The sequence below is a fragment of the Crocodylus siamensis genome, chromosome 4, assembly GCF_052110815.1.
Source record: "Crocodylus siamensis isolate JL-2025a chromosome 4, ASM5211081v1, whole genome shotgun sequence".
In the NCBI taxonomy this organism is placed as follows: domain Eukaryota; kingdom Metazoa; phylum Chordata; order Crocodylia; family Crocodylidae; genus Crocodylus; species Crocodylus siamensis.
Window position 1 is genome coordinate 88,064,673 of NC_143398.1, and position 121,896 is coordinate 88,186,568.

General features: G+C 47.8%; 11 protein-coding genes across 12 annotated transcripts; 5 read left to right on the plus strand and 6 right to left on the minus strand.

Moving 5' to 3' along the window:
- Positions 1-14,528: 14,528 nt before the first annotated feature.
- DDX47 (DEAD-box helicase 47) lies at positions 14,529-37,085 on the minus strand. The gene is made up of 12 exons (XM_090042763.1): positions 36,944-37,085; positions 36,721-36,814; positions 34,762-34,950; positions 32,985-33,056; positions 32,096-32,214; positions 28,818-28,889; positions 28,543-28,659; positions 20,956-21,102; positions 20,524-20,661; positions 17,181-17,251; positions 16,844-16,973; positions 14,529-16,741 (listed from the first exon to the last, which is right to left on the minus strand). The coding sequence occupies exons 1-12, from the start codon at positions 37,007-37,009 to the stop codon at positions 16,610-16,612; spliced, it is 1,347 nt and encodes a 448-aa protein (XP_089898889.1). The 5' UTR covers positions 37,010-37,085; the 3' UTR covers positions 14,529-16,609.
- A 13,702-nt stretch (positions 37,086-50,787) lies between these two features.
- On the minus strand, positions 50,788-80,938 carry APOLD1 (apolipoprotein L domain containing 1). Its single transcript, XM_090042764.1, has 3 exons — positions 80,603-80,938; positions 55,649-55,894; positions 50,788-53,355 (listed from the first exon to the last, which is right to left on the minus strand). The coding sequence occupies exon 3, from the start codon at positions 53,349-53,351 to the stop codon at positions 52,629-52,631; it is 723 nt and encodes a 240-aa protein (XP_089898890.1). The 5' UTR covers positions 53,352-53,355; positions 55,649-55,894; positions 80,603-80,938; the 3' UTR covers positions 50,788-52,628.
- Positions 80,939-81,033: 95 nt separating this feature from the next.
- LOC149865980 (histone H1.01-like) lies at positions 81,034-82,560 on the plus strand. The gene has a single exon (XM_090042766.1). It carries the CDS (start codon positions 81,045-81,047, stop codon positions 81,711-81,713), a length of 669 nt encoding a protein of 222 aa, XP_089898892.1. The 5' UTR covers positions 81,034-81,044; the 3' UTR covers positions 81,714-82,560.
- A 28-nt stretch (positions 82,561-82,588) lies between these two features.
- Positions 82,589-83,202, minus strand: LOC149865981 (histone H2A-IV). The gene has a single exon (XM_090042767.1). The coding sequence runs from the start codon at positions 83,170-83,172 to the stop codon at positions 82,783-82,785; it is 390 nt and encodes a 129-aa protein (XP_089898893.1). The 5' UTR covers positions 83,173-83,202; the 3' UTR covers positions 82,589-82,782.
- Positions 83,203-83,482: 280 nt separating this feature from the next.
- LOC149865982 (histone H2B 1/2/3/4/6) lies at positions 83,483-83,973 on the plus strand. Its single transcript, XM_090042768.1, has one exon. The coding sequence runs from the start codon at positions 83,509-83,511 to the stop codon at positions 83,887-83,889; it is 381 nt and encodes a 126-aa protein (XP_089898894.1). The 5' UTR covers positions 83,483-83,508; the 3' UTR covers positions 83,890-83,973.
- Positions 83,974-85,114: 1,141 nt separating this feature from the next.
- Positions 85,115-85,562, plus strand: LOC149865983 (histone H3). Its single transcript, XM_090041029.1, has one exon. It carries the CDS (start codon positions 85,152-85,154, stop codon positions 85,560-85,562), a length of 411 nt encoding a protein of 136 aa, XP_089897155.1. The 5' UTR covers positions 85,115-85,151.
- An 8,711-nt stretch (positions 85,563-94,273) lies between these two features.
- LOC149865984 (histone H3) lies at positions 94,274-94,735 on the minus strand. Its single transcript, XM_090041031.1, has one exon. It carries the CDS (start codon positions 94,682-94,684, stop codon positions 94,274-94,276), a length of 411 nt encoding a protein of 136 aa, XP_089897157.1. The 5' UTR covers positions 94,685-94,735.
- Positions 94,736-95,862: 1,127 nt separating this feature from the next.
- On the minus strand, positions 95,863-96,353 carry LOC149865985 (histone H2B 1/2/3/4/6). The gene has a single exon (XM_090042772.1). It carries the CDS (start codon positions 96,325-96,327, stop codon positions 95,947-95,949), a length of 381 nt encoding a protein of 126 aa, XP_089898898.1. The 5' UTR covers positions 96,328-96,353; the 3' UTR covers positions 95,863-95,946.
- A 303-nt stretch (positions 96,354-96,656) lies between these two features.
- LOC149865986 (histone H2A-IV-like) lies at positions 96,657-97,207 on the plus strand. Its single transcript, XM_090041032.1, has one exon. The coding sequence runs from the start codon at positions 96,664-96,666 to the stop codon at positions 97,051-97,053; it is 390 nt and encodes a 129-aa protein (XP_089897158.1). The 5' UTR covers positions 96,657-96,663; the 3' UTR covers positions 97,054-97,207.
- Positions 97,208-97,300: 93 nt separating this feature from the next.
- Positions 97,301-120,682, plus strand: LOC149865987 (uncharacterized). 2 transcript variants are annotated; one of them, XM_090042770.1, is made up of 3 exons: positions 97,301-98,059; positions 104,464-104,644; positions 118,177-120,682. In XM_090042770.1, exon 3 carries the CDS (start codon positions 119,413-119,415, stop codon positions 120,637-120,639), a length of 1,227 nt encoding a protein of 408 aa, XP_089898896.1. In that variant the 5' UTR covers positions 97,301-98,059; positions 104,464-104,644; positions 118,177-119,412; the 3' UTR covers positions 120,640-120,682. The 2 variants fall into 2 exon arrangements, with proteins under 2 accessions (XP_089898896.1, XP_089898895.1); XM_090042769.1 differs by lacking the exon at positions 97,301-98,059 and adding an exon at positions 98,929-99,045.
- Positions 97,969-98,944, minus strand: LOC149865988 (histone H1.11L-like). The gene has a single exon (XM_090042771.1). It carries the CDS (start codon positions 98,813-98,815, stop codon positions 98,123-98,125), a length of 693 nt encoding a protein of 230 aa, XP_089898897.1. The 5' UTR covers positions 98,816-98,944; the 3' UTR covers positions 97,969-98,122.
- Positions 120,683-121,896: the final 1,214 nt, after the last annotated feature.

Here is a 121,896-nt window from a genome sequence, read left to right on the forward strand (position 1 = left end):
AAGTCATTCATCACAGTGCCCTGTGACCAGTGGGGTTCCCCAAGGCTCTGTGCTTGGACCCATATTGCTCAACATCTTCATTAATGATGTGGACATTGGAGACAGAAGTGGACTGGCCAAGTTCACTGATGACACTAAACTATGGGGCAAAGCATCCATGCTAGAAGACAGGTAGGTGATCCAGGCAGACCTGGACAAGCTCAGCAAGTGGGCGGATGAGAACCTGATGGTGTTTAACACTGAAAAATGCAAGGTTCTCCACCTTGGGAAGAAAAACCTGCAGTATCCTTATAGATTTGGCAGTGCTACACTGGCTACCACTATGGAAGAAAGAGACTTGGGGGTCATCATTGACCACAAGATGAACGTGAGCCTGCAATGCAATGCTGCAGGTAGGAAAGCGACCAAAATGCTGGCTTGCATCCATGGATGCTTCTCAAGCAAATCCTGGGATGCTATTCTCCCCTTGTACTCGGCCTTGGTGAGGCCGCAGCTGGAGTACTGCGTCCAGTTTTGGGCTCCACAATTCAAAAAGGATGTGGAGAAGCTTGAGAGAGTCCAGAGAAGAGCCACACACATGATCGAAGGTCAGGAAAACAGACCTTAAAACGACAGGCTGAGCGCCCTGGGGCTCCTTAGCCTGGAAAAGCACAAGCTCAGGGGTGATCTGATGGCCACCTATAAGTTTATCAGGGTGACCACCAGTATCTGGGGGAATGTTTGTTCACCAGAGCACCCCAAGGGATGATGAGGTCGAACGGTCATTAACTCCTGCAAGACCATTTCATGCTGGACATAAGGAAGAATTTCTTTACTGTCCGAGCCCCCAAGGTCTGGAACAGCCTGCCGTCAGAGGTTGTTCAAACACCTACATTTAACACCTTCAAGAGTAAATTGCATGCTTATCTTGGTGGGTTCCTATGACCCCAGCTGACTTCCTGCCCTTCAGGTTGGGGGCTGGACTCGATGATCTTCTGAGGTCCCTTCCAGCCCTAATGTCTATGAAATCTATGAAATCACCTCTGGCATGAGTTTTGATTCGTTTGAATTCTAGGATGCTTGACAACCTAGATAAATGAAGGAGTTTCATAGTTTCATAGTAGCTAGAGTCGGAAGGGACCTAGGTAGATCATCTAGTCCGACCCCCTGCCTTGGCAGGAAAGAGCACCAGGGTCAGATGACCCTGGCAAGGTGCTCATCTAACTTCCTTTTAAAAATCCCCAGGCTAGGAGCCTGCACCACTTCCCCTGGAAGCTGGTTCCAGGCCCTAGCCGCCCTGACTGTGAAGTAGCGCCTCCTAATATCTAATCTAAACTTACCCTCCGCCAGCTTGTGACCGTTATTCCTGGTCACTCCTGGCAGCGCACGGGGGAACAGGGACTCCCCCAATACCTGCTGATCCCCCCGACCAGTTTGTAGCAGGCCACAAGGTCCCCCCTTAACCTTCTCTTGTGGAGGCTGAACAGGTTCAGGTCCCGTAGCCTCTCCTCATAAGGCCTGCCCTGCTGACCCTTGATCATACGAGTGGCCCTCCTCTGAACTCTTTCCATATCGTCCACGTCCCTCTTGAAGTGTGGCGCCCAGAACTGGACGCAGTACTCCAGCTGCGGCCTGACCAGTGCCGCATAGAGGGGGAGGATCACCTCCCTGGACCTGCTCGAGATGCATCTGTGGATGCATGACAGGGTACGGTTGGCCTTCTTGACTGCCTCCCCACACTGCCGGCCCATGTTCATCGTGGAGTCAATGACGACTCCAAGATCCTTTTCCGTCTCCGTGCTGGCAAGAGGGGAGTTCCCCAACCTGTAAGTGTGGTGCCGGTTCTTCCTCCCCATGTGCAACACCTTGCACTTATCAGTGTTAAACCCCATCCTATTCTCATCCGTCCACCGTTGCAACCTGTCAAGGTCAGCTTGTAGCCTATTGCACCCTTCTAGTGCACCCACATCCCCCCACATCTTAGTGTCATCAGCAAACTTGAACAGGGTGCTTTCTACCCTGTCATCCAAGTCACTGATGAAGATGTTGAACAGTGCGGGCCCGAGGACCGAGCCCTGCGGAACCCCACTGCCCACGTCCTTCCAGGTCGAGAAGAACCCATCCACTACCACCCTCTGGGTGCGGCCCTCCAACCAGTTGGCGACCCATTTGACCGTGTGGGCATCGACACCACAGTCTCCCAGCTTTTTGATGAGGACAGGGTGAGAGACAGTGTCGAAAGCCTTCCGGAAGTCCAGAAAGACTACATCCACAGCAACCCCTGCGTCTAATGATTTGGTGACCTGATCGTAAAAGGCCACCAGGTTGGTCTGACAAGACCTGCCACTGATGAACCCATGTTGGTTGCCCCTGAGCATGCATTCCCCCGCAAGGCCCTCCTGGATGTGTGCCAGGATAATTTTTTCAAAGAGCTTACCCGGGATTGAGGTAAGACTAACTGGCCTGTAATTTCCCGGGTCCTCTTTTTTTCCCTTTTTGAAGATAGGGGCCACATTGGCCCTCTTCCAGTCCTCCAGCACCTCGCCAGAGCACCACGAGCGCTCATAGAGCCGCGCCAGGGGTCCCGCAATGACCTCGGCCAGTTCCTGTAGAACCCTAGGGTGAAGATCGTCCGGACCAGCGGACTTGAACACGTCCAGCCTCTCCAGAAGTACCCTAACTAACTCCTCGCTAACCCCTGGCCCAGGCGTGTCTCTCCCGGGGCCCGAGGGGGGCCCAGCAGGGAGGTGGCTGAACTGGTCCCTACTTAGGAAGACAGAGGCAAAGAAATCGTTAAATATGTTAGCTTTATCATCTGGCGTGATGACTAAGTTGCCCATCGTGTCCTGCAGGGACCCCACATTACCCGGGACCCTCTTTTTACCCCCTATGTATTTGAAGAAGGACTTCTTATTGTCCTTAATCCTGGAAGCTAGTCCTATCTCCATCTCTGCCTTGGCCCTCCTGACTGCCCCCCTACATCCTCGGGCGACTGTAACATAGTCCTTCTTGGTGATGACCCCATCTCTCCATTGGGTATATGCCTCCCTTTTAGCAAGGAGACATTCCCGGATGCTCTTAGTGAGCCATGGGGGTTTATGTGCCCTCCTGCTCCCTTTGACCCTTGTTGGGATTACCTCCCTTTGGGCATGGAGGATCGTCTCCTTAAGGAGCAACCACTCACCTTCGACATCTGATTCCCTTCCCCTCTGGGTCCTCAGCGCTTCCCCAACGATCCTCCTTAGCTTGTTGAAGTCAGCCCTCCTAAAGTCTAGGGCTGTTGCCTTGCTGCAGCCCTTTGCCACCTTACGCTGGATGGTGAATTCCAGCAAGCGATGATCACTGTCTCCCAGGTGGCCCATCACCCGCAGCCCCCTCACCAGGTCAAGTTACATCAACATGCAGCCACATCTGCCAGGCAAGCCAGATAGCACATAGCAGGATGTGAAAATGTGGGCCACCTACACCAAGACAAATACTTCTCTGTGAGGAAAGTGCGTTGGGATCACAGGACTCCACACAGATCTGACTGCATGAGTAGTTAAAGGCACACCTGAAGGATCTGCATTAATTAAATAACACCAAATACAATTCCTGTGCTTTGGAAGGATGAGTCTGTGTTGCAAGTCTATAAAGCTCCTACTCTAGTCATGTCAGAGTTGATAATGTGTCGTTTTATTCTCATTTCATGGTAAAAGGGAGTTCAAGTCAGAGAGAGCAGTGATCTGGAAACTAGAGCTGAGAAATGGGTCCTGTCCCGCCAGCAAGTTTAAATTTTTCATTGAAAATAAAGATAAGGGCAAACAAAAACATTGACTGGTCATCTTAGAACTGAATCAAAACTTGAAACAAAATTTCTTACAATCCAGAAACCCTGCTTTCATCACTTCTACTCCTTATTTTCATGTGTTTCTGTCCTGCTCTCTCTTGCCCCCCTTCCCAGTCCACCCTCCTTCTCCTTCTGAACAATTATGGTTCTGAAACCTGGCTCTGCTCCAGGAATTTTATCAGAGAATGGGATCCCCGCCTGCTCTCTACTAAGAAGGCTGCACAAGAGCACATGCCTGGGGTTATTTTGTAAACAGAAGCAAAATGTTTGGGTCACAGTCCAGCCCCAAGGAAGGATTTAATTAATGTTTAAATGGTAATTAACTGCTAATGAGATGTAAAACACATGTCTCCAGCTACTGCAATCCACTCAGAGCAGAAGCAGCTATGAAATGTGAGCAGGTGCTCCTATCATTACAGAAAAGGCAGCAGTAACACAGATTCACAGAAGATTAGGGTTGGTGGGAGGGACCTTGTGAAATCATTGGGTCCAGCCCCCCTGCTCGGGGCAGGAAAGACTGTTTGGGGTCAAACAACCCCAGCAATGAGTGCATCCAGTCATCTTCCCCTCTAACCAGTTTGGGTTCTCTTAAGGTTAGTGAAGCAGCATTTACTTGAATACTAATATTTTTAGCAACCTCAGTCTTCATGATGTTACTACAACATTAATTTAAAAGTGGAGGTTGCACAACTTCCAAAGATTGTTAAATGCTGCTGAAATGCAGTCACTTCTGGGGTAAGTTGCAGGTGCTCCTAGATTGCCTATAACACCATGCAGCAGTTTAGGGGGTGCAGGAGAAAACACTACTTAATCACACTGATGGAGCATATTTTACTTAAGTAGAACATTCATGGTTTTTTAAGGCCAGACAGGACATTACAACCATCCATCTTTCCATTTGACTGCCTGTCACCAATGTTATATATATTTCACAAAGCAATTTTGCTATTTAACTCAAAGATTTGTGGGTCAGCTAGAGCAGGGGTAGCCAGTCTGTGGTGTGTGGTAGCAGACTGTGTGTGGCAAGTGGTAGAGCAGGAAGGTGACAGGCAGCAGTGCCAGATAGGGCAGATAGCAGAGCAGCAAAATGCGCAGGGAATACAGAGCAGGGAGCAGAAAGCAGAGCTGCAGAATGGGGGAACTGGAGTGGCATTTGGGATGGATGGAGGGCTAAGTTGTGGTTTGCCTGCCAAAGGTTGGTCCCCAGTGATCTAGACTCTAGATCATATTTATAGAGAAAAAAGAGCCCACGCCCAATTTCGCATTTAACAGATTTTGTACAGTAACAAAATCTCTTTTGAGATTTTGTCGTCTTGCAAAAATTGCTATCACATGTTAAACTACAAGCTCCTGACCTGTGTCAGACTGGGTGGTGGGACAATAATTCTGTGCTGACTCAGGTTTTTCCAACTGAATCACTAACAGTGCTGGGTAACTATGTGACAAAGAATTTCAGCTTTCATAGCAGTCGGCACCCTGATTGCACACATTACGTGTATAACTGCAACAGAGAAATGTTGAGGTTTCATTATAGTACTTGGGTAAATGCATGTCCTAGCTGCATTGCAGTAAGCACTGACCTCCTCTGAGATTCCAGCATCTACTTGTTCCACTTCCTGTGAAGTTCTGTTGCAACTCTAAAATGATTTCTTCTGAGATGGGCTGATGAACCTTCCCTTTCATGTGAGTAATCTGGATGTTGACGTGCTGTGAGTCCCTTTTGTCAGTTAAGTTTTTCCTTCCCCAACCACCCACTGATAACATTTGTTGAGTGATCTGAATATGCTAGAGAACCTGACACTTCAGGGAAGTGCAATATTTTCTTGGTTGTCCCAAGACCTTGGAGCTTACCTTTTACTCCAGAAAAAGAATTAAGAGTAACCAAAGTCAATTAAACAAGTGGGTGATCATGACCGCCTGCAGGCAGGGTCAGTGGTGGTGAGCAGGGACTGCCTGCAGACAGTGGCAGCAGTCAATCTTGGGGGGGTCAGGTGCACCCATGTTCATCCCCTACGCATTGCCAATGTGTGTGATGGATATCAGCAATCCTCTAGTGACAAGCAGACCTACTTCTATTCGACTGTGGAATGGTCACCCAAGGATTGTGATGGAAGGTTCAGTATTTGAATCATTTTGGATATTGGTGAACAGAGCAGCTACAAGACATAGAGAATAAGCCACTAGTGACTACAATTAATAGGATGGGTCTAGGGAGTGAGGTAAACTCAGTGCAACCAAGCAGAGCTACAAGTAGGTTTCTTTGACAAGGGGTTATAAGCAGCTGCAAGGAAGCCTTCTCCCAAAAAGGACTCGGAAAGCTCAAGGTGAGAAGCATTTAGGAATGTGAAGGTGAACAGAAAGCAGAGCAGTTCCCATCTCTCCTCCTTCAGAAGAGCTGATATTATGTTCTCTTCTTTTGTTGTGTCGGGCAACGCTGGCAAGAGCCTAGTTACATTGTGCAAGAAGGGCTGAAGGAATGCACTAGAGAGCAGAGCTGGGCTGGCAGGAAAGCAAAGCCACGCCTCAGTCTGTTTGTGTTCCTTATTACCACAGCTGACTGCCACCCTCATCCTGAAAATCCCAGGAGCACTGTCTAACTGCTGAGACCATAGGAGCCCACCTATTGAGCAGGACACAGAGAACAGACATGAGTAAGAGAAGAGTTGGTTTGTGATGGACATATGGCAGGACAATGAATGGAGGGTTTGAGTGCAAGGAGTTAGAAAGGATGGTAATAACAAGATGTGCCACAAGTGACTGAGACAAACAGCAGGGCATGCAGGGATCCCAGTCTTTTCTGATAAAGGAAAAAAAAAATCCCCAATTTTCAGGTTAAAAAAAGTAACACCAAATCCACATTTTTCCATTATTAAAATGAAACACTAGTAATACATACATAAATACATATTAGTGGTATTTCATTTTGATCACAGAAAAATGTGGATTTGGGGGTTGTTTTTTTTTAACTGAAAAATTGGGGATTTTTTTTTTGTTTTATTGGGATACCTAGAGATGAGAGCTCCAAACTTCAAATTCTTTGACCAAAACACCCCCTCCCCCACCTTTAAATTCTAATTTTGTTTTTTCCCTGAACCAACAGATCCCCAGTCTAGTCTGCCAGGCTGTTGACCATATCAGTCCATCTCTCCCTAACAGCTGAGAAGTGAAAGATTCCTACTGCCTGCTAATTGCTCACAATACCCCTGACTATTTGATATTGCTGAACGCTGCCTAATAATTTTACAAGTAGCTGCCCTCAGCACTGACAGACTTAAGGCTTCTCAACAGCCAGTGGGAGGAGTGATGCATGGTAGGAGAGTCCTAGACTAGGAACATTTCAGTTGAGCACTCATGGCCAATATCAGCAGTCTCCAACCTTTTTAAGTAGGACATTACCTTTGGCATTTAAAAGCAACCCAAGATCTACAATGTGCTGCCATCCCCCACCGAACAGGTAAGTCTGTGGGAAGGGAAGAGGTGGAGGTGGGCAGATCTAGGCAGAAGGAGAAAAAATTATTTCGGGGCACACCTCCACAGCAGGTAAGCCCCACCCAGCTGGGGCCCCACTCAACTTACCCCTGCTCCTGCCTCTGCAGCACTGTCCCTAACCACAGGGGCCTTGAGCTAGCCCCTGCCCCTTCCTTCCCGAACAAATTGACCTGCTGGGCTGGGGCACTCAGCCCTCCACCCCAACCTCAGATCGACTCCAAGAGGCTCCAAGATCTACTGCAAGAGACTCTGAAATCTACCAGTGGATCGAGATCCACTTGTTGGTGAACACTGGCCTACATCAACCGCAGTAAGCATTCAGCCTAGCAGCAGTTCCCATTAACCAGACAACTCCGATGCTATTTTCAGACATATAAACTTGAAAGCAATCCTTTGATAAGAAGCCCTCAGGGGAGGGATGTAAAGAAGAGTAGATCATTGGCAATCCCTCCCAGTCAAGGTGATTGTCTTCCATGATAGTCTTATCTGTGGGTCTGAAGATGGCTGACCAGGCTGATCCAGGATTGACAGACTCTATTGCAGCTTGTGCACATGTTTCCATGTGAGGCGGGTGGCTCTGGGTTTTTGATTCAGTCCACAGCATGTGGTTTCTGTTGCTCCCGTTCTTCCATCTCCTATTGTCGCCATAAGGTTTCAAAGTCGTGTGATCCTGGCAGCAGACTTTTCCTCCATTTGGGGCAGTCCTGGATAATAGTCTCCTATGAGTTGATGTTGATGCATGTTTTCAAGTTGGCCTTGAGGATGTTCTTGAAGTGCTTTCTCTCCACTCCTCTTGAGCACATGCTTCGACTGAGCTGGGAGAATAGAACTTGCTGTGGGAATCTGGAGTCAGACATCTGGATAATGTGGCTAGCTCAGTGAAGTTGATGTTGGATGATCATTGCCTCAGTGCTCATGGTGTTTGCTTGCAAGGGGATGCTAACAGTACATCTGTCTTCCCACTGGATTCCAAAGATCTTCTGCAGGCAGCATTGATGGTACTTCTCTAGTGGTTTGAGATGTCTCCTGTGCACTGTCTATGTCTCAGCTCTGTACAGTAAGGAGCTTGATCATGACTGCTTCATAAACCATACACTTGGTTTTGGATCTGGTGTTGCAGTCTTGAAACACCTGTTTCCTCAGATGTCGGAAGCCTGCACTTGCACATTTGAGGTGATGTTGGGTTTCTTCACTGATGTCAGCCTTCTGCAAGAGATGGCTTGAAAGCAATCCTTTGATAAGAAGCCCTCAGGGGAGGGATGTGAACGAGGGCAGATATTACCATCTACTCATTAGTAAGGTGGGAATAGTTACCTTCCAGGCCTTTCCCATGTGATTCAATTTTTGTAAATGAAAGCAGAGGAATGTGTTATGCCCCATCATCAGCATTTCATTGTGGGCAGCTGCTCACTTCCCGGAGGTGAAGCTGTAGAGGACTCTTAGCAAGCATGAATACCTTCCAGTATTTAGGAAGAGAAAATGCTATTTGAGTATATCTTGTATTACTGCTTATGAGCCTCACCCAATCCCCACTGAAAATAATGGAAGGGCTTCTATCGGTTTCACTGGGGGTTACATCAGGTCCGAACTCTAGCTAGGAGCAGAACCTTATACAGTACTCTGTGGTGTGTACAGTGTTTGTTTGGAGGATCAACATGATTTCTGTTTCCATCACAACCCAAGAATTACATGGAATTTCACCAAAATAGATGCTTGCTTACTTGCCAGTCGCAGTAGGAACAGAAAGACTAGTAAAGGAGACAAGTTCTCTTTTCTCCAGGTCACCCAATTCCAGTTTGGCCTCAGGTCACTAGTGGCTAAAAGTCTTTCCTTACCAGGGAATGACTGCTCAGTGAAGCATACTGGCAAGTTTGGTAGGGAGGAATTTATCCTCCAGACATTGCTATTTTTCTCAGTACCTTCTAAGCATCAATGACCATCACATACCCCTTTTCAAAACAACTGTCCCATTTTTTGCCTCTCAAATTGCAGGCTCCCTGGGGCAGAAAACTGGTTTTGTTTTTTGTTTTGGCTGTGTGGGGTTTGTTTGTTTTTTGGTCAAGCACTATAGTTTTTTCCAGTAACCTGGGAACAATTGTCATTTTTGCAAGTGTTTGTGCTTTTCAGAGACACAAATTAATGGTCCAGGCCCAAAAGACTGAACTCTTTTTTTCATCTTGGAACTTGACCTATCCAAGTCAAACTGAAGTACGTGGCAGTGGACCCATCTATGCATGGAGAAAGCTTTCATGACTGTCAACAGCTGTTGTTGCACTGCACTTATTATGGGGATGAACTGAGTTGCAGGATGATCAGTTTCACTTTTCTCTTCCAAAAGGGGATAAGATGATAGGCTTTGGTGAAATTGCAAATAGCTGGTTATATTTTAAAGGAGAGCACATAGAAGAGAAAGAGATAACAAAATTTCACGATAGGTTTAAATGAAACTGTTAAACCCTCTGTCAAGGCACTTATTTTTGTAAATTCCCTTCTTCTCCAGGACAGGTTAATCAACAATGTGAGATTCATGCAGTATTGCAAAAACACGTTCTTCCTCTTGAGCTGCTACTGGACTGCTGAGGACTTAGCTTGGGGTGGAATTGTCATACAGCATTTCAGGTGGCCTCCACCACCTGAATTTATGGCATGCAAACTGGCAAGGACCAGAAAAGGACAGACTAATCTAGCAATTAAGGCACTGGGGACCAACCCATTTGGCAGGTGTGCCACCAATTAGTCCTGTACCCTCCTCAAGTGCTGCTCCCATCCTCTTCTCCTACCCAATCTGCTGTTCTGCTGTCTGTTCCCTGCCCTGTGCTCTGTATCCAAACAACTGCTCTGTATTTTTGCTTCCTGGCCTGTGCTTCTTGCCTAATCTGCTGCTTGGCTTTCTACCCTGTCTGCTGCTGTGCTACCTGCCCCTTCTCTGATCTGCTGTGTACCACACAGAGGCTGCCCCTACTACATTTGGTACCCATGCCTAAATTGGCCAGCCCTGGATTAAGGAAGAAAACCAGTCACCACCACAGCCAAAGAGTTTAATTAAGCCTGACAGGTGGTAGCTTCTCACCTACGCCAAGGGTTGGTTGCAACTGATGGTGGCTCCCAGTGGCAGCAGTTATGCTATCACCATTTTACCATTCTATGAATGTATTATTTGCTGGTATAGCTAAGTTGGCTGGAGGTATGAATGATCAGTCCCCTCTTTCCCTGGCGATGATAGCTTTACCATGAAAGCCCCTTGTCTGATTGCAACTAGGTTTACAGAGGAGGGCTTCTGCCTGCAGAACTTCTGTCACTTGGGAATGCATGTACCAAAATTCAGAAAAAAAAACAACTCTAAGCAGACAGCAGGCCATCATCACTAGGGGCTCTGGCACCATAGAGCTAGCAGGAAAGCTCTGACAAGAAACATCAAGGTTCATCAGAGCCTAGTGGCCCATTAACTTAGTTTGATTGAGGTACACCAGTGTCTGTAACCAATGGTATACAAAAGACTGATGTGGCTAGTATCACATCTGACCCCTTCTGACTACAGCCTCAACAAATTAATGGGGATGGCCTCTGGCATGAACATAAAGCAAGGTCAATCACCTCTGGAAATATAGTAAAAAGTCTTAACTGCTCTGACCTATGGCATGGCGGCAGCAGCAGCTTCATACCATAATCAAACCCTTAAGCCTTCCCTACCAGTTTTAAGAATTTCACGTGGAAAACATTTCCTTTGACAGAATATTTAAGTCTAGCAACCCTCTCTGTTGGAAAGAAACTCAATCGCCTTCGTTTCACTTGTACTGCTCATATAACCCTCATTAAAATGGCTAAGACATTCAAATGGATTTTAATACACAGAGCCCCTTTTTCTGTTTACAAAAACAAATTCTGCTTGGATTTAGAAAAATTCATACCTTAGGTTTAAACATTAAAAGATGATTCAGCCTCTGGGTTGTGATGGAAACAATTATGTTGTTTGCTAGTCTTGTAGCATGTCTGACCAGAAAAGTTTAGCTATTAGTATTGCTGCTTTCTTATCAATTGGCAAACTTTTTAAGCAGGATGCTTATCAGATTTCAAATGGACACTTCTGGCACCAGCTTCCATACAAAACCTGTTTCACATGAGCCCTCACAAGAGTTCTGCTCTGCAGTGTTGGCAGGAATTAATCACTCATTTGAATGTTTGAGGAAGTTAGTGAAAACGCCATCACATAAAAGCCAGAAATTTATTTGGAACAAATACTGACACATGCATATTTTTCTCTGGCAAGCCAGCCAGCTGAAACTTGGATCCCTTCCATTCCTTCCTAAGTGCTTACACCTTTTGAACACTTGTAGGTACTTACCCATTTTCTAGAGGTATTTGGCAAAACTATGAATGTTTAGTTATTTCAGTCTTCCCTCATAAATCAATCCCTTCACGCTCCTAATCATTTGTTATTCTCAAGGTCCCCTCCAGTGTTGGATTTCTCTTCGCTGTATATTGTATAAAGCAGAAGTTGAATAATGTGGGAATCAGACTCTGTAGCTCTCACGAAGATGAAGACTTGCAAATAAGACAGCTGCAGCAAACAGCTACAGGGAGCCACCAGGTGCTTCGAGTGATTGCTGTGAATTGTCTTTCAAAGGGCACTGCTTCACCAATTAGTTGTGGGACTGTTGATGAGTTCCAGCTGAGTAGAAAAGTAAGACCCTTTGAAGTAAAAAGCTGAAGCAAACACATGCATAACTCATCCTTTATTTTGCAACCTGCTTCTTTGGCAGAAGATTGCCTATCATCCAGATATGAATGATCCAGGTTGGACTACACCATAAAATACAGCATAAGCTAGGGGCCATTGATTAAAAAGGGGATTACCCATTTCACATTGCTTGCAGTGGGATGTGGTCCAAGATGGTCCCATATGTTCTTAAGGCCAGTGTGGTAGCTCAGGTTCTGGCTCTGATGACCAATGCTGCTTCACTTCACCACTTGTAACTTTTCTTAAGTTACCTCCATGTGTTACCTTGGTTATATGGAAACAAAGGCCCCTTTCCTGAGCCCCTGACTCCCTCCAAACTTGGTACAAGCACCTCCTCTGGGCTCTTTAAAAAAATGTTTGGACGCTTCTCTTGCTGGGATCCTTTGACCCTAGCTGACTTCCTGCCCCTGGGGCAGGGGGCTGGATTCAATGATCTTCCAAGGTCCCTTCCAGCCCTAATGTGTATGAAATCACTTTCCCTTTACAAAACGAAGTCATTGTGAAATAAAACCAAATGCCCACAATACTTCAGAAGCATACTCCTTCCTCAGGGTACTCTTAAACCTCAAAGCCTAAACAAGTTCAAATTACCTGAGACCAAAGTTTAGATGTGAGAAGCAGACTCAATGGTTGCAATGATCAACCTTTAACCTATGCATCATGATGCGCTAAAATCTGATGCCTGTCTTAAACTCGATGCTTAGTAGCCACGTTGCCAGCAATCTCTGCCAAGAATAAAGCAATTATATTTACTCTTCACCCAGAAACGCCAATCCCTTCTCATGGTTTTCATTATCTTATTAGGTCAGATATATATGTTATTAAAAATTTGCATGGGATTAGAACTCTACTCTCTGGAACAAAATATAGAGAGCCATTGTACTTCCCCACTCCCTTTTCTACCTCAGTTACAATTGCCCACTTGGCATGATCATACCAAGAAACTTTCTACCACTCAAGCTTGTGGAGGTATTTTTAGCTGAAAATAACACACATACCTGTGGCAGGTGAGGCAAGACGCACGTAAGAATGTGGGTGGGGGAAGACCTTTGGTTTTCTAATTTTAGGATTACGATAGTTCATCATTCCAGCCAAGGGGAAGGGCTAATTGCCCCTCTCTCTTCAAAAACACTGGGTACTTTTTTACTAGGAGTGGTTTCTCCTTTGGAATGTGAAGCTTCCTTCTCTCTTCTTGCAGTTCTTTCTGAAACTTACATGGAGCAGATTTTAAATCCCTCAGAGTTCAAATATGACAATTCTCCCTTTGCTATGGACAGGAATGTGATGAACTGAAAAGTCCAACCCCTATCAGAAGAAAGAACCTATTTCATCCCCATCTTCTCCAAGCTACATTTAAAGTCTCATCCAAAAGAAGCCCCAGATCTCCTTCAGTATGATAATACCCCTTAATGCTGTGCTACACTACCATTACACACTGATTCAGGCAAAAAGTTTAACATCAAGTCAGATCACCACCACTCCCAACTATAACAGGGTACTGACCAACAGGCATAACTCTACTCAGCTTGTAAATCTTGATGAGATCACATCCCAAGATGAACCCCACACTGTTTCATTTTTTTGTGAAACATGTTAGCATAGCAATTGTCAGCCAATAAGATGCCCCTTACTCCTCCAAGTATCATCTTCCAGCATAGATACCAGGTTTTTCTACTGTTTTATTTTCACTTAATCCCATTATAATTTATGCTTATCACTGGTGTTTGCTTCTTCTACTCAAAGCAGGAACATCATTTGTTAGTAGTGTAGGACTGAATTGCTCACTATGCTCAGTTTATGCTTGTGGCAAGCTGTTAGGGAGCCACTAAAGGAAGGGGACAGTGTGGATGTTAAGGATGGTGTTCACAACTGGAGGGGCAGAATGGATGCAGGGTCATACAGCTTCCATCTACAAGCACTACCCCTTTTCTGCCCCACCTCTTTACACCCATCTGGAATCTCCAGTTGGGAAGAACTGCTTTAAGTGGCTGAAAACAGGTGGCTCTAGTACAAATGGTAATCACACATCCTATGAGATTACAATGCTACCTTATGTCTTGGAAAAACCTTTTGTTGTACTATAAATAGCCACAGGATGCAGGTGTTCCCATAAACTTCTTTCACTGCTGTCAATACTTGAATAGACATATCTTACATATATCTTCCCTAACAAGTCCAACACTTTGCACATGTTGTGTCCCGGATTTAAAAACATGGTTCTAACATGTGCTTTGGTGTTTTTCATATATACCCCATCTATAAAGTGAGGCTTAGTTACTGTGAGTCTAACTGTATTGGTCTCAGGGAAAAATAAGCAGTTTAAAGATTCAAAAAGGCAAAAAAAGTTTCTCTCAGTAGTGACAGCACATCTGAGAGCTTGGAGACCTGGGTTCAAGTGCTGTGCCAGACTGCCTGTGACTTTGGCAAGTCACACCCATCATAAATATTATGATTACTGTAGCAGTTCAGTGTCCATCTAATATTAGTATCCATCTAACATACTCAAAATGAGTAAAATCTTAAGAGCACCTGGAGGTCTCTAAGAAAAAATATAAACCTCTTTCCAGTTGCATAAACCTCCTTTCTACTGCAGCATTTCTCAAGATCTGAAACTTATACTAGCCTCAAAGACAATAACATTTCTGTGGGGAAGAGAGAATCTGGTAGACCAGAGCCAGTTGAAACTGCTTAGAGGTCTAGTTTCAACAAGTGGTGGAGGATACTAGTTAGCAGGCAAATTGTTGCGGAGACAGTCAAAGATTAGTGATAAGTAGTATGGAAGAGAGCAGGCACCTTATATTACAGACAGAAATGCCATCTAGTTATGGATACTGGATCTGGTTTAAAAAAAAAAAAAGAACGTAAGTGTTTCCTGTATTAGAAAATGCAGTTTTACTCCAAACACTTTATGGAATAATGTGTCAACTGATAAAATATTCAACAAGTTAAAAAATTCTGATAATATATAAAACAATTAAAAAGTCACTGTATTATGCTTTGACATTATTGGAAAACATTTTGCTGGCCCTGGCTCAGAAAGCATCTAGAAATTTCATTCCCTAGAAAAATGTTATTTTTATTCCAGTTTGCAATTACTGTTTTTTGAAAGTCAGAATTTCCTATAAAACTGAAGCTCCAAGGGTCTTACCATTTTTAATTACACAGGTTTATTATTTAATTGCTCACAGAAGTAGCACCCCCAACTTCTTAAGAGAGTTAGTGACTACAGTTGTTATTTGCTCATATTAGTACAAATCTGGTCTGTTCTTCCACTTTCAGAGAAATTCTCCTGTACTCCCTTAAGTTTAATACTAAAATTAAGAGGAAAAATAGCATCAGAGGGCCTTTTACAGCTACTTCAGGACACAGGCCATTGCTACTTAATTATGTAAACTGTGCCCCCTTGTGTTGGCTTTCAGATATTACTATACAAAGGAGAAAGGTTTATGACGACTTAAAATAAAGCTTGAGTTGACAACATAGGATCTGTGGAGCCACTGGACTCAGTCTACAGCGCTTTGTCTGTGCCTGTGCCCATACTGGGGCTGAGCATTGAGGAACCGTGCTGGGGACCAGTCAGCTGGAATTTGCCAGGGGCTGGGAAGCTGGAATCTGTGTCTGCCCTCCTGCCACTTCTCCCCACCTTTCTTCCCCCTCCCCAAGTCTGTGTTATTATGTACAGCTTCCAACCAAAGTGGAGCTGTTTTAGGGCTGGACAGGCGAATGATGGCAGCAATAAAGAAGCATCTTCCAGCTTCCCAGCCCCAGCACAGCTCCTTTGTGGCTGGAAGCTGTGGTTACACTGCAGCTGGAGAACGGGGGGTTGGGAGCAGTGCACTAGGGTGCCTAAAACATCACAGCCACAGAAGGCACTGTGATGGCTCAAATTAAATATGTACATGTATAGGTGCACTGTAGGAAATTTGACATAAAAGGAAGGAAACTTTATAGAACAGATGGCTTCGGAAGCTAGCAGAAGTAGCAAAGCAAGATAACAAAACAAACCCAGAGAATTTATTTTTTTTATACAACCAAAATGTATTTGCAATTTTTCCCTCGAGCAAGAACCTTTCCGTCAAGGTCAGCATCCTCTATCGCAATGCCTTATCCATGCCTAGGAGACTAAGGGGTCTTCCCCCTCATTGTTTCTATAAAAAGTTCTGAGAGAAGAGGTGCTCCCAAGTATCTGGATGGTGAGTGACAAGAGGCTTTCCCCACCTTGCTAGTCTTTTCTTACAGGCCTGTATTTCTTATTCAACCCTATGTAAAGAGACAGCTATTTCCAGAACCATACGGACAGCTCAGCTGCAGAAATAGACAGGGAATCAACATCACCAAAATGTTTACACTTTGAAGAGAAGCTGATTCCAGAGTACTACCAAGATATAGGTTCAGCCTGCAACTGATGAAAGTGCTGGTGAAGTAAGTGATACAGATGTCTTTCCAGATGAACTACCAGTCAAAGATGGGCAATTCCAGAGCTTTTTAGTTTGCTAGGGATACAGGTTACTACACCGACTTCCCACAACCCAGGCAGCCTCAGAGAAGGTGGTAAAAAACAGTTAAGTGTCCAGCTAATGCAATTTCCTTTTCTTCTTTTTCCCACCAGCCACTTTGTTCCTGACCCCAGTGGCTTCCTCTGTGTCGTCGTTGTCATTGACCTCATCTCGGGATCGTTTCTTTTTCTCTCCTTGCTCCCTCAGTTCCTGCACAAAAACCAAGGAAAAGCAGCTGCTAAGAACAATTCTTATTCAGAGAGAAAGAAATCAGAGCACTGGAGACTGGTAGGGAATAAAAATGACATGTACCATACGAGCAAATCTCTGGGCTTCAGCCACACGTTCTGTCAGCATCATGACCTCCTCCTCTTGCGTGGGGAATGCTGGCAGCTTCTTGCCAATCAGGTGCTCAATGCGCTGGAACAGCTCAACATCATACCTGGAAAAATGAAAGCCAAACCAGATCAGTCTTCCTGAAAATGCTTTGGTTCTTTCCTTCTCCAAAACTATGAGAACCCCTAGCACACCATACCAAACTCCACTTCTCTTCAGTGTGGGAAGAGCACTTGATATTCAGGTAGGATGGAGATAGGTGTGGCCTGCTCTGGAATACAATGGAAAAAGGAGACAGGCACAGGTTACTTACTGTGTGACGAAGGTGATGGATTTGCCAGATCGCCCAGCTCGAGCTGTCCTCCCCACACGGTGAATGTAATCCTGAGAACAAATATCTCAGTCAGCAATAAGATGTGTTCTGACAATTACAGGATAGAAAACAGTCTCTGGAAGTGCAGCCCATATCATCATCTCTCTGGGACATTAAAGAAACCATAAATAATGGGACAAATATGGCCAGCATATATATACGCCTCATGGAGAAATGTAAGTAGTGGCCCTACAAACTGAGAGGATACTGGCTGATGGAAGGAATCTTTGGCTTTAACCTCTCTATGGGTGCGTCCATGGTGCCCTTTTGGAAGTACTAAAGCACAGTGAAGTAACTGCCCGTACTGCACTGCGAGCATAGTGCACTGTTAGTTTTTGCTGCTACTTTGCCATAGCAGCATGCTAAAGTGGAGGAGCATGCCCTTACAGTGAAGTAGCTGCCGGTCACATATAGACTACATTGCTATAGCAACATGCTGCAGTGACATAGCATGTTGCTATGGCGACAGGGTGATGTGCAGGCATGCCTTGAGTGGTGACATTATGGCAAGAACAGTCCCTCTTTGTATTCCTTCCTGACAGTCAAAAAAAATCAACTCATGATAAAATAAGGTTAAGTTATAAAGTAGGCTAGGCAGAATTCAATTTTTATTGGTAAATGTCTATAAATGCTGATTTCACCTTGTGCTCACAGACCAATAAATCAAAAAAAAAATCCATCTTTAATAATCGGAAAGAGAGGGGAAGAACAGAAGGGAGTCGTAGACCAGAACAGAGAGGGCCATCTCCTTAAAGAGGAAAATGGCCTAATGACTCAATTAAATTAGCTGCCTGTTCATAGGTATGGGGAATGAGGCTGGAGGGTGAAAAGAGACTACAAGCCTCTACCCAAAGCCAGAGGAGGGGGAGAAGAGTATTCAAGCCCTGGAGGAAGGTGTAGGAAGCAGAAGTGAGGAGTTCCTGATGCCCGAACGGAACATCTCAGCTGCAGAAAACCAGGGAGAGACTGTAAGAAGTGGTGAAGCAGGCGACTGGTGAGACTGGTACATGGATAGAAAGACTCTGACTAGAAAGAATAAAAGTTTTGGTGTTTTCTTGGCCTGTTCATTGTTTTTTTTATTCGCTATCCTGGGGCAAAAATCTATATATTTTTAATTTAATTTTTAAAATTGATAAAAAATAAAAACAAATGCTTAAAAATAACATCAATATTATCTGTCAAAAGTATTAAAAAATAAAAATAGAATTCTGCCGAGCCTAGTTATAAGATACCTGAATGCAGTTATGGGGATAGTGGAATAGTATAAGGGAACTGCAAGTTTTTTTAAAATTGTTCATTATCAAGAAGAACATGTGAGAACATACTGTGGGGAACAGCATCTAACTAGAAGGGCGAGCTCTAGGGCAAAGAGGATGAACTGGTTCAGTAGCTTTTATATATATATATACTGGATGCTTGTTGGTTACATAGTGCAAGATCATTTCCAGCTGCTAAGGCAGCTTAAATTTACTGACAACTTTCCCATGCAATTCTGGTAGTGCAGTAAGCTCTGATGAGAGGCAGAACTAGGTAACTGCAGTGCAGCACCTTATGAGTGTGGTTATGCTACAGCCTGTATAGGAGATAACCCATACAGCTGCTCAAAATAGCTCTGCACGCACTTTTATTGAACTGGAAGTAGGACAACCATCTTAATGCAGCATTGCTGCTACACTAATTAACTCTTCATTTTAGTATAAATCCGTAAGCAGTGCAATTCTTTGAGCAGAATCTAAGGCAACTATGCCGCTTTTGGTTTGGGAGAATCTACATGGAGATGTACAGTGGGTCAGCATGATGTTTCTTGCTGCTATGAGAACATTTGGGAGGGGAGGATAGAGTGGGGGGTTAAAGTACAACTGGTCTATGACATATGGGATGCATCTACGTGTGCATTAATGTGCCTTTTCTAATGTGCATGAAATGGAGTACCTCCAATGTGAGGTACTAAATTAAAGTGCATTAGGCTGTACTATGCACAATAGTGCATTTGTATGCTTTTTTAGTGACGCTTAATGCATAGTATACTGTTTTACTGCGCATTAATTTAATGTCATGGTTTTTTACATGATGCTGTATGGCACAGTAAAATAGCCCAAGGCAAATTAAAGCACACACGTAGATGTGCCCACTCAATTGCAAAATACTTAACAAGATGCTGTTACAATGTGGTTCACAGTCATAGGATTGTAGGAAAGGAAGCCTGGAAGGGACCTCATAAAGTCATCTAGTCTAGTCCCCTACTTCCCGACTAAACCATCCCAGCCAAGTGTTTGTCCAACAAATTTGAAAATTTCTAAGCATGGAGAACCACAACTTGTTTAGGTAGCCTGTTCCAATGCCTGAGGAGCCTCAGTTGGAAAGTTCCTCCTAATTTCCAACCTGGATATCCCCTGCTGCAGCTTGAGGCCATTGCTCCTAGTCCCATCCCCTGTGGCCACAGAGAAAAGGATAATCTCCATCCTCTCTATAATTACCCTTCAGGTATTTGAAAACTATTAGTAAATCCCACCCTCCATGTCTCTGTTCTCCAGACTAAAGGTCTTTTCTGCCGAGTCCACATTCTGAAGGTCTAGTAAAAAACTTAAGACTAGATGGGGGAGCAGATCTATTCTCCCAATTTACTTTTGGTCTTTTTCATAGCATGAGGACAGTTTTAGAAAAAGAACTGTGCTCTATTTGTTTGCAATGTGATTACTACACAAAGAACATGACGGGAAAGAATGTGGAATATTGTTTACAGAATACTAGGTCCTGAACTTTGTGCTAGCTTTAAACAGGACATTACAATACAGAAATAATTTTCAACAATTTATCTTCAATAGTCAGTTTCTTTCTTGCTGATAAAATACTCTTTTTTTTAAAATTTGGGAGATGCAGTGAGGCTTTCTGAGACTAATTTTTGGAAGTAATTACATTAAAATTCCAAAGCTGATATTCTTTTAACCCGATTCAAAATGACACTTGAATCGGTCTCCTTTGTTTTGCTTCCACATAGATGTAATTAACATTAAAAAAAAAAAAAAAGACGACAGAGAACAGAATTCCTGCTTATTAGACACTTCCTCTCCAGTTCAGACCAACATCCCCAAGCCCCCCCACAAAGGAAAAGATCAAGTAAAATGGTCAGAAAGGAAGCAGTACAGCTTGAAATCAGGACAAGTATGAACTAGAGCTCAAGTCACCAAAATAGGAAAAGGAAGAAAAGGAGAATTTTTTTTCCCCCATTCTTTGTAGTAAACTCCAAGGCTGCATCTTATGACTCTCTTCACAGGATTCTCACCTTTGAGTGAGTGGGAATGTCAAAGTTTATCACCACGTCCACATGTGGGATATCCAAACCTCTGCTTGCAACATCTGTAGCTAGCAGAATGGAACGTGTCTTTGCCTTGAATTTGTTCAGGGACCCTAGTCGTTTATTCTGGAGGAGCAGAAAAATGATGATTAAAGCAAATAAACCAATCCCGGAATGAACAAACAAAAGAGAGCGAGCCTGACAGTGTCCTGCTGTTGTTACATACTGGTAATTTCCCATCCTTCTATACACAGTACGAGTTACTCCAAATAAAATGTTAAATTGGAATTTAGCATCACTCTCAGTAAATAAACCTTGAAGAGCCAATCCTGCACACTTTTTATGGTCCCAAAAAGAGTTGGCCATGGCATGGCATACTGCCTCTTCCTATATATCCATTCTCTAAGAGGTGATGCATACCTGACTCATTTGTCCATGGAGGGGGATGGCAGTGAACCCCAAGTTACGAAGCACGAGAGCAGTCCTCTGGGTGTTATTGCAGGTACTGCAGAATATCATAAAGGAATTTCCAGCCAGTTCATTCAGAATATAAACCAAGTAACTGTCCTGTGGAGGATCAAGAAAAGACATGACAAACACTAAAGCAGTATGGTGCTACATCAGTGGTCTCCAACCTTTTTAAGGAGATCACCTTTGCATTTAAAAGCAACCACAGATCTACAGTGTGCTGCCACCCCTCACCGAACAGGTAAGTCTGTGGGGAGGGAAGAGGTGGAGGTGGGCAGATAGAGGCAGAGGGAGAAAAAATTATTTGGGGGCACACCTCCCCAGCAGGTAAGTCCCACCTGGCTGGGGCCCCACTCAGCTTACCCCGCTCCTGCCTCTGCAGTACTGTCCCTCACCGTGGGGGCCTCAATCTAGCCCCTGCTCCTTCCTTTTCCAACAGACTGACTGGCTGGGTTGGGGCATGCACGTGGGAACTCAGTTCTCCATCCCAGCCTCGGATTGACTCCAAGAGGCTCCAAGATCTACTGCAAGAGGCTCCAAAATCTACGAGTGGATCGAGATCCACTGGTTGGTGAACGCTGGCCTACATCAACTGCAGTAAGCATTCAGCCTAGCAGCATTTCCCATTAACCAGACAGCTCTGATGCTATTTTCAAACGTGTAAACTTGAAAGCAATCCTTTGATAAGAAGCCCTCGGGAGGAATGTAAAGAAGAGTAGATCATTGGCAATCCCTCCCAGTCAAGGTGATTGTCTTTCATGATAGTCTTATCTGTGGGTCTGAAGATGGCTGACCAGGCTGATCCAAGACTGACAGACTCTATTGCAGCTTGTGCACATGTTTCCATGTGAGGTGGGTGGCTCTGGGTTTTTGACTCAGTCCACAGCATGTGGTTTCTGTCGCTCCTGTTCTTCCATCTCCTATTGTCGCCATAAGATTTCAAAGTCGTGTGATCAGGCACTCAGGAGCTAGGAGCAGCGGGGAGAGGAAGGACACAGGCACGCATGTCTTACACACACGTATGCCCCCTTACCTGACCCGGAGTGGAGGCGAGAGCAGCAGAAGCAAACAGAGCAGCAGCGGGGGCAGCAGCAGCTGATCCCCCTAAGGTAAGCAGGGCAGAGGGACCGACGCAGCTGAGCCGGATCCGGAGGGGAAGCCCCCCGGATCCCTCTTAGCTGAGCCGGTTGGGAGCCGCGCTCCCGAGCCGTGCAAACAGAGCGCGCCAGCGTTTGTGCCGGCGGGGGAGCAGGAGGGGCCCAGAGGCTGACTCTTAGCATGGGCCAAAGGACCCGATCTCAGCTAGAAACTCAGTGACTCCTATGATGGTGTCGACACGGAGTGCTACGAGGGCCCCTGCCTGGGGGGCGCGGCCTTCCCGGGGCTTGTCTGAGGCCTCCACCCAGACTGACCCCACGGGGGGACTGGCGTCCCCCAACCCCCTGGCCTGCGGGAGCTGCCCAGCAAGGCCTGGGGGGGGGCAGGGACTGGAGACCCCCACACCTGTCCTGCAGGCGCCTGCCTTAGGGCCCTGGAGGAGCGGGTGAGGGAGCTCCAGGAAGAGGTAGCAGGCTGAGGGGAATCAGGGAGGCAGAGGAGGAAATCGACAGCTATTTTCTTTCCCTGCAGGTTTGTATGACCAAGAAGGATGCACCTCAAGATGAGCCCTCCACTGCTAAGTGGCAGATGGTCACCTCCCATGCCAGGGCTGCTCGAGACACGGCAGCACCAGTTCCTCCAGTCCGGCTGGAGAACAGGTACGAAGCCCTGGCAGCCCTGGAGGAGGAGGATGGAGAGGACGAAACCGGGAAGGAGGCAACACCATGCTCACCGCGTCCCGTGCAAGCTGAAGGAGGCAAGAAGGCCAGGAGGAAGAAGTGTCGCGTGATCGTCATTGGTGACTCCATCCTGAGAGGTACGGAGGGCCCCATCTGTCGCCGGGACCCCTCGGCACGCTAGGTATACTGCCTACCTGGAGCGAGGATTCAGGACGTGAAAGGGATGCTCCAGACCGTAATCCAGCCCACCGATTATTACCCCATGGTCCTAGTCCATGTGGGCACTAACGATGCGGCCAGGAGGACCCCCAATTGCCTGATGGAGGACTCCCATGCTCTGGGCTGAGTGCTGAAGGAGATGGGCGCACAGGTGGTTCTCTCTTCTATCCTGCCAGTGAGTGGACGAGGCAGACAGCATGAAACGTGCATCGTGGAGACCAACTGGCGGCTACAGGAATGGTGCTTAGAGGTGGGCTTTGGCTTCCTCAGCCACGACCGGCACATCACGACGAGAGACATGCTGGGATGGAATGGGCTCCACCCTTCCCCTAAAGGTAAGCATATTTTCTTCTAGGTTGGCAGACTTCCTCCGGCAGGCTTTAAACTAGGCTCGTCGGGGGAAGGGGAAGATGAGGGCGGAGAAAACAGACTGCCAGACCAAACAGCACCCACAACTACAGCTCAGCCCAGACCAACAAGCAAAGCGAACAAACAGGTGAGAGAGGGGCCAGGGTAACGCTGGGACTAGGGGGTCAGTACACACACCCACAGGAGGCCTCAAATGCCTCCACACAAACACTCGTAGCATGGGCAACAAGCAGGAGGAACTCACCCTCCTGCTGGCTGACACCAGCCCGGACATAGTGGGGATTATGGAAACGTGGTGGGATGAAACACATGACTGGGCGGTGAATGTCAAGGGCTATAGGCTGTACAGGAGGGACAGGATAGGAAAGAGAGGTGGGGGCGTGGCGCTCTATATTAAGGAGGAATACACGTCCTCATTAATTAGCAAGGAGTCGGGAGGGGCACTCTGAAGTGCTTTGGGTTAGAGTACAAGGCAGTCGAGGGGAAAGGGACTTAACGGTGGGAGTCTACTACAGACCTCCCAACCAGGGAGAAGAGCTCGACCAGGAATTTTTGGGTCAGCTCACAGAGGTAGCGAAGGCTAAGGATGTGGTAGTCATGGGGGACCTGAACTTCCCAGACATCTACTGGGAAGAACAGTCAGCCAGGTCTGAATGCTCACTTAGGTTCTTGGCCAGAGTGCAGGACCTCCATCTAACCCAGGAGGTGCACAGCCCCACCAGGGGAGACGCCTTGTTGGACCTAGTGCTGGCCACTGGGTGATGACCTGGTGAGGGGGCTGCGGGTGCTCGACCACCTGGGCGACAGCGATCATCGCCTGCTGGAATTCACCATCCAGCGCAAGGTGGCAAAGGCATGCAGTAAGGCAGCGGCCCTAGATTTTAGGAGGGCAGACTTCAATGAGCTAAAGAGGATAGTTGGAGAAGTGCTGAAGTCCCAGAGGGGAGGGGAGCCAGGTGTCCAAGGAGAGTGGTCGCTCCTTAAGGAGACAATCCTCCAAGCCCAAAGGAAGGTAATCCCGATGAGGATCAAAGGAGCAAGAGAGCACACAAGCCTCCGTGGCTCACCAAAAGCATCTGGGAATGTCTCCTTGCTAAAAAGGAGGCTTACACCCAATGGAAAGAAGGGGTCATCACCAGGGAGGACTATTCTGTAGTTGCTCAGGGATGTAGGGGGGTAGTTAGGAAGGCCAAGGCAGAGATGGAACTGGGACTAGCTTCCCAGATTAAGGACAAGAAGTCCTTTTTTAAATACGTAGGGGGTAAAAAGAAAGTCCCGGGTAATGTGGGGCCCTTGCAGGATGCATTGGGAAACTTGGTCGTCACACCAGATGGCAAAGCTAACACGTTTAACGATTTCTTTGCCTCCGTCTTCCTAAGTAGGGACCAGAACAGCCACCTCCCTGCTGGTCCCCCATCAGGCCCCGGGGGAGGCACACCTGGGCCACAGGTTAGCGAGGATTTAGTTAGGGAGCTTCTGGAGGGGTTGGACGTATTCAAGTTAGCCGGCCCGGACGATCTCCACCCTAGAGTTCTAAAGGAACTGGCCCAGGTCATTGCAAGTCCCCTGGCACAACTTTACGAGCACCTGAGGTGCTCTGGTGAGGTACCGGAGGACTGGAAGAGGGCCAACGTGGTCCCCATCTTCAAAAAAGGGAGGAAGGAGGACCCAGGAAACTATAGGCCGGTTAGTCTTACCTCAATCCTAGGCAAGCTGTTCAAGAAAATTATGCTGGCACACATCCAGGAGGGGCCAGCAGGGGACTGCATGCTCAGGGGCAACCAACACGGGTTCATCAGTGGCAGGTCCTGTCAGACCAACCTGGTGGCCTTTTACGATCAGATCACCAGATCATTAGATGCAGGGGTAGCAGTGAATATAGTCTTCCTGGACTTCCGGAAGGCTTTTGACACTCTCTCTCACCCCATTCTCGTTAAGAAGCTGGGGGGCTGTGGTGTAGACACCCACACAGTCAAATGGGTCGCCAACTGGCTGGAGGGGTGCACCCAGAGGTTGGTAGTGGATGGGTCCTTCTCAACCTGGAAGGACTTGGTCAGTGGGGTCCCCCAGGGCTTGGTCCTCGGGCCCGCACTGTTCAACATCTTCATCAGTGATTTGGATGAGGGGGTAAAAAGCACCCTGTTCAAATTTGCTGATGACACTAAGATGTGGGGGGATGTGGGCACACTGGAAGGATGCAACAAGCTACAATCAGACCTAGACAGGTTACAAGCGTGGGTGGACAAGAACAGGATGGGTTTCAACACAGACAAGTGCAAGGTGATGCACCTCGGGAGGAACAACTGGCACCATACCTACAGGTTAGGGAACTCCCCTCTTGTCAGCACGGAGGCAGAAAAGGATCTGGGGGTCATCACTGACTCCAAGATGAACACGGGCCGGCAGTGTGGGGAGGCAGTTAGGATGGCCAACCGCACCTTGTCACGCATCCACAGATGCATCTCGAGCAGGTCCAAAGAGGTGATCCTTCCCATCTATGTGGCACTGGTCAGGCTGCAGCTGGAGTATTGCATCCAGTTCTGGGCGCCACACTTCAAGAGAGATGTCGACAGCATGGAGAGGGTCCAAAGGAGGGCCACTCGTATGATAGGGGACAACAGGGCAGGCCCTATGAGGAGAGGCTACAGGACCTGAACCTGTTCAGCCTCCAAAAGAGAAGGCTGAGGGGGGATCTTGTGGCCTGTTATAAACTAGTCAGGGGGGGATCAGCAGACACTGGGGGAGTCACTGTTTCCCCGAGCACCGCCAGGAGTGACCAGGAATAACGGTCACAAGCTGGCAAAGGGTAGGTTTAGGTTAGATATCAGGAGGCGCTACTTCACAGTCAGGGCGGCTAGGGTCTGGAACCAGCTTCCAGGAGAAATGGTGCAGGCTCCTACCCTGGGGGTGTTTAAGAGGAGGTTAGATGCTCATCTTGCTGAGGTCATTTGACCCCAGTATTCTTTCTTGCCATGACAGGGGGTCGGACTAGATGATCTGCTCAGGTCCCTTCCGACCCTAGAAACTATGAAACTATGATCCTGGCAGCAGACTTTTCCTCCATTTGGGGCAGTCCTGGATAATAGTCTCCCATGAGTTGACGTTGATGTTGCATGTTTTCAAGTTGGCCTTGAGGATGTTCTTGAAGCGCTTTCTCTCCACTCCTCTTGAGCACATGCTTCGACTGAGTTGGGAGAATAGAACTTGCTGTGGGAATCTGGAGTCAGATGTCTGGATAATGTGGCTAGCTCAGTGAAGTTGATGTTGGATGATCATTGCCTCAGTGCTCATGGTGTTTGCTTGCAAGGGGATGCTAACAGTACATCTGTCCTCCCACTGGATTCCAAAGATCTTCTGCAGGTAGCATTGATAGCATTAGGGTAAGAATAGTTTGGCTTATTGGGAAGCATTGGATCTGCAGCTGAAACAAGGCTTTAACCTGTGGCTCTGAAAAGCTGCTGACCGCAAGGTAAAATGGTGTATTAAAATAAATTTGCAGATGCTTAGGCAAGTAGTTTTAACCATATAATGGGATTGTCGTGAAATGTAAGATTTTGTTTATGTCAGGTAACCATTGTCATTGTTTTAACCATTTTTCTGGAAAAAGCAGAAAGTAAGTCTGTGTGCTGTGAACCAGCTACAGTGAGGAATGAAGATACAGGGGCCCAAAAAGGGTTGGGATGGCACAACTTAGGACAGAAATATAGATTGGAATGTGGAAGATAACATGTAACCAAAGGGTGGATGGTGATTGGTAAAGAAACCTCCAAAGTCTGCCAATTGACTGAAAGGTTCGTGGCCTTAAACACGCGCTCATAGCAAAAAGGCATGTAAATGAATGGAATATATAGGCAAGTCCATGCTAATGAAACAAGCAGCAAACAGAGGTGGAGCTTGAGATGGGAGAAGAAATGGGTGGAACACAGGAGGGGCGAGGGTAGCGTGAATGTTAATGAGTATAAACCAAAGTGTATAAATATGGGAAAAAATATTATTCACTGCTGCTCCCCGTATTCTGGCAGTGAGGGAGCTTGCCCAAAGCTGTTTCCTTTCTGCATAAAGCTGTTGTGAGCAACGTGACCTGGTGTTTGCTCTCTGTTCTGCTCTGGCTAATGAGCAACAGGATCCGTGGGCAATTGGACCGTTGCCTTCCTAGTTGTTAGGCCGCATAGAGTTGGGGTCTAACAGATGGTACTTTTCTAGTGGTGTGAGATGTCTCAGCTCTGTACAGTAAAGTGGAGATCATGAATGCTTGACAAACCACATGCTTGGTTTTGGATCTGGTGTTGCAATCTTGAAACACCTATTTCCTCAGGTGTCCGAAGGCTACACTTGCACATTTGAGGTGATGTTGGGTTTCTTCGCTGATGTCAGCCTTCTGCAACAGCTGGCTTGAAAGCAATCCTTTGATAAGAAGCCCTCAGAGGAGGGATGTGAACGAGGGCAGATATTACCATCTACTCATTAGTGAGGTGGGAATAGTTAGGTTCCAGGCCTTTCCCACAGAGATTCAATTTTTGTAAATGAAAGCAGAGAAATGTGTTATGCCCCATCATCAGCATTTCACTGTGGGCAGCTGCTCACTGAACACTTCCCAGAGGTGAAGCTGTAGAGGACTCTGAGCAAGCATGAGGACTTTCCAGTATTTAAGAAGAGAAAATGCTACTTGAGTATGCCTTGTATTACTGCCTGTGAGCCTCACCTAATCCCCACTGAAATTAATGGAAGGGCTTCTATCAGTTTCACTGGGGACTACATCAGACCCAAACTCTAGCTAGGAGCAGAACCTTATACAACACTCTATAGTGTGTACAGGGTGGGGGGGGTTGATCAAGATGGAGAAAAAAATATTTAAGGGTACACCTCCCCAGCAGGTAAGTCCCACCAGGCTGAGGCCCCACTCAACTTACCCCTGCCTCAATCTAGCGCCCACCCATACCCCTTCCCTCCCCCATGGACTGATCTGATGGGCTGGGGTGCAAATGGGCACTCAGCCTGCCCATCCCAGCCTCGGATCGACCCCAAGAGGGTCCGAGATCCACTGGCCAGTGACCACTGTGCTACATGAAAACAAACTTGAACCATATGTTAAAAAAAGTTGTTGGGGGAAAAAAGAGAACTAAGAAGGAGGATGAAAAAAGAAGCAGGGACAAAGACAGCAGGGAGGCTTTACCTTGAACTTGGAGGGGATGAAAATGTAATACTGCTGCAGTTTTTCAACTGTCTGATACTTGGAGGAAACAGCACATTTTACAGGGTTCTTCAGAGCAGCACGCTGGAGTTTTTGCACCTAAGTGAACAAGATCAAATTATTAGCAGCCTGACATCGAACCCACAGTAACAATACTCCTAAGATACATCTATACCATCCTGACTTCTTTTATCAAGGAGTCTGTGACATTCCTTTGCCTTGGAAAAATCTGAGTCAACGTACACTACTGTGCTCACCTTCTTGGTCATGGTGGCAGAAAAAAGAAATGTTTTCCTGTCTCGAGGAATCACTTTCAGGATCTTATCCACCTGTAAAGGAAAATGAAAGCTGTTAAGCTCTGAAGAAGTCAAGACCAGCATTTCAACAAACAAAATGCTTCCGACAGAGCACACAATTATAAGGGCACATCCTAACAGGTCTGATTCTAGAAGTAGTGGCAACCATAAGAAACCCTTTCCTCCTTTTCCAAAAGAGAATGAATATTAAGGGTGTAAACACTTGACAAAAGCTTGGAGTCCTTCCAAAGGACAACAACTGGTATGCTGTAATTGTTGTGTGAAAGAGATGAGAACGATTCGCATGCAGTAAGCCACTGGTTCCTAACCTTTTTAATACTGCAGGCCAGCAAACATATTTCATGGACATTAGGGCTCGATGGGACCTTGAAAGATCAAGTCCAGCCCCCCGTCCAAGGGGCAGGAAGTCAGCTGGGGTCATAGGATCCCAGCAAGATAAGCATCCAAATTTCTCCTGAAGGTGTTCAATGTAGGTGCTTGAACCACCTCTGATGGGAGGCAATTCCAGACCTTGGGGGCTCAGACAGTAAAGAAATTCTTCCTTACATCCAGCATGAAATGGTCTTGCAGTAGTTTATGACCGTTCGACCTAGTCACCCCTTGGGGCGCTCTGGTGAACAAACATTCCCCCAGATACTGGTGGTCACCCTGATAAACTTATAGATGGCCATCAGATCACCCTTGTGCCTGTGCTTTTCCAGGCTAAAGAGCCCCATGGCTCTCAGCCTGTCGCTGTAAGGTCTGTTTTCCTGACCTCCGATCATGCACGTGGCTCTTCTCTGGATTCTCTCAAGCTTCTCCACATCCTTTTTGAATTGTGGGGCTCAAAACTAGACACAGTACTCCAGCTGCAGCCTCATCAAAGCCAAGTACAAAGGGAGAATGACGTCCTGGGATTTGCTTGAGAAGCATCTATGGATGCAAGCCAGCGTTTTGGTTGCTTTACTAGCTGCAGCATCGCACTGCAGGCTCATGTTCATCTTGCGGTCAATGATGCCCACCAAGTCTCTTTCTTCCGTAGTGCTAGCTAGCATAGCACTGCCAAACCTATAAGGATGCTGCAGGCTTTTCTTCCCAAGGTGGAGAACCTTGCATTTTTCGGTGTTAAACATCATAAGGTCCTCATCCACCCACTTGCTGAGCCTGTCCAGGTCAGCCTGGATCACCCACCTGTCTTCAGGTGTGGATGCTTTGCCCCAAAGTTTGGTGTCATCGGTGAACTTGGCTAGTCTGCTTCCGACTTCAACGTCCACATCATTAATGAAGATGTTGAACAATATGGGTCCAAGGACAGAGCCTTGAGGGACCCCACTGGTCACAGGGCACCATCACGATTGATTTCCATCAACCACCACCCTCTGGGTCTGACCATGGAGCCAATTTCCCAGCCAGCAGATCATGGTGGACCCAAGGCCACAATTGGCCAGTTTTGCCAAGAGGTGATCATGGGATACCAGATCAAAGGCTTTTTTAAAGTCAAGATATATGACATCAATCTCTTCTCCCTTGTCCAAGTGATAGGTCACCTGGTCCTAAAAGGAAATGCAGGTAGGTCTTGCTTGACCAATCTCAACAAACCCGTGGTGGCTATCCCTCAGGATGTTGGTGTCGGCCAATCCATTAAGGATGGCGTCTTTTAATAAACTTTTCAACAGTCTGAACACAGAGAACTGAACCGTTTGCTCTGAGTGCTCCTGTAACCCCAGAACCACTTAGCTTATACTTGGCCAGTCATGTGCAAGCCTCATTTCAAGGCCTCTTCAAGGCAGAGCAATCAAAACCAGGAGAGAATCAACTGTTTGCCTTCCCAGAGGGCCTAGGCATCTTGTGCATGGACCAGGACCCACTGTGCTAGGCACTGTACATAGGAACACAATATAACCAGACAGTCCCTGCCCCAAACAGCTTGCACTACAAGACAGGAGACAGCAGTAGATACAGACGGCCAGTACAGGGAAACTGGCCATTACGAACCTGCTCTTGTTGAAGTCAGGGGCAAACTGTCTTCCTAGCCAAAACGGCCTACATCCTTAGTCTCTGAGTCCTGAACCCAGCATCTTGTTTGACCCTGCCTGATCTTTTGACTCACTAATTCTACTTAAATTGAAATTTTATTTAACTTAAAAATTAAATTTAAATATTTAAATTTAAATATGTATGTGGGGTGGGAGGTTGCAAGGATTGGATTGGGTTGGGGCACCACAGCCGCAGACACTGGGGGCCCCTGCAGGGGAGTGGGCTCCACTGCCTTCCCTAGGAGCAAGCAGCAGAGCCACCACCCCACCCTCTGCACTGGGAATTTCTATGCCCACACCACTCTGCTCTGTCACAGGTGGGGCTGGGGGATTCTGCCTGACTCGGCACAGGCCCCAGTACCTGCTGCATGGGCAGTGCCTCAATGGGCGCGGTCATGGTGGTGGGAGCTGGCGCCAGCTGCCTCCCTTACAGGGCTGCCTCGCCATCCAGCTTTACCCTCCCATGTAACTCCGGGTGGCCCCAGGAGACAGCCCTTCATGGCCCAGTAAGTGGTTTACTGGTCTGTTACTGCTCTTAAACCATTTACTTTAACCCTCTTCATCCAGGATTAAAATGCTGGTTTGCTGCATTTGAATTGTTCTCAGGTCCTTCACACACGATTAGTACCAGCTGCTGCCCTTTTGAAATGCTCCCCTTTTGAAAGGGTTCCTGTGAGGAGATTGGGGGGAGGGAAACGGGACATGGACAGTACAGACCTTGGAAAACAAAAGATACGGAAGTGTATAGCAGTGGTTTTCAACCTATTTAAAGGGTCCTAGAAAGCTGACTATGATCAATCAAAAGTATGTGAGTACCCACAATTCAAAGGGGTGTGCATCTCCATTTGAAATTTCCAAAGGAAATGAAAAAAGCTAGCAATACAACAGTATTTCCTTTTAGATAAAACCACAAGATGACAAACACTTATGGAAGAACTCAACATATTGAGTTTAACAAAGACTAGATCATTTCCGAGTCTTTTAATTCATGCCATGGAATTTAATTAAAAAAATAATTCTATCTGGAGAATTTGGTCTGAATATTCAAAGTTGCATATTCTGTGCTTAATTCTCATATAGTTTAATTAAACTACAGCAAGGATCTAATTTTCCTACTGAGTCCTAATGTCAGAACTCCTCCATGTGATGCTCTTGGTTTTATTAATCAGACACTTTTGAAAGGGCAATAGGTGGATAACTCACCTCTGTCTCAAAATCCATGTTGAGGATTCGGTCAGCTTCATCCATAACCAGGTATTTGAGAGCTCGCAAGTTAAAGCCCTTTGTGTTTTCCAGGTGGTCAATCAGACGGCCTGGTGTTGCTATGATGACATGAGAGAAATGTAAAAGGAGGCAGAGCATGGGAAAGCTTTCCCTGAATGCAACTAATAACAATTAAGAATTCTGTTTGCTTCTTTTGCCCAAGATGGTAGAACCCGACACAGGAGTAGGGAGCTGTAGTGGGAACTGAAGGTGTCTCATGAGAAACTAAAGTAGGGAACACCTGCAACTGAAGAGCTCCCCAAGTCCACAATTTTCCTAGAAGAGCAGTAACAGACCAGGCTTTATAAGTGGACAAAACAGGCTAGGCTGGACTTATTCTGAGAGGAGCAAAACAATGGTATTTGAATTCCCAGTAGTCCCCAGAGTAACTTAAACGAACAATTTGGAACAAGACTGTAGTATTTGGGTCAGCAATTCCAAAGGGTGTGCCATAGCAAAGTAGTGCCACTTTTGTAGCACACAAGTGTGTCATGAAAAATGAGAATTTATTGGTAAGAGATCTGGCCCATGGGGCTCCCCACACATCCAGAGATGTGGTTGTGGTGGAGCAGTGGTAATTCACACTGGCAGTACTACCCCACTGACAATTTCCAAACACTGTGTGGCAGAATCAGGTCCACAGACTGGATCTGTCTCACAGACTGACTTGGCACTGCTCATTTGGCCCATGGGACCAAAGGTTAGGCACCACTGCAACATAAGATTGCAATCTTTGTTTTTTCCTCAAACCTATAGGAATTTATGACCACCAATATTCCATGTCGTTGAATGGATTCTCCTCATTACTCTACAGAGGTTAATTTCTTACCGATTACAACATGTGGCTTCTTGGCTAATGCCAGAGACTGAGACATCATGTCAATTCCACCCACGATAACAGCTGCAAGTCCAAAAGAACAGAATGAGTTTCTCTTAAACAAAACCAATGCAAGCCAACATTATAGTCAGCAACGTACCTTTTTGCTCACATCTAGTGCACATTCCTCCCCCAAGGAAGTAAAGGCCACTTATTTCAATGTTTGTCTGTTGTTTTTAACCTTATTTCAAACAAACAAACCAACAAACAAACAAGTCTATGAATGCCAAGAGTCTGCAAAGACAGACAGACATAATCTTGATGGATGTGAATTATCCTATTTAATTTAGCGATAGAGGCCAAGTCAAATAGACTGCTGACAACCAGGGATCTGGGTTTCTATTTGCCATGGAAAAACACAACTTTCTCCTTTAAAGGAGAAAAATCCATGAAATTGAGGGTTTCCCCTTGCAGGCTAGCAGAGTTCTAGCCTCCAAGAAATTCTTGGGGCTGGGAGGGGGGGGGGGGGGGATCAGGAGCAGGGGGCACCATGTGCACATTTACGTGCACATGGCAAGCCAGACAGTATGGTATACACAGAGCAGCTCTCTCCAGGTAAGTCTACAGGGGTAAAGGCAAGGCATAGGTAATATGTGCTTCGGGGGGGGGGGGGGGGGGAGCACAGGCAGCCCCTGCCCGCCCAGCAGCAGGCATAACTCTGCACTGCCACCCTCTCACCTTGGTGGCCACGGTGGCAGCATTCCCTCCCTCCTACACCAGACCCCACCTGCTGGATCTTAGAGAGAGCTCCTCCCAGAGCTGGCCATGCCTGGCTACAACCCCACGCTCCACTGTGGGAGCAGAAATCTTGGGCGGCATGTGCCACCCCCTCCCCCCCACTTGCCTGTGCTTGCCCCACCTGCCAGACGCAAGGCCTGTACCCCCACCTTGCACCCCCAAACGTCACCTGTTCCTACATCCCCCTTGCCCACCCCATTCTTCATATACTGCAGGGGCTGGGAGCAGGGAAGGGCACTGGCAAAGCAGGGCTGTTCAGTACCACAAAGCTGTGGGGTGGGGAGGGGGAAAAAGACCATGTCAGCTGACCCACATCCTGGTGAGGGAAGGTGACAGGGGAAGCTCTGATTCTCTCTGACCCTCCCCCCCACCAAAATAAGTATTTAGAATTTATTATAATGATTAAGGCACGGGTAGACTTCCAAACCGCTTTAGAGTTGTAAATATCTCAATAAAACATTGTGTTCAACTGACACACACATACACAGAGTGTTTCATTTAAAAAAAAAAAAAAAAAAAAAAAAAAAATCACAGAAAATGTGGATTTCCGGTTTTTGTACCAGAGAGCTTGGGATCTTTTCTTTTTTAAATTCAGAGAATTTGGGATTTTTAAAACAGAGAAAAGTTATCACAGGTATCCTGGTTAACATAGATTATGAGCGATTTTGCCCATTCCCCTCCTGGGAAGTGGCTACTACTTGAATGTGCCCATCAGAGAAGCTACAGATTGCTTTACGCTCTTTTCTGTAATGAACAACATGGTACTACTGTCACTGGTACCCCCACTCCCCAATGCTCTGTTCTCCAGCCCCAATTCTCTCCTCTTGATCTCCAGCAGCACACCCTTCCTTCATCTCCCCTCATTCCACATCCATATTCTTCACTCATCTGCTTTATAACTTAACACCACTGACTTTTAACGCTAGCCCCTCCAACTTTCCAAACATTCCAATTCTGTAGAACCATAAAGCCCATTACAAGGGCCACTCACCACTCTGGACACCAATGGAAGATCCCAAAGCTTCAAACTGCTCTGAAATTTGGAAAGCCAGCTCCCGGGTTGGTGTAAGGACAAGAGCAAAGAATCGCTGGGGTGTTTCCAATAGTGCCTGAAGGATGGGCAAAGCAAAAGCTCCTGTTTTCCCAGAGCCTGTTTCTGCCAGTCCGATGATATCACGACCTATGAACAGTGAGATGAAGGGATCAGCCGGCTGCTGGATCCAGAAACGGGCTCCCATGCAGCATCAGGTTGAGGCACATGAGGAAAACCTCTCAAAGAAAGACTTGAGAGTTCTGTATGAGGAGGCCCCACAGAAGAGTGGAAAAATTAGATTCACAGTGAGGGGTGTGAGGAACAGACCACCAGAGGGACGTCTCTGCAGAATTTGAATGAAGCGATTTCAATTGTACCTGATTTCTAACTTGACCCCTGGGTTCCTTCTACTCTCTTGTTGGGGCCCAGGTAAAATTTTACAGCAGGGATATCAAACATATGGCCCATGCAGTGGCATGATCCTGCCATTGCAGCTGGTCTGGTGCTTCGGCTGGACTCTGCACTGTAGCTGCTGCTTGTGGTACAGGGGGTTGGTTCAGGATGCAAGCAATGCCCGCATCACAACAACATGCACTCTGGTTCCAAGGCTAGTTTGGACCCGGGTTGCAGGGCTGTCCAGCCAGGCACTTCTTGCAACAGGTGCCCCATACTGGCCCCCTGCAAGTCATGGACAGTGCCCATGGCACCAGGTCCAACCTGTCCACCACATGCTAGGTCCACTGCAGGGTTTGTGCTGGACCCAGTGCCATGGGGCTGCCTATGGCACTGGGGTACTGGCACAGGATGCAAGTTGCTTGTGGTGCCCTGCTGGATAGTCTGGAGTGCTGACTCTGGCACACCGACAACCTGCGGCCTAATCTTGACTAGCCCTAGAGCTGACGCTTGTGGCAGCAAGTTTGCACCATTTACAGCACAAGCCCCAAAGTGAGGCTAGCGCAAGCCGCTCGAGATGCAGGATACCAACACAGGGATCATGCAGGCAGCACAGCATCCCACCAGACCAGCCCTCCCCACTGGAATTCATGTGGCCAGATCTGACCTACAGACCAGCCCAGAGAACCTCATCCAGCCTGCAGGGCCAGGTGAGTTTGACCCCTGTGCCTTCACTAGCTATTTTAGCAAGGGCAAACTCATCTGGCCCGAGGGCACAGAGCTAGCTTGCAGGCTGGATCACAATGCAGCGTGCACACTGGCCTGGCATGGGGCAGGCATTACAGGGCATGCTGTGCATGGAGCCACTTTGTAGCACATACTATACATCATGCTTGATGCTGGCCTGGGGCACACACTACATGTAGCACCTGTGCCAGACCGGCCCCATGGGCTGAATCCAGTGTGTGGGGCCAGCCAAGGGGTCCAAGCCAGACTGACCCCAGACCTAGTGTGCAAGGCTGGTTCAGCACAGATGTGACATACAGCAGCACATGGCCCAGATGGACACTCCATGCAGCATGCGCCAGCTCCAGCCCTGCATGGCACTGATTTCAGGGGAGGGTGCACTGCATGTATGCCTAGGCTGACCCAGCCCCTATGCACTAGATCTGATACACACGGCTAGTCTGAGGCCAACCAGGACTTGCCCCAGTGTTGTGTGCAAGGCCAGTCCGATGCAGGTGTGCTTCTGGGACATAACTACTGCTGCTGGCTAGGCCAGCCCACAGGTCTGTTGCCCAGGGGCAGCAGGCAGATGCTGGAAGGGATAGTGAAGGGGTTGGGCCAGGGCTTTCCCCACAGCTTCTCTTCCCTGGCAGCCTCCAACACTGAGGGCAGGAAGCCCAGGCTGCCAGGCTCAGGGGCTGCACGTGCCACAGGCAGCACAGGAGGCTGTTGTCCCCCTTCCCCGATGGGCTTGAAGCCCGTGACCGTTAACCTCCGGTCTGGGGGCCCCACGCTCACCTTGCAGCGCTACCGGAACGGCCTCGATCTGGATCTTGGTCGGAGTCTTCCAGCCCAGCTGGTCGCAGGCTTCACACAGCACGTCCGTGACCCCCTGCGTACCAAGCGGGACACGCGTCAGCGACCACCCGCGACCGCCCGGCTCGGCTCCCACGCGGGTGGAAGCCGCTGCGAGCAGACGCAGGGGGGGGGGGGATAGAGTACGGGAACTCGCGCCTCTTACCAGCTCCTTAAAGCTTCGCGTCTCCGACGCCACCTCCACAGACCCATGCTCCTCGTCCGCCGCCATGTTGAGCTTCACCTTTGACCCCGGCCCGGTAGTCTCCTGTCCCTCCCCGGCACCCGTCCTGGCAGCTTCTAAAGAGCGGGGGCTTATGGCCCTTGTAGTTTCGGCGCCCTCCAGGAGGCCTCCAGCCAATCAGACTGCGCGAGAGGAGAAGCCACGTGGAGGGTGGCAAGCTGCTCCGGGGGGAGGGGGGCGGAGCTCTGGCTATTGGGTGCTGGCACGGGCGCTAAGCCGTTTCAACCGGTTTGGGGGAGTGCACGTGACGCGGGGAGCAGCGGGTGAGCGGGCCTCGTTGGACTCAGTCTTTCAGGGTCCAAGTTACATAGGAGGGGTAGTGTGAGGTATAGGTTACATTACAAGATGGAAACTTGACATGACTTATGCTAACTTCCATATATAGGCCTAAAACAGTACTCACACAATATGAAAGCAGTAAAAATCAATACAAACGTAATATTTGTCACTTATAAAACAGTGGGTATCTATATCAAAATAGGCGGACACTTATTTGCAAAGAAGGGAGAGAAAAATAAAACTTACTACCAAAAATAAAATGTTAAAGCTTATCCTACATCTTAGCTGACTTATCTATAGGGGATAGAGAGGGAAAGAAAAAGTGAGAAATGGTTGGGGATGGGGAGGGAATGCATTTTAAAAGAAAAATAAAGAAAAACTTGGGATTTTGCTACATGCTGAGTTTTGGTCCCCTACACCTCAAAAAAGGATATAAAAGAACTAGAGAAAATCCACAAGAATGATTAGTAGTGTGGGGGGGCTTCCATATGAGGAGGGACTAAAGAAGCTAGGCCTATTCTGTTTAAAACAATGATGCTTGAGGGGGATGTGATACGGGTTTACAAAATACTAAATGTTGAAGGGAAAGTAGATAGGGATTTGTTATTTACTATCCTTGCAATACAAGAACTAGAGGTTACATAATGAAACTACCAGGTAATAAATTTAAAGGCTCGCAAGGGAGGTGGTGCTCTCCCCTACCCTGGGGATCTTCAAGAGAAAGTTACACATCTGGAAGGGGGTTGGACTTGACGATCTATTGAGGTCCCTTCCAACCCTAACGTCTATGAATTTATGAATCTATGAAAAAATAAGTTGCTTTTTTTGAACACAGGGTGCGATTAATGCAAAGCAGTAAACTCCAGAGCAGTTTGAGCTGGAGTAAACTACTCCCGGGCGCAGCTCCTGCATGTGTGCCTGAGACAGCAGTGATTTGAGTCAGGGAGGAGCTGTTTATGCTAGAGTCTCTCAGCTTTGGGCTCTGGGTGGTGGCAGTGGAGGAGTTGGCTGGGGTACAAGTGTGCTGCAAGTGTGGAGCCATGTGGGTAGGCCACAGGCAGGAGTCTAGCTCCTGGCTGACTTGGGTGACCGGGCACAATTTACACCCACGGTCAGCGTCTATTTGTGTGTTTAACTGCAGTAAATTACCTCAGTGTAAGGTAGTACTGCAGTGTAAATTAGTTTACTGTGGCCTAATACCATCACGTGTAGACAGTGGGCCCATCTATGTGTTTATTAATATGTTGTAATTACAGTGCATTAAGTTAGTACCTGTAATAATAGGTACTAAATGCTACTGTGCAGTAGCTCCAACATGCTTTTTGGTGGTGCTAATGGTTATTACCAATGGTTTTGGTTAAGCTCCTTTTCTGACAGTATGGGAAGTTTAAGTTGGATATTAGGAAGAATTTTCTCACTAGGAGGGTAGTAAAGCACTAGAACAGGTTACCCAGAGTGGTGCTGGATGCTCCATCCTTGTGGGGTTTCAAAACCTGGCTAGACAGATCTTTGGCTATGATGACTTGACCTGGCATGGTCCTGTTTTGAGCGTGGGGTTAGACTAGGTGACCACCTGAGGTCCCTTCCAACCCTAGCTTTCTATGATTCTAATGTGCAGTAGACTAATTCCACTGTGCATTAGTGCATAAGCATGGTTTTACCTGCCATGGTAACGCACAGTAGAATTCGTCTACTGTGCATTTAGCATCTCATGTAGATGCACCCAGTGATGCTTTACTCTGTAGCTAATTAGCCTACTCCACAGTAAAGTGCGTGTGTAGATGCAGCCATGGTGTAATTAAAGTGTGGGATTCATTGCTACCAAATGTTGTGGTAGCCAGACCTTAAGTGCTGGAGGCTAGACATGAGGGAGGAACAGCGGAGAAAGCCCTGATCATACCCAGTCCACTCTCCCTTTCAGCACCCACTCTCTGCCAATTTGTGACATGATACTGGGAAAGATGGACCTATGTTCTGACCCAGTAAATGGTAGTTCTTCTATTCTTATCCAAAAAATGTTTAAGATATTGAAGGGAAAATCCTGTGCTAAAACAAGATAAAAAGTGATATTTTTAATATGTATATTATGAAAATCTTCCATTATATGTGTCTATATACTTTATAAGAATATATAGATGAATTTTGATGGGGTAAACATTGAAAAAATTTAAATATTTTGTTTTATTAATAATACTTTTTAAAACATTCTTCTTTGGACTTTTTACTCTTCTAAAATGTCATTTTAAAAGGAAAAGTCAGTTTGAATTGGAAAAATGAAAATGTTTTCATTTAAATAGGTATACATTTAAATGTAAGCATTTTGAAACTAAAAAAAAATCAAATATAGTGTCTCACAAACAAAAATGACCATTTCTCGTAGTAAGTTTCAGTTTTGATGAATTGGTAGTCTTCAATGAAAAATCATTTTGGTTCAAAAATTCTCCACTAGCTCTTGTTACAAATGCCTGTTTTCAAGTACCAACAGCATTTCAATGTTTTCCAGTACTTTGAAATACTTAGAAAACACTGAAAATTCCTGGAAAACTGGTAAAAGGTTATTCTTGAGCTAATCAACCTTTGTGTTTGTTTGTTTTTGTTTTTAAGATATCTCAACCAGCATTTAGGTGTTCTTGCACTCAGATAAATAGTAAATGGCTTTAAAAATAATTATGAATTATTTCTCAAATATGTCAGAATTTGTATAATAAAGGGAAATTAATTGTTCACAACTCAATATTTAGGTATTGTCCACGAGGACAAAAAAGAAGCCCTCAGGCATGGCACCAATTTTGAATGTTCTAAACAAAATCTCTGGCAAAATTCCATACAAATGTAGGTGGAAAAAAGCATTCAATTAATGCTTAAGTTATACCAGTGGAAATTAAGGAAGGTATAAGTGTTTAATCAGATCCTACTAGTCTTTTGATAGCTGTTATGCTCCAGAGATATGAGGGAAGCAAGATTAATGAGGCAAGGTAATACCTTCTATTGGACCAACATAATCAGAATAAAATCATACCCAATAGTAGCAAAACTGCCTGATTCCCATTTGAAAATCCAGCAAAATGATGATAATTAAGTAATTATGCAAACAAGTACCTCTGGGCCAGAAAAATCACTTCTTGTAGAGTTGTAAATTACAGTTTTTAGCAAGTACAGATGCTGTCTAATCTAATCCAATTTTACAGGAATCTTTTTTTGAATATTGAAACTTCAACCTACTTGCTTATGTTTCCATGGAAACTTCAAAGAAACTAAACAAATCTATGATCTTGACAAACACTTTCCTTTCCCTACCCCCATTTAATTCAAATATTTTTTCATACCCCCAGGACAGTAGAAAATAGCCAATATAGTTCTATAAATATGCCCCCCTCAGCGGGCATGTCTACATGAGATGCTACAGCAAAGTAAAATGAGCTACTGCATCATAGCTCATTGCTACGGCGCAGTAGCATTGCTGGGCGTTAACCATGATGCAGTACTACTGCATAGTAGTAACTAACTACTGTGCAGTAGCGTCGGAAAAAATGTGTGGTAACGGTACTGTGCAGTTACACTAGTTACTGTGCAGTGATTAACAATTGTGTAGTCCGCCACTCATGTAGATGCTGCCAGTAGCTTCTAGTTGCAGCATTATTTGCCGAGCTAAATGGGGAAAGCTGTGGGACGGGCAGATGGGGTCAAGGTGGCAGGTGGGAGGTAACGGTGGCCCTGGGATGGTATGTGGCAGGTGGGCAGGTGATTCCTGGGTGTGGGGGAGCCATGGCATGGGAAAGCAGAGGCAGCAAGGAGAGTGCTGCTGCTTGCTGTCCCTGTACTGGGCATGCTTCTCTCTGCCTAAAGAAGGGGCTGCCTTTTGAAGAGGGCTGCCAGCTGCAGCCAGAGCATGCAGCACTCCCAGTGGCAGCAGGAGCCCGTTGTAGTGCCCCAAGAAGTGGCAGCAGATTTGCTGGTAATTTACTTACAGATAAACTGGTGCTGCATCAACTGCACATGTAGATGTGCCCTCAGTTTTGAATCCTATGAAGAATGTCCAATTTTAGCCCCTGGTGGTAAGTATGAAATTTCTTCCTTTTGTAATATTTTAATAATCATAGTGAATGCCTCACTATCTTTACCTTGTATGCTGTTGTATATTGGAGTTGAAAGAAATAAATGCTTGCCTGGATTTAAGGGGAGTGAGATGTGGGTGTCTGTACTAGGTGTGTGGAATGGGCCAAATTTTGCAGAAAATGGACATTTTGTGAAAGCGATCACCCTATTTCCTCTTGAAAAACAGTTTAGAGGTAACGTTTTTGAAGAATTCTACTTAAACTGCCTTAAACTCTTTCCAGATATTACTTTACTCAATAGACCATTTTCGATTTGTCAGAAAGCTAACACACAATTATATATCCATGGAGAGGTGGGTCTTATGCAAATATAAAGGGAAATGGTCTATTATAGAAGGAAGAGCTGCTCTGTGAAATGTTGGTTCCTGCTTTGAAAAAAAAATTGAGAGGCTCCTGGTCAGTGCTATATTTTGCATATTGTAAAATTGTTATAAGCTATTCCTTAGGAACATGAGAAAAGGCAAAGTTGACATGGCTGATGCAGCTTCAGCAGGGGCATATGTAAATGGAGGCAGTGCCCACAAGGACATAAAATGCAGTGGGAATATATGGTTTGTAGGGCTGTGCGAAGCTTTGGACCGCAATTCGGATTCAGAAAAGATTTGGACAGTTTGGAGGCCGAATCTGCATGTTCAAATCAAATCACTAGCTGCTGTTGGCTTTCCAAATCGATTCAGAGCTTTTGAATTGATTCAGAAAAGATTTCGGAGATTTGGAGGGCTGTCTGTATGGGGAAACAGAAACTTAGAAGATGGAAGGTGGGGGAGGGGGGAGACTGACATGTCTAGGTGGCCAGTGAGCATGTTTTCTCTCTGACTGTCTTTCCAATTACAGTGTCTGGGGGGAGGGACATAGAAACAGCATAAAAGCCTCTGCAAGTGTGCTGTGCCTTTTGTAAGCTGGTTCTGTCTGAGTAACAGCATCGGAAAGGTACCGTGCTACCCGGCTTGCTTCATAGTCATAAGTGGCAACTTACCTGCTCCTTTTTGTTGTTAGAAAGGATTGGATAGGATTTAGCTTAGTTTAGCTTAGCTTAGTTTAGAATCTGTTTACGTAATACTATCCAATTAATTTTTTTCAATTTATATTTGCTCTCTTTTTTTCGTGTAAACTTTGAAAAAAGAAAGCTCACTGTTTTCCCTGCCAACGTGATCCATCACTGTGCAGGGAGGCACACAGATTGCACACACACACTTATAATATACACACATAGAAGAAGGAAAATCAGATATTCATAGGCGAAGAAGAGAATCAGATATATATAGTAGTTATTAGTTATTAATATTATTATAGTTAGTTTACATAGTGACTGAAGACAACACGGAAGTCAGATTCAGATTGAGACTAACACGGAACTCAGCATCTTAGAAGAAGGAGATGTATCATTTTAGGTACACATTACAACACCGAAGAAGAACAAGAAGTACAGTAGTAGTTACACATTCACCTTAATAGAACATCACAGAAAAACACCATATATAGTTACTAATAATCAAAGCAAGGCCAGTGCATGCACCCAACACAGGAGGAATAAAACAGACAACTGAGTCACACTCCACATTCAGAATTAATTAAAAATAAACACATCCTAGCAGAGAAGAAGACAGCATACATTTTTACATAGGGCTTCGTACTTATTAGTGAATCAAACAATCAAACCAGAGTCCAGTGCGCACACACAAAGCAAAAGAAGAAAATGCACAACACAAAAGGAGTGACACACACACATGCACACATTTTTTGCAGCAAAAGAAAGATTAATATGAAGTGTGCTGGAAAGGCAGGTGCCAGGTCTTCAGGCAGGGGAGGGAGAGGGGGTAGGGGGAGAGCTAGAGCTGCAAGCCCTCCCCTTCCCCCCGCAAACATAGATGCATTCTCTTCCCAAGCAGCCATGACACTTCTGCTGCCAGTGGAAGCCAGGAGGTGGAAGCAGTGTCTGCACCTGACATCCCTGCAACTGCACCACCTCCGCTCAGTCCAGAAATAGGCATCAGCAGTGAAATTGCTCTCTTCCACCCCAGTTTCATCTCTCAGCGTGAGCCTCCCACTGCCAGAGGAGGAGCTGGAGCTGGAACCAGCGGTGCTGAGTGCCCTGGCACAAGCAATTCTGGGGACCGAGGGGTAATAAGAGTTTGTGTTCCACACCCCTCAAAGTTCCCCTAGACCCAGGTCTCATCTGGAAAGCAGCACCTCTGAGGAGGTTGAGGTTGTGGAGTCAAGTGGCTCAGCTGAGGTTGCTCCTCCTGCTGTTGTACCTCAGCCTGCTGAGGACTGAGATAAGGTAGGATCCTCACCTCCAACCCAGAAATGGGTGAGTAGCATAGTGATCTGGCAGGTGATTCCGGGTTTGCTATCTGCCAGCACTGCTGAAGGCACATCAGCCGGGGCAAGGACATGAAACACTTTTCCAGCACAGCGATGCTGCTGCATCTCAGGAGGCAGCATCCTCTTGCCCTTCCTGCTCAGCCTGACCCCAGTGCGACCATGCCAAAGGGAAATCCCCTGCTCACTCCAAAGCCCCCTTCCCCCCAAAGGAGAAGCAGGCCACACTGGACCAGTGGGGGAAAGCTGCAGACAGAGTGGGGTGAGTTGCAAAGGCGAGCGAGATCACCCAAAGCATTGGGCAGATGCTTGCTCTGGCTAGCCAGCCCTTCTCCCTAGTTGAGCAGCCAGGGTTCAGGTGGCTCATAGCACTTCTGACCCCATCTTACAAAGTGCCCTCCCTATATGAGGCATGCAGGGAGTATTTGAGGGAGGAGCTGCGCAAGGCAGGGCTACAGGTAGCCTTGCACTTCACCTTCAACATCTGGAGTAGCTGGGGTGGTGATCACACCTACCTCTCCCTCACAGGACACTGTGTGATCCGTCAGGCTGTCAGTGGGCACTCCTCCAAGCCGAGGTGCTGGATGAGTCCCACGCAGCAAAGGAGATCATGGGGGCTATGAACCACATGGTGCAGGGGTGGCTTGTTAGGCAGGCCGAACTCACCCGTGGGTTTATGGTTACTGACAACGGGGCCAATATGGTGAAGGCTGTCCGTGATGTCAACTTTGTTGGCATCTGCTGTGTGGCACACAGGCTGCACCTCATAGTCAGGGGTGCGTTGGAAGGGGAAAGGGCTGCCAGTGATGGCACCGCAACCACTACTGCTACAAGCCACATGATTTTGACATGCAGGAAGGTGGTGGGCTATTTCCACCGCAGCATCAAGGGGGCAAGATGCTGCAGGAGAAACAGGCAGAGCTGAGCATCCCACAGCACACAGTCATGCAGGATGTGGCGATTCAGTGGAACTCCACATACCTGATGCTCAAGAGGCTGGTGGAGCAACAGAAGGCCATCCATGAGATGGCCTTGCTTGGGGAGATTGGGGTCAGCAGCCCTCTTAACAAAGTAGAGTGGGATACCATCTCCCACATCTTGGTGGTCCTCAAGCCCTTCCTCGAGGTCACGGAGACCCTTAGCGCTGGCGATGCCCTCCTCAGCCAGGTGATCCCCCTAGTGAGGGAACTGGAGAACCAAATGGAGAAGTTCCAGGGGATCAATGTTCCTGGCTGGGGCAGGCCACTATCACTAGATGTCCAGGCATTGGAGAGGCGGCTGAAGGAGGGTATCAGGAGATGGATGGATCCCTTGCAGTCCAGTATAGTGCACATGATGACGGGCATGTGCGACCTGAGGGTGAAGGGGAGCATGTGCACTGGCAAGCACCAAAACCCTCCATCACTGGATGCAGGTGCTGGTCAACAAAGTCAGGGAGGCTGAAGTGCAGAGGTGAGGGGATATAAAAGAGGGGGATCCACTTTCCTGTGCCAGAACTCCCAGCTCCAGCACCAGCGCCAGTCAGTCTGCTCCACGCCAGCCACTTCCAATGTGGGCCATGGGCACTGGGGTCCAAACACACCAGACTCCAACTTTGGGCAGTTAGCGCTGAGGCATCAGTAGCTACCTATCTTGCTGAGGATGTGGAGCCACTGGACTGTGACCCCTTGGCCTACTGGGCAAGGCGCAACCAGATGTGGCAGGATCTGACCACAGTTGCCCAGCAATACCTGTCCTGTCCACCGACCAGTGTTCCAAGCGAGAGGGCATTCAGGATTGCTGGGGATGTTGCGACACCCCCTGCACCTGCTTGGATCCTGCTTTGGTGGAGCAGCCGGTGTTCTTGAAGGTGAACCTCCCGTTGCTTTGGTTCCCCTAGCTCCACCTCCAGATGGACTGAGTGCCACCCTCCTCACTCCATCTGCACGGATTTCCTTCTTTGTTTTTTTTTAAAGCCAGGTAATGCCCTGCTCTCAGATGGAGGGGGCACCAACTGCATCACCAGCCAGCAGGGAAAGAACATGTCCCTGCTGAGCTCATTCACCTGCCAGGATGAACTTGGAGGTATGGGCTGGGGATTTGGGGAAGGAGACCCCAGGTCCTGGGCATGACCACTAAAACTGCACCCTGCCAGGGTAGGGAAGCCTAGTGGGACTGCTGGCAGCATGACAGACCCATAAATGCTAGGACCAACGATCCCCTGATGAAAGGCAGGTAGGAGGTGCCATAACCTCCAGCTAATACACGTGCACACACAGTCCTGGCTGGGGAACGTCCAGACCTGTCACATCTTTGACAGGCCTGACATTTGCTGGTTGCAGTGCAGTTGTGAGGCTCCTGGTATGCTCAGCTTAAATGCTTGGGATGCCTGCTTTTGTGTTGAAAAACCCTTTGTCAGGCCTAAGGAAGTACTTGCAGTTGGTCTTGGATGGAAGGAATAGTAAAGAAGCCAGAGGCTGGCCTGGCTCACAGTGCAGGCAAGAAAGCTAGTCAGTGAAAATGGAAATGGAGGCGTCAGGGGTGAGAGACAGGCTGGGTGGGGGCGGGGGAAAGGGGGATGTAGCAGTGCAGGTAAAAGTGCAGAGATGCCTGTGAAGTCAAATGTCCAGCAGGTTGCAGTGTGTCAGAATGAGCACTAACAGCCATATAATTTTGACAAGGTGGAAATCACAGAATCATAGAAAATTAGGGTTGGAAGGGACCCCAGGAGGCCATATAGCCTAACCCCCTGCTCAAAGCAGGTCCATCCATAATTATGTCATCCCAAGCAAGGCTTTGTCTAGCTGGGTCTTAAAAACCTCTGGGAATGGAGATTCCAGAACCTCTCTGAATAACCTGTTTCAGTGCTTTACTACCCTCCTCATGAAAAAAATTCTTTCTAATATCTAATCTTAACTTCTTTTGGTGCTTTTTGAGACCATTCTGCCATTTGCCATGAATGAGAACAATCTAGCTCCATCCTTTTTGTAACCACCCTTCAAGTACTTGAAGGCTGCTATTAAATTCTGTCTCACTCTTCTCCAGACTAAATAAGCTCACTTCTCTCAGCCTCTTTCTCAGAAGTCATGTGGCCCACTCCCCAAACCAGTCTTGCTGTCCTCTGCTGAACTCCCTCCAATTTGTCCACATGCTTTTTGTAGTGGGGACCCCAAAATTGGATACAGTACTCCAGATGTGGCGTCACCAGTGCCAAGTAAAGGGGAATAATCACTTACTTTGATCTGCTGGCAATGCTCGTACTAATGCAGCCCAGTATGCTGTTGGTCTTCTTTACTATAAGGGCACACTGTTGGCTCATATTCAGCTTATTGTGCACTGTAACCTCTAGGTCCTTTTCTCCAGAGCTGCTGCTTAGTCAGTCAGTCCCCAGTCTGTATCAGTGCATAGGGTTGTTCTGTCCTAAGTGCAGGACTTTGCACTTCTCTTTACTGAACCTCATAAGAGTTATTTTGGTCCAATCTTCAGATCTGTGAGGTCTCTCTGAATCCTATCTCTACCCACCAGTATATTTACTAATCCCCACAGCTTGTGGTGTCACCTGCAAGCTTGCTGAGGGTATACTCCTTCCCATCTAGATCTGGTTCCAGTGGCAAGGGAAAACCCTACAACAGGAGACTTCCATCTTGCTGCAGACTTCTTCTGTCTTTACAATTGTTGAGATCCTGACATCTTCCACTCGATCTGCTGTTAAAGACTTGGGGTTGGACTGTGGTTTATTTGGAAGCTCCCTTCAGGGCTGTTTGCCATGGGTGACCATGGTAGCAGTGTGAGACTCCGGACAATATTGTACTGAGGATCATTGGGATACAAAAGCCTCTCCACCACAAGGTCTCAGTCATCAGAGAGGGGTGACGTAACTAGGGCAGGGTGAATGGGACAACCACCTCTGAAGGATGTTGCAGGGTGAGGGGTAGTGGGCAAAAAAAAGGGGCCTGCTGGCAGGATTGTATGACAGCTGGAAGTCACTGCTGTTTCTATGCCCCAGATGTCTGGCTGCATCCCTATGCTACTGTTCCCTCCCAACAATCTGTCTGCCCCACCATTTTTCTGGTTAATGTTATAAGTTGAAGTTGTTTAGAATTTGATAATTGACTGGGTGGTTTCTTGGATCTTGCTAGTTGATCTGTAGTCTTAAATTATTGTAACCTACTTTAATATATTTGTGATTTAGAGTACCAGTATGTGGCACAGACAAAATAACCCTTAGATTGGTGGGCAGCTGTCTGGCAGCACTGCATACACAATTGAAATCTTTGGCTTTAACCTCTTGGTGTTGTATCTGCAGTTTTACAAATAACGGTGCCCTCTAGCTATGTATGGTTATGTATGAGTAGTACCCATTTGTGGTAGCAACAACTTGGACAGGTCCATCTGTTGCATATACTCCCACAGGCCCATGTATGGGAAGCAAATGTACACACAAATGCACAGCCCAACAGATGATACATACACATTGTAGTTGCTGCTGTGACTGCATCTCATGGAGACATAGCTCACTGAGCTTTGAACCACTTAGCATGTGTATTGTTTGGTGTAAAGCCTTGGTAACATATTGCTCATACAGGCTGCTAAATTGGCTGGATAGCTATGCAGTCTATGCCAAGCCCACAAGTTTCAGTCACTGCAATGCAGAGATGTCCTGGGGGGTACGTGAATATTATTCTTCATCCAGCTGAGAGGAAAGGAAACTAAAACTGTCAAAGAATTCAAGCTGGGCTTAGAACAGTGATTCTGAATTCAAGTGGAACTCGTGACCATGCCTCTGAACTCAATCCATTTGGGAAACCTGGCTGGGTGTGTTCGTTGTGGAAATGATGACGTACCTGAGAATCTGTCAGTAAATTCCAAATGTCCCATTTCCTGACCTCACAGAATAATGAGAAAAGTGAGGGGAAATGCGAGTAAACTCTGTGTGACAGGGTAAGGAAAGGAAACCTGAAACAATACACAGGACACCAGAGAGAATGAAACTGCCATATGCCACAGTGCTCAGAGAACAGATGACACTACAGGATGGCAGCTTATATTGGTCTCTTTGAAACCTGGACAACAGCCATACCACTCTGAGCCATAAGCTTGTCATATATTAACACTAAATAGGGCTAGGTGACAACCAGAGTCTGAGGTGTTGGTTCTACTGGTTAGGGCAAAGATCTGGGCTCAAAGCAAGCCAAGGCCAGAAGAAAAAACAGGACATCTCAATAACAAGACATACTACATATTGCCCAGATTGAGTCCTGCTGCTAAGTGAAGCCCTAAATGCCTGGGAGCAGTTCTCAATAGCAAATCCCAGTCACAGAGACTACCTTATCCATCCGTTACTTCATTAGATCCAGCTGGAGTAGACTTTGGTTGTGACCTAGCCTTGAGATCCTAACAGTAACATCCTGTTCTCTCTCCCCTGCAGGTATCCTTAAGGCATCTAGGACCAAACTGTAGCTCATAGCATCTAATAGACATTCATATTGCACTCTGGCACTCAATCAGGAATTCATACCAGGCACTCTGGAAATCATCAGTGCAATGGGCCTTCAAGCACAGTCTAGGAATCAGAACATAGAAACATAAATTCTGGAGTGTGGTACTTGGCTGGACAATGAAGTCTGAACATGCAAACTGGGGCTCTGGAACTCAACTTAAGCAAGCAAGCTCCAAAGGACAAAACTGCCTTGTTAGGGGGAAGGGATGTCTGCCTTGGGCCTCTCTGCCAATCAGCGGCAAGGGGCAGGACACTGGGAAGTACCTTCAAAACCAGTTCTTCATGCTGCAACCAAGCCATGAAAATTCATTTGTGTAGCTGCAAATTAAGTGGGTCCCTAGATATGACATTGAGACCTGGCCAAGGAAGCATAGGTTCCCCTGTCCAAAAGTGTGCACTGCAGCTCTTTAAAAGAAACCAGATCCTAGAGTCAGTGGGCATTTTCTTTGAATAAAGATGGGTTGAGAAGGGCAGTGAACAGTTTGATTGGAGCTTAGCTTCTGAGCAACCTTGGAGGTTTTTAAGGCCTGGCCTGACAAATCCAAGGCTAGAATGATCTAGTTTGGGATGATCCTACTTTGAGCAGGGGTTGGACTAGATGACCTGCTGAGGTCCCTCCCAACCTACAATCCTATGATTCTAACTCAAGGGTGGGCAAAATGTGGCCCGGGGAGCCAGATGCGGCCCACCAGGCCATTCTATCCAGCCTGCAAGGCCCCTAAAAATTTTAGAAAATTAATATTTATCTGCCCCTAGCTGCCTATCATGTAGTCCTTGATGGCTTGCCAAAACTCAGTAGGCAGCCCTCCACCCAAAATAATTGCCCACCGCTGTTCTAACTCATTGAAACTGTATTCCTGAGGAGTTGTAAAAGGTGTAGGAGAGGGTAAGTGAAACAGCGATGTATGTTATTTCCAGATTGATAATGAAATTATTTTTAAAAATAATAAAGTCATTCAGTCATTTATCATAAAACAAATATGATCAATGGCTATGCTTAGAAGTTGAGAAGCTGTGAGAATTCTATCTTCTCTCTCTCTCATCTTTTATTGACAGGAGAGGAGTGAGTCCTTTGTTGCTGCAAGTGCAGAGCAGACCTAGGTTAGGAAATGTGTCTGGATGGATATACAAGTGTTGTGTATGGATTTGAAAGGACAGTGTTAGAGGTACATCATGTCTACACTCACACAAAAATAAGATGTGTTCACAAACACTACATACTTGGTCATTTGCCGGTGCTTGGAGACACACAAACAGTATGCATGCATGCACATACATAGGTAGGTCTGCACATACAACTATAAGTGTGGATATTCACATGCCTATATACAAACATTACTGATGTGGTGTAGATGTGCTGGACTAATGTTTGAGTTCATGTGCGCATGAAATGCCCTGATCTATCACTGCCCCTTCCCCACATCTACTGCTGAAGCTGCATCCTTAGGTGCTGTATATTGTAGTAAGAAAGGTGGCAGGGACTAACGACTGGATTATGATTGTGATGGAATATCAGACAGAGCAGACAAACAAATATATCTCTCTACACACATACACATCCCAACACAAAATAGCTTTGTATTCGTTTAATTGAATCAGCACCATATCTGAATCATTGTTCACTGTAGCAAATCATTCTCAGTTATGAGTGTCTAAGAGAGACTCCAAGTGACAAATGGTTTTAATTTTCAGTGTACGTAAAACCATGTTTCAGGAGCATGAGAAGAGCAGAAAAACAATAGGCATTCAAGCATACTTTATGGATGAGCCCTCTTTCGCCAATACTTTCCTCAATGTCTCATAAATATAAAACTCTTCTCTTTAGATTACTTCTTAATCTGTGCACCGAGGCCTGGAAAGGTCTCCTACCTGTCCAGGTCTGCTCTAAAATATACCTTTGCCTAGCTAGCTTCTAGGACCCTTTTTAAGCACCTGTCTTAGGAACTTATCTGAGCACATCAAAATATTCAACATAACAATCCTCAAAACAACCCTGTGAGGTAGGGAATTGCTATTCTCATTTTTACAGATGGGTTTCTAAAGCACAGAAAGGCCAAATGACTTGTCCAAGTTCACCCAGGAAATCTGTAGCACAGCAGGGACTTGAAGCTGGGTCTCCCAGGTGCTCAGCTGGTGCTCTCACCACTGGATCATCAGTTCCCTCTACATCTTCTCCTATCATTAGTACCAATATACATTATAGCCATCAGCCATAGACTCCTCCACAGCAATCTTTATTAGAAGAATGCTGTTTCATGAAGTCCAGCATCCTTGTGCCTCATACAAGCCATTCTCACTAATTCTTTGGACATCCAGCTATTGCTATTACTAATAGTTGAATATCTTGCTACCTGAGTTTGTCTACATATCCCAAATGTAACACCATTTCCTGTAGCTACCTCCCCTTCATAAAAAGAATGATCACTTTCCTTTTCCTATTTCAAGAGGAGGGCCCTGTCCTAAGGTAATTCATGCCTCTTTTCTGCTTTGTTCCCCTCCCATTCTGAGATCTCTTCTTGGCTGCCTGTAATCCACACATCTTTTTAATTCCTTCCTTTTTTTCCAACAGGATGCTACAATGTCTCATGAGCGAAGAATAGGGAACGTTTCCCATCATATTCTACAACAGATTTGCTTTTGCCTCTCAGAACAAGTGCTTCCCTCTGGACGAGAGGTCATTGCTTTACCACGTTCATTGAATAACTACTCAAAAGCTTAAAATATCTCTGTATCAATAAATAGAATTTAAAAAATAATTTCTGCATTAAACCCTTCAACATGGGAAGGTCTCTCTTTATATATCCCACATAGATCATTGTGATGTGTGTAATATTTATGCATGCAATGCTGCCATCTAGTGAGTATGGTCTATCATCTCTGGCTGCTTCAATAAATAGCTTTTTCTGATGTTGCTTCATACATACCCAGGTTCTACTCATCAGGCAATGTGTTAGATTTTGGTCCCTTCACAATTATAAGAAGCAGCCTTCACAGATTATTTGTTATTGGGGGTGGGGTGTGAACTAACTCCAGATCCAGTCCACTTGGCATTAGGGAGAAATACCAGAAGGGAGTTGGTAAAATTTGAAGAGGTCAGGCTTTTATCCAGCATGTATTTCCTGACCTTCCATTGACTCCGGGGTCTGAAATCTCCTGTCATTTACCCTATAGGCTAGATTTCCATTGTATCCCTTTAGAATAACTAGTCCAGTGCTACAAGGAGCTTAAGCACAAGCGCCCTTTTGAAGAAATGTTTGCTGTCAAATTTAAATAAGAACCTTGCAAAATTTCCCCAGCTCTGTGACATCACAAGTACTCATAATCATCACAGTTAACACTAATAATAATATTAATAACAATAAATAATCCAGGGTCTCTGGATACAGTTTTCATCTTGTTGGAAAGTCCTGTTTCAGCTGCACAGTTGTGGTTCATCCAAGCTGAGATGCCCTGTGTTGGAGTACAGCTCTGCTCTGGACTCCAAAAGTTCACAGACTTCATCCATAGCTCTTGTGCAGGTCTCCAGGTTTGCAGCAAGTTTTTGGATTTTTGCCTTTAGCATGGCCTGGCTTACCTTTGTCACCTCCTTTTTGTACTCTGGCACTAAGAAGCTGTGGGAACTGTAGAACACCATGAAGCAGATGGAATTGTACAGTGAGATGGAAGCTTTTTTCTCTAATGGGAGCAACACAGGATCCATTGGACCTGGCCTGCGATGGAGGAATTCCAAACAGCTGAGGATTTCCCTCATTTGGCTCTGACAGGTCACTGTAATCTCCTGCACCTTTTTCAGTTCCCTAGAGTTACACAGCACTAAGGAAAGATCAGAAGTGATACTGACAGCCCCTCCAGCAGTGGCTAACCCCAGCCCCACAGCAGAGGCCAGGAGAGATGCCCCTAGAGTGGCCGGGCTCAAGGACAGTCCCACAATGGCTGTGACTGCTCCGACTGCGCTCAGGGAACTCCCAGTAGTATTTGCAATCAGGGATCGCTTGTGTAGTTTGTTGATTTTCCTTGCAACCTCATGAAGACTTCTGATCTGTCCATGAAGTTTGTCTCTCTGATCCAGCAGCAATATTTGGTAGTGGCGTGTTGGGTCAAAGGATTGGGGAAGGCTTACCACATTTCTTGCCATGGCCCTGTCAGAAAATAGAAACAGTTGAGCTTTTTCTTTTTTTTTAACAGAGCAGCTTGTCAGTCCTAGGGGATGGATTTGGGAGATTAATTTAAGACCCTGTTAACCATTTCAATATAGTCCATGTGCCAGGGAGATGAATCCTAAATGTATATTCTGTGATGGAAAACCTATGGGATCTAGCTAGGTTCTTTACTGTTTAAGGAAGAAATAAGAAGAAATGCTAACAGCTCACCCCAGTGAGAGCATCTGCTAAGAAAAATGCTAGAGGCATTTTCCTAGGACAGTGGTTGGGGGTGGCAACATTTTTGGCAGGCATGCCAAAATTAGCCCAGCATTCTCCCAAAGTGCCACTTCAATGCCCTTTCCCTGCCTGATCTGGTATTCTACTTTCTGCTCCAAGCCCTTCGCTCTCTACATGATCCGCAGCTCTGCTTTCTGCTTCATTCCTTGTGCTCCCTGCCCAATTTGCTGCTTTGGTTTCTCTTTCCTCCTCTATGCTGATTGTCCCCTCCTCCATCTGCTGTGCCACACACACACACAGGCTGTGTCACTTGTTGCACCTCTGCCACAGGTTGGCCACCCCTGTCCTAGGACATGTATTCTCAGCTGGGGAGTTGCAAATGTGCTGCAGCAGGGCAGCCCCTCTCATCTTATGACTAATGGACAGACAGGTCCTGAAACATTGTCTCTCTTGTCACCTGATATTACTCTGTGAAAAGGCTGCAAACTACTGCTCCATGGCAATCCCCCAGTGAGATACCAGGAATGACTTCTTAGCCAAAAGTTGAACTTGAAATTGCTGTTTTATCTCTGCCCTTCATGTAGCATGAAGAGAACGATACTCATTCTTATAATCCGTAGGTCAGCCATAGATCTCAAAGTGCCAGGGCAAAAAAGTACCATTGATGCTCATTTTACAGATGAGGAAACTAGTCAAGAAAAGAGGACAACAAGAATAGGACTTAAGTCCCTTGAGTCCCAGTGCAGTGTTTATTCCACTTTGTTTCTTTAATCAGAGTGCTTTTGTAAAGGAGCTAAGATTCTCCCCCCCTCCCAATACAGTTTTATGTATAAAGTAGGGCAACCCCTAGGTACGAGATGATAAAACTGTGGTCTAACAACTGCCTCCTTCCACATCTTAAATCACCATAGTGCTAGAGACAGGCAGCCAAGCCAGTGCATTAGCTTTGCTTTAAACCATCCATTCCTATCTGCTAAATCTTCTGCTGTTATCTAAGTAAAGGGTGCCTCTTCTTTCTCAGTAATAAATTGAGACCTGAATCCTAGGACCCATCACTCCCATCACAGTCAGGGTTTCTGCAGAATCACTGAGTGAGTGAGTGAGTGAGTGAGTGTGTGTGTGTGTACACACATGCAGTTCTATACAGTATGCTTTTATTCTATATATCAAGATAAAAGGTGGATGATCAGGAATATTCTTATTCCCTCAGCTGCTGCCTGATTCTCCAAAGGAAAGTTATTTCTTTCTTAAAGTGTATAACCTGTAAAAAGGGTTATAGGTTGTAGCCATATTGATCTAAGGACATAGGCAGACAAGGTTCTTTAGGTAAATCTGATACCTTTTATTAGACCAACTCAAATAGTTGGAAAAATTCTTCTTAGCAAGCTTTCAGGTATAAATACCCCTCATCATGCTAAGGAAGCATACTCTTCTTGTGGTACCTTTGCTTACTGACTTTTCAGCTCCATCTCACACCATAATTACCCCCTACACAAAGCTATTTTTCCTAAAGACCCAGTCTATACTGTACCATCACCGGACTATCTGAGTAAATTAATGCCCCATTCCTTAGAGGTAACTTCAACCTTGTTTTGGAACAGGTGGCTGGAGATGAGAACAAATTCGTACAGAATACAGAGTTGTATATTTGCACGGAAATTAAACGGAATCATGAGCACATTATTGTTGATAAAAAAATCATTTTTAATATAAATTCCTTACCAATTTGTGTTGTTGCTTTTCTTTCTGTGAATATGAAAGTTCTTCTAAAAAGAATTATGTAGCCTTACAGACACCAATAGTAAAATCATCATTTTAAATAAAGCACCACCAATTTTACATCGATGTAACTTAATTGGCTGTGGTCTTGTTCTTCTTGATTTACCTCACTAAGAGAGAAAAGAATCAACCTGCCTAGACAATAATTCTCCAACTATTTTTTTTTGAACAAGGAGAAAAAATGTATGAAACAAGATTGGTTTCTGAATACAGCATTCCTTCCTAACAAAAAAGAGTTGTGAAGAGTTCCATAAGAAGATTGCTTTCAACTTACCTCTTTAGTCACCAGACCACTTCACCAAAGAGAAAGTTTATGCTGTTTCTGGATGAGACTAATTTATAGGTCCCATGAACCAATTGCTGCAGGGAGGAATGCTTTGCTTCATGCTGGGAGTTTGCCATTTCCTGCCTTCTCTTGTCCAGAAGGATGTGACACACTGGAAAGTGACCTGGGGACAGTGTAGCATGCATCATATTCAGGAAACGATCCGTTCAAATGAACATTGTGTGTTCGCTTTTCCTGAAGTGAAAAAAAAAAAAACCTCACAGACCATTCCTGGCTCTGAACGACTTCAGTCATCCTCCTAGGGGAATCACTGCCCTTCCTCTTCTTTAAATAGCTGCTGACTTTATTCAGCACCATGCCAAATGGAGTCTGGGCTATCCAGTGCGGCTGCTGAATGTCAGATGTTATAATGAATAATTTCAACCAATAGGGCTCATGTACCTAAGTCCAGTACACTTTTGAAAGTTGAACTCTAATCAAGAATCCTGTTTCTGATTGGCTGGAGCACATAAGTGGCATAAGCATGTCACAATGGCCTACATTAGGGTAATAACCCTAGTACAGCCACTGGCAGCCAGCAACCGATATAGCTACAATGGGGCTGATCCTTAAACCTATAGACAAGATCATGCTGCAAGAAGGGATGGGGAGTGTGGAAGGAGGGTTTTACAGGTTGAACTAGTAGGCTAAGCATAAACAGTCCAAAAGCCTGAGGCTGAATTGATTCAAACATTACAGGTTAGTTTGAGCTGTGTAGATTGAACCAATAAGCAAGCAAAGAGACATTCACTTTTGAATCCAGAAATGCAGCCACATGCCTGCAATGGCCCAGGACAGAAGCCGAGCAGGTGGAGGGATGCTAGAGCATGCCTCCCTGCTCACCTGGAGCAGACAGCTTGGGCCAAGGCTATCCTACCCACCCTGTGCGGGGTCATTTGTGGGGCAGGTGCAAAGCATCCGGGATGCTGGGGGATTGTGAATTAATTTGAATCTGGAGGGGACCTGGGACAGAAGTTCAATAAATTGATTTAACCTATATCAGTTAAGTCTGATACTACATCCATCCAGGTTTATCTTAAACAGGTTTCAGCCATTTTAAAAGTGGTTTATGTGCACTGAACTCTGTTGTGTTACAGATTTGAACCAATTTCCAGTCACTTATACCAGTTTATGTATAACTTCTGTCCCTAGCCATAAAGGTTTACCCTTACCATCCCTTTGCTCTCCTTATATTTTTGCTTATGTCATTTTAATCATGTGTGCATCAAAACCCTATTCACATTTCCTTTTGAAAGGTGCCTGCATAGCCTGGTGTGGGACATTTCAGTAATTTGGGAATAGAAGGAAGGGGTGTAATTGTTGAATGACAAATCAAAAGCAGGTGCTCTTTCCCAATGAATGCACAACTCACAAGGTTTTGATAGCCTGAAGGAAAAAATACATGATTTTAGTGAGAGGAAGCTCATGGCCCAAGGAATGGTCAAGAAGAGAGAACAATTGTTAAACATCTCTACAGTAGCAGGATTAGCAGCAACATTATTAGCACAACAGCATGTTTTGTTAAGAATAGGAAAACCAGAGGTAAAGGTATGCTAGGTGGGATATAAGAAGGGCGGAGAGGAAGACAGAATATTCTATATATAGGACCCCTGTTATAATTCTTCCATTCTCCTGCCTTCAATTTTGTAACCAGGTAAGAGATAGGGGCCAAATTCTGTCAAAATTAAGTACCTTTATCCTACTTCCCAGGGCAAGGAAGGATTTTTTTTCTATTAACATTTTCTTTACCACACTATAGCTGAAATTTCATGTAGGGGTCCTCCCTTTCCCTTTAAGAATGTGCTATGCCTTCTTTGGAGAACTTATAAGTTTAACCATTCAAGGGATTTCTTAGAAGTTTTCCAGGTCATGTTGGCATCTCAGGATGGCTTCTTTTTCTTCTGAAGACTTAATGGTCTCTCATTATTCTGTAGCATCAGGCAATGTGGAAGAGGGTTGTGAGTATATAGAAAAGTGACACTGGTAAGCCAAGATAGATCAGAAGCCCCCACTTGTCAAGATCTCCCACATCTGGGTTGCACAGTTTATGTGCTACAGATCATGCAGTTTGAGATTGTCTTGCCATGGAGAACAGATGCTCTGGATAGACACTGGAAAATTGAACTAAAGGTCTGCTTAGTGGGACATGGTAGAGAGGCAGGCTATTCCTTCTGTTTCTCACATCTGTCCAGCTTCCTTGAGCAAAAATATTATCAGAAGAGATGGTTGAACCTGCCCCCCACAAATCTGTGCCATCTCTCTGGTCTGAAGGTACCTGGAAGCAATATTTTAGATACAATTCTAGCATTATATACAGAACATGAGAACAGACTACACTGTCTTGCTGGACACCTTTGAACAGAGATCAGTGAAACAGAAAGGTAGGTTAAACACATAATCAAAATTTAGGCCATGTGAAGACCAGTTTTTTAAGTAACTGATGAAAAACATTTTGCATTATATAAAAGACAAATGAGAGAGATGAAGTTGACCTATTTCATGGGATAAGACAAATATTTTTAGTCTAAATTTTAAAGCACCTCCCTATGCAGGCTAAGCCAGCAACTAAAATGATATAAGTCCCTTTTATGATATGAAATATATTTAGCAAATTTAAGTGTCTTTCCCTTGCTGATGGATTATCCCATAGAGGAGGTTCTTCCCATTTTACTTAACAGCAGAGTCATCTAATCTGGCTACATCCAGCAACTCAAATTACCGAGGGTAGCTAAACACCTCACAAAGACTTGGGTTTATCTTCAAGAATAGTTCCATGATTCCTTGCTTAAAATGAAAAACAAAGTAGTTTTGAGATCCTGGATAAGTGAAACACTTAATTGTAGTGGAAAATTTACATGTGTTTGCTGTACCATCAAAATGTCATTAACTTCTTTAGAAAAAATTCAAGACACAGAATTGTCTCTTCTCCAAATTACATGCAATCCCCGTCTCAGTGTCCAGATGGCCTGAATAATCTAAGAGGTATGGTATAAGGTTCCACCATTTGGAGAGTGCCATAAATGTATGCAAATTACATAGCAAGACCCTTCCTACTTGCATGTGGACCAGTTCTAGACTCTTGAGATAGAACCTCTTCCATTAAAATATTACCATTTACTAGGTTAGAGAACAGGTACATTTTATCCAGTATCCTGTGTTACACAGTGGCAGAGAGTGGATGCTGAAAGGCATAGAGGACAGGATCTGACCAGGTTTTTTCCCCACTGTTCCTCTCACTTGCAGCATCCAGGCATTTAAGGTCTAGGAAGTTCTGATTCAGAAGCTGTATTTCTAATTCTCATGCTCAATATTCACTGCTGCCCTTTTCTTCCAAGAATTTGTCCAAATTCCACAGCTTCTCTAATGCAAGAGAATTTTGGTCAAATATACCTATCAGGGTGAGAAGCATAGGTTTGTTGGAGTTGGGAAATGATCTTACTCAAGATGTGATTATTTATTCTACACACAGAATTCTTTCATTTTACAAGCATTTTTGCATGGCTGTGGTAATTTATTTATGTTCAGCGATATACTTACAGGAAGCATTCATCACTGGCAACCCAAAGACCTGAACTTCACACAGAGAAACCATTCTGCTCTTGGATGGTCACTGTCACATACTGCCTTTGCATTCCTTCACAGTCAAATGAGAGGGTTTCCCCATAACCTATTCTTGTCCCTGTTCCTAAGTAGTTCTGTAGAATCACTTCTCACACAGTCACAGCATGATCTAGCATCTTTCTTATCCTATCAGCCTGAGGTTGCATTTCTGTTTCTCTGGTTGAAACTTGTTCCTGAGTGTCTCTACTGGGTACACATACAGACACCGTTAAAGCTGCTACAAATGGTGTTGGAAAGAAGAGTTGAAGGCCAGTATGGACAAAAACATAAGATCAAGTGAAGCATTTTGAAAGTGCTCTAGGCTCTAATTCCCTGGGTAGCAGCTCTCATCGGGTCAGCCATTTGCAGTCCCTTCCTTACATCTCACAGTATACATCTTTGAGATCTGAACATCCGCTTTCAGTGCTTTCCCCCAGTTGCATTGCTAGAAGTGTTAAGTTGCATGGGCCTTGATTTACAATGAATGGGCAATGATCAAAGGTCTGAAGTCATACCAAAGCATTTATTTGCAAACAATTTAAAATGACCAAAACTCTGAATGCATTATATCTCACACCTGTAACATCTGCTACATCTTTTAGAAATAGCCTCTCTGTCAAACACTTTAAAGTACACAACTGAAAACAAAACACAACAAAATAACAGAATCATTAATAAATTTACTTAAACCTGGTCTTCACACAGACTCAGATTTTGGTAGGCTTGGGTTCTAATTGGGCCTAGCTAGACTCTAGACTGTGGCTTAGCCAGGCTCGCCTGTGCTTATACTTGTGCTTTGTCCTTGATCCTAAACCAGTCCAGGTCATCTACCATCTTGTGACCTGTATAGTGAGCTCTAGGTATGAACATCTTTACGCACTTTTCCCCCAGCGACTGTCTTATACTAGCTCTGTACTCGCTTTGCTCAGGGCAGTGCAGGGCAGGGGAGGGGGCAGTGGGGAGAGAGAATCACTATGCAATGTGTAAGGCCATGGAAAATCAGCCCCAGTAGAATTTGGAGGATAAATTCCCTTGCACACAAGTATAACTCTGTCTTGCATTCTTCTAAGCAAAAGTCCAGAATTTGTCCAGAAGCGACTCAATTTACCCTGGGATAGACACAGTCACATATTGTCCCTGCATTCTATGGCAGTCAAATAAAAGTGTTTGCCCAAGGCCTATAGCACATCTGGAATTTAACAGAAGTATTATTCATATGGACTGATAAAAACTGGTTTGGGTCTGTGACATATATATAGGTCAGCACTTGTTTTGTTCAGTCTATGTATGTACAATTAGCACACCTGTGTTCTGTATCTTTATAGACTGAATTAAGCACACATTGGTTCAGATTCTTACAGGGGTCTGTTAGGACCCTTCTAAAATCCCAGATGTTATGGTCATGTGATTGATTAAAAAAATCTTTAAATAATTAAACTGTTTATAAACTATTAGTTAAGTAAACCCAGTAAGCTATAAATTACCATCTGCACAATACTAGGAGAACAAATTTAAACTAGCAAAAGTAAATATCTAATAGGTACTGCAAAAAGCAAGGGTCCTACACGGTTTGTAGCTATTCAGTAACTACAGCGTTTAGCTTTTAATCAAGTTGCTGCATAACACTCTGACCTGCACCTTTTTATTTTAAAGGAACAACAATAATAAAATAAGCAAACAGCAAAAATGACAAGACAAAAATCTCATGCCGTTTTCTGGCTCTTTATTTTACCTAGCTGCCTTTTAAGGAGTTTTGCAGGAGAGAATTGCAAGATGGGAACAAAAAGAATGAGGCATAAAACTCTCTCAGAACTACACTGAATTTTGAAGCAGCATTTTGCACTATTTACTTATTAAGAAAGTGTTTGATAAATCCATGTGGTTCCTAAGCTGAGTGAGCAGGAAGAAAGCCATGGCAGGAAGAGTTCAGCACTCCCTAGGGGCTTGTCTACTTTGGGAAATTACATCATGTTATGAGACAACCTTGGAGAACTGTAATAACTAACATGCTATTAAATACAAAAGGGCTGATTCTAATATCTATTAAGGCCCCTTTATGTTGCTGGCAGCACAAAGGCATCTTAAAGTGAGCATAAATTACCTTTACTTTCAGTACTAGAGCAAGGAAAATCAAACAGGCCTTTGGTGCATAGAGGATTATAATGGGTAACTTTGTGTCAGTTAAGTTAATTATGCTCCCTGGACACAAAGAATGAGTCCAGAAAAATCTTGGAGATACTTAACATTGAATTAGTTACCAGGACTTCTCAGGGTCAGATTCAAACATGATGTAATTTCTGAGTGTATTGTACAGCTCACTACAGGGTGGTATCTGACTTTTCTTGTTTGTAAGTATGTCAGGAAGTATTCCAGTTTTATTAGTGTAGTACCATGTGATGTGAAAGTTTTAACCATTTATTTACAGACTTTTGTGGGTTCTGATCAGCAACCAAAAATACAAAGTTAATTGGTTGTATAATGGATGCAAAAGGTCAAGACGGGAAATCCCACATTCACAAGTAACTATCTAAGAGCGTTTCTTTTTCATCACTCTGTACAAGTGTGGTAAGAGTTGCATAGTAGAATATGGACTCATGTCCCATGTAGTAAACCTAGTCATTTCTCATTCAGTTTTCTTCTATATGTTCAAATATTTCCACAGAGCACAAAACTAGTACCTGGGATTCAGGGTCCCACCAAGTTCTGGTGAGTTCCCAATGTGAATCCATGCATCCTTTATATTTTCTTTGCAACAGTCTTCTTGGTTTGTGTAGCCTATTCTAGTAATTCACTTTGTTTATATTTTTTTTCTGTACTGACTGGTCCCAAACTTCCTTCATGCAAATTAAGCAGGTTTCTTGTCTTTTCTGCAGTGGATGTGGATAGAGCTGTATCATTTTATTTCTGTGTCCTATGCAAAGTAAACAAAATGCGCCCCCTCCCCCCCCAAGTCTTCTCCATCCCACTCCTGGCATGGCCTTCATAGGGTATAAAGCCAATTAGTCTGCTCACAGCATCACTATCCTATTTCCATTTAAGGAGTGACAAGCCATATAACAGATATGGTGGATGTCTACTCAGTGCTATATTTCACTATACTGGTGTATTTTAAATATGCGTCTATATGCCACCAGGCAGTGCCATGCTAAGATGCACCATTTTGATTCCCCATGCACCAGTTCCTAAACTAAAAACAGTTGTAAGTGTATTTACAGGAACCTAATTAGCATTGCTGTGTCTTGCTATGTGAACATGACTGCACTGCTTCCAGTTTTGGAGCTAGGAGACTTGCTTTGGGTCCTGTGTGGCTGCACTACTTTGCTTGCCCATAGAATAGATATCACAATGGTGGACAACTGACCACCATCCTCTGGACTAAAAACAAATTATAGATACCTTTTACCTTTATAGTAAGGTGTTTTACTATGTTCCACCTTGGTCTTCTGTTTTGGCAGGGTTTATTTTTCTTTTTTTAAATTCAAACATCCCTTAGTTTTTCCAAATTTCCTCCAGAAGCCATATTTCTAAGCTTCCTATAGTTTCAGTTGCTTTATATTCTCCAGTTTGTTAAAATGTAGTGCCCCAACTGGACATGATATTTCAGCTGAGGCCCCACCTGTTCTAAGTAATGTGGGATAATTGTTATCTGTGTTTTACATACAGCACAACTATTACAGTAATAGATCCCAGAATGAGATTTCCACTTTTTACAACACCATTTCCTTGTTGACTTACATTCAGTTTGTGATCAGCTCTTAAATCCTGGATCCCTTTCAGCTGCCCTGCTGCCTCACCAGCTATTCACTGTTTTGTATTTGGACATTACATCTTATCCTTAGCAAGTGCCATTCATTGCACCTGTTTCTATTGCATTTCTTCTTGTTGATTTGGGATCATCCCTCTAATTTCTGTCTAGCATAAACTGAATCTTAAGTTCCTCTAATTTAATTATGAACTAACTCTTTCTTTTCCTCATATGGCTTAATCTCCTATACCCTTGTTAAAACCAATTATGTTAAGCATCTGGTCATAATTAATTCTTTTATGAATACACTTCAGGCTTATTCTGTCATCTGTTTTGTAGTTTCCTTCTGTGTAACAAGCAATTAATTTATATTGTCCTTATCCTTTCTCTTATTTGTAATATATTTATAAGATCTCTTTTGCTGGCTTATGTCCTTAACCAATGACAATTCATTTTATGCCTTAGTCTTTCTGAGTCCTTGTTAGATGTTAATTTTAGGCAGCTCCTGGAGCAATTCAACCCTGAATTCTCCACACATTACACTTTAGACAGCTATGCCACTCCAGGGCAGGCTTATCTCTGATCCATGTTACTTGGCTTGTATTATGCCTACTCTAGGCTACATGTTAGTGTAAAAACCCCTCTCCCTTCCCCCGCTGGCCCAGATTTGGCTCACTGCTTACTTGTGGCTGCCTGTGCTGTCTGTGACAGGGGAGCAGGCAGGGAAGGGTTAATTTGCCTGCCCACTGCAGCAGCAGTCACCCCTGCTGCTCTCTAGGTTGGGCTCAGCCCAGAGAAGAGCAGCAGCCCAATAGTGGCAGGGGTTAGGCAGGCAGGTTAACTTTTCTCTGCTTGCTCCTCAGCCACAAGTAATGGGGAGGGGGAGTTCTGGGAAGGGTGAGGGGGGGGACTCAGAGGGGCAGGGAGAGAACCAGAGGAACCCCAGGGGGCAGGAAGGAAGCACAGAATGGGTGGGAGTTGATTCTTACCTTTCAGGTCCCTGCTGGCCTAATGTGCGACTGCTGAAAACCTGAGCTAGCATTAACACCAATCAACATTTGAACTGCTCACTGTATAAGTTGTAACAAGGCCCTGATATTATCCCTAGCATTTAATATTTCAACATTTAATATTTATTTTAATGAATGCCCTATCATTTATCTCCTGGGTGACTCTCAGCAGTCTCCTGGAGATTTATATCTAATTCCCGGAGACTCCAGGGCAATCCTGGAGGGCTGGCAACTCTGCTATGCACTGGTGCTTTTTCTTAAAACTACAGAACAAAGGATGAGTATATTTTCCTGTTTCCAAGTCCTTTAAGAGATCCTGATGCCTCCAGAGGGTTTTAAGGCTAAATAAAGCAAATACAATAGGTAGCACACTTGGTTCAAATTAGCACACATGATTCAAGTTCATCATATTTCATCTTAACAAGATTCCCATATACTTCCATTGGGTATTCTTGGGCCCAGAGTTTCATCCAGTGTGGGGTCTAAAAAAGCCCAACCCCTCCTCCCCCAAATATTTCTAAATAATTTCCATACAGAGTGAGGCAGGGTAAATTTTGCACCTTATATATTAGCTAAATCAGAGATGCATAAACTTTTGTAGGCAACTATTGAACTGTTGACTTCATTAGGTGCTGAGAATGGACTGTATGCAGCTTATATAAATAGAAAGCAGTGATTAGAGTACAAAGGGTAGGGAAGACAGAGGAAGGAGGAGGGGGTGGGAGAGGTAAGAAAGGTAGATGAGAGAAGTGATGGAATGCAGTTAATCCACCTGGGTTACATGAGTTATAAAAATTAATCCAGGTGATAGGCTAAGACTTCATAGTCTCAGTTTAGACCATATTTAACACAATCCAGTCTGTGGATAATTCCTCCCCCACAAATTTCCCATTCAAGTTGTTTTTTAAAGTGTTATCATCCAAGAACAGCTACTCTGAGGTCAGAAGTGAAATGTTCAGGGAGGTTAAAGTGCTGCTTGTGTATCTGTGTGTTCCCCATACAGAGCAAGACAAACCAGAGCTAATCAGTTCTACTTTGTAGCAACTTCACAGGTTTTGAAACTTGTTTTGCTCCACATTGGCATGAAAACAAAACCTCTGAAACTTTTTATTTCAAGAAAACCTATGTTGCACTGTTCTTTTTCCATGAAAGAGTTGTTGATGGGGATGACTTGGGGATGGGAGATGGAATTGAGGGTGTGATCACAGATCATGTGGGAGTTCATCAAGAGCACTGGCAGTGTAGATGCCAGTGCACCACTAATACTGAAAAATAGTGCAAGGTCACCAAGGGCACTGCACATAGCTAGCTTGGCTTCAAGTAACATCTGCACCTATTAGCTATTTAACTAAGCAGCAGTTCTCATAGGAGTTAAGAGGAGCAACAAGTCCAACTCACTTTTTAGAATTGTTCTCTCTCTGTTCATAAAGAATCCCAGACAGTTAGCAATGACTGAAGTTCTTTACACTGGATTTTACAAAGCAACCTAACAAAAAGTGTCACTGAAAAGGCATTAGAATTCACTGGATCCTTTGAAAATTCCATCTCTACATCAAGCAGGAAAAAAAGTGCCAGGACTGGAAACAAAGTCTCGCTATTAGTTTTCTAAAAAGCTGTATGTTTTGAAAGAACAAGTTTGGAGCTGAAGGCTACCAGTTTACACTTTTTATGAAATTGTGGCTTACAAGTTGTCTAACTACTCTGAAGTGTTACACACACAAAGTAAAAATACATGATCCAAAACCTGAACTCCCCTCCTCCTAGTTGTTAGCACTGGGCTTCATCTGACACTCTGTAAATAAAGGAGAATGTTGTCCTTGTGTTTTAAGCAACATTCTGCCCACTGTCATTGCCACTGTTGCTTTATGTTAATGGTTTTCAACCTTTGTAGATCCAAGACACACTTGGAAAATGCCAGCTTGCATTAGGCTGGGAGTTAGCTTAGCACAGTTCTTTATTTTCTTGGGCACTTTTGCTTCACAAGAAAGACCATAAACTAAATCACCAAATCAGCAAAACAAACATAAAGTTAAATCACACTCTAGGGCCTTTTGCCAGACCCCAAACAGGTGACTGGCCTGCAGTCCTCAGCCCTGCAGTCTTCCTTCTACCTTTCTGGAATAAGCTCCCGCTCTTGGAGCTGCTGCTTCCAGCTTCAGCCTCTAGGTATTCTTCCAGACCCCAAGACAGTATCCTGGCTCGTTCTTATTCTCTGTCTTTCACTGTCTACTCTCATATGTAGTCATTTTCCTCTAGCTCCTTTCCCTGGGAGTCACTTAACTTCCTTTGGGCCAGCCAATTATTCACATCAGCTGGCCCAGTCCTCCAGACAAGCCTGCAATTAGTTTTCAACACCCACAGCAAGGCTGTGACTGCCATAACTTGATGTGTGCAGCCTGCTACACAATTCTTAGTTTCGCTTGTTCCTTGACTACAGAAAAAATAATAGAACAATTCTTTTCTTGCAAAGAAATCGGGTCAGAAAGTTTTTGACACTGTGGTTGCCTATTTGAAATCTCTGGGTTTATCTTGTGAATCGTGTGTGGTTACTTGCATAACTAACCATGCTGATATTGCATAGCACCCTGTATACCCATCTTATGACACCCCAGGGTGCTACATCACTCAAGTTGAGAATCACTGCTTTATGTCTTTACTCATCTGGTTTCTGCTTCACTGAAAATACAATATAAATATAGACATCAGCAGTGAAGCAGAGAAATTTTACAGATTCTTTTAGGACTAAAAATAAATAATAAATTGGACTTTTAAAAATTATATATGCCAAAAAATCAAGCAGAATTCCTCTACGGGTGGGGTAGGAAATTAAACAAACACCCAAATCCTGAAGCAGTAAAAAAAAAAAAAAATACTGAAGAGGGAGGAGGAAGGAAAAGAGAGAGAAAAACAAACTAACAAAACAAAACAAAAAAGAAGGAAATTGTTTCTTTAAAACATAAAGTAGTATTTATAAACACATAAAGCAGTGCTTATAGGAATCAGTTGTCAAGGCATCTCATAAACTTTATTTACTGTCTAGGAACTTACAGATTTATTCACAGCAAATTCTGCAACAGAAAAAAAAAACTTTCCTCTTCAGTCTCTTAGCTTTCTTTGATATACATTTAAGATAGTTGGCTGGTCTCTCTGGGCACACCAGGCACTTGAGTATGTCTAATCCCATTCATTAGCAGTGGTGAATGGTGACACACTTGCGTGGATCCTATTCTCTTCAGCAAAGAACAGCCATGAATCAAAGCAGAAGCCAGTACATTCCAGCCATACTTCTCTATGATTCTGTGATTACATCTTCTAAGAAGATGCTTAGATAAAACAGTAAACTTGTGTTTTGACATGTGAAGAATGCTCTTTCCCCACCTGCCTGAGGCAACACCCACGTCTTTGCCCTGTTTAATTTATAAACAGCTATTGATTCACCTGATGAATTCTGACCTGGAAATGTGTGTATTTTCCCTGGAACTGTGTGCAAAACAAAGTCAACCAAATCAATCTAGACGTGTTAAGTCTCACTGTGGTTTACACTGGCAAAGAGGTGGCAAACCATATGCGTCTGAAGGCAGAGATTAAAAGTGATGCCCATTTCCTCGTGCAGAGGAGAAGGGTCAGCATCACCTGACTGACTTACACACAAACAGTCACCTTTTAATGACTGTACAGAATCTACATGGAACTTGAATGTATATGTAGATTAAAAGACTCCCAGTAGCATTGGTGTATTTTTGATTGAGTACACACACACACACACACACACACACACATTTTGGCAGCAGCAGTGATCCCTTAGGTTGAAGATGATGACTCCCATGGGCCAAATAAAGGGTTGTAAATGAATCCATTGATGGCTAAGAAGGCTGATCCTAGAGCTGCAGACTCTCTGGCAAATGCCACAGGTGGTGGTTAAGGGGAGGTTCGGACCATCAGTTTCTTGGTCTTGTTTCCTTTACTTTCATTTCTGTCATTTTTCTGCCTCCAGGGTGAGATAGTCACTCATACTTTGAGGAAAACTTTCTCACAAGATGTCACCATGTAGCTCTGTCTCAGGCTACTTTTTTCAAATTTGTGCTATGAATACCACATTTCTTAATATTTGGCTTGACGGTGCCCCTGAAGTGTTTCCTCTGGCCCCTGGCACACCCATTGTTCTTGACTGAGTTGGGAGTATAGCGGTTGTTTTGGTAAATGTACATCAGACATGCCCACGCTATGTCCTGTCCACTGCAGTTGATGTTGAATAATCAACATTTCCATACTGGTGGTGTTAGCATCAGTGAGGACTCTGGCATGTGTGCGATGATCCTCCCACTTTATACCAAAGATCTTCCTGAGGTAATGCTACTGATGGCATTCCAGGCTTTTCAGGTGGTCCTTTAGGTCACCCAAGCTTCACAGCTGTACAGAAGAGTTGGGATTACATAATAGGAGCTTTGTTTGAGTCCAGGTGTCAGGATTATTCAATACACAATGATTCAGTCTTCTAAAGGCAGAGTTGGCACATTGGATCTTATACTGGATCTCTTCATCGATGTTGGACTTCTTTGAGAAATGGCTGCCAAGGTATGCAAAGTGTTCAACGTTCTGCAGCTCCTGTCCGTCAACGTGAATCTTTGCTGGAGGGGCAGTGGAGTTGAATGGCCCAGAGCAAGCTAGTGAAGCATCTCTGTGTTTCCAAGGTTAAGGGTCAGTCCCAGGCATTTGTATGCTTGAAAGAAGTAGCTAAGAGATGTTTGTAGGTCCTCCTCTATACGTGCAACAATCCTTGGCATGCTGAAGTTCCATAACTGAGGCCAAAGTAACTTTGGTTTTGGCATGGAGGGGGGAGAGATTTAAAAGGTTCCCATCCATTCTGTACTTGATGCCATTGCCATGTGGCAGACAGTCATCAATCACCATCTTGATGACCTCAGGAAAGGTGGAAAACAAAATTGGTGTGATCTTGCAGCCCTGCTTGATGCCAGTTCAAATGGCAAAGGCCTCTGTAGTGGAGTCACTGCATAGGATGGAAGCAGTCATCTGGTCATGAAGGAGCCTTAGGATGGTGATAAAATTTTCCTAGTCAACCAAACTTCTATAAGATCTTCCACAGAGCCTTACAGTTAACAGAGTCGAAGGCTTTGGTCAAATCAGTAAAGGCCATATACAGTTCTTAGTGTTCTCACCATTTTCCTTGGATCTGCTGGGCCACAAAAATCATGGATGCCTCTCTATGGTCTGAAGATGGACTGAGATTCAGGAAGGATTTCCATAGGAAGATGGAGCAGTTGGTTCAGCAGAATTTAAGCAAGGATCTTCCTAGCGATGGAAGGGAGGGTGATACTTCAGTAGTTTCCACAGTAGGACTTATCTCCCTTTTTAAAAATGGTGAAAATATTGACATTCTTTAGGTCTGTGAGAATTTCCTTAGTGTTTCAGATTGTGAGAAACAGTGTGTGGAGCTTAGTGGTTACAGTTTCTCCACCTACTTTAAAGGCCTCAGCTGGTAAGCAGTCAGGACCAGATGTTTTGTTGTTCTTCATCTGTCTTATTACCTGGTGACTTCTTCAGAAGTTGGTAGACTGGAAAGTGCTTCCCTTACTGGGTGCTTCAGGATGGATTTGATGGTTTTATCAGTCACTTGTCAATTCTTGGTTCAGAAGCTTTTGGTAGTGCTCCTTCCAGTGGTTTCTAATGGACTATTGTCTTTGAGGAGTGTACTGCCATCTTTAGATCTAAGCTGGATGCCTTTACAAGAGCTTGGCCCATTCACAGCCTTGATTGCACTAAAGGAGCTCTATCATAACTGTCAACAACTTGTTGGATTTCTTTTTTCTTTTCTTCCCACCATTTGTTTTTGATTTCTCAAATCTTCCCCTGAGCTTTAGCTTTAAGCCGTCTAAAAGTTCCCTGCTTCTGACCGGACATAGGATAGTTTTGCCAGTCACAGAAAGCTTTTATCTTCTGATCAACAGGGGCTTTCATCTCAGCATTGTTTTTGTCAAACCACTCTAGATGGTGTTGGGTGCTAAAGCCAATTCATTCCACACAAGCCTCATGGATGGTCTCCTTTAGAGTTTGCCAACTTTCCTCAACACAAGTATTATTATTTTCAATCCTAAAATTGGTAGGTTTCTCACTGATAAGTTTAGAGGGTTTCTTGCTGTCTAAGGGTTGGAAGGCTTGATGCTGTACTGTCTCCAGACTGCTTTGGGTTGCTGTCAATATTTAAATGAAACCTTAATGGACATGATTGATCTCACTAAGTGATGGTTGGTCTAGCAGTCATTGGCTTCTCTTGTCGCACATGTGCTATGAATGTCTTGGATCACACGCTCTTACGATGATGTAGTGAAGGAGGTGTCATTGTTTTGAGCAGGGGTGTTGCCATGTTGTTTTATACCTGTTATGCTGTTGGAAAATCGTGTGATAAGGTCGTGCTGTACACATTCACATTAGTCTTGTCCTTCATGCCCAATGGTGCCCCTCCTTATGTTAAAGTCCCAACCAACTCTTGCACTGAAATCTCCAAGGAGAAGGATGTTATCCTCTTTTGGGATGAAAGTCAGGATTTCATCAAGGTCAGCATGAAACTGTTCTTTCTGTTCTTCCTCGGCATTGAGTGTTGGGGCATATGCACTAGTGATGGTAAAAAATGAATTGTTGGTCAGTTGGAGGCAGAGTCTCATAAGGAGCTCATTAATGCCAACAGGGAATTTGGTCAATTCTGACATTTGGGTTCTTAATGGTGAAACCACATGTATTCACCGGTAATTTGCAGGTTTCCCTTTCAAGAAGAATGAATAGCCACCCTCCTCTTCCCTCAGATGGCCTTCATCTGCATGTCTGGTTTTGCTGATATCATTGTTGTATTGCAAGAGTTCTTAGACAACAATAGCTGTTCTGTGTTCAGGTCTGTCACTGTTTGGGGCATGTAGTAGGATTTGTGCATTCCAGGATGCAAAGGACAATTTTGTGTTTCGACTGCAATTTGAGTCGTCTCCCTGGAAGCGGCTATCCAGTTGAGTAGGATAAGATGGGAGAGCTTATCTTTGGGACACCTTTTCTAGCCCTCTCCCCATGTGGGGGGTACTGAAGGAATGCTAAAAAGGACTGCTCAGTAGTGATTGCAGCTGCCAATGTGTGGCCATTTCCTATGTGTGGATCCATGACTAGGGCTCCTGGCAATCACTTCATTTGTCCCCATTGCCACTTGTTCATTGCTGCAGAACTTTGTAGACATTATGGGTATTGGTGACTGGTTATTGTGGTAGATGTTGGATCCAGTAGGAGAAGCCTGCAAGTGACTTGATTTACATGAGGAGGCCATTGCACATTGGCAACCACATGGATCTTGGCAATCCTTCTCCATGGACTGCCACCTTGACAGGGTGGAGAGGCTTACATGTACTGATGACCCTAAAAGCAACTCCTGGTAGGGTCACTCATGATAGTAAGGTCAAAGGTCAGGTATCAGATGAAGAACAGTCCAACATAACATAAAGACCTCAGTGGTGGATCAGGTGGATAAAGTAGGCATACTTTTCAATGGCTGTGAATGCAGATGAAGGCTGTATTAGCAGAGTAACTTCAGTCATCTTAGATATCCTTGCCTCTGGGCACAGGTTTCCCATATATTTATACACGTGTGTGGGTGTGTGCGCATGCACACACACTCATGATAGTTTCAGACTGCATTGAATAATAGTGCAGTCAAATGGATCACCTACTTATCTGGAATCAGAACTGCTTGACTACTGTCATTGCTGATATGTTGTTGACGGCTGATGGAGATTCACCTGTAGTCAGACAGTAAGATTTCATACTCTTGGATCACAAGAATTTATCCCTGCTGCTTCCACTGAGTTTGAGAAATATTACGAGATATAAGACTTTCCTAGATGGCTCTGGATTTACCATGCGTAGGGTGAACTGTTGTGGAAAAGGAACACTTTAAATTGGTGTTTAAATCAGACTGGCCACAGGATGGCAGTGTGGCACAATGCACAAGAAGTGACTGAATAGGTTGTTCATCATGAAAAGATGGAATTATATTGTATTCTGTTCACTTATGTACAGATTGCTTTAGGTCAAAATTGGGAGGTGGTGCCCGATGTAGACGAAGAAGTATCAGTGTCTGCAGTAAACTTCAGCCCATAACATTTTATATCTGCAATCTAAGACTGTGCTTTGGTTCAGTATTTCTCTTTTCTCACAAGATGTCTGCCAGTCTAGTCTGTAGTGTTGTCTACAGTGTGACATTTAACCCCTTGTTGGACTCCTATATTTACATTGAAATGCATGCCTGCTTTGAAAATGAACATGACTCTTGGCACTTTCCTTTTCAATAGATTTATTCCCCTCTTTGTGAATGGAAAAAAATGAATTTTTAAAATAAAAAACAAGGTTTATTTTACTGATGTTTATTCCTTAGCTTCCTTGGTCCATTGGCTGCGATGCAAATTCACATGTGACACTGACAAATTGTTTTGAACCCAATAGGAATTTACTAAATGAGCTAATTTGCCTTGTAAACTCAGTTTTTTAAATCTGAAAGTGCCTGAGAAGCACTAAGTTTGGCAACTCATGTTAACATTCATATAGTAGATCATTATAGGACAAGTAATTTACTATCAATAGTGTTTCATTTTTACATAGGAAAGTTGTGAAATCTTCACTGACGTTTCCAGAATTAGTCAGGACCAGCATTGCTCTGCGATGGTTTAGGAACAGCAAGTCCTGTATTTGTGCAGGGGTTTGGACTGGATAATCCTTGAAATCCCTTCCAACCCTATTAATTCTGGAATATAACAAATTTGACGGAAAGGGAGAGTTAATGACTGACGTGACATATTCTAATCCCCAAGGGAACTACATGACACAACATATTTTCATTGACTTTAGTGTGGTGACCAAATCCTGTGCTTCTATTACTTAACTGTATAGAATAGTGGTGCTCAATATTTTGGCCCTGCTGGCCAGGTGAGCGGGCCAGATCAGGCCAAGGGGTCCAGCACCACCTCCTTACTGCCCTCTTGCTGGGATTGGACCCTAGAGGCTCAGCAACACCCCATCTAACTGCCCTCCTACCAGTATTGGGTCTTGGAGAGCCATCACTGCCTCTTCCCAGGCCCCAACACTGGCACTGAGTCCTGGGGCCTAGTGATGCCTCAAGCCTGGCCCTGCATGCTGGAATCAGGTGCTGGATCCATTATGCAGGGCTTGGGGCTCCCCTTGGGTTCAGAGATTTGGCAACAGGGGAGCAGTGCCACTGCTTCCCTGCTGCCAAATTTTGGACCCATGGGGAGCCCCATGTGCCAGACAATGCAGCACTGTGGGCTGGATCCGGCCCATGGGCTGGAGCTTGAGAACCTCTGTTATAGAAGATAAGTGCTGGATATATTCTAAGTGCTTCTGGGGTTGGTTAGGAACTATAATTTTAAGAACAAGTTATTCTTTCCACCCAGGAGAATTTTATTTCATAATTATTTACACTTATTTATTCATGTTCATGTTTATTTCATTAAAAAAAAATATGTATTCTGACATCACACCTCTTTCTTGGGGTTTTCCCTCCAAGTCAGGTGCTTTCCTCGACTATCGGGAAATCAAGAACAGAGACTTAGCTACTGTATTAACACCCCCCCCCAGTTGCTGTTAAATTGCAGCCTTTTGCTTACTGACTACTGCAGCTTTTATACTTCTGCTTAAAACGTTGTGGGGGGAGGGGGGATCTCCATAGCTAGGAATGTCATGAATGAGCCCAAGTGAAAAGTACTCTCTCGCAAAATCCACTGCTCCATAGGAACCTTTTCCTTTTTAAAATCACACTAGGTAGTGAGAATAGGCGTTCACAGTAGAACTTCCTAACATTCAACTGTTTTTATACTCCAGGAAACATATGGTGGGTGATGCATTTCCTGCTACGTGCATGAAAAGCATATGAGTTTACATTTAGAACCTCTTTTAGTAGAGTAACGAATGATGGGCCACTTAGAGGAGAAGCAAGAACAGCAGCTGCCACTTATGCCAGCCCAGCCAGTGTAGCCTCCATAGCTGCCCCAGCCCCTGCCACTGCCTCTGCCGACACTGCCACCCATTGCACAGACCCTGGTTGGTATCTCTCTGCCTTTACGTAACAACATAAAGCCATGATGACCAAGTATTTACACTTCACAGAGGCTGAGGAGCTCCTGCCTTCTTGGGATGGTCAATGTCATACTGACCTTGCATCCCTTCACAAGCAAATGCGAATGTTGACCAAAGGTCCATGGCCTCGATTATACACACCTGAAAGAATACTGACTTGTTACTTAGGTATGTAATAATCAAAGATTCTGTTGACTTATTCTGATAGGAAGGGGTATATTTAGGGAATTAGTGAAGTAGATAGCAAACTGGATGATCAACATCTGTGGCCGACTATTCTTCATGAATTGGTAGCTTCAGTCTATCTTGAATGAATAATTTTCCTCATCCAAAACACCACCAATGCAACTACTACCTTTGCTGGCAGACCAGGGGAATACATTCAGGGAAGCCAAAGAATGAATAGATATGGAGCGGGATTATCCTTTCAGATAGGGTTCTGTGAAAGAATTGTGAGAGGCTGTGCCACAGAGGCCATCCCTTTTCCATGTTTGAGTCTCACCTGCTGAGTCCCCTCCATGTGTAGCTTTGGGGGAAGGGAAGTAGCCAAGCCAGGTTATAACTAGATTAAAGAAGCAAGTCATAGCTCAACCAATGCACTGGTGGACCAGAACTGAGTTTCAAGCAGGGACAGGCAAAATGCAGCCTGTGGACTGGATGTGGCCCACCACAGGCAATTTCATCCAGACCACAGTCACCTGCCAACTAATTGTACCCCACTCAGCCCATGCACCTTGCTCCCACCAAACTTCCCGTTGGGCTGCTGCTCCCACTTCTGCAGCCACCAGGGGCCCTCAACAGCTCACCAAAACTCATTAAGCGGCTGCCCAGCCAAAATAATTGCCCACTTCTGGTTTAAAATGTGTTTGCTACATTCAACAGGGACTCATGTCTGACAGAAGTGAAAGAGAGAGGTTGGACCAAAACAGACAGAAGCTCAGGCAGGTGCTTATTTTACCAGCCAGGGTTAATAAGGCATCTTAGGCCTGATTGGGCACATCTACACTAGACATTTACTGCACAGTTGACTAACTGCACAGCAAACGTCTCAGTGTCTACACGTGCACCCCTAATAAGGGTGCATAAAACAAACAAACTCTGCAGCAGGGTTAGACTTGTAAATACAAACATTATCCGGCTGCAGAGTTTTTGTACATGGTAGCACACGTAGGTGCTGCCCCAGTTGACTGGGGCACAAGGGTGCTTCAGTGTGGGGCTGCCTGCTGGGTAGTCCTAGACTGAAGCACCCTCATGCTTCAGTCAGCCCCTCCACAGGGCAATGAACCCAGCTGGAGCAGCCATGCACTGGCAGGCTGACCCCCTGACATTCCCTGTGACCTGGGGCTGCTGCAACCCAGCTGAATGTGCTGCAGCCTGGGCACAAATGTAAACCAGGTCCCCAGGAGCACTAAACTGTGGAGCAATAAGCTCTGCAGTTTATTGCTGCCCCCTAATGGCACATGTAGGCATGCCCACTGAAGCCCACCCTGCTCTTGCAGCTGTTAAGTCCCTTCCCATCACACAGCATGCTGGTTTGCAATATGAAACTTAAGTGTTCCCAGATCAAACAAGGTGGCATCATCTTTATCTAATTTATTAGGCACATTCTAATTTATAAGATGCATTGAATCAGATGTTGTATATGAAATTATTAAGTATAGGAATATCTCATTATGAAGCAACTGCAGATCAAGATTAATAAGAGCAAGGTTAATTGGAATGTTAGGAAAACAGGAGCAGAACATATCATTTCAGGCTACTTCTTGCATCCTGTCTCCTGTAAGGTCAGGCTTTTTAAGTTATCAGGACTCTGATTCTGATCTGAGGTCTGAGTTCTACTTTTTTCAGGTTGTGTACATCCTGCTAGCTGTTAAATCCTCTAATGCATTTACCTAGAGCAGACAAGTGGTTTTCAACTGGTGGTCCACAGTTCCCTGGGGATCTGCAGACTGTCTAAGTGTTCACAAAAAAATACTATGATCAATCAAAAATATGCGAATACTGTACATAGCTGTGGATAGCTTATGGGCAGGGCAGAGCAGAGCTAACCATGCTTGGTTGGGCACCCAGAGCTGACCACTTTTACTCCCACTGTTGGCTTTAGCTAAGGACCCATTATTCAAAGTCCCTGCCTTACCTTCAGTTGAGCTAAAGTTAAAACTCCACAGGGTCACCCTCTGCTTTTAAGACATGCAAAGCAAAATAAAGTTCAACAAATTGAAATGCTACTTAGCTTTTCTGAGCAATACCTGCTTGCTCCAGGAGTTTCTGTCTCATCTGGCTTCCTGGGCTTCACACTTTCCCAGTTACCTCTTATCCCTCAGAGGTCTTTGAGGAAGCACGCACAGCTTCCATGTAAACAACATGAACAAACAGAAGAAAAGTCATCCTCACAGCATCTCCCAAATCAACTTTACCTCCACTCGTGCCAGGCTCAATGACACAACCTTTACAGCTGTGCTCACAGTGCAGCAGCCACCTTGAGGTTGCTGCAGATGCTTTTTATTTCCCCCTCCTGGCCCAGGTGGGCTGGCTTCTCCTAATTCTCTACACTTTGGTGAACTTCCTTGCTGGGAAGCCCGGCCACTTCAAAGGGGCATGTACCTCCATTTAAAATTTCCAAAGGGGTCTGCAGTTCCATTTGGAATCCGTTAGGGGTCTGCAAATCAAGAAAAGGTTGAAAACCAGTAGGTGACCTAAAGAGTGTAGCATTACACTCAGCATCCCCATGTGACTGCAAGGATCAAAACTACTGTACAAGAGGGCAAATTTGGCCACTTCAATTGACTTCCAGGATTAGAGACCTGTATGGGAGTGCCCCTTGTAAGGAAAGGAAAAGTATAGGTTAAGGTACAGGGACATTTGGCTCAGGTTGGCCCTTGTCTGGACAGGCACAGAATCAAAAAGTACGGTTGGAAGGGACCTTAGGAAGTCATCTAAGCTAACCCCCTGCTCAAGACAGAAACATCCCTGTCTAAACCATTCTAGAGATATCTTTATATAGCCTGCTCTTGAAAATGTTCAAGGATGGAGATTCTATAACCTCTAGGTGGTTTGCTTCAATGCTTGGCCAGCTTCATAGTAAGAAAGCTCTTTATAATATCCCACCTAATTTTCCCTTGTTGCAGTTTAATACCATTGGGAGCCTATACATAAGCACAGAGGCTGCTCCAATGTGCTGGAATTCCAGTGCATCAAGTCTGCTGGAGTGTGGCAATTGTGCGATCCAGCTGCATCCTGTGTCTCATGTATCAGTGTCCCCACGTTTAAAAATGGTGGTGGGGGTGCTTAAACTAAAGCTTGTCCAATGAGCTTTCGTTCAAAAGTCCCCCACCACCATTTTTAAGTGCAGGGATGCTATAACAGGAGACACGGCAGCACTTTAATGAGAGCGGCTCTTGGAGCCTCTATAATTAAAGCACTGTCCACCACCCCTGGAGCACATGTCAGAGTGCACATTGTTCCTTGTCCTGCCCCATGTGAACATGGAAAATAGTCTATCACCATCCCCTTTAAAACCACCCTTCAGGAATTTGAAGGCTTGTTATCAAATCTTCCTTCAGTCTTCTTTTCTCTAGTCTAAATAATTCCAGTCCTTCCAGCCTTTATATATGTCATATTTCCTAGGCCTCTAATCATTTGTGTTGCTCTTTCTAATTTTCTAATAGCTAATAGATATCTGTTGGGCTCCACATCTTTCTTGAAGTGTGGTGCCCAAAACTGGATACACTACTCCAGTTGAGGCCTCACCAATGCTGAACAGAGCAAAAGAATCACTTCCCTTCTGTAGATAATGACGTCATGATTTGGACTGAAAACCTACAGTCTCTGATTGATTTCCATCACAAATTCAGTAACCATCATGGCATCACCCTTCCATTAGACTCTTTCTTGAATACTCCAGCATCAACATTTCCTTTGTAGACAGTATGATTAATATCCAGAATAGTAAAATACAAACCACAATATACAAGAAACCCATGGACCAACATATATATTTATGCAGAATGAGCAATCACCCTAAACACACCAAGAAAGCTGTAATATACAGTCAAGCCCTTCAATACCAAAGTTGTACTGAGGAGAATGCCCTTGACCATCACCTCACAAATCTCAAAGGAGATTTCACCCACAAAGAACACTTCTCCAGAGATATAAATTGTACTTTTGAAAAGAGCCACCAGGATACCATGTGAAGAATTGCTTCTGCAGAAAAAGAAAATCCCCACAAATTGCACACTATTAGTTATGATATACCATCCTTCCCTGGAACCTATATGGAAAAACAGTTGCAATCCATAGTAGAAGAGATCCAAATCTAAAAGAGATCTTTCCAGAACCACCCACCCTACTCTTTAAAGAAGCACTAAACCATGCCACCTCATCACCAGAAGCAAACTTCCTATGGCCCAAAGCACACTGAATGGATCCAGACCGTGCTATGACAAGAAATGTAAAATCTGCCAACACATCTCCACCACCCGACCCCCACAATAACTACATCCCACAATAGAACCATCACCATTCCTGGATCCTAAACCTGCACCTCCAAAAATGTAATATATCTTATCAATTGCCCAAACGGAAAATATGTAGGAGAAACCAAACAACAACAGCATTCCAGAATGAACGCACACCGGAAGTCTATCAAAGACAAAAATACCCAACTACCTGTAAGAGCACACTTCTCACAAGACAGTCACTCTTTCCCTAGTCTCTCAGTTCTAATCCTCAAAGGGAATTTACAAAACACCTTTCATAGATGAGCCTACAAACTTCACTTCATAAATTTACTGCAGAGGTCTCCAAACTTTTTTGATCGCGCACCCCTATCAGTAAAAAAATTTTGAACACACACCTCCAGTATACGTCACAATATGCTGAAAGCGAACAAAAGATTGAGGGTGCCGCTGTCAACCCCTCCACATTGTGGAACTCCTACTCTTCCCACAGCATACCTCGCGTACCGTACGTGACACATGACACATGATATACGGACCGAGTGAGGGCACCAGTGCCAATCCGTTTATTAAATATTAGTAAAGCTTAATTTCTTTCTCATTTTTTTAGATAAAAAATAAATATAAATAGAAGTTCTAATATTTTCTTCCTGCGCCCCAATGGATAGTCTTGCGCGTACCCCACTTTGGAAACCACTGATCTACTGGATACAAAAACATCATGGACTAAATATAGACATTGGATTTATGGCACATTATAACCTGCCTGCCAGTTGATAACCCCAGGTAACATGTCTGCATTTTACCAGCTATATTCTGTCTCCACTTCAAATTCCCACTTTCCCTGCCCTACTACTTGTCTCACACAGCCTTTGAGCCTCACTTCTATGTATTTGCATTTTCACAGACCTGCATTTTGCATACTGGCTTCCATTCCACCCAGAAGAGCACACAAAGCAACAACAAACTCTCCCTGTGCCTGAAGAAGAGTGTTTGTACTCAAACGCTTACAAAGAACAATTTTTCTAACTATTTAATTGGTTTAATAAAAGATACCACATTTACCCAAAGAACCTTGTCTGCCTGCGAACCGCTCTTAGACTCTAAACCCTGCCCCTGGAAAACGGAGGTCACCTCCTTTGAAAAAATGTTTTGAGATCTACCACTATGGACAAAAAAACCCCACTTATCAATTCATTTGAGTACAAATCCACACTATCTACAACTATCTACTCTTGACAAACACTTTACATACAGAAACATTCCTATGCGCTGATTGGTGACCTAGCAACATTGTATTATCCACAAACAAGCATTGTTACTTCCTGAATTAGCATCCATAAACGTGTAATAATAATGCTTTCATATTATTCGAATTCACTCCAGGGAGCAAAGAACCAGAACCCACAGCTCCCTCTTAATAATATGTACTAACAACCACCCTACAGAATTCCTACTTCTACTTACACATTTACTTCTGGTCATAATTTTGAGATGAATGGCTAAATTTCTCCAGTTATTTTTCAGAACCAATAATCCCTGTTGTTTTCCTAGAGCTTTATCTTTTTTTTTTTTTTTTAAACATTTTAAATTTATTTTAAGGTTACAATTAAATGATGCTTAGCAATTGTGCTTTAACCATGCCATAAGTTCCTGAGCTATTATACCCAGTCTTTTGCAAGTTATGGATATTAATAACCTAAAGATTGTATCCAGATTAGCTTATGTGTTAGTTAATGCTCCACAACAGTCTCTGCATGGTAAACAGCCCCTCTCAGAACTTTATTCTCGGTGTTTTTAAAAGATCCACTAATGATTCAATTCTAGTTCCTGGTAGTCCAGAGGTACAAACCTTGGCTAAGAAAGCTGAGGTCTAGTCTCCGAGAGTGTGCTACCTCTCCCTGTTTGAAATCAGTTTTTAAGGAGCCTGTACATGCAATTCACCCACTTTCTTTTCCGACGTGGAGCAGACCCTCTAAAGATTCCCTCTATGTTCTCCTCCGGGCTTTATTGGCAAAAGAACAGTTTTAATTTACAAAGAAAAACAAAACTTTCTCTCTGCCGAGGTCCTTCCAGTTCTACGACGCCGGATTTATTGGTTTTTATTTCGTGCAGTTTTATCATTTTCGGCAAGGAGCACTAGATACTGAAAATATACTTTCCTGTCTTTACTTGATTGTAGAATAGGGGCGATTTCCGGCCGACATTGTGCCAAAAACACACTTTTTTAATCCCGAAAAAACACAAACAGAACAAGGAGAAGAGCTCTCTCTGCCTGGCAGCGGGGCGGACTCTGCAACGAACCAATCAGAGAGCAGCTGTCGTGTATAAATTCAAGGCACCTAGAACAACGCGCGTCAGTGCACTTCACTTGCGGAACGTTCCTGACAATGTCGGAAACTGTGCCTGCTGCAGCCCCCACCGCCGCGGCTCCGGCCCCCGCCGCTAAGGCTCCTGCGAAGAAAGCGAAAAAGGCGGCTGGAGCCGCCAAAGCGAAGAAGCCTGCAGGTCCCAGCGTGACCGAACTGATCACCCAGGCTGTAGCTGCTTCTAAGGAGAGGAAAGGAGTGTCCCTGGCGGCCCTGAAAAAGGTGCTGGCAGCCGGCGGCTACGATGTGGAGAAGAACAACAGCCGCATCAAGCTCGGACTCCGGAGTCTGGTGAACAAGGGCACCCTGGTGCAGACCAAGGGCACCGGCGCCTCGGGCTCCTTCAAGCTGGGTAAGAAACCGGGCGAGGCCAAGGAGAAGGCGCCCAAGAAGAAGGTGGTGGCGGCGCCCAAGCCCAAGAAGGCGGCGGCCAAGAAGCCTGCCAGCGCGGCCAAGAAGCCCAAGAAGGCGGCGGCCGTGAAGAAGAGCCCCAAGAAAGTCAAGAAGCCGGCGGCCGCCGCGGCCAAGAAGAGCGCGGCCAAGAGCCCCAAGAAGGCCAAGGCGGCCAAGCCCAAGCGGGCCGCCAAGAGCCCGGCCAAGGCCAAGGCGGTGAAGCCCAAGGCTGCCAAGCCCAAGCCCAGCAAGCCCAAGGCAGCCAAGGCCAAGAAGGCGGCGCCCAAGAAGAAGTAGAGCGAGCGGAGGAAGACGCTTGTCGTGCAAACAACCCCAACGGCTCTTTTAAGAGCCACCCACCCCTTCCTGAAGGGAGCTGGAACGCTGCGCTGACCTGGCGGTCTCTGGGAGGGCAGAACATGTCCTCGGGCCGGTGGATGGGAGACGGGAAAAGGGACGGCGGCGGGGGGGAGGGGAAAGGGCGCGGAGCCCTCACGGCGGTGCTGGGGCCGCTGCGACAGAAGAAGCCGGACCGACCGCGGGGGGGCCGGGGCGGGTAAGAGAACGGCAATGGCAGCGGCTCCGCTACAGCTCCGGGGTTGGGACTGGGACGGGGACGGCGGGGCCAGGCTGCTGGAGCTCCTGGGAGCGGGGCTAAACTGCGAGGGGGTTTGAAAGCCCCGCGCTGGCCCCGGATTGGTCCCCGCCCGCCCGCTTCTCGCGCGGCCCCGCCTCAGGTTACCTCCTCCAGCCACTGGAGCCGGAGGCTACTGCAACAGCGCGGCGGACTTCAAAGGGCGGCTCCGGGGATCCAGCAACTCGCCCTCCCCTGTGGGGCGGGGCAAACGTGGCCGAGGCGCCCAGGCCCCGGCGCTGCTACTTCTTGCGGCCAAAGAGCAAGGGAAGCCGATAGGATTGCCGGCCCTCCAGGAGCTTTGGGAGATGGCTCGCAGTCACCGGGGAAGTAAATGATAGGACAACCATTAAAAACTAAAATTTGAAGCAGCCTTACTTTTCTAGTGGGTTTTTCTAATATGATAGCCATATGCGTTTGGCTTCCTGCCAGGAAGCCTTGCGTATATTTTACAAAGTACGGTACACCGTAACTAATAAACGCAAGAACGGGGGGCGGGGGGGGAAGCATGTTCTATTGTTACGGGTAAATTGCGGGATCTCATGGAACAGATGCAACTGGCAACAGCAGGACCCGGACGAAAGCGCACACGGCGAGCTTCTTCCCCGTCCCTCCCGCCGCCGACAAAACCTAGAGATCGAGCCCTTTTTTTGAAGTCTGTGGGTGGCTCTGAAAAGAGCCTTTGGGTTGTGTGCAGGGAGCGAGAGGACGGGTCGGGACTCCAGGCGCGCCTCACTTGGCCTTGGCCTTGTGGCTCTCGGTCTTCTTGGGCAGCAGCACGGCCTGGATGTTGGGCAGGACGCCGCCCTGCGCGATCGTCACTTTGCCCAGCAGCTTGTTGAGCTCCTCGTCGTTGCGGATGGCCAGCTGCAGGTGGCGGGGGATGATGCGCGTCTTCTTGTTGTCCCGCGCCGCGTTGCCCGCCAGCTCCAGGATCTCGGCAGTCAAGTACTCCAGCACGGCCGCTAAGTAGACCGGGGCCCCGGCTCCGACCCGCTCGGCATAATTACCTTTTCGGAGCAAACGATGTACCCGGCCCACCGGGAACTGCAGGCCGGCCCGCGAGGAGCGCGACTTGGCCTTAGCCCGCGCCTTCCCGCCTTGCTTGCCGCGGCCCGACATGGCTCAAAAGCTGGTCACAACGCTGAAAAGTACAACGAAAACACAACTGTAATACAGTCACCACCCGCTCGGCCTTATATCCCTTCTGTCAGGCGACTGAAGCCTCGCTGGTGATAGGCTGAGAAGTTATCATCTTCGGCGCAGCCAATGAGGAGGCGCATCCAAGCCGTGACCAATGGCGAGGGACTCAGCTGAAGGGGCCGTCTCGCGTCCAGTAAAATCGCACGGAGCAGAATCTGCTCATTTGCATAACACCGCTATAAATGCCGGGCGGCCGCCGCCATTGCCACGCAGTTGTAATTGACTTGTTTGTTCGTTAGCTGATAGAGAGCCAGGATGCCTGAGCCCGCCAAATCCGCTCCGGCCCCCAAGAAGGGCTCCAAGAAAGCGGTCACCAAGACGCAGAAGAAGGGCGACAAGAAGCGCAAGAAGAGCCGCAAGGAGAGCTACTCCATCTACGTGTACAAGGTGCTGAAGCAGGTGCACCCGGACACCGGCATCTCGTCCAAGGCCATGGGCATCATGAACTCCTTCGTCAACGACATCTTCGAGCGCATCGCCGGCGAGGCCTCCCGCCTGGCGCACTACAACAAGCGCTCCACCATCACGTCCCGGGAGATCCAGACCGCCGTGCGCCTGCTGCTGCCCGGGGAGCTGGCCAAGCACGCCGTGTCCGAGGGCACCAAGGCTGTCACCAAGTACACCAGCTCCAAGTAAACGGCTTCCTCGCAGGTTTCCTGCATCGTTTCACCCAAAGGCTCTTTTAAGAGCCACCCACTTGACCACTTAAAGAGCTGTAGACGCTGTTTTTGTTCCTAACCACTTTCCTAAACTGCTTCCCAGCCCTTGGTGAAAGGAGGGGATATGCAAATAAGTCCCCGTGTAATGTTGAGTTACTTTAACTTCAGCACCACGTCCCAGAACACTTCAACAGCCCGAAATGGGTAGGCGAAAGTCTTCCAGGCTCACTTCAAAGCTGACCCGGTGCCTACTGCTGCCACTCTTGTCGCCATCTCTTGCTCTGCCTTAAGCAGGTGTGCCTGCAAATGCGGCTGAAGAAAAAGTAGCCGTGTCTTTTCCATCCGGTCGCTTAAAGCCGCCCGCTCTTTCCATTTCCCCGGCTGTCGCTTCACACACTTTCAGGCCCCGCCCCGCGGGCAGGGGGAGCTGACGGTGGGGGTGCCTGAGTTCCCCCGCGCCATGATATCAGAGCAAACTTTGAAAAACGTCACGACAAGGAGGCGGCAGGCGCCGGCTGATTGGCTGCGCCTGGCGGCGGTCCTCGACCTGATTGAAAACCGCGGCGCGTTCGCTGCGCGGGGAGCAGCTGGGGGGGGCAAGAAGGGGGAGAAGCTGGCGCTGGTGTTTCTGCCATTTCTGCTTTAGGCCGCCGGCTGTTGAACGGGCTGTGTCCTTGCACATACTGGTGTCGGGGGAGGGCGAGCCCCTTTACCAAAGACCCGTCCCTAGCTCAGGCCTTGCCGCTTTCTTCCCGCCCGAGGTTGAGGACGGGGCACGGGGAGGCGACGCGTTCTGAAGAGCCGCGTCGCTTTTTCTGTTGCCCCCTGAACATGAGAGCGCGTCCTCTCTTCACCGCAGCCGCTCGCTTCCTTCCCCCTCCCTCCGTTCGTCCCTCCCTTCGTCTCTTGCGGCTGTCGCTGGCTGGCGGCGGCTCAGGCTGGAGACAAAGACGGGGCTGGAAACGAAAGTTCGGTCCGTGTGGCGGTGAAATGGGGACCGGGCGTGGCCCCAAGCTGCCGGGCCTGAGGCGGAGGGGCGGGGACAGGCCGGGGCGCATCGGGTTCTGGCTCAGCCAGCGCGGGCTTTTCAAAAGTTCACGTTACCCAATGGCAGGCGCGTCTCGGCACCCGGCCAATCGGGACGGAGAGCTTGGCTATAAAAGCGAGAGCCGGAGCAGAGCCGTTAAGAGGTTTCCAGAGTAGTGTTAGGAGGCTGAGGCTGTGCGTTTGCGTGTGAGAATGGCCCGCACGAAGCAGACGGCTCGTAAGTCGACCGGCGGCAAAGCGCCCCGCAAGCAGCTGGCTACCAAGGCGGCCCGCAAGAGCGCGCCCGCCACGGGCGGCGTGAAGAAGCCGCACCGCTACCGGCCCGGCACTGTGGCGCTGCGCGAGATCCGGCGCTACCAGAAGTCGACGGAGCTACTGATCCGCAAGCTGCCCTTCCAGCGTCTGGTGCGCGAGATCGCGCAGGACTTCAAGACGGACCTGCGCTTCCAGAGCTCGGCCGTCATGGCGCTGCAGGAGGCGAGCGAGGCCTACCTGGTGGGGCTCTTCGAGGACACCAACCTGTGCGCCATCCACGCCAAGCGCGTCACCATCATGCCCAAGGACATCCAGCTGGCCCGCCGCATCCGCGGAGAGAGGGCCTGAGGAGATGCAGCGCCTCTCGCCTTGATCGCTCGGAAACCGTTCATTAACCCAAAGGCTCTTTTAAGAGCCACTTCATTCCCACGGGAAGGGGCTGTGTCTCGCTGGTACCGAGTTAAAAGTTTGTTGTGGATTATGTTGCCGGGGTGGGGGTTAGAGTTTTGGGTTATGACTTTTTGGAGCTTTTTTTTTAACGCTCGTGCTTGTGTGTTTCTGCAGTGTTGTCCCTTGAAATCATAGTCTTTCTTTGGGGTAAAGGTCTTGGGGACCGTGGCATCTCCTGTGTTGGTTGCTAGGCAATAGTAGCCCAAAGACTTTATGGCTTCTCCGTTTCCTGACACAAGAGCCAGAAGTTTCATAGTTTGTACAGTCGGAAGGAACCTGAGCAGATCATCTAGTCTGACCCCCCTGCCATGGCAGGAAAGAATACTGGCGTCAAATGACCCCAGCAAGATGTTTATCCAACCTCCTCTTAAACACCCCCAGGGTAGAAGCCTGCACTACTTCTCTTGGAAGTTGGTTCCAGGCCGTAGGTGCCCTGACTGTGAAGTAGTGCCTTCTGATATCTAACCTAAACTTACCCTGTGCCAGCTTGTGACTGTTATTCCTGGTCACTCCTGGCGGTGCTCGGGGAAACAGTGACTTCCCCAGTGCCTGCTGATCCCCCCCTGACTAGTTTATAACAGGCCACAAGATCCCCCCCTCAGCCTTCTCTTTTGGAGGCCGAACAGGTTCAGATCCCGCAGCCTGTCCTCATAGGGCCTGCCCTGTTGTCCCCTGATCATACGAGTGGCCTTCCTCTGGACCCTCTCCATGCTGTTGACATCCCTCTTGAAGTGCGGCGCCCAGAATTGGACGCAATACTCCAGCTGCAGCCTGACCAGTGCCGCATAGAGGGGGAGGATCACCTCCTTGGACCTGCTCGAGATGCATCTGTGGATGCGTGACAAGGTGCGGTTGGCCTTCCTTACTGCCTCTCCACACTGCCGGCCCATGTTCGTCTTGGAGTCAATGATGACCCCCAGATCCCTTTCCGCCTCCGTGCTGACAAGAGGGGAGTTCCCCAACCTATAGGTACGGTGCCAGGTGCCAGTTGTTCCTCCCGAGGTGCATCACCTTGCACTTGTCTGTGTTGAAACCCATCCTATTCTCGTCCGCCCACCCTTGTAACCTTTCTAGGTCTGATTGTAGCCTGTTGCATCCTTCCAATGTTTCCACATCCCCCCACATCTTAGTGTCATGAGCAAATTTGAACAGGGTGCTTTTTACCCCCTCATCCAAATCGCTGATGAAGATGTTGAACAGTGCGGGCCCGAGGCCCGAGCCCTGCAGAACCCCACTGCCCACGTCCTTCCAGGTTGAGAAGGACCCATCCACTACCAACCTCTGGGTGCGGCCCTCCAGCCAGTTGGCAACCCATTTGACTGTGTGGGCGTCTACACCACAGCCCCCCAGCTTCTTAATGAGAACAGGGTGAGAGACAGTGTCAAAAGCCTTCCGGAAGTCCAGGAAGATTATATCCACTGCTACCCCTGCGTCTAACGATGTGGTGATCTGATCGTAAAAGGCCACCAGGTTGGTCTGACAGGACCTTCCACTGATGAACCCATGTTGGTTACCCCTAAGCATGCAGCCCCTGCTGGCCCCTCCTGGATGTGTGCCAGCATAATTTTCTCGAACAGCTTGCCTAGGATTGAGGTGAGACTAACCGGCCTATAGTTTCCCGTGTCCTCCTTCCTGCCTTTTTTGAAGATGGGGACCACGTTGGCCCTCTTCCAGTCCTCCGGTACCTCACCAGAGCACCACGAGTGCTCATAAAGTTGTGACAGGGGACTTGCAATGACCTGGGCCTGTTCCTTTAGAACTCTAGGGTGGAGATCATCCAGGCCGGCTGACTTGAATACGTCCAACCCCTCCAGAAGCTCCCTAACTAAATCCTCGCTAACCTGTGGCCCAGGTGTGCCTCCCCCGGGGCCTGAGTTGCCTTTTCCGAGATACGATGTTGAACTTAACTGCCATATAAAAAACATATAACTTCCTCTTCGGTTTAGTCATAACAAGAAGTCCTGTATTTTGGTTATTAATTATTATTTGGTCAGTGGGGGGGGGAATTAGGAGTGGAGGGTCATTGGCATATCAGCTTGACAAAACAGAATCTGTATTGTGCTGTTGTAGCTACCTATATAGGTATGTGCTTATTCTTGTGCTTTTGGAGTCTAATCAATAAAAGGTTGGGTTTATTTGAAAGGCAGACACTGACAGGTGTCCTGGACACTGACCACCTATGAGAAATCTAAGGGGCGGAGGGTTGTTAGGCCTCCTCAGACAGCCAGAGCCTTTGTGTGTTATCTCTGTTAGGGGTGGATTTTGGGGTCAGGGATATACATAATGCTATAGCCCACCCTCGTATACCCTATAAATACACCAAGGCTCCAATAAAGTTCACAACAATATTATGAACTCATGATTACAACAAAAACAAAATTAACAATAGGAAATGTACATAAAATCAAACATGAACTATATACACTGATTAACTGCAGTGCACCATAGACAGAACTGCCAGGGGGCAGCGAAGCGGCCTTCACAGGCTCACTAAGCTGGAATGACAGTCAGGACCTCAGTCTTTTCCCTCAGGGGGTCTCAGACGGAGAGGGGGGGAAGGGGGATAATTACCAATCCAATGGATGATCAAGGTCCCGATCCAATAACGCTTTTACAGGTAATTAATCTAGCATAGCACTGCCAATCCTATGAGGATGCTGCAGGTTTTTCTTCCCAAGGTGGAAAACCTTGCATTTTTTCGTCCACCCATTTGCTGATCCTGTTCAAGTCAGCCTGGATCATCCACCTCTCTTCTGGCGTGGAAGCTTTGCCCCAAAGTTTGGTATCATCAGCGAACTTGGCCAGTCTGCTTCTGACTCCAATGTCCACATCATTAATGAAGATGTTGAGCAATATGGGTCCAAGCACAGAGCCTTGGGGGACCCCACTGGTCACAGGGCACCATGATAAGTGACTTCCATCAATTATTACCCTCTGGGTTTGACCATGGAGCCAATTTCCCAGCTAGTGGATCGTGGTGGACCCAAGGCCACAATTGGCCAGTTTCACCAAGAGGTGATCATGGAATACCAGATCAAAGGCTTTTTTGAAGTGAAGACATATGACATCAGTCTCTTCTCCCTTGTCTAGGTGATAGGTCACCTGGTTGTAGAAGGAAATGAGATTGGTCAAGCAAGACCTACCCGCAACCAACCTGTGCTGGCTATCCCTCAGGATGTTGGCGTCAGCCAGTCCATTAAGGATGGCCTCTTTAATAAACTTTTCTAAGCTCTTCCCTCAGATAGAAGTGAGAGGTGTGGCATCCAATTTTGCTTTTTTTTTTTTTTTTTTTGCAATAAATAAATAAATTTACCTCTGACAATCTGTCAAGGGACCACTGTGGTTCACTTGGCAGATCAAAACATACTTTGACAGTTAAACTGTTGTAGGCCTGTTACACAGTTCGCACCATGCACCCATCACGATTCCAGTTCTATCACTCATTTTTCTGTCAGTGGGTTTGCCTCTGAAAAAGTTGATGCCAGTCCCCTCTCTGCCACATGAGATCTTCCATCCTGGCTGTGTACATGTCCCTCCCCACCCCTGACCCTACTCACCGCCCCATGTTTGGGCGGGGGCTGATTCCCCTTATCCCCAGCCTTCCTCCACCTATGCTTGGCCTAGTCCAGGGACAGGCAATTATTTTGGCCAGAGGGTCGCTTAATAAGTTTTGACAAACCATCAAGAGCCACCCACATGACAGGCAGCCCAGGGCAGATAAATATTAATTTTCTAAATTTTTTAGGGGCCCTGTGGGCTGGATAGAATGGCCTGGCAGGCCACATCCGGCTCCCGCGCCACATTTTGCCCACCCCTGGTCTAGTCCAATACTAGTGGTGTTGACCAACAGACTTTCTTTCAGTTCTTCAACTTATTGCTTATTGATGGCATTTTAACATTTCAATCTATGGAAGCTTAAGCACATATATTGGGGGGGTGTAGCTCTCTATGTTAAGGAAAACTGCGCATCACTGCAAGCTGATGTTGGCGACCAGGGTGGACAACTGGAGACCCTCTGGGTCAAAATCTATGGGGAACACGGCACAAGGGACACAACAGTGGGAGTCTACTACAGACCTCCCACCCAAAGACAAGAAAGAGCTTGACCAGGAGTTCTCCCGGGAACTGGGTGAGGCTGCATGCTCCAGGACCATGTTTGTCATGGGTGAATTCAATTACCCGGACATCTTGGGGGAGGATCAGTCAGCAAAATCTGAGCAGTCGCAAAGCTTCCTCTCATGCATGGATAACATCTACCTGACTCAAGATGTCTATGGGCCAACGAGAGGTGAAGCGCTGCTTGACCTGGTACTGGCTACTGGGGATGATCTCATCGGCAACCTAGTGATCAACGGGAAGCTGGGTGACAGTGACCAAGAGCTGATCACCTTCACCATCCGCTGTAATGCTGGCAAGACAGTCAGCAACACGGAAGTCCTTGAGTTCAGGAAAGCCAACTTTGACAAGCTCAGGAGGCTTGTCAGTGAAGCCCTAAGGGACCACGACCCCAGGGGGAGGGGAGTTCAGGATGGGTGGTTGCTCCTCAAGGGAGCGATCCTCAATGCACAAGCTAAGTCTATTCCATCTCGGAGAAAAGGCAGCAAGAGGGCACAGCAGCCCCCCTGGCTCTCCAGGGACCTAGCAGACTTCCTGAGGCTAAAAAGAAAGGCCTACAAAGCATGGAGGATGGGATTCACCTCCAAGGAGGATTATTCTGCACTGGTCCGGTCCTGCAGGAAGCGAACCAGGAAAGCCAAGGCTGCAACTGAACTCCAACTAGCTTAGAGCATCAAGGACAATAAAAAGTCCTTTTCAGATATATGGGGAGTGGGATGAAAAGCAAAGGCAATATTGGACCCCTGCTGAATCAAATGGGGCAACTGACAACTGATGCCCAGGAAAAAGTCAACCTATTAAATGGGTATTTTGCATTGGTCTTTCATCAGTCCCATGGGATGCCCATGCCCACCATGGGACAGGGCGGTCCGGGTGAGGGAGATCTCCTGCCCTCCATAAATGCCGACCTCGTGAAGAAACACCTTGAGAGGCTGGATACCTTCAAGATAGTAGGCCCTCACAATTTACACCCCAGGGCACTCAAGGAGCTGGCGAACATCATAGCCCAGCCTCTGGCACAGATCTTTGAAAACTCCTGGTGCTCTGGTGTAGTGCCCGAAGACTGGAAGAAGGCCAATGTGGTGCCGATCTTCAAGAAAGGGAGGAAAGTGGATCCAGCTAACTATAGGCCCATCAGCTTGACTTCTATCTGAGGGAAGAGCTTAGAAAAGTTTATTAAAGAGGCCATCCTTAATGGACTGGCTGACGCCAACATCCTGAGGGATAGCCAGCACAGGTTGGTTGCGGGTAGGTCTTGCTTGACCAATCTCATTTCCTTCTACAACCAGGTGACCTATCACCTAGACAAGGGAGAAGAGACTGATGTCATATGTCTTCACTTCAAAAAAGCCTTTGATCTGGTATTCCATGATCACCTCTTGGTGAAACTGGCCAATTGTGGCCTTGGGTCCACCACGATCCACTAGCTGGGAAATTGGCTCCATGGTCAAACCCAGAGGGTAATAATTGATGGAAGTCACTTATCATGGTGCCCTGTGACCAGTGGGGTCCCCCAAGGCTCTGTGCTTGGACCCATATTGCTCAACATCTTCATTAATGATGTGGACATTGGAGTCAGAAGCAGACTGGCCAAGTTCGCTGATGATACCAAACTTTGGGGCAAAGCTTCCACGCCAGAAGAGAGGTGGATGATCCAGGCTGACTTGAACAGGATCAGCAAATGGGTGGACGAAAAAATGCAAGGTTTTCCACCTTGGGAAGAAAAACCTGCAGCATCCTCATAGGATTGGCAGTGCTATGCTAGATTAATTACCTGTAAAAGCGTTATTGGATCGGGACCTTGATCATCCATTGGATTGGTAATTATCCCCCTTCCCCCCCTCTCCGTCTGAGACCCCCTGAGGGAAAAGACTGAGGTCCTGACTGTCATTCCAGCTTAGTGAGCCTGTGAAGGCCGCTTCGCTGCCCCCTGGCAGTTCTGTCTATGGTGCACTGCAGTTAATCAGTGTATATAGTTCATGTTTGATTTTATGTACATTTCCTATTGTTAATTTTGTTTTTGTTGTAATCATGAGTTCATAATATTGTTGTGAACTTTATTGGAGCCTTGGTGTATTTATAGGGTATACGAGGGTGGGCTATAGCATTATGTATATCCCTGACCCCAAAATCCACCCCTAACAGAGATAACACACAAAGGCTCTGGCTGTCTGAGGAGGCCTAACAACCCTCCGCCCCTTAGATTTCTCATAGGTGGTCAGTGTCCAGGACACCTGTCAGTGTCTGCCTTTCAAATAAACCCAACCTTTTATTGATTAGACTCCAAAAGCACAAGAATAAGCACATACCTATATAGGTAGCTACAACAGCACAATACAGATTCTGTTTTGTCAAGCTGATATGCCAATGACCCTCCACTCCTAATTCCCCCCCCCACTGACCAAATAATAATTAATAACCAAAATACAGGACTTCTTGTTATGACTAAACCGAAGAGGAAGTTATATGTTTTTTATATGGCAGTTAAGTTCAACATCGTATCTCGGAAAAGGCAACTCAGGCCCCGGGGGAGGCACACCTGGGCCACAGGTTAGCGAGGATTTAGTTAGGGAGCTTCTGGAGGGGTTGGACGTATTCAAGTCAGCCGGCCTGGATGATCTCCACCCTAGAGTTCTAAAGGAACAGGCCCAGGTCATTGCAAGTCCCCTGTCACAACTTTATGAGCACTCGTGGTGCTCTGGTGAGGTACCGGAGGACTGGAAGAGGGCCAACGTGGTCCCCATCTTCAAAAAAGGCAGGAAGGAGGACACGGGAAACTATAGGCCGGTTAGTCTCACCTCAATCCTAGGCAAGCTGTTCGAGAAAATTATGCTGGCACACATCCAGGAGGGGCCAGCAGGGGCTGCATGCTTAGGGGTAACCAACATGGGTTCATCAGTGGAAGGTCCTGTCAGACCAACCTGGTGGCCTTTTACGATCAGATCACCACATCGTTAGACGCAGGGGTAGCAGTGGATATAATCTTCCTGGACTTCCGGAAGGCTTTTGACACTGTCTCTCACCCTGTTCTCATTAAGAAGCTGGGGGGCTGTGGTGTAGACGCCCACACAGTCAAATGGGTTGCCAACTGGCTGGAGGGCCGCACCCAGAGGTTGGTAGTGGATGGGTCCTTCTCAACCTGGAAGGACGTGGGCAGTGGGGTTCTGCAGGGCTCGGGCCTCGGGCCCGCACTGTTCAACATCTTCATCAGCGATTTGGATGAGGGGGTAAAAAGCACCCTGTTCAAATTTGCTCATGACACTAAGATGTGGGGGGATGTGGAAACATTGGAAGGATGCAACAGGCTACAATCAGACCTAGAAAGGTTACAAGGGTGGGCGGACGAGAATAGGATGGGTTTCAACACAGACAAGTGCAAGGTGATGCACCTCGGGAGGAACAACTGGCACCTGGCACCGTACCTATAGGTTGGGGAACTCCCCTCTTGTCAGCACGGAGGCGGAAAGGGATCTGGGGGTCATCATTGACTCCAAGACGAACATGGGCCGGCAGTGTGGAGAGGCAGTAAGGAAGGCCAACCGCACCTTGTCACGCATCCACAGATGCATCTCGAGCAGGTCCAAGGAGGTGATCCTCCCCCTCTATGCGGCACTGGTCAGGCTGCAGCTGGAGTATTGCGTCCAATTCTGGGCGCCGCACTTCAAGAGGGATGTCAACAGCATGGAGAGGGTCCAGAGGAAGGCCACTCGTATGATCAGGGGACAACAGGGCAGGCCCTATGAGGACAGGCTGCGGGATCTGAACCTGTTCGGCCTCCAAAAGAGAAGGCTGAGGGGGGGATCTTGTGGCCTGTTATAAACTAGTCAGGGGGGGATCAGCAGGCACTGGGGAAGTCACTGTTTCCCCGAGCACCGCCAGGAGTGACCAGGAATAACAGTCACAAGCTGGCACAGGGTAAGTTTAGGTTAGATATCAGAAGGCACTACTTCACAGTCAGGGCACCTACGGCCTGGAACCAACTTCCAAGAGAAGTAGTGCAGGCTTCTACCCTGGGGGTGTTTAAGAGGAGGTTGGATAAACATCTTGCTGGGGTCATTTGACGCCAGTATTCTTTCCTGCCATGGCAGGGGGGTCAGACTAGATGATCTGCTCAGGTTCCTTCCGACTGTACAAACTATGAAACTTCTGGCTCTTGTGTCAGGAAACGGAGAAGCCATAAAGTCTTTGGGCTACTATTGCCTAGCAACCAACACAGGAGATGCCACGGTCCCCAAGACCTTTACCCCAAAGAAAGACTATGATTTCAAGGGACAACACTGCAGAAACACACAAGCACGAGCGTTAAAAAAAAAGCTCCAAAAAGTCATAACCCAAAACTCTAACCCCCACCCCGGCAACATAATCCACAACAAACTTTTAACTCGGTACCAGCGAGACACAGCCCCTTCCCGTGGGAATGAAGTGGCTCTTAAAAGAGCCTTTGGGTTAATGAACGGTTTCCGAGCGATCAAGGCGAGAGGCGCTGCATCTCCTCAGGCCCTCTCTCCGCGGATGCGGCGGGCCAGCTGGATGTCCTTGGGCATGATGGTGACGCGCTTGGCGTGGATGGCGCACAGGTTGGTGTCCTCGAAGAGCCCCACCAGGTAGGCCTCGCTCGCCTCCTGCAGCGCCATGACGGCCGAGCTCTGGAAGCGCAGGTCCGTCTTGAAGTCCTGCGCGATCTCGCGCACCAGACGCTGGAAGGGCAGCTTGCGGATCAGTAGCTCCGTCGACTTCTGGTAGCGCCGGATCTCGCGCAGCGCCACAGTGCCGGGCCGGTAGCGGTGCGGCTTCTTCACGCCGCCCGTGGCGGGCGCGCTCTTGCGGGCCGCCTTGGTAGCCAGCTGCTTGCGGGGCGCTTTGCCGCCGGTCGACTTACGAGCCGTCTGCTTCGTGCGGGCCATTCTCACACGCAAACGCACAGCCTCAGCCTCCTAACACTACTCTGGAAACCTCTTAACGGCTCTGCTCCGGCTCTCGCTTTTATAGCCAAGCTCTCCGTCCCGATTGGCCGGGTGCCGAGACGCGCCTGCCATTGGGTAACGTGAACTTTTGAAAAGCCCGCGCTGGCTGAGCCAGAACCCGATGCGCCCCGGCCTGTCCCCGCCCCTCCGCCTCAGGCCCGGCAGCTTGGGGCCACGCCCGGTCCCCATTTCACCGCCACACGGACCGAACTTTCGTTTCCAGCCCCGTCTTTGTCTCCAGCCTGAGCCGCCGCCAGCCAGCGACAGCCGCAAGAGACGAAGGGAGGGACGAACGGAGGGAGGGGGAAGGAAGCGAGCGGCTGCGGTGAAGAGAGGACGCGCTCTCATGTTCAGGGGGCAACAGAAAAAGCGACGCGGCTCTTCAGAACGCGTCGCCTCCCCGTGCCCCGTCCTCAACCTCGGGCGGGAAGAAAGCGGCAAGGCCTGAGCTAGGGACGGGTCTTTGGTAAAGGGGCTCGCCCTCCCCCGACACCAGTATGTGCAAGGACACAGCCCGTTCAACAGCCGGCGGCCTAAAGCAGAAATGGCAGAAACACCAGCGCCAGCTTCTCCCCCTTCTTGCCCCCCCCAGCTGCTCCCCGCGCAGCGAACGCGCCGCGGTTTTCAATCAGGTCGAGGACCGCCGCCAGGCGCAGCCAATCAGCCGGCGCCTGCCGCCTCCTTGTCGTGACGTTTTTCAAAGTTTGCTCTGATATCATGGCGCGGGGGAACTCAGGCACCCCCACCGTCAGCTCCCCCTGCCCGCGGGGCGGGGCCTGAAAGTGTGTGAAGCGACAGCCGGGGAAATGGAAAGAGCGGGCGGCTTTAAGCGACCGGATGGAAAAGACACGGCTACTTTTTCTTCAGCCGCATTTGCAGGCACACCTGCTTAAGGCAGAGCAAGAGATGGCGACAAGAGTGGCAGCAGTAGGCACCGGGTCAGCTTTGAAGTGAGCCTGGAAGACTTTCGCCTACCCATTTCGGGCTGTTGAAGTGTTCTGGGACGTGGTGCTGAAGTTAAAGTAACTCAACATTACACGGGGACTTATTTGCATATCCCCTCCTTTCACCAAGGGCTGGGAAGCAGTTTAGGAAAGTGGTTAGGAACAAAAACAGCGTCTACAGCTCTTTAAGTGGTCAAGTGGGTGGCTCTTAAAAGAGCCTTTGGGTGAAACGATGCAGGAAACCTGCGAGGAAGCCGTTTACTTGGAGCTGGTGTACTTGGTGACAGCCTTGGTGCCCTCGGACACGGCGTGCTTGGCCAGCTCCCCGGGCAGCAGCAGGCGCACGGCGGTCTGGATCTCCCGGGACGTGATGGTGGAGCGCTTGTTGTAGTGCGCCAGGCGGGAGGCCTCGCCGGCGATGCGCTCGAAGATGTCGTTGACGAAGGAGTTCATGATGCCCATGGCCTTGGACGAGATGCCGGTGTCCGGGTGCACCTGCTTCAGCACCTTGTACACGTAGATGGAGTAGCTCTCCTTGCGGCTCTTCTTGCGCTTCTTGTCGCCCTTCTTCTGCGTCTTGGTGACCGCTTTCTTGGAGCCCTTCTTGGGGGCCGGAGCGGATTTGGCGGGCTCAGGCATCCTGGCTCTCTATCAGCTAACGAACAAACAAGTCAATTACAACTGCGTGGCAATGGCGGCGGCCGCCCGGCATTTATAGCGGTGTTATGCAAATGAGCAGATTCTGCTCCGTGCGATTTTACTGGACGCGAGACGGCCCCTTCAGCTGAGTCCCTCGCCATTGGTCACGGCTTGGATGCGCCTCCTCATTGGCTGCGCCGAAGATGATAACTTCTCAGCCTATCACCAGCGAGGCTTCAGTCGCCTGACAGAAGGGATATAAGGCCGAGCGGGTGGTGACTGTATTACAGTTGTGTTTTCGTTGTACTTTTCAGCGTTGTGACCAGCTTTTGAGCCATGTCGGGCCGCGGCAAGCAAGGCGGGAAGGCGCGGGCTAAGGCCAAGTCGCGCTCCTCGCGGGCCGGCCTGCAGTTCCCGGTGGGCCGGGTACATCGTCTGCTGCGCAAAGGTCACTACGCAGAGCGGGTCGGAGCCGGGGCCCCGGTCTACTTAGCGGCCGTGCTGGAGTACCTGACGGCCGAGATCCTGGAGCTGGCGGGCAACGCGGCGCGGGACAACAAGAAGACGCGCATCATCCCCCGCCACCTGCAGCTGGCCATCCGCAACGACGAGGAGCTCAACAAGCTGCTGGGCAAAGTGACGATCGCGCAGGGCGGCGTCCTGCCCAACATCCAGGCCGTGCTGCTGCCCAAGAAGACCGAGAGCCACAAGGCCAAGGCCAAGTGAGGCGCGCCTGGAGTCCCGACCCGTCCTCTCGCTCCCTGCACACAACCCAAAGGCTCTTTTCAGAGCCACCCACAGACTTCAAAAAAAGGGCTCGATCTCTAGGTTTTGTCGGCGGCGGGAGGGACGGGGAAGAAGCTCGCCGTGTGCGCTTTCGTCCGGGTCCTGCTGTTGCCAGTTGCATCTGTTCCATGAGATCCCGCAATTTACCCGTAACAATAGAACATGCTTCCCCCCCCGCCCCCCGTTCTTGCGTTTATTAGTTACGGTGTACCGTACTTTGTAAAATATACGCAAGGCTTCCTGGCAGGAAGCCAAACGCATATGGCTATCATATTAGAAAAACCCACTAGAAAAGTAAGGCTGCTTCAAATTTTAGTTTTTAATGGTTGTCCTATCATTTACTTCCCCGGTGACTGCGAGCCATCTCCCAAAGCTCCTGGAGGGCCGGCAATCCTATCGGCTTCCCTTGCTCTTTGGCCGCAAGAAGTAGCAGCGCCGGGGCCTGGGCGCCTCGGCCACGTTTGCCCCGCCCCACAGGGGAGGGCGAGTTGCTGGATCCCCGGAGCCGCCCTTTGAAGTCCGCCGCGCTGTTGCAGTAGCCTCCGGCTCCAGTGGCTGGAGGAGGTAACCTGAGGCGGGGCCGCGCGAGAAGCGGGCGGGCGGGGACCAATCCGGGGCCAGCGCGGGGCTTTCAAACCCCCTCGCAGTTTAGCCCCGCTCCCAGGAGCTCCAGCAGCCTGGCCCCGCCGTCCCCGTCCCAGTCCCAACCCCGGAGCTGTAGCGGAGCCGCTGCCATTGCCGTTCTCTTACCCGCCCCGGCCCCCCCGCGGTCGGTCCGGCTTCTTCTGTCGCAGCGGCCCCAGCACCGCCGTGAGAGCTCCGCGCCCTTTCCCCTCCCCCCCGCCGCCGTCCCTTTTCCCGTCTCCCATCCACCGGCCCGAGGACATGTTCTGCCCTCCCAGAGACCGCCAGGTCAGCGCAGCGTTCCAGCTCCCTTCAGGAAGAGGTGGGTGGCTCTTAAAAGAGCCGTTGGGGTTGTTTGCACGACAAGCGTCTTCCTCCGCTCGCTCTACTTCTTCTTGGGCGCCGCCTTCTTGGCCTTGGCTGCCTTGGGCTTGCTGGGCTTGGGCTTGGCAGCCTTGGGCTTCACCGCCTTGGCCTTGGCCGGGCTCTTGGCGGCCCGCTTGGGCTTGGCCGCCTTGGCCTTCTTGGGGCTCTTGGCCGCGCTCTTCTTGGCCGCGGCGGCCGCCGGCTTCTTGGCTTTCTTGGGGCTCTTCTTCACGGCCGCCGCCTTCTTGGGCTTCTTGGCCGCGCTGGCAGGCTTCTTGGCCGCCGCCTTCTTGGGCTTGGGCGCCGCCACCACCTTCTTCTTGGGCGCCTTCTCCTTGGCCTCGCCCGGCTTCTTACCCAGCTTGAAGGAGCCCGAGGCGCCGGTGCCCTTGGTCTGCACCAGGGTGCCCTTGTTCACCAGACTCCGGAGTCCGAGCTTGATGCGGCTGTTGTTCTTCTCCACATCATAGCCGCCGGCTGCCAGCACCTTTTTCAGGGCCGCCAGGGACACTCCTTTCCTCTCTTTGGAAGCAGCTACAGCCTGAGTGATCAGCTCGGTCACGCTGGGACCCGCGGGCTTCTTCGCTTTGGCGCCGCCCGCCTTAAAACCTCCCACCTTCTTCGGCTTCTTCGCTGGGGCTTTAGCAGCAGGAGCAGGAGCCGCGGCGGCCGGAGCTGCATCGGCGGCTGGAACAGGCGCAGTTTCAGACATGGTCTCAGACGTTCCCTTACAGCAATAGAAAACTGTTAGTCTAGAGAGCGCGGCTGCCTGGTATTTATACACGAGAGCCGCTCTGTGATTGGTTCGTTGAAGAGCCCGCCCAGCTGCAAGGCAGAGAGAGCTCTTCTCCCTGATCTGTTTGTGTTTCTTCGGGGTTAAAAAAGTGTATTTTTTGCACGTTATGTGCCACCAAATGACCCCAAGTTTTGGCAAGCTGTTGGGTAAGGATTATATTTTCAGTCTGTAAAGTGTCTTCTGCGTGAGTCGAAAGGTTTGTTAAATAAGGGGCCATAATCCCCGAGTTCTGTGTTTGGAGAGACCTCAGAAAAGAGAAACTTTTCTTTTTCCTTGTAAATTATAACTCTCCTATTGACTATAAAATCAGAATTATAAGCGATTCATGTTTTTTAGAGGGTTTTTGTCTATGTCGTTGAAGACAGATTGTAATTTCAGTAGATTTTGCCTGTGTAAATTGATTTTGAATACAGGGAAGTAACACAAAGTCATTCCTGAGCTTTGAATATGGTCTGTAAATTGTATGCTATAACCTAGTCTTTTACCTCTTAAAATACTAAATTATTTTGAAATCATGTCTTATGCAACTCTACAGGGAGCTGATTAAAAACTTGTGGAGAGATGTTTTTGTTTCACATGAAAGTATTTGATATATTGTGTTGTATTGTATTGGGGGTTGGAATGAAACATGAGTTGCCATTTTTAAAAGTTTTGAAATCATTTCATTGTAATGTGAATTATCTATGTTCCTCGATTTTTTTTCTGATTATTTTATATAATAATGTATGGATTTCTTGAATTATAGTCTGTGTTCATTCTCATGTGTAAGCATGATCAGGGCTATTTTATAGGTTGAATTATTAAACCACATTGCTAGTCAGAATAGGAGTATTGGACTAGAAGTACAGTTCTAACACACAGCTAATGATAAAAATCCAGTCAACATATTTTTTTCCATCCAAATATCACAATACACACAAATTGTATTTATTTTCAGAATAATTTGTATTGACAACATTGTTTAGTTATACTTTGCTATGTCTAATCATGTTTTGTGCAATGCTAAATACTTTAATTTTGAACCGATAAGAGGAGTTTCAGCTAATTCAAAAAATATCCTTTCTCAGAACCAATAACTAGTTCCCAAAACAGGCTATACAATCACTCAACTACTGAACAGGGACAGCGTGAACAAACTCTCTGTTGTCTTTTCTTTCCATGGGAGTAACTATAAATTGCTTGTAATGATAGCTTATATTGAATTAGGTGAGAATTAGTCCATGGGATGCTCCTAAGCAACCTGGGGGGAAAAAACCTGATTCATCCATGGATAATAATTTAAAATGATAAATTAAAACAAGGCAAAGCATAATATTTGATCTGTTTGGAGAGGTAATAATCAAATCCCAGTGTGTGTACACATTTGTTTTGCTCTGCTTTCCTCCAGCATTGTACTGTAGATAGGGCTCAAATCTTATTATTAGAGGCAACAAAGTTGTATCCTATAAAACTCCAGGTTAAAGTGAAAGAACTTTCATGCATCTTGTTTGTTTCTTTAGATGACCCTTAAAAATATGAAATGCATAAATCAAGTAAAGTGGTTACTATAAAAGCGTCTTATAAAAAGAAACCATATATAGGAGCTACAAAGAAAAACAAAACAGTGATCCCCTTAACCATACCCCAAAGATATTTTTAATCCTCATGTGTGCATGGAAATAGGTTGATGGTCAGAGCAATTAGGATGTCATAACAGTGCATCATCCAGGTGAAGGTCACCCTGAGGAATCTAGTAGGAATATGACTGGAGAGGAATGGCTGTTAAATTGAATATTGAGATGCAGATGAAAGAGAGAGAATTGTGAAAGGAGGAGTTTATTGAAATCAAATTTATTAAGAAAGTAGATCTAAAGCAAAAATAATATGTATCATCACCTGCAGGTATTCTCATTCAGAATTAAGGGCATAAGGGCCTCCAAGCCCTTAATGTCAATTCAGTGCAGAGCCCTCTAGAGGAAAATAAGGGAGGCACTAATCAATCCTTACCTAGCTTGGGGTTTTCAAATTGCCAGCACTTTAATTTTTTCTCCCTTTAAATGAATTAACCAAGCAAGCACAAAAATAAAAAAAAATAATAATAAGAGGGTAAAACAAAACAAAACTGTATTTTCTGGTTAAGGTAGCTGAGAGTTCAGAAACAGAGACCAATCAAAAGGTAAGGACCATCCCCTGTGAAAACTGTTATTTCTGGACTTTTGCACACACGTATGTGAATAAGTCTCTGGTGTTTGACAGTAGATAGAGGGCATTGTTTACTCCTCTTGCCATTTATTTCCCTTCATTTGTTAAGAACTTGGGAAGTTTGTGGAGTTTTAAATCCCGGCTATTCACATTTTCCACAAGGGAAGCTTTATACGGGGGGGGGCGGTGTAAGGAGACCCAGAACCTAGAATTAGGAACAGGCCCTCACATTTTTGTTCTGTACCAGGTTTTCTGAGTACTGAGAGATGGATGATAAATAAGAATAGACAACACACTACTTAGGAAAAAAAGGTGTAGGCCAACTCTGAATCACAACAGCCAGCTCCTCCCAACTTCCCAGTGGGCCACTTTATAATACAGTAGGTGTGTCTACATGAGGAGCTTTACTGCACATTAGACTAATGCACATCTGCGTGGCGATTACTGTGCGTTAAATTAGTCTCATGTCCCATTTGCTAGTACCAATACATACAGGTACTAAAAAAAGGGTGCATCAGTTAATAGTGCACATGTACACGCTGATGTCAGGTATAAACTGTGCCCAGTCAGCCACACCAGCAGGAGGCCAGCCTCCTGGTTGGTGCAGAGCCAGATGGCTGGCATATCTCGTTGACTGTCCCAAGCTGGCCTCCAGGCCCCTGGCCTGATCCCCGGCACTCATGACAGCTTCTGTCTGGCCACCAGTGTGGACATATGCCAGGCACTGCAGGCCTGCGGACCCTGGATTTGCCCCTTGGGCCCATGCCAGCAGCTGCCTGCCCTGTGGGCTCCGTGCCCTATCTCTGCAGGCACATGCTGGGCCCTGCAGCCCTATGGACCCCAGCTCTGCCCCCCAGGAATCTATACAGGCAACAGCTGCCTTCTAGGCACTGTGATGCACCCCAGTGGGCATATACCAGCTGACAGCGGCACGTGGAGTCCCAGCTTGATCCCCCAAAGTCCCTGGCAGCAACTATCATGTCAGCCTCCCTAAGGGTAGAGACAGTGGCCTAGGGCCCAAACTGGACTGAGCACAAGACTATAGACCTCATTGCAATCTGGGGTGATGTGGAGGTCCAGCAGCAGCTTGGCTGGACCAGAAGCTGACACACACTTATATGCAGCCATGGCAGAGCACATGCTGGTGTATAGCCACCGGCACTCTGGCAGCAATGAGCAGCTCTAGCTTTTCCCTGCAGAGGGGATCATTGCCTGGGTGCTCAGAAGCCATGCCTCTGTGCCCTGGGACACTGCAGACAGATGAACCACTTCACCACAGCCCAGGACCCAGTCTGACTGGTGAGAGCTCTTGTCACACCCACCTTGTAAGCCCCACACAAGGAGGACGGCTGGGGGGAAAAGGGAGCTCTGTGACCATCTGTGCCTATGCCGTCTCACCCGCCCACCCCTGCGCTGTCTGCCTGGAGCCAGGGACCCCACATGGGGAGTGTGAGGTTCATCTCCTCATCCCCTCCCTGGCTGACTCAGCTCCCCCTCTGCCCACTGGAGTTCCACCCTCCTCCCTACCCCCAACAAGCAGGGAGGCAGAAGGCAGTTCAGGACTTTATTGACTGGCCTGCAGGCTCACAGCTAGGCAGTCAGGGGCCTGTCACATGCATAAAAACTTGTTGATGTCTTCATTCTCTGGACAGATCAGGCACTCATAGCATAGGCAGAAGCAGAACCATCCCTAGGGGTGTGGGGGGCCTGGGGCAGATCAGTCTGTGCAGGGCCTGGGGGAAGAGGGGGTGGCGAGTGGCTGGAGCTGGCAAAGCAGGGGGTGGTGAGCGGCTGGAGCCGGCTGCACTCAATGGCGGCAGAGCTGGCAGCACTCAGCAGTAGCAGTGCATGGCAGCTGTGGCAGGGCCTATGTAGATGTTGGGGGATGTGGGCACACTGGAAGGATGCAACAGGCTACAATCAGACCTAGACAGGTTACAAGGGTGGGCAGACGAGAATAGGATGGGTTTCAACACAGACAAGTGCAAGGTGATGCACCTCGGGAGGAACAACCGGCACCATACCTACAGGTTAGGGAACTCCCCTCTTATCAGCACGGAGGCGGAAAAGGATCTGGGGATCATCATCGACTCCAAGATGAACCTGGGCCGGCAGTGTGGGGAGGCAGTTAGGAAGGCCAAACACACCTTGTCATGCATCTACAGATGCTTCTCAAGCAGGTCCAAAGAGGTGATCCTCCCCCTCTATGCGGCACTGGTCAGGCCACAGCTGGAGTATTGCGTCCAGTTCTGGGCACCGCACTTCAAGAGGGATGTGGACAGTATGGAGAGGGTCCAGAGGAGGGCTACTCGTATGATCAGGGGACAACAGGGCAGGCCCTATGAGGAGAGGTTACGGGACCTGAACCTGTTCAGCCTCCAAAAGAGAAGGCTGAGGGGGGATCTTGTGGCCTGTTATAAACTAGTCAGGGGGGATCAGCAGGCACTGGGGGAGTCACTGTTCCCCCGAGCACTGCCAGGAGTGACCAGGAATAACAGTCACAAGCTGGCAGAGGGTAGGTTTAGGTTGGATATCAGGAGGCACTACTTCACGGTCAGGGCGGCTAGGGTCTGGAACCAACTTCCAAGAGAAGTAGTGCAGGCTCCTACCCTGGGGGTGTTTAAGAGGAGGCTAGATGAACATGTTGCTGGGGTCATTTGACCCCAGTACTCTTTCCTGCCATGGCAGGGGGTCAGACTAGATGATCTGTTCAGGTCCCTTCCGACCCTAGAAACTATGAAACTATGACTGCGGGACTCATGGCTGTTGCCCCGATTAGACCCCATCTCCCCAAGGGACAGCCCTGGGCACAGCACCTTCTAGGTGGTGGAGCATATTGCAAGGAAGCGCGGGCACCATGGCAATCATCACAGCATGTGCAGGGGACTTGCAGCAGAAGTATGCTTGCGGCACAATCCATGTGAGGCTGGGGCCCTACCTTGGGGCACCTCTCCGTAGAGGGACACTACGGGGGCTGGGGGTATCACCAGGAGCCCCTCACCCCGAGCACCCAGGTGCCATGGGCCCAGCAGCACAGGAGCAAACTGCCTGGCTTGTAGGGAGGAGAAAGTCGGGGGGGAGGGTTTTTCAGACCTGCCATAGCAGCTGCCAGCAGGAGCAAACCTGGCCTGGCTTGGTTAGGAGACTGTAAAGGCAGACTGCCTGCAGCAAGTTGCAAGTGGTCCCTCTTGTGGGAGCAGGGATGGAGAGTTTGTCCAGCAGCCACCTGTGGAAGGGCCTGTCTGGCCAATTTAGCAGACAGCCCACTTTATCAGGCACAGCCCCTGAACTGAGACCAGGTGGTGCACAGCCCCTCGGTACAGTGCATGTTATAGCTGAAATGTTGCCAACTCTCACAGAGCTGCTCTGTCTTTGCTCTGCAGGTCCAGCAGCTGCACGCAGGGAAGAATCATCAGCCACCAGCAGAGATAAGGCTAAAAGGATGCTGCCACAATGGGTCAAAGCCCTCTGTATGCCCTGCCACTGCTGGACCTAGGACTGCACCATGCTGCTGGACTAGCTGGTCACTGTGGTAGAGGAGTGGCTCATGAACTCTCGGGCCTGGTAAGCTCAGAACCTAAAGAGGGAGTGGAACAGGTATCTCACCCTCAAAGAGAGGCACATAACCCTCCTGGTGTGGCTGTTTGAGGCCCAGAACTGGCAGGGTGCTATGGTGGCTCAGGTGGTAGCAGCAACAGAAGAGGACTGCTGGGTCCTTGACACCATCCTTGCCTTGGTGGTCACCTTTGTGCTGCCTGATGCCTAGTCCTGAGCCCCAGTCCAGCTCCGTCTGGCCCTTGGCAGCCACCCACAGCCAGTGCCAAGCCTCGCAGTGGACCTGGGAGGAGGTGCAACACTGCTTACACCAGCCAGGGCTTCATGCCCGAGCTCCTGAGCCTGGTCTCCTCGCAGCCTGGCTCCCTGCCTGGGCCACTGCCTACCGCTTGCTATGCCTCCATGCAGCCCCTGAGCAGGAGCTAGCTGCTGGTCCAGTCCAGTGGAAGAGGAAGGGGAGCATGCTGAGTGGGCTGGACAGTGCCCACCCTCACCCCAGGCCAGCCCCCAGCCTGCCATGCTTGCCACGGGGTCCACACCCACAGTGGTGTCGCTACAGGCTGGGGTATGGGTGCCTCTTTCTGGGATCCGTCCAAGGTGCTTCTACCCCATTCCGCCCCCACAACAGTTGTCAATGCACCAATGTAAATAGGTTCTTGAGAACAAGAGTGTTTTATTGCTGGTAGGCATTGGGATTAGGGGTGGGTAGGTGTTAGACAGGGAGGGTTGGAGGGAGCATGTTTTTGGGGAGGGAGCATGGGTATATTGCTGTGTTCTGGAGGGGAAGAAAGATTGGTGTTTGAAAACTGTCTGCAGTCTGTGTGGTCCTGGGGGTGTGCTGTGGGCCTGGGGCCCATGGGTGGCAGGCAGGTGCCCTCCTGCAGGAGTGGAAGAAGAGGTGGACCAGCAGCACCTCACACACCTGGTGCTCTGGCCCCCACTGCTGGGTATGCAGCTCACCCAGGGCCTCAAGGGAGGCATTGTTGGCACTTCCAGAACAGCTGCCACACCTGTTGTCAGGTATCCACTGTCCACCATGCCTTCCCCATCCCGGTCTCATGGAATCGCCCACCCAGGGTCTTGCAGATGTTGTGCAGCACACAGGTTGCAGCAATGCCCCAGGAGATGTTGGCATTGGTGAACTTGAGGCAGGCAGTGAGGGTGTGCCAGTGTCCCTTGAGGCACCCAAAACTATACTTGACTAGCATGCAGCTCTGACCCAGGCACCTATGTGTGCCTGGCCTTAGTCAAGCTGGCTAGTGTAGGGATGCAGCTATAGCAGCAGCGGGTAGGCAGAGTCCCCAGTGAAGAGGAGTGGGATGGTCATATCACCCAGCTGCAGGTCTGGGACACCTGGCATGACAAGGCTACTCTCCATCAGGGCTGGCATGGTAGAGTTCCAGAAAATCCATGCATTGTAGGTGCTGCCAGTCCAGCTGGTGCAGTTGTTTGTGAAGGTGCCCAGATAGTCCACTGTGGCTTGCAGCATGATGGAGTGGAAGCCCTGCCAGCTGTAGTAGGGGCAGTCCACCCAGGATGGGCAGATAACGGGGACGTGTGTCCTGTCAAGGGGCCTAATGCACTGGCAGAAGCCAAGGGCTTAGAAGCCCAGTACCACCTTCAGGGAGTCAGTGACCCAGAGCACGGTGTTGGCCCACACATCTATATGGCATACCAGTCCAAATCACAGACCAGGACCTTACTGTGGTAGGTGATGTATAATCACAAAAAAAAGACAATCCTAACCCAAAAGAGCTTTCAGTGTAAGTGTATAATTAGGGATAACATTTGAAGACCAGCAGGCTAATTGTGGAGCACAAAGGAAGAATGAACCAATGTTGTTCATCACAACAAGCAGTGGTCTCAGTACACTAGTGCAAAATACCAGAATAAATGTGAAATATCAAACTCCTCATCCAACCTGTAACTTTAAACCATAGAGGATTGTGTCACAAATAATGAATCTGCATATTGTCAATCTAACAATCGAAGGGAAGCTGGGTGACAGTGATCATGAACTGATCACCTTCACCATCTGCCGTAAAGCTGGCAAGTCAGTCAGTTGTACAGAAGTCCTCGACTTCAGGAAAGCTGACTTTGACAAGCTCAGGAGGCTTGTCAAAGAGGCCCTAAAAAGCCACAACCCAATGGAGAGGGGAGTTCAAGATGAGTGGTTGCTCCTCAAGGGAGCAATCCTAGATGCACAAGCAAAGTCCATCCCGTCTCGGAGGAAAGGCAGCAAAAGGGCACAGGAGCCCCCTTGGCTCTCCAGGGAAATGGCAGACCTCCCGCATCTTAAAAGGAAGACCTATAAAGGATGGGGGACTGGAACCACCACCAAGGAGGAATACTCTACTTTAGTCCGGACTTTCAGAGAGCAAATCAGAAAAGCCAAGGCTGCAATGGAACTCCAGATAGCTACAAATATCAAAGAAAATAAAAAGTCCTTTTTTAGATATGTGGGGAGCTGGAAGAAAAGCAAAGGCAATGTTGGACCCCTGCTGAACCAGATGGGGCAACTGACAACTGACGCCCAGGAAAAAGCAAACTTGCTAAATGGGTACTTTGCATCAGTTTTTCATCAGCCCCATGGGACAGCCCGGCCTGGACGAGGGAGATTCCTTGCCCTCCATCGAAGCTGACCTCATGAAGGAACACCTCGACAGGCTGGATACCTTCAAGTCAGCCGGCCCTGAGGGTACTCAAGGAGCTGGCGAGCATCATAGCTCAGCCCCTGGCATGGTTTCTTGAGAGTTCTTAGCACTCTGGTGAAGTGCCTGAAGATTGGAAGAGGGCCAATGTGGTGCCTATCTTCAAGAAAGGGAGGAGAGTAGATCTGGCAAACTACAGGCCCATCAGCCTGACCTTTATCCTGGGGAGGGGAAGGTCTTGGAAAAGATTATCAAGAAGGCCATCCTTAACAGACTAGCTGAAGGCAATATCCTGAGGATACCCAGCATGGGTTTGTTGCAGGTAGGTCTTGCTTGACCAATCTCATTTCCTTTTATGACCAGATGACCTATCACCTGGACAAAGGGGAAGAGATCGACGTTGTATACCTTGACTTTAAAAAAGCCTTCGATCTGGTATCCCACGATCACCTCTTGGCTAAACTGGCTAACTGTGGCCTTGATGTCAACACGATCTGCTGGCTGGGGAACTGGCTCTGCGGCAGGACCCAGAGGGTGGTGGTTGATGGGAGCCAATCATCTTGGTGTGCTGTGACCTGTGGGGTCTCACAAGGCTCTGTCCTTGGGCCTATACTGTTTAACATCTTCATCAGTGATGTAGACATTGGTGTCAGAAGCAGACTGGCCAAGTTTGCTGATGACACCAAACTCTGGGGCAAAGCATCCACACCTGAGGATAGGAGGGTGATCCAGGCAGATTTGGACAGGCTCAGGAAATGGGCGGACAAGAACCTGATGGTGTTCAACACCGAAAAATGCAAGGTTCTCCACCTTGGGAGGAAAAACCTACACCATGCTTACAGGCTTGGTAGTGCTACACTGGTTAGCACTACAGATGAAAGGGACTTGGGGATCATGGTTGACCACAAGATGAACATGAACCTTCAGTGTGATGATGCGGGTAGAAAAGCGAGCAAAACGCTGGCTTGCATCCATAGATGCTTCTCAAGCAAATCCTGGGACATCATTTTCTCTCTGTACTTGGCCTTGGTGAGGCCGCAGCTGGAGTACTTCATCCAGTTCTGGGCTCCGCAATTCAAAAAGGATGTGGAGAAGCTTGAGAGGGTGCAGAGGAGAGCCACGCACATGATCAGAGGTCAGGAAAACAGACCTTATGATGACAGGCTGAGAGGAATGGGGCTATTCAGCCTGGAAAAGCGCAGGCTCAGCGGTGATCTGGTGGCCACCTATAAGTTTATCAGGGGTGCTCATCAGGATCTGGTGGAACAACTGTTCACCACAGCCCCCCAAGGGATGACAAGATTGAACGGTCACAAACTCCACTGGGACCAGTTCAGGCTGGACATAAGAAATAACTTCACTGTCCGAACCCCCAAGGTTTGGAACAGACTACCACCAGAGGTGGTTCAAGCACCCACTTTGAACACCTTCAAAACACATTTGGATGCTTATCTTGCTGGAATCCTGTGATCCCTGCTGACTTCCTGCCCCTGGTGCAGGGGGCTGGACTCGATGATTTTCCGGGGTCCCTTCCAGCTCAAATGTTTATGAAATCTGTGAAATCTGCCTGTTCTTTTACAGTCACTTTGGAATTGGTGTAGAATGCTGCAAAGTCTGCAGCTCATTGCAATCCAAAGAATATAGGACATGATAATGTAAAGGTGAGGTCATTGGAGAAGGTAATGGCATGGAGATCTTTTCAGGATGGTGCTAGGCTTATGAGCAGGGATCCTGGTTTTCTGTTTAAAACTCTAAAATTCTCAGACCTCCCCCTCCCCCCAAAATTCTCTGATTAAAAAGATACAAATTGTGCATTTTTCCATCATTAAAAAGAAAGTCTACCAGTGCTTCAATCATTATAATAAATTGCATTCTAAATTTCTCTATATTTTGGTGTTTGATTTTGTATTTTTTTATCATAGGAAATCAGAGCTCTCCCTGACACCTTTGTTCACTGTTCCTACAGCTGCTTATGGTGCTGAGCAGCATTTATATGCCAGTGCCTTGACCCTACTCATGCTGCTGCCTCTCATTCCCAGCCCCCCCAGCCCTACCTGCCCTCATTCCCTCCTGGCAGCAGCTCCATCCCCTACACCAGGTCACAGAGTCAGCTGCAGCTGTTGTGTCTGCGAGGGGTGCTGGCCTCTGCTGTTCTGCTCTCCGCACCTGTGCCCAGGCTCCAGCAGTCCCCATGCCTTTCCAGGGAAACTCTGGACTGGGGCTCAGGGACTGGGTTGGGTCTGCCTCAGGCTGGGCAAGTCCCTTCCCTTCCAGGCCAGCCTCCCCCTACACAGGCTGTGTAGCGGGCCAGTAGGGGGCGCTCCTGTGTTGAGCTGCCCACCTCCCTGCGCCTGACCACCTTCCAGGCTCTGAATGCCTCCCTAGGGGTGCCTTATGCTCGGCTGACCCCTCTCCCGGAGCACACTCGCTAGTCCGGGGGTAACGTCGCCGCCGCCACCCTGAGAAGGGACTGTCTCGGCCCTGTGTCCTTGGGGAAACACAGGCCTAATAGTCCGACGGGTACTCGACCCAGTACAGGCACTTGGGGCACTTCCCCAAGTCAGGGGGCAAAAAGCAAAGTCTCCCTTAGTCCACAGACCTAAGGGGTCTCATAGGCATAATTTAGACCCACCCCTCAATAAGTCTCCCACACCAGTCAAAAACGAGAACTTTATTGATTACAAGGGGTAGGGTAAACTAGGGTATAGGATTGAGCAATATCTTAGAAATCCTAAAGAGCAAACAGTGTGGGTGAGGTAGCCTTTTGATTACGCATCTGTGTTACTGACAGCTAAATATCTAATCAGATCTCAAGTAGCTTGCTCACAAGCATCTTCCAGAGGCTGGTGAAATTCCCCTCTGTAAGCAGGCGGTTTCTAGCTCGTGAGTTTGGGGGAGAGAGCCAACTTTAGATGGTAAAGCTCCTCTGTGTCCCCCGCATGGCTGCTGATTCACCTCATGGCCGAAGAGAGAGCCCTCCTTCCCGCCACCCCCAACTTATATAGCCCCTGTGACCTCATTCACCTGGTCCAGTGGAGGTCAGCCCCAGTTGGCTATCAGCCAACCAATTTGAAATACATTATCTGTCACCAGGCAGATTCCAGCTCACCAGGTAGATGCCCCTCACCCAGGTAACTGATGCCAGTCACGTAGGCAGAGGGAGCAGGTTTCCCCCCTCCCTCAGGAATGCAGCCAGCTCAGGTTACCTAAAGAGACAGGCTGAGGTGTGAATCCTCTGTGCTGGCCCATCTAATCACATTGTCACAGGGCAGAGATTTTGGGGAGAAACCAAGGTGGCTTTCTGCCACAGGCTGCATTAGTGGAGCAAGGGGGGTCTAGGCCTAGCTCTGGAGACCGCTTCTTTTTGGAGCGTCCTGGCCCCTGGCATCTCTCTCTCTCTTACACACACACGTCCCCCCCACTCCCGCTGCCATCCCCAGCCCCTCACACACTAACACAGACCTTGCTGCAACTTTTACCTCTGCCCCCAGCCCATCACAACTCCCACCCCCACCCCACAAGGGCAGGCAAGGCTGACAAGGCCCTGGGTGGGCAGGGCAGCATGCGGGCTAGCCATACCACTCTTCCCCTCCCCTCCCTTCCCCTTCCCACACCCTGCTGCACGGTGCACCCCCAGCCACCACCTCTAATGCTAGACCCAACAGAGCTGCCAGCAGCCACCACAGATGCAGGCTGGCAGGATGTGATGCATCAGTGCAATGAGCATAAGGGCAGCGGCCACTGGCACAGTGGATGGACAATGACCCCCTCTAGCACCCTGGCCCCAGGCATTGTCCTGGCTCAGCAGTGCCCCCAACCACACCCTGCCCTGAGGACACCTGGCCTGGCAGGCAGGGGTGCAGTGCATGCTCCCTCCCTCCCTCCTGCACTGAGCTGCTGCCACTGCCACCCCAGCTGAGCAAAGCTCCCAGCCTCAGTCCCAGCCCAACTGAGATGAGCCACAGCGGGATGATGCAGCCTGCACCTAGCCCAGCTTCAGCACACCTCCACCCACACACCCCTGCCCTGCCCCCTGTCCACCCGGCCAGCTGTTCTAGCAGGCCCTGGCCCCCCTGGCAGCATGACCCTCACCTAACCTACAGCCCCCACCACAGCTCTTCAGGAGGTGGCTCCGAACTTCCCCCCCACTCCCAGCCCTCTGGGCCCAGCCCACAAAAGCTGTACTTACCCCAAAGGCCGCAGGAGGGAAAGTGAATCTGAGCCAGCCCTGGCCAACTCAGATTCTTAGGCCCTGCCCCCACCCATCTGGTCAGGGTTTAGGGTTTCTCACCCTTTTGCAAGTAGCTCTTGCAGGCTGGAACTCTGCCAGCCTGAACATAGCTGTTTGCAAAGCGGGAAACCAGTATTTTCCTGCTTCAAAGGGGGAAATCCAGGTCTTTTAAAGGGGGAAAATCAGTGTTTTCCCATGGGAAACAAAAAACCCAGATTCAGACTTATGAGCTCAAATAGCATACATTCCCCTGAAACACCATTTCTCCCTTCTCCCCTTCCAATTCATGATGAAGATACTCTACCAGCAGCTTTTCCTTTGACTTCCTACCTTCTTTTCACTTCTCCAGTACAGCATCTACTTTCCTTTGTTTTTTTGACTAGGCCTGGGGACTCCTGCCAAAACCTTTATTCTGTGATCTGGTGCCTTTCAGATCTCTTAGTTAGAGCAGTCCCCTTGTACCTCTAGTAACTAGTCACCCTTGGTTATCCATTTTTTTTTTTACCACAAATTCTGAAGCTTTTCACTAAGTCAGTGATCTTCTTAGTTTCCAGGTTTGCTGAGGCTGAACTGTCTCAGCAGGTCCCAACAAACAAATACATCTGAGATTAACTTCTGTCAGAAACAGAAGGGATCAACCCTCATCTCAAAACAATTCTTACATTGAAAATTTCTGGTTGCCTGAAGCTTTGAAAAAATAATATTCCCAGGAAAATAAATGATCAAACAACTTTATTTTCCAATGTTGAACAAACAAAGCACAACAAAACAAAAACAAATACTTTTTTGGAAGAATAGGATTTGGAGTGGTAGGTTTTGGGGAGAGTGGTATTAGCAATTGTGATCAATTGTATCCAAGCCTCTTCAACCTTCAGAGGATATGGTGGTCCTGGAGAACCCAGTCTGAATGAAAGAGTGGTTGTTTTAGGCACAGGGAGGAGACCTTATGGTTATACATGCAAAATGGTTCTGAATCTTGTTGCAGATGGGGTTATAACTTACTAGAGAGGATTTGCTTTTTGCTAAGGATGCTCATCAAGGGATCACAGAAACTACTTGGAATTTTTACAAGTGCAAAATTATTTTTATAAGTGCAAAATTATGTTTTAGAACAAGATTAACAATAAAGTGGCTACTACACTACTGACGAATATATATTAATACACTGGGAGGCATTATGCCTTTAAGAAAATGGGCCACTTCTAATCAGCAGTGAGAATACAGAGAGATACCACAATAACATGCATTGTTGGGTGTCTTTAGGCTAGTTGCAAGGGATTGACAGAACACCAGTTCTTGTCATAGGCCATGGTCACACTTTTTTTTCATTGTGGTTACCTCATCAGATTACTGACACACAGGATTAACTGTTTCAGGGTCTGCCTTCTATCTCTGGGTATGGTGACTGCTAGGGCTGTGTGGAATTTTGCTCGGTGTTTCATTTCAAAACTGTTTTGATGCATTTCACATTTGAAATAGTGAAATCAAAACAAAACAAAAGCCTTTGAAGCAACTTTGAAAAAAAACAAGGACACTCAAACCATTTCAAAAGTTTTGAAACATTTGGAGTTTCAAAGCTAGGCTTTCTAGGCGTCAGCACCAGTCCCAACTGGCAGCACCAGCCTCCTGTCATCCAGCACACAGATCCGGGGGGTCGCACCCCTGGAGGGCTGCGGGAATGTGCCAAACTCCTCCTGGAGTTGTGAGCCCCTGGATCTGCATGCTGGATGACAGAAGGCTGCTGCTGTTGCTTGGGTTTGGTGCTGGACACAGCCGGCACCCAGCATTGGGAAGACTAGTGTTGCTGCTGGCCCCAGCCAGCAGCACCAGCCTCCTGTCATCTGGCAGGCAGCTCAGGTGCCCACACCACAAGAAGCAGTCTGGCACAGCCCCCACGGCCCTCCCGGGGTGCGGGTGATCCCTTGATCTGCCTGCCGGATGACAGGAGACTCGTGCTGCTGGCTGGGACCAGCACTGGGCACAACCCATACCAGGAAGATCAGTGCTGCTGCTGGCCCCAGCCGGCAACACCAGCCTCCTGTCGTCCCGCATGCACTTTGAGCGTTTGCCTGCACCCCTGGGAGGGCTGCGGGGACTGTGCCGGACTGCTCTTGGGGGGGCCCCGATCTGCCTGCCGAATGACAGGAGGTTGGTGCTGCCAGCTGGAGCCAGGAGCAGCACTGATCTTCCCAGCATTGGGTGCAGAATAGCTGTGATAGCCAGAACCAAAGAAATTAATAAGCAAGAAATATATTTATGTGCTTCTTGGAGGCATTTGGAACTTTTGTCTAATATGAAGTTTGTATTTTTGTAACCTGCAAATGTAACTTGTAACTGTTTGTGGAACTGACTAGGCCTCAAAGACAAAGCTATAGCTGTGAAATTAGCTGAACTTATAGTTCTTTCTCGCTCAGAATTTAGCTTTGATGATGATAAAAACTGGATTCAACTGCCTGGCTTATCCAGTACATTTCAAGAGAGGGCATCTCAAAAAAGTATAGTCAGAGAGTTCTGAAGGGGCTGGATTTAGCCGGGGTAACGTTGATTTCAAACCTGAAGATGCTATGTTGCAATTTGCTTATTGGATAAACCCAAGCTTGGGCAGTAACTTATTATAATGATTTCTAACACCTTTTAACCCCATAGGATAACAGCTATAAAGTAATATTATGAATGGCTATTTAACTTAAAAATTAGCATAAATAGGATATAAAAGAATACACACGTCATAGTAACCCTTGGGAAGGACGGAACAGAAGGGTCATTGCTGTCCCATACCCCCACGGATCTCTTTTAGTCCCTGTGAGAGCGAGGACCAGATCTTGACTGAGGGGTCTTCACCGGTTCTCCTTCAGGCACCCCAGTTCAGAGACACCCGACTTCGCTGATTCAACTTGATGTGCATCATCTAACTGAGGGACTATTGATAAGTTACTAACCAAGTGGGAACTCTTGGTTAATTTCTTTATCTGCTTTATTATCACTGTCAATTTTAATCTGTATTGTTATGTTGTCTGTTTATTAGCTTAACCTTTTTATTGACTATGATATGTGCAAACTATATCTTTTGTTGTCGTAAGTAAAATTTATTCTTTTTTATAAGTGAAACTTGTCATTGCTTTCCTTCCCAACATCACCTCCTTGATCCCAAACCAAAAAGCCCAGTGGCTAATAAAGTTGCAGTGCTCAGTCAGTCTGCAACTAAACTGATATACTCACAGTGCCCAGCTGGCCTGCGACAAATAGCCTATGGGTAAAATGTCAAAGCAGCATTGAAACAGCAATGCAGTTTCTACTAAGTCAGGCTTGTCCAACATAGGCATTTTCTGTGGCCTGCGGTGCTGCAACGGGAAATGAGAGTAAACACAGTTTACTTTCGTTCCTGCCCCTTGTCCCTCCCCCAGCCCCTCAGCAGCTTGCTAATGGCTGCTGAAGGGCTGGGGAAGGGACGAGGTTCCCACATGCACCGCGTCCACTTGATGTTGCTGAAGTGGTGCGTGTGGGAAGAGGAGTGCAGACCTGGCCCGCCTCCTCCTGTCCCCAGCACCATGTGGGGAAGCCACCGCTTCCTGGCCCAAGTGACTCGCTGCTCCCCGGCCGCAAGCGAGAGGCAGCCCGGCAGCCCCGGCTCACTGGCAGAGGCGGAGGCAGAGTGGCACGGGCAAGTGCCTCCTCCCACTGGGCTATCGGGATGGCCACACTGCGCAGGGCGGCCCCGGGCTTGGGCAAAGCCCACTCTGAGGTGCTGCCCAGCCCCAGCCCTTGCCCTGGCCCCAGCTCCGGCTCCCTCCAGCCTGGCATGGCGATGCAGACCTACGGAGGCAGCGCAGTTGCCAGGCTTGCCCTCATCGTCTGCCTCTGCCGCCTCCTGCCCAGTCAGGGTGCCACAGGTAGGGCCGGGCCAGGCTGGGGCCAAGGTCGGGGCAGGAAGACGGTGCCTCCCCCAGGGCCGGGCCAGTGACTGTGGGCTCCCGCCACCTGTGTGTGGGGGGGTCCCTGCCTTTCACAGTCCCGACCCAGTGTCCTTCACTGCTCCTATCTCTAGACCCCAGTGCCCCAGTGTGTGGGGCATGGGGGGGGCCCAAGTAGCCCCTTGCAGGCTGGAACTCTGCCAGCCCACAAGAGAAAAGCCACAGTTATGTTTTTCTCCTTTAAAGAAGAACCCACTTTTAAAGTTTGCTTGTGACCCTTTCCTATGTTCTTGAGACCTTTATTGGTGTCAAAGGTCACATGACACCACTTCCTGATGTGATACCAGTTCCTGTGAGGTCTTTGAATATGGCTCGCTGGCCCACTGGGTGATAAAAAGTTCATGATCCGGCCCCACATTCAAAAAGGTTGGACACCCCTGGACTAAGAGAAATAGAACGGTGCTTTTGAAACTAAATGAAGCTCAAAACAAAACACTGTTCTGTCAAAATGGAAGTTGAAGCTGAGTGGGGCTGTTTCACACAGCCCTAGTGGCTGCCTAACCCTGTGCCTAATGAAAGTTGTGCTGATATGTAAACAGGATGTTAAAGAGAAAATTCACAGTGAAATATAATCTTTGTTATCTTGCCATCTTTCATCCATTTTGGACAGTTTAATATTATGACCATTTGCAGGGTCCAACTCAACTGAGGATGGCTGTAAAAATACTACAGGTTACCTGATGTTATAGTGAGGTGGTACCACCGGCATAGTTGAATTGAGGACAATTGACTGTTTAGCAGCCTTTTTGTTTTGTTTTTTGGTTGTTTTACCCCACCCCCCTTGACCCCCTTTTTCTTTTAAGTAGTTCAAAGATATGAATAAAATGTTGCCTTCAATATTATTGGGCCTCACTGGGACTCAGTCTCCCACTAATGATTCAAATATGAGATTGAGCAAGGGGATCACAAGAGAGAGACCCTTCCCCCAAAATCATATACTGGGGGAGCCAGGAGCAGCGGGGAGAGGAAGGACACAGGCACATGTGTGTTTTACACACACGTGTGCCCCCTTACTGGACCCGCAGCAGAGGTGAGAGCAGCAGTGGCAGCAGAGGCGAACAGAGCAGCAGCGGGGGCAGCAGCAGCTGATCCCCCCTAAAGTAAGTGGGGCGGAGGGACCGACGCAGCTGAGACGGATCCGGAGGGGAAGCCCCCCGGATCCCTCTTAGCTGAGCTGGTAGGGAGCTGCGCAAACAGAGTGTGCAAACAGGCGCGTTCTGTTAGAGCGCGCCGGCGTTTCCATCGGCGTTCATGCCGGAGGGCGAGCAGGAAGGGCCCGGAGGCTGACTCCTGCAAGCGCGGGGCAGACACACCGCATCCAGCTAGAAACAGGCAGCAACTCCTACGATGGTCTCAACACAGAGTGCCACCAGGGCCCCTGCCCGGGGGGTGTGGCCTTCCCGGGGCTTGTCTGAGGCCTCCACCCAGACAGAGCCCACAGGGGGTGTGGCAGGAGTCTTACTTTCGGAGCCTCTCTGGACATGGGGCTCCGCCCTCCTGCTATGGGCCAACCGCCTGCTTACTCTCACCTGCCATGCCTTGACCTTACTTGTGATTGATAGATGATCTGAATCAGCAGGAGGCTGCCCGTTTATATACGCCCCGATGACGGGGTGCTGTCTGCTGCTCCTCTTCCTCCCCTACACCGCAGCCCACGCCTCGCGGATGTTGTTGGCATAACCTAACACGGGCCATGTTCCTAAGTCTCGGCCCTTCTTTCATCCTCGGGGCTCCTCGCTGCCCCTTACCTTGGGGCTTCTTGCTGCTCCCTGGCTCTGAGGCTCCTCGCTGCCCCCTTTAGCTCCGGGGTCGCTCATCCTCCTGACTCCAGGCTCCTCACTGCCCACTTTTTACTCCAGCGCGCCTTGCTGCCCCCTTGCTCGGGGCTCCTTGCTGTCCCCTTGCTCGGGGCTCCTGGCTGTGCCCTCGCTTTGGGCAGCCTAATTGGGCCAATGTGCCCCTACACAAAGCTGCGCCCCCTTTGGTGCCGGGAGGCCCCCGCTATCATGGGGCTCCCATGAGGCCTCCTCCAACACCTTGCAGCCTCACCCCGTCCTCCGGTTAACCATAACTAAACAGAACCATAAGCCAATTGGCTGTAACACAACAACAAGCCCGCTGGCTATAACATACAGTCGAGTCCCACCTGTCTCTCCGGCCAAGCCTCCCAGCCAGGGTTCTTCGTACCCTGCAACATGATGCAGCTACTTGATCAGTCGGTCAGCTGGACTCAGCTCGGCTCCACTGCAGAGCTCCTGCTTCTCCGGCTGCCAGAAGGGAACTGCCCTCCTGGCCTTCTGCCTGGGCTTAAGAAGGGTTAAGCTCCACCCCTTCCTGGCTCTAGGTTTTTCCCGGTTGCTAGGGCAACCAGCACCTGTGCAGTCCTGGTGACTGGCAGTTGCACTTCTCCCTTCCCGCCGCTAGGGGTCTCTTCCGAGCCATTTCTGCTCTCAGTAGCAGGGCACCTGAGAGCTCGACAGGGGGGCTGGCATTCCCCAACCCCCTGGCCTGCGGGAGCTGCCCAGCAAGGCCCAGGGGGCAGGGGCTGGGGACCCCCACACCTGTCCTGCAGTCGCCTGCCTTAGGGCCCTGGAGGAGCGGGTGAGGGAGCTCCAGGAAGAGGTTAGCAGGCTGAGGAGAATCCGAGAGGCAGAGGAGGAAATTGACAGGTATTTTCTTTCCCTGCAGGGTTGTACGACCAAGGAGGATGCATCTCAAGAAGTGCCCTCCACTGCTAAGTGGGCAGACGGTCACCTCCCATGCCAGGGCTGCTCGTAACACGGCAACACCAGTTCCTCCAGTCCAGCTGGAGAACAGGTACGAGGTCCTGGCAGCCCTGGAGGAGGAGGAAGGAGAGGATGAAACCGGGGAGGAGGCAACTCCACGCTCACCACGTCCCATGCAAGCTGAAGGAGACAAGCAGGCCAGGAGGAGGAAGCATCGCGTGATCGTCATTGGCGACTCCATCCTGAGAGGTACAGACGGCCCCATCTGTCGCCGGGACCCCTTGGCATGTGAGCTCTACTGCCTACCTGGAGCGAGGATTCAGGACGTGAAAGGCTAGACCGTAATCCAGCCCACCAATTATTACCCCATGGTCCTAGTCCATGTGGGCACTAATGATGCTGCCAGGAGCAGCCCTGATTGCCTGATGGAGGGCTACCATGCTCTGGGGCGCGTGCTGAGGGAGACAGGCACACAGGTGGTTTTCTCGTCTATCCTGCCAGTGAGTGGACGAGGCAGACGGCATGAAACATGCATTGCGGAGACCAACTGGCGGCTACAGGAATGGTGCTTCGAGGCTGGCTTTGGCTTCCTCAGCTATGACCGGCACATCACGATGAGAGACATGCTGGGATGGGATGGGCTCCACCTTTCCCCTAAAGGTAAGCGTGTGTTCTCTTCTAGGTTGGCGGACCTCCTCCGGCGGGCTTTAAACTAGGCTCGTCGGGGGAAGGGAAAGATGAGGGCGGAGGAAACATCAGACAGCCAGACCAAACAACACCCACAACTACAGCCCAGCCCAGCCCAACAAACAAAATGAGTGAACAGGTAAGCAATGGGGGCCAGAGCAATGCTGGGACTAGGGGGACAGCACACACATCCACAGGAGGCCTCAAATGCCTCTACACAAATGCTCATAGCATGGGAAACAAGCAGGAGGAACTCACCTTCCTGATGGCTGACACCAGCCCGGACATAGTGGGGATCATGGAAACGTGGTAGGACTCTACGCATGACTGGGCAGTGAATGTCAAGGGCTATAGGCTGTACAGGAGGGACAGAATAGGAAGGAGAGGTGGGGGCGTGGCACTCTATATCAAGGACGAATACACATCCTCGTCAATTAGCAAGGAGTCTGGGGAGGGGCACTCTGAGGTGCTTTGGGATAGAGTACAAGGCAGTCAAGGGGAGAGAGACTTAATGGTGGGGGTCTACTACACACCTCCCAACCAGGGAGAAGAGCTTGACCAGGAATTCTTGGGTCAGCTCACAGAGGTAGTGAAGGCTAAAGATGTGGTAGTCATGGGGGACCTGAACTTCCCAGACATCTGCTGGGAAGAACAGTCAGCCAGGTCTGAACGCTCACGTAGGTTCTTGGCCAGAGTGCAGGACCTCCATCTAACCCAGGAGGTGCACAGCCCCACCAGGGGAGACGCCTTGTTGGACCTAGTGCTGGCCACGGGTGATGACCTGGTGAGGGGGCTGCAAGTGCTCGACCACCTGGGCGACAGTGATCATCGCCTGCTGGAATTTACCATCCAGCGCAAGGTGGCAAAGGCATGCAGTAAAGCAGCGGCCCTAGATTTCAGGAGGGCAAACTTCAACGAGCTAAGGAGGATAGTTGGGGATGCGCTGAGGTCCCAGAGGGGAGGGGAGCCAGGTGTCCAAGGACAGTGGTCGCTCCTTAAGGAGGTGATCCTCCAAGCCCAAAGGAAGGTAATCCCAACAAGGATCAAAGGGAGCAGGAGAGCACACAAGCCTCCATGGCTCACCAAAAGCATCTGGGAATGTCTCCTTGCTAAAAAGGAGGCGTACACCCAATGGAAAGAAGGGGTCATCACCAGGGACTATTCTGCAGTCGCTTGGGGTTGTAGCGGGGCAGTTAGGAAGGCCAAGGCGGAGATGGAACTGGGACTAACTTCTCAGAATAAGGACAATAAGAAGTCCTTTTTTAAATACATAGGGGGCAAAAAGAAGGTCCTGGGTAACGTGGGCCCCTTCCAGGACGCGTTGGGAAATTTGGTCGTCACACCAGATGACAAAGCTAACATGTTTAATGATTTCTTTGCCTCTGTCTTCCTGAGTAGGGACCAAAACAGCCACCTCCCTGCTGGGCCCCCCTTGGGCCCCAGGGGAGGCACACCTGGGCCAAAGGTTAGTGAGGAACTAGTTAGGGAGCTTCTGGAGGGGTTGGACGTATTCAAGTCAGCTGGCCCGGATGATCTCCACCCTAGAGTTCTAAAGGAATTGGGTGAGGTCATTGCAGGACCCCTGGCACAGCTTTACGACCACTCGTGGTGCTCTGGTGTGGTGCCGGAGGACTGGAAGAGGGCCAACGTGGTTTCCATCTTCAAAAAAGGGAGGAAGGAGGACCCAGGAAACTATAGGCCAGTTAGTCTTCCCTCAATCCTAGGCAAGCTGTTTTGAGAAAATTATGCTGGCACACATCCATGAGGGGCCAGCAGGGGACTGCATGCTCAGGGGCAACCAACACGGGTTCATCAGTGGCAGGTCCTGTCAGACCAACCTGGTGGCCTTCTATGATCAGATTACGAGATCATTAGATGCAGGGTAGCAGTGGACATAGTCTTCCTGGACTTCCGGAAGGGTTTCAACGCTGTCTCTCACCCCGGTCTCATTAAGAAACTGGGGGACTGTGGTGTTGACACCCACACAGTCAACTGGGTCGCCAACTGGCTGGAGGGCCGCACCCAGGGGGTGGTAGTGGATGGGTCCTTCTCAACCTGGAAGGACGTGGGCAGTGGGGCTCCGCAGGGCTCGGTCCTCTGGCCCGCACTGTTCAACATCTTCATCAGCAATTTGGATGAGGGGGTGAAAAGCACCCTGTTCAAGTTTGCTGATGACACTAAGATGTGGGCGGACGTGGGCACACTAGAAGGAAGCATCAGGCTACAGTCAGACCTAGACAGTTACAAAGGTGGGTGGATGTGAATAGGATGGGATTCAACACAGACAAGTGCAAGGTGATGTACCTAGGGTGGAACAACCGGCACCATACCCACAGGTTGGGGAACTCCCCTCTTGTCAGTGCAGAGGCAGAAAAGGATCTTGGGGTCATCACTGACTCCAAGATGAACATGGGCCAGCAGTGTGGCGAGGCAGTCAGGAAGGCCAACTGTACCTTGTCATGCATCCACAGATGCATCTCGAGCAGGTCCAAGGAGGTGATCCTCCCCCTCTATGCGGCACTGATCAGGCCGCAGTTGGAGTACTGCGTCCAGTTCTGGGTGCCGCACTTCAAGAGGGATGTGGACAGCATGGAGAGGGTCCAGAGGAGGGCCACTCATATGATCAGAGGACAGCAGGGCAGGCCCTATGAGGAGAGGTTACGGGACCTGAACCTGTTCAGCCTCCAAAAGAGAAGGCTGAGGGGGGATCTTGTGGCCTGTTACAAACTAGTCAGGGGGGACCAGCAGGCATTGGGGGAGTCACTATTCCCCCGTGCGCTGCCAGGAGTGACCGGGAATAACGGTCACAAGCTGGCAGAGGGCAGGTTTAGGCTAGATATCAGGAGGCGCTACTTCACCATCAGGGCGGCTAGGATCTGGAACCAACTTCCAAGAGCAGTGGTGCAGGCTCCTACCCTGGGGGTTTTTAAGAGGAGGTTAGATGAACATCTTGCTGGGGTTGTTTGACCCCAGTATTATTTCCTGCCATGGCAGG

Coding starts and splice junctions, on each gene's coding strand:
- LOC149865986 (XM_090041032.1), top strand. CDS start 96,664: ATGTCGGGCCGCGGCAAGCAAGGCGGGAAGGCGCGGGCTAAGGCCAAG.
- LOC149865985 (XM_090042772.1), bottom strand. CDS start 96,327: ATGCCTGAGCCCGCCAAATCCGCTCCGGCCCCCAAGAAGGGCTCCAAG.
- LOC149865987 (XM_090042770.1), top strand. CDS start 119,413: ATGGTGGGGGTCTACTACACACCTCCCAACCAGGGAGAAGAGCTTGAC.
- DDX47 (XM_090042763.1), bottom strand. CDS start 37,009: ATGGCGGCGGACGAGGAGCATGGGTCTGTGGAGGTGGCGTCGGAGACG. Junction 36,815..36,943: donor CGCGAAGCTTTAAGGAGCTG/GTAAGAGGCGCG, acceptor CTTGGTACGCAG/GGGGTCACGGACGTGCTGTG. Junction 34,951..36,720: donor CGTTCCGGTAGCGCTGCAAG/GTGAGCGTGGGG, acceptor CACTGTTCATAG/GTCGTGATATCATCGGACTG.
- APOLD1 (XM_090042764.1), bottom strand. CDS start 53,351: ATGGCAAGAAATGTGGTAAGCCTTCCCCAATCCTTTGACCCAACACGC.
- LOC149865982 (XM_090042768.1), top strand. CDS start 83,509: ATGCCTGAGCCCGCCAAATCCGCTCCGGCCCCCAAGAAGGGCTCCAAG.
- LOC149865983 (XM_090041029.1), top strand. CDS start 85,152: ATGGCCCGCACGAAGCAGACGGCTCGTAAGTCGACCGGCGGCAAAGCG.
- LOC149865980 (XM_090042766.1), top strand. CDS start 81,045: ATGTCGGAAACTGTGCCTGCTGCAGCCCCCACCGCCGCGGCTCCGGCC.
- LOC149865981 (XM_090042767.1), bottom strand. CDS start 83,172: ATGTCGGGCCGCGGCAAGCAAGGCGGGAAGGCGCGGGCTAAGGCCAAG.
- LOC149865988 (XM_090042771.1), bottom strand. CDS start 98,815: ATGTCTGAAACTGCGCCTGTTCCAGCCGCCGATGCAGCTCCGGCCGCC.
- LOC149865984 (XM_090041031.1), bottom strand. CDS start 94,684: ATGGCCCGCACGAAGCAGACGGCTCGTAAGTCGACCGGCGGCAAAGCG.